Below are 144,179 nucleotides of genomic sequence, written 5' to 3' on the forward strand. Positions count from 1 at the left end.
AAGCATGGTTGCCCCTAGATCCCGCCCCCCAGACTCCACAAATGCAGCGTTGTCATTGTGTCAAATATGCCTTTTATTATTATTATTATTTTTTATTTATTTATTTATTATTTATTCCTGACTCCCGGCTCCAGCCGCCCAGGCTCTGGAGGCGGAGAGAGCGAGGAAGCGTGGAGCTGTCCTTGGTGCTGAAAGGCAGTAAGGCGCAATGATCGGCAGATGGCGCCGTGCAGTATTTTGAAAGGACATGAAAGGAGGAGAAGGTACAGTCCTGTGCAAATGCGTCCCAAACAGGTTTCCCCAGCGCAGCTATCAACAGCTCGTCTCCACAGAGCACTCAGCGTGTTTAACTCTCCGCTCATCGTCCCTTGTTCTGGCATGAAAGAAAAAAGCTGCACAGATGCGAGTCTGAGACACCCCCCCCCAACTGAACTCTAAGGGGCAGACACAACATGTGCCAATTTCAGAGCTCTGGTTTAATTCAGAGCGTGTACTCACCATGTTGACCTCTGAGACCATGTCTATATTGGCAATGTCTATCCTCATCCCGACATCAACAGGAGCACCTTCAATAGGAAACGGGGTTTTGTTATGCACATCATAGACATTTAAAAGCATCATCCCTGTGCCTGGCTGTGGAGTGGCATATATAAATGTGTGTGTGTTTGCATGTGTGAGTTGGGTACATCAGGAGGTGTGTGCACGCATGTGAGTATGTGTGTTTGTGTGTGTACTTGGTCATAAATTGGCCCACAACCATTTACAAAGACTAATTTGCATTTGAACTGACGTTTCCCTCTGATACAGGGAATGCAACACGGTTGTGCTACACGTTGAAAAAGACTGACAAATTACCTCCAAAGTCTGGCCTCAAGCGAATGTCGTATCCATGGAGCAATCTGTCCACTGTCTCTTTCACGTAAGACATGTTGCTAGGCTCATTAACGCTGAAGGGAAGAAGGACGGATTGTATTGAAAATCAACGCTAAAACTGCAGGCAGACAGAAAAACAAATGCACGTACACCTCCAAAAATAATTAGATCAACAATTCGCACAGGCACCAACACAACCGGGAGAGAGCACACCAGAGAATAACGCTCACCTTTGCGCACAGCAGACCATGGCTAACATCACGGGGAACGAGAGAATCCCAAAATACTCTCGACTGTGAACTGTCCACATTCCTAACTCTGTCTGCAGAATTGGCTTTTCTGCGAAGATCCAAGGAATGCAACTTAGTCCAAGGCAGAGCAATAATTCCCAACAGACCAACGCATGCGCGGAGCTCGCTTGATCTCCAAAGACACCTTTTGCCTTGAAAACAATTTGTGTAAAAGAGTCAGCAGATCCAAACCTCTCAAAGTTCCCGATCTCTTCAGCCAGGCTTCTCAGAGCAGATCAGGAAAGCACCTGCTGTGGCAGCAAGGTTTTCTCCCCCACACAAGCTGAGCCCAGCGTGGTGGGCTCAGACAGAACCAGGCGCTGCTTTGGCATCTAGTGTGGACAGTCCCCGATTGCACATTGCAACTGAAGGCTGTTGATCTGGACGGAGCTTAGAGCACAGGAAATGGTTCGGGACATAACCGGCCGTGGAAAGTGTTCTGGGACAGACCTGGTTACCGTTTCTCTGTTGTGGGGGGTAGGGTGGAATAAGAGAAGCAGCAAGCCAACGAGCTGTTCTCCGATTATGTTTGTGGCTGGAGCAAAAGCCTCTATTGTAACTGACATGGGCAACAGCAGCTCCACAAACGTGAGAGCCACTCGGCTCCGCACACCTACAGCCATCACATAAGTGGCAAGTACCCGCCCCCCTCTTCCCCCCTGTCTCGGCAGGCATCAGCAAAAACGTGTGCAACACCTGATCGCTATTACCTCTCTTCCTCGCAGCCCTCCGCATACAATGGAAGCCTACACCCTGCCTTGGTTTTGTTCCTTTGTTGTATTTTAGCACAATGGATAGCTTATGCGGCTCCCGAGTGGTGGCAGACACACCTGGGAAGGAATCCTATGTGTGCAACATGGAGAGACACAACACTGCAACAGGCATGCTGCTGTGGCACAGCTGGACACAATGCGTGCACGTATTGACTGCATAGATATCACACCACCAACTCTCACCTCTCTAAGCGGGTTTGACGTGAGAACGCTGAGGGGAAGGGAGGGGGGGGGTGGAAGAGGCACTTCAAAGCATCAGTCTGTTATTTTCCTTCCAGACATTTCCTGAATGTTGATGAAGAGGAATGTGACGGCTACAGTCCGCCCCCTTTCACCACAGCACAAAGGTGCTTGAGGGATCCGTGATCCCAGTCTGCGTACACCTAGATGTTTGTTTATTTCCCCATCCGAATGTGAAATGCAGAAATCATTGTAATAGGGCAACAAATAAGCCTCGGAGTTTCCCAAGGGGGTTTCACGCAGGTAAAACATAACGTGCACCCTCTGCTGATTCCGGTGTTTGATACCCAAGGCAGAAACTTCAAGGATCCTGAGCACCAGAGCACATGACTATGCATACTTAAGTCGGGACGGCTTGTTCCTCAAATAGACAGTGAGAGCGCTGAGGAGTTCTGGGCAGTTCAAGCGCTAGGCAAAACGTCCCTCCAAGGGGGCCTGTCACAGTGGATGGGGAGTCAAAGGACAAGGACGGCATTATACTAAACCACTGCAAACCCATACAAGAATGGGAGGAAGACACCTTTGCCAAAACCAGGTACTGCGGGGAGGTCCTCTAAAAATTTCAGCTAAACTAGGGGTGGTTTTTTTTGCTCCATCCTAAAAGATAAAACTATTTTTTCAAGTAATAACAGTCCCAGATCAAGCTCCCTTCACCTGAGCATTCCTAAACTTTGGAGCAGTTCAGATCACAATCCAAACCAAACAAATGCCCCCTATTCCTGTAATAGGTTGAACCAAAATCCTGGATCCAAACATTATGTACTAGGGGACAATTGGCACATGATTTCAATTTAGGGTTACAGACCCATCTCTGCCTAAAAGTAGTAGTAGTTTTTGTTTGATCTGCTGTGGCTCAGTTACTTCATAATTGATGTGGATGATGGATTGTCTGAGTCAGCCGATGGTTTTCATGGCCATCCAGGGGTGCTGGAACACTTTTTATAGTGGGGGTACTGATGATAGAAACCATGTATTTGGTGTTTGTTATTCAAGCCAGAGGGTGTGGTAGCACACTCCCTCCCCCCACCCCCACACACCTAGTTCCAGCAGCACTGTGGCCTTCATGACATCCACAGCACTATTGTATATGGTGGTTGGCTCAATCTATAAAACTGGGTATACTCATGATCTGATGTGGGCTGTGGTTGGAGCTGTCATGGATTGATCATTACAGCCTGCAGTTTGTGGGAGGGACACACTTTTCCTGTTTTGGTAAGGAACATGCTTTGTTGATCTTTCAGGCTAATGGCACCTGATAGGCTTCCAGAGGCTTCTGAAGAAGCATGCTGTCCTTTCAACAAATCCCTCTATTGAAGGGTTAGCAGACATCATAATGATCTTTTGTTCACAATAATCTAAAGGGTGGAGAAGTGCTAAGGGGAGAAGAATTTTATTTAAGGAGAATCCGTGCTCCAGCTAGATTTTCACATATTTCTTCACATTAATTGAAATTTTTTAACTTCTTCAATATCTGATTACTAAGTTGTTTTAGTGCTAAGTGGAACCTGTACTGTGGGAAACAGGTAACTCATCTCTCCCAGAGACTGCACTGAATCCATCCCTTGTACTTGGTACCACTGATCATGAAGTATTGTTGACTCACCTATAAACCCTACCATGAGTGAATGGACTTGACCTCTGGTGATTCCATTCCCTTCTTGCAGAGTGTTCCAAAGGGGGTGATTTTGGTGATGGATGTGCATCCTCATGTGGGGATCCACCTTGTCACTCCTCTTGTGTAGTGTGTATTATTGGCCTGTGACAATTTGAGGTATCTCTCTATGTACACATATGAATTCTGGCTGATTTAATGAAATTGCTGTATCATTGAATGCCTCAGTGTATGTGGAATACACCATCTTCCACCTGAGGAGCATTAAATTTTGATAGCTCCCATTGAAATGGGAGCACCTTAGGACAAGGGGATGGCCATATCCTAGGTGAAACCACTTTTTTTTTCAACTTCTCTATGGGAGGCTGGGATTTGGAAAGTAGAATAGCCCCAAACAAAAGAACAGAGCTATTAGGTGTTAATGCTGGGTCTTACAAACCACAGAGCCGGAGACATGGGGGTGGGTGGTAGTGGGGGACTCACAACAAAGAAAGTTTGGACAAGAGAGAGGAACAGAAATGCATGGTATTTTTTTTAGCAAAGGGGTCCTTTTTAACTGCTGGACCAGTCAAGAAGAAGAAGAAGAAAACTGGCTGCAGAGGAGAGGGAGGGAGAGAGAGCAAGTGTGAGAAAGAGAGAGACCATGATTTGGAGAAACCATTTGCTAGACTTTTTAGATGACTCTGACCTAAGCCCCAAAATGCTCAATAGTGGAGAGGAAACTGAAGCAGGGAAATGTGCAGAGATGCTATTTTTAGCTGGTCTAAGTCAGTATATTTCTTTTGCTAGCTAAAGTAAAGAGTGATTGGTTATGGAACCCTTTGCAAAGTCTGTGTGTTTATTTGCTTTCACTGTTCATGAAGAACTACAAACCCAGAGTGCCCACAGGGTTGGAGCTCTGCTAAAGGGTGTGCTTAAGCTACTGGAGAGTCAGGGGTTGGGGGATCAGCACTGTTCTGGGGCCCTAGGACAGATGGGCCATGGGGTCCCATTTCTGTGAAGGGATAGCACACTGCCTGTGCCTAGGAAGAAGAAGCCAAGGAAAGAGACAGAGCTGCAGCCTACTCAGGCCAAAAGAAGCCTAACACAGGGGTTCAGTGATTGAGGTCCAAACACAGCAGCCTGGTGAGCATCCAGCCGGAGGCAGCTTCACCAGGGATGTGCTTGGGCCACTGGAAGGATTAATAAGGAAACAATATGATTATATTTATGTCTCTCAGTTCAATGTCTATTTCTTCTGACCCTGCTAAAGTATCTGAATGACTTATTCAGTATACCGCAAAGTCTGGGACGTGAATGAAGGCTGACTATTTGAGGCTCACTCTTGACAAAATGGAAGTAATGCTGGTGGGTTGAGAAAAGCAACTGGAAGATATGGACATCTCTGCCCCTTTGATAGAAGGTATGTGCCATTTGTCTCAGAGTATTGTTAGATTCCCAGCTGCCATTATATGATCAAGTAATAAAGAGTGGCTTTTACCATCTTCTTTTGGCCAGAGCTTGTGAGACAGGGGCTTTGCTATATTGACTCTCACACTATTGCCACCAGAGCTGACTGAAAAATTAAAACTGAAATGTCACAAAAATGTTGAAGATTTTGAAGTTTCCATTTCAAAGGGTTCAAAAGAGACCCATGTTACCTTTCTGCTATACTTACAAAATCAACATTTTTCATCAACAATGTTATTGAAGTTCTTAGTGATTTACATTTACCAAAACATGCAGGTTTTAGGAAATAAAAAATGTCAGTAGTGGTGTTGGTAACTTTTTTAAATTTGAAAAAAAAATGATTAACTGTTCTGAAGACTTTTGGGTTTGTGACAAAAGATTTTTGTGATTTATTTTTTACTTTTGAGTAAAAGGTTGTTTTTGCTCAATCCTCTCCCCTTTTTCATTTGAAAAACCACAACCAGCTCTAATGGCAACCTTAAGACTAGACTGCTGCATTGCACATGAACCACACCCTGAGTCCATTTGGAAATTGAAGCTGGAGCAGAATGCAGCAGAGCACTTGCTAAATGAAGTTTCTCACTGTGAACATGGTATACCAGTATTTTGTGATCTACACTGATGCCTCCAGTTTGTGTGTGGAGTTTAAATTGATTTTATTTTAACCGATGAAGTCTGCATCTGTGCTGATAATTTGAAGGAATGCTAGTTTAAACCAGGTACAGAGGGGATTAGTACCATGTTAGATAACCCTACTTAGAGTTGGACTAGATGACATGGGGTAGATTTACCTAAATTGCAAGTGTAGACACGGTCTAGGTGGCTTTATCTTTTCTTGTCTGAGGGACCATCTCTCTCCCTGTGCCATATAATCACTGCTTCAATCAGAAGAGATACTTGAGCAGGAGCTCCCTTGATGTAAGAGAGGAGAGCTGCTGGCAGGATGTTCTCTGTGAGGAGCTGTGGAGAACTGGCAAGTATTTGTTAATATTTTTTATAAATATCATATGTGCCTCAGTCTGTCTGTGTGATATTATCCTGGAGTTAAATCAATGTGTGTGTGTGGGCGTGGGGAGCAAAGAGGAAATTAAACAGTGGTAAAGATAATGCTCCTAGAGGAAACAATGCAGCGAGCTCTCAGTTGGAGAATATGCTCTCTCCAGTTCCATCCAGGCTGGTCAGGTTTCCATTTCCCAGGCTGAACCTAGGATCAAAGGCTATATTAAAACCTTTAGCGTGCCAGCCTAGGGAGGAGGAAGGTTGGGTATGGGCTGTCAACACGCTGAGAGAGAGACTCAAAAGGAGCATCCCAGAAAGTGTGGGCAGGACAGTCTGCTTCTTCCTGCCAGCGGTGAAGTTAGCTGGGTTGAGGGATACTTCCAAAAGCTGGCAAGCACAGCTTAAGGTGTAAGACCCACTCATATAGGCAGTTTATTGTTTAATCCTTTGCTCTGTGTGCTTTGTACTTTTGGGGGATAAATAAATAATGCTTTGTTTTAAAGACTGGTTTTGGGACTATCACATTTTGTGTGTACTATAGAAAGCTTAGTGCTTTCACAGTATCTGATGTGTACCCCATGTCTAGAATGAATGAGATACTGGACAAGCTGGGGGGATGCACAGTTTACTTTACAAAAGGTTATTGGCAAGTACCTTTGGACTCTGATGATAGACCTAAATCTGCATTTATCACCTCTTGACTTTGTGGTTTTACTCTTTGTGCTCAAGTGGGCTCCAGTTACCTTTCAGAATCTGGTGGATGAGCTACTGAAAGTGACGGAGAGGCTGTCTTTGCATATATTGATGATATTTCTATTTTAGTCAGTCCTGGGAGGAGCTTGTGACTCAGGCTGGAAAAGTGCTCAAATGCATTCAAGATGTAGGATTGACTGTAAAGGAGGAGAAGCATAAAGGGGAATAGCTTAGGTGACTTATCTGGGCCAATGAAGTGGAAAGTGGCCAGATTATGCCAGAACTGGCAAAGATGGAGGCTATAAAAGATTGGGCTGTCCCCTGGACCCCAAAACAGGCCCAATCCTTTATCAGGATGGCTGGTATTACAGGAGCTTTGTACCACACTTTAGCTCTCTAGATTTACTCATCCCTGAACTGTAAAAAAAAGGTAAACCAGATAAAGCGGTCTGGGCAGAACAGTATCAAAAGGCCTTCTGAAGGAAGCCATGAGTGAAGACCTGGTTCTGGTAAACCCAGACTTTGACAATTCTTTTATGGTTTTCACAGATTCCTCAGACAGAGGGTTAAGTGCTGTGCTAATGCAGATTGATGCTAATATGGGAGAGAGTCACCATGTTGTGTATCTGAACAAGACATTTCTGGACCAGGAATAAAACCATGCCACTATTGAAAAGGAATGCCTTACTATAGTGTGGGGACTTAAAAAGTCAAAACCATATCTGTTCAGGAGAAATTTTACCGTGTACACTGACCAGGTGTCTCTCAGCTGGCTGCATCAATTGAAAGTATCTAAAGCAGGGGTCGGCAACGTTCGGCACGCGGCTTGCCAGGCTAAGCACCCTGGCGGGCCGGGCCAGTTTTATTTACCTGCTGACGCGGCAGGTTTGGCCGATGGCGGCCCCCACTGGCCGCGGTTCGCCATCCCGGGCCAATGGGGGCGGCGAGAAGCCGCGGCCAGCACATCGCTCGCCCGCGCCGCTTCCTGCCGCCCCCATTGGCCTGGGACGGCAAACTGCAGCCAGTGGGGGCCGCCATCGGCCGAACCTGCCGCGTCAGCAGGTAAATAAAACTGGCCCGGCCCACCAGGGTGCTTACCCTGGCGAGCCGCGTGCTGAACGTTGCCGACCCCTGATCTAAAGCCAAGCTGTTAAGATGCAGTTCACCCTGACTTCATGACATGAGGCTTTAGTTTTGAAATTCACTCCCTCTTGGTCTAAAATAGCCTAAATCTTTGACCTTATTGATATCTGTTGACAATGAAACATATGTATTGACAGAATCCCACATCATGCAGTTAGGTCAATGATTTTTCATCACCAGGAGATGGTACTGAGGTTCTGTGAACTGTAATTGAATCTATCCTTATGGCCATGCGTCATCATCATTTCCAGGGATGGAGCCATGTACCATTTCTAATATTAAGTATGTCAAATGACTTCTACAACTACAAGGCCTTGTAGCGTTCTGCTTCTAGAGTCAACTCCCTGTAGCAGCCAGAGGATTAATGCTGCTGCTGCTGCTGCTATGGAAAGCATTACTAGTGACAGAGGATATTGCGAATCTGACCTTGTAAATTCATTTACTTTGATAAAATGAAATGTAAATGAAGGAAATGAGCAAATAATTCTCAATAAATTGTTTACTCAGGGCTAGCTGCACCTCTGACCCTTGTCGTGTCTTTGAGCCCACACCTTCAGGTGTCAGACCTTGTGCCTTTATCTATCTTGGGGTAGAATTTCACAATTCCAGCACTACTAGAGCAGGCTGTGAGCTATAGTCTACTATGTCTCAACCAGTCTAACTCAGCAGGTCTCAGTTTGGACACCTGTGGTTCTTCCCTTCAGGAGGCTGTGACCAGTGGTGAACATAGTTACCAGACAAACTTCTAGAAACAAAAGTATTATTTGTTTAGCAGTAGGAACACAGCATTGTTAGATTATATATATGTATACCACATTAATAGGTATTATATACATGGTATTAGTATAATATACATTGTGTATATATAAGTATTGGGAAATTATGTTAACTGACTATATTATGCTGTCCCCATAATTCTGTTCACTCATGTCAACTATCCCACAACACTTTGCAAAGCTGAAGTCAGCTTAGGTATTTGAAAATAGTAGGGCTGTCAAGTGAGTAAAAAAATAATCATGATTAATTGTGCTGTTAATACAGTACCATTTATTTAAATATTTTTGGATGTTTTCTATATTTTCAAATATATTGATTTCAGTTACAACACAGAATACAAAGTGTATAGTGCTCACTGTATATTTATTTTTGCTTACAAATATTTGCACTGTAAAACAGAAACAAAATAAATAGTATTTTCAATTCCCCTAATACAAGTACTGTAGTGTAATCTCTTTGTTATGAAAGTTAAATTTACAAATGTAGAATTATGTACAAAAAATGTACAAAAAATAACTGCACTTGTAAGTTGCACTTTCATGATAAAGAGATTGCACAACAGTACTTGTATGAGGTGAATTGAAAAATTCTATGTCTTTTCAGAGGGGTAGCTGTGTTAGTCTGTATCGGCAAAAACAACGAGGAGTCCTTGTGGCACTTTAGAGACTAACAAATTTATTTGGGCATAAACTTTTGTGGGCTAAAACCCATTTCATCAGATGCATGGAGTAGAAAATACAGTAGGGAGGTATAAATACACAGCATATGAAAAGATGGGAGTTGCCTTACCAAGTGGGGAGTCAGTGCTAACGAGCCAATTCAATTAAGGTGGAAGTGGGCTATTCTCAACAGTTGACAAGAAGAGAGGAAAAATCACTTTTGTAGTGCTAATGAGTTCAATGTAATAAAGGTGGCCCATTTCAAATGGTTGACAAGAAGGTGTGAGTATCAGCAGGGGGAAATTAGTTTTTGTAGTGACCCAGCCACTCCCAGTCTTTATTCAGGCCTAATTTGATAGTGTCCAATTTGCAAAATAATTCCAGTTCTGCAGTTTCTCGTTGGAGTCTGTTTTTGAAGTTTTTTTTTTGGTTGAAGAATTGCCACTTTTAAGTCTGTTATTGAGTGTCCAGGGAGATTAAAGTGTTCTCCTACTGGTTTTTGACTGTTATCATTCTTGATGTCATAATTCTTTTCAAAACTAATGGAAAAACGGATCTGAGCATAGTTGAAGCAAATTAATTAAAAACATTGAAAGAATATTTGCTGGAAATGTATTGCGTTATTTACCAGCTGTAGGAATCTGAGCTTTGATGATAAATTTGTGTAATGCTCTGCTTCTTTGAGTAATTTGTCACCAGAGCTATCTGTCACTCAAAAATACTAATTATTTGTTTTTAGCATATTAACTAGGCATTAATATGCAAAACATATCAACATATTTTGAGTTACTATTGCTCAGGAAAAGTAACTGATCTTCCATTCAGGATTGCATTTTTAACCTTATATGGGTTTATGCTATTAATTACCCTGACCTACTCCAAGAAATTTTACACTGACTAATCAGGGCTCGTAGAACAATCTGTTATTTCACTGATGCCTTTCTAAATATTTCCCTGCTCAGTAACTCAGCAGAGGTAACATTTATCCTTCTCAAATTCAACCCCCTCATTTTTGCTCTATATAGTGCTGTGTGCAGTGACCTCAGAATGTGTAATTGATGTTTCTGAGGCTCCAACAGTGTTGTATGAACTTATTTAGCAGAAAAGCCAGATTTATTTATTTATATACTTTGTGGAAGTAGGCCACAGTGTTTGAAAAATACAGCTATATTGAAATGTATAGTACATCATATAAACTCTAATGCCAATTTCAGCGACCTTAGCTGTTTCACTAATGAAATTTGTTACTCTTGGAGAAATAGGAGAGCATCAGTATTACAGAGGTTAGAACAGGATCCTTGCATTGTCATGACTACCTCTAACATCCAGAGCACTGGTAGTTTATGAGAATGAATGACAATCTGGGAGAATATTAAAACAAATTACTCCTATCTGATTTCTGTAATAGCTATAATAACTATCTATCCCAGGGGTCGGCGACGTTCGGCACGTGGCTCGCCAGGGTAAGCACCCTGGTGAGCCGCGTGCTGAACATTGCCGACCCCTGATCTATCCTCTTGCTGTCTCTGTTCCAGGAAAATTCTATTTTAAATACACTTTTTGGACTTTTACATTGAACTCTTCTTTCTTTTGCTCAAGTTTCTTTTCCTTTATTACTTTCTGTAATATTTCATCTTGTGGTAATTAATTTTTTTAATCTGACAGTCCTTCTGCTGTTTTGAAAGAGTTTTGAAAATACACTAATCAAGTTGAGCGTATTTCAACACTATTCAAGTGACTTTTGGGAATGTATGTAATTTGTGCTGATTGAGTATAACACTTTTTGAAAAATCCTTCCTACCGAGGGCTAATAGAGTGTTTATACTCATTGCTGTGTCATAGAGTGACATTGCTCCTCTGAAGGGTTTAAAAAGGGATCTTGCTTGGAGTGGTTATAAGGTCTGCTGCACGGTAGGCTCTTGACAGACTCCTTATTTACGAGGCTGCTTTGGAGGACTGTGTCTTGCTTGATAATCATTTCAAATTTGTCAAAGAGCACTTTGAAATCACCCTAGGTTACAGGTGACAGAGAGATGGTCAACCTGCTTAGCCCACCAGAATGTATCTCCTCACAAACAACTTCAGTGATTATTCTTATTCCTCAGGGTCCAGTGTTATAATTCCCTGCATATGGAACTGTCTTCAGAGTAGCTATCAAATCAGGCTGTTAGAATGCTAAGTAAGAACTGAATCAAATATTTGCTAGAAAGGAATTTATTTAACATATAGTCCAGTATTTGGGAGGAGAGGGCTGTGCCCTTTCGGTAGCCACTGTGGTTGAAGAATGATGCAAAAAGTTGAGGATATGGATGCCCAGCAGTGGAATCAAATGCAGGGTCCTGTATCCTTCAAGACTCTTGTGGTGGACAAGTGGAAATTAGGTAGGAAGAATACATGACCACATAGCAAACTGTCCATTCCCTTCCACACTGACCTCTGTTGGCTGTACGAAAATGAAAGCTATAATAGTGACCATCAGGAAAGGCACGTGCTAAGTCTACTACCTTACATCTCATCTTCAGCCATTACCAAATCCTCAGTTAAACGAATGCAGTTCTGGAAAGGAATGACAATGACACCCTTCATCACAAGCCTTTCCCTACAATGCCCTCACCTAACTGAGTTGCCTTGTTCCTAAGAATAATACCCTGATACCCTCACTGAATGTACCACAGGCCATCAGTTAATTGAGTATTTCCCACAAACAGAAGACAACTTTCATTACTGGAAATATGGAGAGATGTAATGTGGAAACATCCTCTCCTGACTCTTAATCAGGACTATGGAACAACCAAAGGAGACTTCCTCCAGCGAATGCATCCCAGGTTCTACACTTATCCCAGTGCATCCTAAGACAGGACTTTGGCAGCTTAGTCAGTAGTGTGTGATTATTCAGTGAGTGCAGACATGTCTGATAAAGCTCCTTATTTGTTACTTCACTATCAAGGATCTCCATAGTAACCTGGGAATGATGGAACTGCTTGTCTGTGCAAATTTAGTAGCATCACCCTCTCCACACCACTAACCCCTACTGTTCAAAACCCCTGACCTAAGGATATGTCCAGTGCATGCTGGGACTTGGGGTCTCCAATGACACAAATATAGGGGGAGATTTTCAAAGACACAAAAGGTAGTTAGGTGCTCAACTCCCATTTATACTTTAGAAAATCTCTCCATTGGTTTCCTGTAAAGCTGTGTCCATTGGTTTACAGGCAGGTTTGTGTTTTGTGTAATTTGAGGCTTTGTCTCTATAAGTACATTCACCACTGCTCCATTGCACAGTATCTACTTGTCCATCCTATTTGTGGGCATGAATTGTTTGTATTTGCTAGGGCCTGGGTTCTCCAGCTGCACGTACTCAGTGCATCTTGATAATTAATTGTCCAACTGAGCACCTTGCATTTGGTATACACAGGAAAAACCATTCAGTAATTGGAAGTTTGGGATTTGTATGGTGCTTTGAACAGTTGTCCCACAGTAGAAGCAGGGTGGAACCATGCTGACTAAGCAAAAGTACTAGGAGGGATCTTGTTCCATCCCAGTGTGAATACTGAGGGCAGGATCTGATTCCACAGCGTAAACTTCCATCCTTTCTGGAGGCCTGGAAAGGCAAACCAATAACAGCAGGACTCAGTTTTGTCTATGCTGTTAACTAGTGAAATGCTCAACTGCTTTATGACAAATTTTGAGAACAATTTAAATGTTGTTTTCTTTACAGCAAATTGTTTTCTCCAGAGATCTAACATATAGTAACACTTTCCAAGCCATTACTGTAGTAGAATCTGCGTTCTTCCATTTCAACAATAACTATTCTTTTGCCAGTCATCAGTGTTACTGTTAGCAGCTATTTGTTAACTAGACCTATTTGTGGGCACAAGGGTCCCCTAAAATGTCTGAACTTGGTACAGGCTAAGTTTTATAGCAAGTATATTATTATCCAGGCAGTATTATCCACCCTTTGCCTCCCAGTGACCAGACATCTCTAATATATATATACTAAACTCCTAGAACTGATGTAGCATCCCCAGCATTTGTCTGAGCTAGTGATTTTTTTGGCCAAGATATTCAAAATAGCAGTAGACTCCTAACTCACATTTGGCACCTGAATAAGTAGTCTGATTTGCAAAAGTATTGAGCCCTGCAGTTCCCATTGGAGTCAATAAGTCTGATCCAAAGCCCCCTAAGGTTAATGGGAGTCTTTCCCCGTTAATTTAAATTAGCTTTGGATTAGGCTTAATGAAAACTGCTGAGTACTTAGTGCTTTTAAAAAACAGACCATTTATTTAGGTGCCTAAATTTGTTTTTAGGACCGTAACTTTAGGCTTCCAAGTTCTAAAATCATTGCCTTTTGTTTTCAAAATCTGTAAAAGGAAATCTAATTTCTGTTGCTGCTTTGATTTTGAATTGCATAGGTCTTTGCCTTGTACTAGAGATAGCTTTTATTACATTCCTATCAATCTTTTTCCATTGGACCAGCACCATTGTTAATTTTTAATTACCTTTTCAGCCTTCTGTTCCACTCTGGTCAACCTATATAGGGTCTATTAGCTTTCTGGATTTTTTTTTAAATATATGTATGGTTTTGTTTTTAAATGAGTGTCATAAATTAGTCTACCACAAAATTGAAGCACAGAATGATGTAAGAAAATTAATGAACTGTGAATTTTAAAAAATGATATGTCACTGAGGTACTGGGATAAGCCAAAATAGGGACACGTATTATTAAACAAGTTTGATGAGTCAGTGGCACCTGGAATTAGTATTTCCCAGATCAAAATGTTCCTCTCTCTGTCCAAGAGATATTAATTTTCAATTTTACATCAATATTTTATTTCTCTATCACCTTTTAGGTATCATGCAAGGTTCCCTTTTAAATATTAGGGACCATATTCACTACCTCAGGCCTCTCAGTGGAACCCAAAGTGCATGATCCCTGTTACAGGAAGTCCACCAGGAGCACCGATGCAGCACTACAAACTGCTTTCATCCCCTCTTCCGCTGGAAGGCATACCCTGGGCTGGCCACCATAGCCCATAAAATCAATGGAGCTAGGCAGGGAGGAGGCAGGGTCAGGACACCTCAGAGACTGGCTATTTCAGATGGCTCCCAAACAGATTCAACCCATGTCCACCTAGACAGCTTCTGCTATCAGGGCTTAAGATGGGGGAGATCTGCCCCTTAAGGATAGTGGAGTCAGCTCATCTCTGTCACATAGTGTGGCTCATTGAAGATTTTGGGTGGTCTTATGTACAGAGATGGAGGAGCTATTGAGAGAGGGGAAATAGTCCCAGGAATAAGAAGTGTTTGGGATGAATGATGTTACTGACTCTTTAAGGGCCGGTGAGGGACCACAAGCCTTGCAGAGTGGGCGGGGCAAGGTACCCCACCCTTCCAGCCATTTGGGATGAGCTCCAGGAAGGGGACCAGCATATATACCCCCTCCTCCCACCTAACAAGGCAGGTACCAGGAGGAGAAGACTGACCTGCTGAACCTTTTGAAGTGGAGAGCTAATTGGGGAAAAGGGTCCAGCTGAAGGAGAAGCTGATTAGACTTTACAGCTGGACTCAGCCCCATCTCAGAGGGGGAAAGTTGAGGGAACTACTGTTTGAAGGAGGGAGATCCTGACAGCCACAAGGCAAGAGTCAGAGAGACTGCCTGAAACACAACCCCAGCCCCTGAAGGAGGGCAGGGGGAGACTTCTGACTGAAGGATTGAGATACCGACTGCCTTAAGGTGAGATACAGGGGGACTGTTAGAAATACATCCCAGCTGCTGGCAGAGGGGCTGGAAATGGTTTTGAGGAAGCACCTCCATAACTGGCTAAGAAGAAGCCATGAGGAACCACAACTCCAAGATGGGGACAGTGCATTCAGCAGGCCTGGTAAAGACACTGACAAGCAGGGCAAAGGTAGGAGTGGCAAAAGGACCAAAGGAACAGTTTGTAGCTGCCTGAAACAAGGGCCCTGGGATGGATCCCAGAGGAGAGGGTGGGCCTGGGTTACCTTAACTCTTCCCTAGACCAAGAGGGGAAGTACAGGTGTCAGGAGTGAAAGAAGCTGATACCTATGAGTCCCAGATGGAGGCTGAGGGCCGGGTTTAGAAGCCACTAGACTTTGTGTGGTTTTTTTGTTAGCCCTGGAAAGGGAGTGGACTGAGAGGTTACCTGGCTGCAGGGCTAGGCTACAGAAGGGACAGACCGTTGTGGAACCAGCAAGAGTGAACCCCTGCAACCTGTGTCCTGACATAAGGGGGGCTCTGGTGGTGACTGCATGCTGTAATAGGGCTCATATGGAATCCTGAGTTTAGTTTTGGCCCAAGAGGAGTCTGATTTCACTTGCAACCTGTGAATAACCAGAAAAATATTGGACTTCACCGCATCACCTAGATATATTTTTTAAAATCAAGATTGCCAAGTATCTTGAATTTTCTTTCAGCCATGAACATATGAACTCCATGTAAGTTGAGGAAGCTTGTGTCACATAGAAGGACTGCTCCTGATTTTAAGCAGCTAACTGAGTAACTGAACTTCCCGAGCAGGGGTCGGCAACGTTCGGCACGCGGCTTGCCAGGGTAAGCAATGTGCCGGCCGCGGCTTCTCGCCATCCCCATTGGCCCGGGACGGCAAACCGTGGCCAGTGGGGGCTGCCATCGGCCGAACCTGCCGCATCAGCAGGTAAATAAAACTGGCCCGGCCCGCCAGGGTGCTTACCCTGGCGAGCCGCGTGCCAAACATTGCCGACCCCTGTTCTAGAGGACAGTGATCAGATGCAGGAGGGAGGAGGAAGAATTGTCCAATATATACATTTCCAAATTTCTATTTGGGTGCAAAAAATTCTCTTGCTAATTTTCTTAATGAAAATGAACTTTGCAGATAATTTTGGTAAAATTCAGTTTGCCCAGATCAGAATTGTATTAGGTGCTCTTGAGTTTCCACTGTCTGCTATATTATTGCCAATTACGGGGGAAAAGAGTAATATCATCATTCAGTCAAACCCCAGAGAAAACTAAATTTATCAAAATAAAAGATCAAGAGGTGACTTGATTATAATGTGTAAGTATCTTCACAAGAGAGAGGGTGCCAGGTACTCAAGGGCTCTCTAATTTAGCAGAGCAAGACACAACAAGAACCAAATGGAAGTTAGACAGACCAATTCAAATTAGAAATTAGGGTGCACACAGTTTTAACAGTGAGGGTGATTAACATTGGAACAAACTGTCAAGGGAAGCAGTAGATTTTTCCATCTCTTGCTGTCTTCAAATCAAGACTGGATGCCTTTCTGGAAATATGCTTTAGTCAAACACAAGATATTGGGCTCAGTACAGAGATGCTGCATGAAATTCTATGGCCTGTACTTGACAGGAAGTCAGACCTAGATAGTCTAATGATCCCTTCTGGCTTTAACAATCTATGTAAATCCCAGGAAACGCACAGCTAAGGGGAAAGTAAAAAAAGGCTTTAAAACAATTTCTGCATATTATGTTATATGTAGATACTAGTGAAGAGCATAGTGAGTGACGGAGGAACTGCAGGATTGGGAGTGAAAATCTTCAGCATAAGTCAAGCAATTAAAGCACTCTTGTTCTAAAGTTTTTGTGTCCATATTTGGAGGCGTATTGTATATGTACCAGATGCAACAAAAATTATAAAAACTAACAGCTTGATTCATAAAATTGTCCTAGGCCAATTATGTATTCATTTTTCATCTTCATTATGCATAACTTTCTGGGAAACCTTTTTTAGCAGAGGCTGTTTTCCAGTTTATTAAAGATCTTTTCCCCAGTGCACATTTTCAGTTCTAAATCAAGAGCTTGCATAACTCAAAATAAAAAGGATAATATTCTGCTCAAACAGCACCTGCTCTTTAAAAGAAGTGCGGAGTCCTCTAGACAGTGTTAAAATGCTCCCACTTCCTGCTAGCTGATGTGTGCAGTATGGAGAACTACAAATGTTAGTCCCTTACAATACAGGGGAAAGTTATTGTGGAGGTGATCATTACAGACGGTGAAGACAATGGTTTTGCATTTGGGAGAGTATAGCCTCAGTTAGGGCTGGTTGACATCTTTCTTTTTTTCTCTCTCAACAGAGAAAATGTGCATGACAAATCCTTGTCATTGTTGCCATTTTTCTGGTTTTCACAACACATTTTGTGTGCCTCTTATTCCCCCAAACTTGTGTCAAAAATGGTATTGAAGTGGTTATTGACATTTGATCCCCTAGTTTTTGGACAAAGAATTTCAGTAACTATTTTGATAGTGTAGTCAGTAATGTTTTTTTTTTCTTTTTTAAACGTAATGGGTTTATTTTGAATACTTTGGAATGAAAATAACACACACCTTTCCAAAAAATTTCAATCAGGTGTATCCAGAATAAAGAGGTGGGCAACAGATTAAGCCAGCACATGAGTCGGGGAGCCGCCTAAGATAGCACAAACCCCCATCATCGGCCACTCCCTGGCTAAGCCCTACCCCATCTCAGTATAGACAACTGAGACTGGGCTGCAGGGAGGCATCTATCTCTACTTGGAAGTCTGAGCTTCAAACCCTCTCTTGGCACTAGGCATCTACACCACTTTAGCAAGAAGCCAGGGGTAATATGAGTGCCCTCCCTCATAACTTTTAGCCCAGTGCTTGGGGCTCTCCTCTTGGATGTGGGAGGTCAAGTCCCTCCTCTGCCTGATGGGGAGAAGGGATTTAGAGAGTGGCCTTCCACCTCTTAGGTGAGTGTTCTAACCATTCGACTACAGGATGTTCTGGTGCAGGGCTCCTTCAGTCCCTCCGTCTCTGCTGTTGAAGCTGTTGCACTCTGGATGAATAATGAATCATTGGAGCAGGGGAACTAGCTCCTGGGTTTCCCATGTGAGTGCTCTAACCACTAGGCTAGAGCCATTCACATGCTTGCATGTTCTCTCTTTAAGAGTTATTTGCCCTCTTCATCTCTTCTCCCCCAAGCTGTTTTGTGTGAACTCATCTGAGAGGCCTGATGTGGTAGATGGTCTCTGAGCGTGCCTAACAGAGAAGGCCCTGCACCTGACTTAGGTGGCTGAACACTTATCTTCCCCTAACTTGCGAATTGCTCTGGGTCTTAGGCATTCAGATGCCTAGAGTAAAGGAGAAGTTCAGATGCCCAGAGGCAGAAATATAGGCACCTAGAGAACATTCACGGTAAAACCTTAGGTACTGAGAGCATGTCAACACAGCAAAGAAAAGCCCATGCCTGGCCCATGCCATCTGACTCAGGATTGTCGCTCCATATCATTGCTGCGTAGACTTCCCAGCTAGACCCTGAGCGCTGAGACCCTCCCACCCCACGGGGTCCTAGAACCTGGGCTCCAGCCCAAGGCCAAAAGTCTACACAGCAATGGAACAGCCCTGCAGCCTGAGTCCCTTGAGCCTGAGTTGTCTGGTGCAGGCTAGCCATGGGTTTTCCTTTGCTGTGTAAACAGACCCCAGGTGAGTTTAGGCATTTACAGGATTCAGTGGGAGTTTTTGTGCATTGCAGTGGTTCCAACAGTGGGACTTAGGCCTAAATGTACAAAAGGAATTAGGTGCCTAAATGACTTGTCTAGGGTCATACAGGAAGTCTGTAGTAGGGACTCATACAGGGACTCAAACTCAAGACTTCCATGCCCTAGCTAGTGCCCTAGTCACTGGACCATTTTTCCTCTTGCTGTACCGCTGCTGAAGAGCTAGATGCTGGTGGGAACTTAAGTAGTAGCAGGTTCTGTTGACATGACGGTAAAAATGATGGAAACAGCTGGAACCTTGTCTGCACTAGGGTTCTGGCTGAGGATGCCACCAGTGAGTTATTGGTAGCACAGTGGTGGTAGCATTGGTTGGAAACTTTAGGTAAAATTCCCTTGTGAAGCCAAGGCCATAGAGGTTTTGCCATGGGCAGCAGGGCTATGTGTATATTCTCTCAAATCTCAGTGAGTGGCATTTGTCTTGGAAAGGCAATGTGACTTTCTCAACATATCCCAGCACAATGTCCCAACATAGTTCAAGCTTTTTCTTGTAAGTGCTTGGCTCCAGCTTTCATAGATCAGATCTGGAATATCTGAGGCTTCTTCCCTGCCCCTTCTCTAAGTAGCTTGAACAGCTCTCCCATTACGCTGGGGTCCCAGAAATGCACTAGGCGTATCACTATCTTGCTCATTTTGCTCTACCCAAGCTGCTTGCCTCATGAACTCCTTTGTCGCCATTTGATTCTGTTTTTTGAGTGGGATTCCTATGCCTAGAACCATCTTCCCCAGCCCAGTCCTCTTTCACGCTCCTCCTATGCATCCTAGCTCTCCTCTCAGGAAAGAAAAAGTGTCATTCTTAACTGCTCATTCATGTTTCTTTTTGTGCCCTCCCTCCCTCCCTCTATTTGTATGCTGTGAAATTAAACTGTAAGCTTTGTGGTACAGGTGCTGTGTAAACCTGTAAAACACCCAGTATAGTGTTGAGTGTATACAAAGGAATAATAATAAATACATCTGAACACTGAAGTTGGGGTGCTGTTTGATCCTTAAAGTGAGATGAGAATATGAAATAGACTACATAATCCTTCTTTTCTGTCCTCCAATTTCCACTACCAGAATGATTTAGTGTTCCTTTAATAATTCCATGTAGAGAGAGAACTAGTCTTTCTAAACCACCCGTTAGATCTTCTGACATTTTGTATACACCACACATCCCACAGCTATTCACTTCAGTACAAAGTTTGCTTTGCCTCCAGACACGAGTCCAAGGCTGAATGCATAATGGCCCAAAACTCTCTCACTTCCTATACTCCACTTTTCCTAGACACACTGGAGGAATGTGGCTTTTGTTGCCTCCAGTAGGTGATACTTTATTTCATTCCAAGTGTGGAAGGATCATGAGTTCCTTCTGCCCTGTGGTGATATGTCAAAATAGACAGACAGAGGAGAAAATTATTATGTAATTAGTAAAATGTATATTGCTGTAGAGTCTGATGGGCCCCAACCAAAGATTCGGTGTTCTTTGCTGTACACTGTACAAATGATTAAACAGGACAGTCCTCTGGTTCAGAAAGCTAACAATGTAGGATGGATGATGAGGGGATTCGACAGTTATATAAACAGGCAAATGGGGTAACAAGTTTATGCACATTGGCATGATTTATTAGCCTCATGGTTGTCACAGGTGTCAACCAGTCTAAGCTAGTGTCCCTTAGTAATGCTTTTTAGGCATGATAGCAGAAGTTGGCTGTAAGGAGGGATTTAAAAGATGAAAACATATAGTAAATGTTCAAGTTGTTCTGCTGTTATTCCGATGAAATGGTACTACTTTTACCACAGTTCTACATAGCTGATATTTTCTACAGCATGGAAGATGTTTCAATCAGAATGGGAAAACAGTGTGATGGAGTGTACCATCCCCCACACTAGGCCAGACGGGTTAATTGTGCCTCTGGGCTCAATTAGCCTCACTCTGTTATATCTGCAGGAGGTGTCAAGCCTGGAGGAAGAAGTTAAAAGGGTTGAACCAGGGTCAGGTGGAGCTGGTTCTTACTTACTGAGATATCTGGCTGGAGCCAGGGAGCTAGGTTAGCCTGTGGCCAGACAGCCTCCCAGAAGGAAAGTGGGCTCGCAACAAGGAACACAAACTAGTTGTGAAGGAAAGATGGGGGAAGGGAATCTGCCCAGAATTCTCAGTCCTGCAGGGAGAAGAAACATTTTGACAGGATCAAGGACTCTCCTGTGAGGAAAAAACACTCCTGAAGCAGAACCAGCCAGACAGTGAAAGTGTTAAGAAGCTCTGCAGTCAGCCTAGAGAAGAGGTCTAGAAAGAGTGATGCAGATGCACAGTCAGCCTGGGAAGAGGCTGTGGGAAAGATCTGAGACAGGTTGTGGTAGGAAGTGATCCAGGGATGCAGCAAGGGGTCTGCATAGTCAGTCCATGGCTGCTTATTAAAGGATCTCCGGACCAGAACCCAAAGGTGAGGTGGGGCCTGGGTTCCCCTGCTGGCCAACTGAGGAAGGTGTGTCGGAAACTTCTAGAGACAAAGGGTATGAAATGTTGAAACCCCCAACACAAGGAGTTAGGACTAGTGAGTATGGAGCTGGACCAAATGGCCAACATGAAATTGTTGGACTATTGTTTGTGGAGCTATTGGGTTATTCTGGAAGGGGTAGGCTCAGATGTGATGCAGCATAGGGGCTGAGTCTCAAAAAGAAGCAGACCACTGCAGGGCGGGAGCCGTTGTCGGAAGTGAGTGCGAATGGAGGAAAGCCTGCTACACTGTGTTCAGGCACAAAGGGACGAACCAATTAACGAGTCAAACTCTTACATAGAGTTAATTGATATCGGGGGGCAAACTATAATGTGTTAAGGGGTTTATGGTCCTGATCCTGCAATCACTTATGCACATATGTAAATTTAACCTGTGTGCAGTCTCATTGGGTGGTATTTTTTTTTTTTTAATGGGGCAATTCATGTGAGCAAAACTATGCCTGAGTTTGTAGGATAAGACCTTTCATTTGTAAGATTTTTGGGTCCGGGGCTCTTTTGCATTTTGTATTTTGCATAGAGTGAGGCACGTTATTGTCACTAATATGGTTCTGGGGAAAAAAAAATGGGTACATTTTGTTCTCACTTTCCAAATGTGCTATAGCATCATATCCTGAACCAGTTCATTGACAAAAATCCTACTTCATCAACCATTTGTTTGAAGAAGTGTCACTTCTATGTAAAAGCAGCAAAGAGTCCTGTGGCACCTTATAGACTAACAGATGTATTGGAGCATGAGCTTTCGTGGGTGAATCCGATGAAGTGACAGGTTTCAGAGTAGCAGCCGTGTTAGTCTGTATCCGCAAAAAGAACAGGAGTACTTGTGGCACCTTAGAGACTAACAAATTTATTAGAGCATAAGCTTTCGTGACTACAGCCCACTTCTTCGGATGCATATCCGACGAAGTGGGTATTCACCCACAAAAGCTCATGCTCCAATATGTCTGTTAGTCTATAAGGTACCACAGGACTCTTTGCTGCTTTTACAGATCCAGACTAATATGGCTATCCCTCTGATTCTTCAATGTAGTGAATAAAGAAACTTATTTCCTTCTTAGAAGAAAACGTATGATAAAACACATGTAGTGTTTTCAGCTATTTGCAAAAAAACTAAAACGGAACCTAATAAAAACAGGAACACACTCACTTCCCACCCCATTTTGCTAAGGGGCTGCAGAGTCCCCCTTATCTGCCCTACAGTTTATAGGACTGAGTCACTATGAGGCATGCAGCCCCATCACTTTCTCTCTCTCTCACACACAGACGGCACAGAAGTTTAGCACCTCTCACAAGGGGACAACTGGGGTAAGAGTAGACAGATGACAAGTGAGGGGCTATTGGTATCTTTCTGTTCATCTACCCCAGAAACCAGACTGAGCTGCTATGGGGACAATGGCTTCATTGGCAACCCTTGTCCCAGTCACCAAGAGCAAAACCCCCCCAGCACCTCTCCAAGGGAGGGCTCTAGGAGAAGTGACTCACCAGGGAGCGAAGCTGCAGCCAAAGCAGCTGCAGTGGGACAGATGGTGAATAAAGGGCTGCAGCATGCCCCTTTGATTCCCCCTGGAGGAGAAGGAGCAGCTGGAACATTCACAAGACTGGGAGACCTCTGTTATCAGCAATACTAGTTTTCTGAAACTTTCCAGCAACATTCCAGATGACCAACAAGAGAGGTCCATATAATGGGATGAATGAGAAATAAAAGGAGAGGTAGGGGTTGCTTCATGGAGAGAATAGCCTTTAGGTAGGAGGAGTAAATGACTTCATAGTTCAGGCTGAAATCTTCCCTCCTGCTCCCAGAAAAGCTGTTTGCAGGATCACTAAGCTAAGGTGTAACCTTGTACTTGTAAGCATTATTCCCTTATACCTCTACCTTCTCTCTCAGTTGTGTCTTCCCTTTTCTTGCCAAACATCTACTTGGATTGTTCTGTCCTTAATCTAGGGACTGTCATTTGCTATGTGTTTTGTACATCACCTATCACAATGTGGCCTAGGTCCTGTTTTGTTCCCTGGGTACCACCCCAAAGAAACTAAAGCAATCTTAATACTGAGCAATCACATGGACAGAATACTGAAAAATGTACTTGTATAGTGCCTTCAGGTGAAGGTTTGCATGTGCCTTGCAAACATCAACAAGGTAAAACTCCGATCACCCTTTGGTGTAGGTAAGTGACATTTTTCTGTCTCTCAGATGAAGAACAGAACAGGTACGAGACTTGCATGATCGATTTGTACAAAAAAGGGCCCTAATAAAACAAATAGCCATAAAACCAAACAGTGGCATAAAATCAGTAACTGAAGCACTCAACATACAAGCTACATTATGGTTCTGATACATAGCCTATTGAAGCAAATGGAAGTCTTTCCATTCACTTTATTGGGCTTTACATATTAGGCCCCAGAAGACCCCTGTATCCAAGTCATACTTTAATTCAGATTTACAAACAGTTCATCTCTTTGGCTCGGTGTTGAACACCACAGCAGGAAAAAGAATAGGAAAGCCCTGAAGCAGTAGGTAGGAGTGGTGGGGGGAGAGGATTTTCCAAGAGATGCAGTGAGCTGTATCTTTGCTGGTAGTGTGCATGAGTGCAGGCCTGAATTATGCTGTTGAAAATCCTTCTGTTCAAAGCCTTCATGCAGGAGTTGTACATTTATTTTTGTGAAAAGGTTGATTTTAATTTATTTACCTTGTATCTACCACCTTCTCATTTTGTCTCATTAAAAAAAAAAACATCAAAACCCTCATGTCTGCCAACTGATCAGTGAAGTGACAATGAGTTTTCTGCTCACGTAGACAGTATATTGGCTAAGATTTTTAGACGCTGGAGTTTCAGCCCAAAATAGCTTATTTCTCAGTGTTAGGCCATCATAGTAAATGAGATTATGTCCAGTGAAGAAATATTTAGAAAGCCGATTATGGATTAAACATGCAGAATGTGGTACAAAGTAGACAAAATGCATAAACTGAGTCCCACAAAGGGACATGAGTATGGGTTAAATATTGACCTATTTTGTAGTAATACTTATTAATATACTGCTTTACTCTTTCAAAATACTGTGCAAATATAAGCTAATCCTCACACTATCCTTATGAAATAGATAAGTACATATCATCATCCCTTTTTTACAGAATGGGAAATTCAGGCTCACGGTGGTTAGAATCACTAGGGAGACAAGGTGGGTACAATATCTTTTGTTGGACCAACTTCTTTTGTTGAGCAAGACAAGCTTTCGAGCCACACAGAGCTCTTCTTCCGGTCTGGGAAAGATATTTTGAGCATCACAGTTAAATGCAAGGCAGAACAGATTTAGCATAAGTAACAAGAACATATTTTAAAGGACCATTCAAGGCAGACTGGTCCACTAACACCTCCGTAGTCATAGGACAAAAAAAGGAAGTTAGTGTGTTACAGATTTTTGTAATAAGCCATAAATCCAGTGTCTTTGTTCAGTTCATGATTTTTAGTGTCTAGCAAAGTTATGAGTTTAAGCTCCTAGGCTCATCTTCTGAAAGTGTTTGAAGTAGGAAGTGGGACTGAAACATAAAGCCCTTGTATCAGAAGCCTGGTATTAGGCCTGAACTAAAGTAGTGGTCAAAGCTTTGCTCCTATAAAGCAAAGTTAAGTTGTAAGCAAGAGGCAGGCCCTGCTCACAGAATCTGGCAAGAACAGGGCTGATATTGTAGAAACACAAATTCCTAAGTAGTGCTAGGTATAAGAATATATACACAAACACATTCCAGAAGAGTGGTACCAGAACACCCCAATACCAGCACCCCCAAAAGATAACAGGAACACGCTGACCCATCCTAGAGATAAGGTCAGGATGACAGCATGATGGGTAGAGACGTTTTGATTAAACCAACAAGTATAAGGCAGAAGGTGGCACCCAGATATGTCAGAGGGTGGAACTTAGCTATGTCAGAGTGCAAAACGTAACTTGTTTGTATCGGTGTATAAAGAGGTATCTCAGAGGAAATGTCTCTGTCTGGTCTAAGGAGGAACAAAAAGTCCCTCTGTTCACTGAGTTGGTCTGTTGTTATGGGGATATATGTATTAGTCGTCTGGTAGAGTCTGCAGGATAACAATACTATTCTTTGTTGACAATAAACCTGGCTGGGTGCTTTCGTACCTTCACGGATCTTGTGGTCATTGGGCGGTTCACTTGAGGTCTGCTGGGCCAGTTACCTGCGCAGAGCTGGGATGGCATACAGAGGGAATACAAGAAGCCAAACATCTAAAACACTATTGTGCAGGTTTCCTTTGAGGATGAGGACTGAAAGGTCAGATGTAGAATGATCACTATGTGAAAAGTGTTCACCCACAGGTCATCGGGTGTTTTTGTCTTTTATCATTTTCCTGTGCAAGTTAATTTGAGAGCATCATGATCGTCTAGTTTCACCCACTTAAGTTATTTGGGCATTTATTGCACTGGAGGAGGTATACCACTTTGTGATAGTCATATGAAGGAGACATGGATCTTGTGTGCGGGGTGTTGATCATTGTAGCAGTGGAGATATGTCTGCAGGTTTTGTATCAGTTGTTCTGGCAGGGTCTGGTGCTACTTTGAGTTGGTGTGTCCTGATCTGTGGGGAGCTTGCTTCTGATGAGGTTGCGGGGCTCTTTGAAGGCCAGAAGTGGGGGTTCTTGAAAGATTTATTTCAAGTATGAGTTGAGTATGGGTTGTAATTGTTGAATAATACCCCATATTCATTCCAGTGTGGGGTGACTGGTCACAAATAGGGGTGTATGGTTAGAGGAGTTTTTATTTCTGTATTTAAGCAGGTTCTCCTGGGGGATTTTGGTGGTCTCTTCCATGATACAATCTACTTCTGTGGTGGAGTGTCCTTATTTGGTGAAGGTGGTTTTAAGTGTGTTTAAGATGTATATCTCAGACTTTCTCCTTGGGGCATATTCTGTGATATCCCAGTGTCTGGCTGTAGATATCAGATTTCTTGGCGTGTTTGGTGTGGTTACTGGATCTATGAAGGTAGGTGTGGTGATCCATGGGTTGCTTGTATATATGGTTGTCTGTAGGGTTCCATTGTTGAAGCTGATTGTGGTGCCCAGCAAGTTGATGCTAGTGTGGGAGTGTTCTAAAAAGCACTTAATGGACGGATAGTGGTTGTTGAAGTTGTGGTAGAAATCTATGAGGGAGTTTAAGCTGTCTGTCCGGACGATGAAAATATCATTGATGCATTCAGGTATACCATTGGTTTTGTGGTGCATTTGTCCAGAGATTCTTCCTCAAGGTGGCCAATAAAGAGGTTGGCATACTGGGGAGCCATCTTAGTACCAATGGCTGTCCTGTGGTTTGGACAATGGGGTACTGAATGTAAAATTGTTATGGGTGAGAATGAAATGGATGAGTTTGGCAATGTTTGGGATGGATATCTGAGGGTTGTCCACTGTCTTGCAAATATCTGCGGCAGGCAGCTATGCTGTCATTATGATGCATCTTAGTGTATAGGGAATCGACATCCATTGAAGCAAGGATGGTGTTCTGAGGGAGGTTGTTAATGTTGTGAAGTTTATGGAGGAAGTCAGTTATGTCTTGCAGGAAGCTGGCCCTTTGTATGGTGAGTGGTTTGAGGATGGTTTCTATGAGTCTTGCTGTTAGGATCAACATTTTAAAATTGGTGAGTCCATACTCTCCACTCCATTATCCAAGTTATTAATGACTTGGATAAGGAAGTAGAGAGTATGCTTATAAAATTTGTGGATTACACCAAGATGGGAATGTTTGTAAATGCTTTGGAGGCCAGCATTAAAATTCAAAACTACCTTAACAAATTGGAGAACATAAGAATGGCCATATTGCATCAGACTAATGGTCCATCTGGCCTAGTATCCTGTCTTCAAACAGTGGCCAATGCCAGGTGCCTCAGAGGGAATGAACAGAACAGGCAGTCATTGAGTGATCCATCCCCTGTTGTCCACTCCCAGCTTCTAGCAACAGAGGCTACGGACACTCAGAGCATGGAGTGCATCCCTGACCATTCTAGCTAATAGTCATCGATGGACCTATCCTCCATGAACATATCTAGTCCTTTTCTGAACCCTCTTATAGTTTTGGCCTTCACAACATCTCCTGGCAATGAGTTTCACAGGTTGACTGTGCATTGTGTAAAGAAACACTTCATTTTGTTTGCTTTAAACCTGCTGCCTATTAATTGATTTGGGTGATTCCTGGTTCTTGTGTTTATGTAAAGGGGTCAGTAACATTTCCCTATTCACCTTCCCCACACCATTCTTGATTTTATAGACTTCTATCATATCACCTCTTAGTCATCTCTTTTCCAAGCTGAAAAGTCCCGGTCGTTTTAATTTCTCCTCATATATGGAAGCTATTCCATACCCCAATCATTTTTGTTGCCCTTCTCTGTACCTTTTCCAATTCTAATAGATCTTTCTTGAGACAAGGCATCCAGATCTGCATGCAATATTCAAGATGCATACCATGGATTTATATAGAGGCATTACTATATTATCTCCCTTTCCTAATGGTTCCTAACATTCTGTTAGCTTTTTTGACTGCTGCTGCATATTGAGAGGATGTTTTCAGAGAACTATCCATGATGACTCCAAGATCTTTCTTGAGTGGTATCAGCTAATTTAGACCCCATCATTTTGTATGTGTAGTTGGGATTGTTTTCCAATGTGCATTACTTTTCATTTATCAACACTGAATTTCATCAGCCATTTTGTTGCCCAGTCACCCAGTTTAGTGTGATTCCTTTGTAACTCTTCACAGTCTGCTTTGGCCTTAGCTATCTTGAGTAACTTTGTATCATCTGCAAACTTTTCCACTTCACTGTTTACCCCTTTTTCTGGATCATTTATGAATATGTTGAAAAACACTGGTCCTAGTACAGCTCTGGGGGTACCACTCTCCACTGTGAAAATTGACCATTTGTTCCTACCCCTTTGTTTCCTATCTTTTAACCAGTTACTGTTCCTTGAGAGGACCTTCCCTCTTATCCCACATTCTTACTTAGCTTAAGAACTTTGGTGAGGGACCTTGTCAAAGACTTTCAGAAAATCTAAATATACTATATCTACTGGATCACCATTGTCTGCATGCTTGTTGGCCCTCTCAATGAATTCTAATACATTGGTGAGACATGATTTCCCTTTACAAAAGCAGTGTTGACTCTTCCCCAACAAATCGTGTTCATCTATGTGTCTGATAATTCTGTTCTTTACTATAGTTTCAACCAATTTGCCTAGTACTGAAGTTAGACTTACTGACCTATAAATGCCAGGATTGCCTCTGGAGCCTTTTTTTAAAAATTGGTGTCACATTAGCTATCCTCCAGGCATCTGGCACAGAAACTGATGTAAATGATAGGTTAAATAGCACAGTTAGTAATTCTGCAATATCATATCTGAGCTCCTTCAGACTCTTGGGTGAATACTGTCTGGTTCTGGTGACTAATTATTATTGTTTAATTTATCCATTGGTTCCAAAACCTCCTCTAATGACACCTCAATCTGGGACAGTTCCTCAGATTAGTCACCTAAAAAGAATGGCTCAGGTTGGGGAAATCTCTCTCACATCCTCTGTAGTGAAGACTGATGCAAATATTCATTTTGTTTCTCTGCAATGGGCTTGAGTTATCCTTTAGCACTTCTACTGTCCAGTGGCCCCACTGATTGTTTAGCAGGCTTCCTGCTTCTGATTATTGAAATGTGTGTGTGGGGGGGGGGGGGGGAAAGAGGGTGGTTTTGGTTTTTTTTTGCTGTTAGTATTTGAATCTTTGGCTAGTTATTCTTCAAATTCTTTTTTGGACTGCCTAATTATACTTGAATTGTCTGGAAATCAACAAGATGAAATTCAGTGAAGACAAGTGAAGAGTACTTCAGTTGGGAAGGAAAAATAGGAGAATAACTGGCTAGGTGGTAGTAATGCTGAAAAGGATCTGGGGGTTATAATGGATCACAAATTGAATATAAGTCAACAATGTGATGCAGTTGTGAAATAGGCTAATATCATTCTTGGGTGTATTAACAGGAGTGTTGTATGTAAGATACAGGAGGTAATTGTCTTGTTCTACTTGGCACTGGTGAGGCCTCAACTAGAGTACTGTGCCCAATTCTGGGTGCCATACTTTATGAAAGATGTGCTCTATTGGAGAGAGTCCAGAAAAATGATGAAAAGTTTAGAAAACCTGACCTATAATGAAAGGTTAAAAAAGATGGGTATGTTTATCTTGAGAGAAGAAGACTAGGGGGAGGAAGAACCTGATAAGTCTTCAAATATGTTAAGGGCTGTTATAAAGAGGACTCTGATCAATTGTTCTCCGTGTCCACTGAAGGTTGGACAAGAAGTAATGGGTTTAATCTGCAAGGGAGATTTAAATTAGATATTGGGGGGGGGGGGAACATTCTAACTATAAGCATAGTTAAATTCTGGAATAGGCTTCCATGGTAGATTGTGGAATCCCCATCATTGGAGACTTTCTAAGAACAGGTTGGACAAACACCTGTCGGGGATGGTCTAGGTTTACTTGGCCTGCCTTAGTGCATGGAGATGGACTTGATGACTTCTCGAGGACCCTGCATTTCTATGATTCTATAGCCAGTGGAAGATGTCGTTATTCAGCACTCCTGAAATTGAGGCGCCTTGAGTTTGGCCTAAGTGATCAGCACAATACCACACAATTCAGTTTCAGAGCTGGGAATGGAACTCAACAGTTCCCAACCCCCATTCAGTCCTTAACTTTATCCACACTGCCTCTCAAATCTTGCCAACCACCAGATTCACTCATATAGATTTGCCCTAACAGAAGACTACAGTATTTTGTGTTTACATGGTGGAAGATCATACCTGTCTGAGTTATTTACTTTCCTTAAATAAAGACTATAATTGATTCCAGTTGTGAGACGATAATGAAAATTATTTCTGTTTGTAAGGTGTCACAGGCTTGGTAAATGTTATGGTTACAATCCTGGGGTTATCTTATTTTGTTTCATACTGGCTTTGCAAATTAATACATGGGAATTGCCATAGTGGATCAGACCAGTAGTCCACCAGGGCCAGTCTCCTGTCTGATAGTAGCCAAAACCAGATGTTTCAGATGTTGTAATATATCCCATAATGGAAAATTATGGAATAAACTGTCTATATGAGGAAGTTTCATCTGAACCTCCGTCAGTTAGAAGTCGACATGCTCCAATGTACAAGCAATAAGATATTACAATGCTTTAGGGAGACTTGTAATTCATTCCTCCTAGCCTAGGAACAGATTACCCCTGCCCACCAAAAAGCCAGTGATGATGGCCAGAAAATTGTGAGGATCTACTCATGGCATTTCCTGAGAAGCATCCCCTCAGAAGGGAAAGGTGTAGGGGCCATAGAGAGGTGGGGAGGGAGCAATGACCTTCCAACTCCATGTGTGCAGAGGATTCTCAGAGAAGGGCATCCTCAGATCCATGTAGGGACAAATGCCTTTCTATGCAAGATGCTCAGTGCACCATTTACCCTCGCCTGCCCAGATGCAGATTTGGGGGAGAGATTTATCAGAATTAGTGTTGCTTCAAGTAACCTTAATTTCTAACTTTTGCATGAAAATGGCAGCTGTACAATTTAGAACAGCTGATCTCACTGCTCCAATCTTTCTGCTCTCGGCTCCTCCCTGAAATCCCACAATGCTCCTTTAGCGGGGCTCTCAGGTGGAAATGTCACTTCTCTGTTCCTCAGCACGAGGGTAGGTTCTTCCCAGGATAAGTGGTAAGGGTGATCTGGGCCCTAATTATTAGAAATGGTTACCAATGTGGCTAATCTTGCAAGATTCTGAATGCCCTTAATTTCTGTTGATTTCAGAAGGAATTGATGGTGCTTAGTCTTTCCCAGAAGGTACTCAGAATCTTGCAGAATTGTTACAGATAGGTGTTGTGACACTCACCCCATATTTTTCATAGTGATATTGTTATGATATGATTGACATAATTATGATTTATGCAAGATAAGTCATGTGAGGTGTCATTGGAAAGGTTATGATTTGCTGAATATGATTTTCCTATTTTCATGCATGTATCATTTTTGCATCTGAAGTTATGAATATTGACTATGCAGCTGTATTTCTAATGAGATTACACCTGGGTAACACTCACTAGACAAGATGCTTTCACTCTAGATAGTGGGTGGGAAAGAACCTATTCAGGGCAAAGGGCCATTAGGAAAAAACAATAAGCCTTAAGAGACGCTTATCTCCCACCTGGTGATAAGCCTTCCTGAGAACACTCCAAACAGCCTGTGAGTAATGGCTGCTATGACTCTACAAGGACATGTGATCGGACCACATGATGCTGGAATCCATCTTGGGATGTCCCTATTTTTTCACAGACTGGTCTGAGAACCAAGCTTTGGAATAAGAATTCACGCCAAATGCAAAAGCTATATAAGGGAGGGAGAGACATCATCTGGTATTCTTCACTACCCACACAAGAAGACTCCTGGAAACACCCAAGGAACAAAGATTGAACTGGGGGAAGTCCTGGACCCAGGCTAAAGGGATTTCGAACCTGTGTATGAAACACCTGGGGATTCCAAGTGTAAGCTAGTGCAGCTTGCCCTTAAGAATCTGCAGCCTGCTTGTATCACCTCTTAGGGTGAGAATCTGCTAATTCATATCCAATCTATTTAGTATATCAAGCTTAGTTTGTGTTTTTTGTTCTGTTTGCTATCACTTATAATAATTTAAAATCTATCTTTTGTAGTTAATAAACTTGTTTTTGTTTTATCTGAACCAGTGAGTTGGAGTGAAGTGTATGGGAATCTTAACACAAAGAACAAAGGTTGTTGCATATTCCTCTCCACATTGAGGGAGGGGCGAACTTTATGGCTTACGCTCCACAGTCCCTGTGCAGCACAAGACAGTATAATTTTGGGTTTATACTCCAGAGGAGGTGTGTGCCTGGGGAGCTGGGAGTTGCCTTAGCTGTATTCTTCCTATGCAGGGTCTGGTCAGAGAGACTGCATGTAACTGCGGCTGGGTGTGTCTCTGCCTGTATGTATGCTGGTGAAAGTGAAGGCTGGAGGGCTTTGCAGCTTGTCACAGCAGTACAGTGTGAAAGGAAGCCCAGACTGGGGGGGTCAGAGAGGGCTCAGTGGTACCCCAGTTCCATGTGGCACCCTGGGGGGGTACCTGTCACAGTTGTATTACTTGATGAACTAACACCAAACGTTCATTTTGTGTGTTTGTTTTTTTTCCCCTCCATCTGTTCACCTTTTCAATATTTTCTCAGCCTGATATCTTTACAGTCAATGCCTCTATGGTATGTCTACATTGGAGCTGGAGGTGCATTTTCCAGCTTAGATAGATATACCTGCAGTGATCAAGCTTGCACACTGAGACTAGAGGTGCAGCTGCCGCAGCTGAGTGGGCTAGATGCCCCAAGTATGATCCTGTCCAACCTCTCTGCTCCCTACTCCCCCCCCCCCAGCATACTTTAAGACAAGATTGTTCCTCTGCCAATTTTTTTTTTGGCCACTATTGCTATTGTTCCATTTTTCTTTTGGCAATGACCTTACAAGTACCTTTCACTTCCTTGTAGAGATGTGTAATGCCACTCCAAACAGTAACCACCAGGCACTAATGAAGAGCAGACTGGCTTGTGTATTGTCTGAGAATGTAGTGTATTACTCCTGTGGCATGTTTAGTCTTTGCCACTGGGATTACATGAGTTCAGTTCTAAAAGCTAAACTACTCAGTTCTTTATTGTTCATTGGGCCACTACAAAAGTCTAACTTATAGCGTCTGTTTACACTGCAGACTCTTCAAATGTGTTTTTTTTTTTCTTTAGAAAAAAAATCTCGCGTCAAAGCATTCATGGCATTATTAAATGAGTCTATTGTCCTTTACAACAATGATGGTATAATTCAAAAGAAGATTTGGTTTTAGTATATTTGATCGACAATATCCATTTATATGCAGGTAGATTTCTGTGTCTTTTTAATTATTAAAATCACAACACATCTACCTACTTTACTCTTCAAGACCAGTAAAACATTTATAAATATTAAAATAAGGAATCTAAATTATTCAGCACAGCTGCTACACTTGCTGCTTTGCTAAACTTTACAGTTTTGAATCCCCAATAGCCAGGACATTTTAGATGTAATGGGTCTGATTAACAGTTCAGACTGAGCTCTGCTTGGGACTGGAGAGAGGAAATGGTGGCTTTAACATACTTTTGTGTCTCCCCACATTTCAACCAGCTTCAGACCACAAGGAATATGCCAGCAGCTGTGAATAACCAGACTGCAGTGGCAGTGAGGCTACTTCCCTTTCCTGTTGGCCGCAGCCCACTGTATCATGCGGATCAAAGTGGAGGGGGTGGCACAGAAGAATTTCTTTGTCAGGACCAGCTCCATTGGCTTTATGGACCTTTGATGCCATCAGGGCATTGTAACAGAATTACTGTGCTACCTGGGTGAGGGGGTGTTTCTTGTCATGGCACAGCCAGATATACAGCCCTTTAAGGATATGGCTTCTCCCAGATGGAGAAGGCCCTAGTCTCAGGGTGAAAGGGAAAGTATTCTGATACCAGCAGGAGGGGAGCTGCCTTTGTACGTTCTTCCAGTAATAAATAGATGTAGATCTAAATAGATGTATTCACTGAACATGTGCCTCCATCATCATTCCAGAGACAACTGTGCTAATCCACCACTAGCAAACAGAATTCACATTATAGCAGCATAAGTGGATCATAAACAGTATGGCCAATCCCAACTGTTCAAGAATCATGAGTAAGCCCTTACTAAAATAGTGAGTTTTAATAATAATATAATAATTTTTTTGATTTGCCTTCTGGTTTTTATGTCTGCAGGAGGCACTCAGGTCATAGTTTCGGGCACTTCTCTGCAACAACAAGGGATAGAAACTTTCTTTTTCTATGTTTTAATGAAAGCTGAGATTCTCATGTACTCATTTGCTTCCAGGAGCTGAGGCTTTAAGAAAAAAAAAATCAACTATTGTGAGACTTGCAATAAAACCACAAGAGTGGGCAGTACTCCATAATGCAACAATTGGGTCTAAGGTTTCCAGGGCAGGTTGAATTGTACTCCCAGGGCTATACTCATTATGCGCTGTGTATGCTCCAAGAGCATCTCAATCCCTACAGCTGGATGTCCTTTCTGTACTGCTGTTCTCTCATCGCCTCTAGGAGCCAGGGCCAGTGGCAGAGTAGAAAAGCAGGGGCTGGAAATTCTACCAGAATGCATAGGTGTGCAAGAAGAATAAGGCTAATTCTCAGCCCATCTGCACTCACTTTCAGATTCACTAAGGCAGCCTTAGCATGGGCTTGTCCCTGAAGAATTGTTGCTGTCTTGAAGCTGTCAGCCATCTACCCCTACCCTACCGCAGTGTGAAAAGCTGCAGAGGGATTGTTACTGTTGCTCTGGGCAACAGAAATGTATGATATGTTTCGCATTAGAACTGAGCAGCCCTCAAAGGGCAATATGGTATATTGATCAGTTGTTTCCCTGATTCCTCATCCCAACCGTGTCCCACCCAACTCAGGCTAAATGAAACTGAGATGCCTCTGTGTCAGGGTCTGCCTTATACTCAAAGTCTTTTCTGTTTATCCTCAAATGACCAGATTATCCTGCAAGAATTTCCAGGGAAGCCCAGGGGCAGGAGATTTGACTTCCAATCCCTCTCTGCCACTGAGGAGAAAAATGTGAGCTACCCTTGCATGGGTGTGCAGGGAACAGTAAAGATAGCTACCTCTTGTGAGGGCAGAGTACCAGAGCAATCCTTCTGCACAGGAACTGCGCTGTCCTTGCTCCTTCCATGGAGCAAATTGCCCAAATGGAGAGGGTAGGGGGTAGGTGAAAGGGCCTGGGAATAGGCTTAATGCCAGCAAAACTTCCCTGTAAAAATTAACTTAAAGGTTTAAGTTAATGTAACAAGAAAAGACTTGGATGAAGGAGAGACAACATTGGAAGCTGGGGGGGGGGGGGGGGAGACTAGGAATGGAGGTCCACAAGTCTTTATTGTTTGAGAACTTTTGGGGCAGGGGAGGGAGAGGGCAAAAATTGGCAATCCCTAGCAGTGACCTCTGTCATAAGTCTTGTTCCAGCTGCAGTTGTGGCTTTAGCAGAGCTTGTATACAAAGCTCACAGTTCTCCTCCTTAAACATCCACATTTTCACTGCTGGCAGGAACCACAGAACCCAATTAAAGTCAGCAACATTGGAGTGAAGTATCAGGGGGTAGCCGTGTTAGTCTGTATCTACCAAAAACAACAAGGAGTCTGGTGGCACCTTAAAGACTAACAGATTTATTTGGGCATAAGCTTTCGTGAGTAAAAACCTCACTTCTTCGGATAAAAGTGAGGTTTTTACTCATGAAAGCTCATGCCCAAATAAATCTGTTAGTCTTTAAGGTGCCACCAGACTCGTTGTTTTTTTAACATTGGAGTGGTTTTGCATTTGCACTAAAAGGGATTCCCCATCACTGTTACAGGATGCTGAAGAAGTGTGTGTTAAAATAAGTGATACTACAAAATGCTCTTGTTAATATCACACCTCAGAGTAAAGTGTAAGTGCTGTGAATTAGTAGGAATTATGAGTGAGGGCAAACCTAGGCCCATTGAATACTACATCTTTACACAGAGATTTTTGCTGTGCCTTAGGAGGAAGGATGAGCTTGTGGTTAAAGACCTGGAGAGGAACTCAGAAGATCTGAGTTAAATTCCTGTTGCTGATGCAAATATCCTGTATGACCCTGGTCAAATCACTCAAATTTTCTGTTTTCATCTGTAAAATGGGGATAATAAAACTTCCTTTCTCCCACTCTCTGATCTGTCTTGTCTATTTAGAGTGTGAGCTCTTCATGGCAGGAACTGTCTCTTACTATTTGTATGTACTGCCCCATGCACAATGAGGCCCTGATTTCAGTTTCTTATAATGTGTAATAATAATTAATATGTAATAGACATTGTAAATTAAATTAAGTAACATACAAAATATGATATAGAGAAAAAACCCTGAAGGGAAGCTTCTTGCATTTCACCCTTTGAAACTGGCAGAAAGCAGACTAAGAATATGCACAACCTAAAGAGGACCTGCCTAGATGGAGTCTTATGAAAGATAAACAGCAGCATGTGCTAAATAGATTTCAAGCACAGCTTTAATTGTTTTTCAAAGAAGTAAGAAAGGGCACCTTCCTTAGAGCAAATTCTGAAGTAAGTCAGGAAGATTTTGAGTGGAGAGCAGTTTTAAAGATAATCAGTTGCCATTTCAATGGTTGTAGAATCTGTAGCAAGTAATGAATAAAGCCCTTCTCTGGCAGGCTTGGCAGTACAATAGTATTTGAGTCAATTATAATATCTGCTCTATATACTCCAGCACAATGAAATTCAGAATCCTCATTAAGATTTATATGCACTCTAGTTTCCAAATACAAACAACTCTACAGTACACCGGATCAGAAGAACAAGTTGATGTTCATAGTAAACACTTTCAGTGTGACTGAGACAAAAGAAGGGGGGAGCGGGAGACACCTTGTAACCCAACAACCTCTGTTTGAGTAGTAACATTTCAGAAGGGATCTCTCTGTAACTGGTGCATAATCCCTTGGACTTAATATAATGGAAATTATTTGGGTCATCACAGCTGGTGTCATCATTATGGGGGGAAAAAACCCCCAACCAACCAACCACAAAACAACCAGCCCTTGAATGTGCAAGCTATTTGCTCTCTCTGTGTGGCATCTCCGGGTTTCTATCCAAGGGTAATTAGCTCTATTGCATCCATTTTGGGTGTGCACTGTTTTTAACACTGCAGCTACAATTCTCTTCCTCCCCCCTTATTTTATACCACGATCTACGTGGGAAAAAGTCTCCTTCTTTCAAACCTCCCACACCCAGGAAATACATGCGCCAGGCTTTCATTTCTTTGTGGCTGGTGGGTTTGTTTCTCCCCCACCCCTTCCTAAGAGAGAAAAGACAGTCAAGACAAATGAAGACTTCATCACCATGATCATCACCAGGACAGCTGGGGAGAGAGCCACCAGGGGAAGAGAGGGGGAAGTCTCACAGCAAGTCTGCGTCATTCTGGGAGACAGTGTTTCAAAGAAGTGAAAGTATTTGTCACCAGCAGGCAACAAGGTATAATAATGCCCCAAAAGGGAATGGGGATGTGTTTTCAGATTGGGGTGGAAGTGCTGGGAAAAGGGGGGTGTCCTCAAACAGACTATTCTTGGTAATTAATGGGCTTCTTGCTAAAGTGACATTTTCTCTCGCCAATTAGTGGCTGTGCCCCTCCCCTCTCCAGTATAAAATTAACACTTGGCAGGCGAGCGAGGCTTTAACCCTTTAACACCCCCCTCCCCGCAGAGCCGTGGTGTGAAGGGGCTAGAGAGGGAGGGAGGAGACCCCCACTGTTTCTGCCTCGTAGTTGCCACGTTTGATCCTCCCTCTCCTCTGGCGCTTGCAATGGAGCCGGGCAAATAAACAGACGAACCGCAGCGCCTGGCTCCATGTGATCGAGTCGAACCCCCTCTTGCGAGGGACTAACAGGGGGCGGGACGAAGGGGCGGAGGGAGGAGCAGGTGGGGAGCGGGAGCCTGTTGCCCCCTCGAGAGTTAGAGGCTTGGGCAGCCTCGCCCAGCCGCCTGGATGTGCAAAGCGCCCGGCGACACGGCAGCCACGAGATGTAGCTTGGCAGGGAAACCAGCGGCGCGAGCAAACAGGTCCCCCCACCCCCGCACTTGTTCCCTGTGCCTGTCCCTGCCCGGGTGCTCCGGGGCGGGCTGCCCCCTCCCCGCCAGCGGCTGGGGTCTCTCCTCTGGACAAGGCACTGAGTGAGTGACGGGGGACGCGGCCAGGCTTGAAGAATGGCATGCAAAGATGGTTTCTGCCAAGGAGCTAGTGATCGCGATGTCCTCGGGTCTCTCCATCACCCTCCTGCACTTCCTGTGCCTGGCGACCTGGTGAGTACCCTCGAGCCAGCGGATCCAGGCCACCTTGCATCGCCGCCACCTGCCCTTTGATTGATTCCCGGCGCGGCTGGCTTTGGACCTTGCTTCTGACCCGGGGCAGGGGGACGTGGTGGTGGTGAAGACAACCCACCCTGACCACTGGCTGATCCTACCCCCTCACCCCCGTTCGCATCTACAATGATAATGGCTTGTCTGTTCCCCTTGCAGCGTCACCGAGCCCCCGGGACAGATCAAAAAGGAGGAGAAATTATGGCCGGAGAATTTTACAAGCATCCTGAACAGTCTCCTGGATGGTTATGACAACAGGCTGCGTCCTGGATTTGGGGGTATGGTTACTGTGCACGGTCCCTCCTGTCTGTCAGTCTGCCTGTGTGTCTGTCTGTGGGGAGAACTAGGTAGGCTTTGTGCGTTTAAAAAACAAACAAAAGTAATGATCCTGATTGTTATTAACGAATGATAATGTGAAAATACCCCTCCTGCTCCTCCCGCCCAAAAATATTGTCCCTCAGAGCCTGAGGAAAAGCTAAATCAGTGGGAGCAAGGAGAGCAAAAAAGCTGGATCTACTTGGATCCTGCCAAATCCCTGTTGATTTTTGATTCCCAAATTGTACCATCAAAATAAAGAGCAAGTCGAGCACCTACTGCACCAAAAGAATCTGGGACTCTGGAGCAGAAGTGTCATAGATGCCCAAGTCCAGCATGTGGGTCCTGACAAATTTAAGCAGCAATAGCCCAAATTCCACTACATAGAACCAGTTTAGCTATACTGAGTGTGCCAAAAATTTTAGCATAACAACGTGCAAAGATTCAGATCTGTCAACTGAACACTGCTGGATCCTGCTAATTTTTAGCCCCCATCTCCCAAGTTCCACTGCTTAACACAGAATGGGTTTAGCTGCTCCTACTGCTCTAAAAATATTTTGAGCCCAACATATATTGGCACAATGGGGGTGCAAAAATAGATATCTGACACCTGAATATAGCTGGATTTTGGCAATTTTTGACCCCAAGATCCTATATGTACAATCTAAATAGAAACCAGCATAGCTACTCCTATTTCACTGACAAATCTGGACCCTGATGCATCTGCTCAAATAGTACTGGAAAAAAAATACAAATTGGGTATCGGACCCTGTCAATTTTTAACTGAAATGCCTCAATTTTTGCCTTTTCTTTAGAACAGCTGGCTCCATGGGTTGAATCTGGGGTTTTGTGGCACAATTGTGCCAGGATGTACTGGGAGCCAGGGTTTTTTTTTTTTTTTTTCTTGTGCTACATGAGAAGCTAGACAGTGTGTTCTCTCTTTTGATGGTACAATTTGGGAGCTAGGGACCAAAAACCATCAGGATCCAGGTAAATCCAGTTTTTACTTTTTCCTGGAATGAGGGTATTAAAATGTAAGCTTGGGAAAAAGAAAAGTGACACAGCATCTCTGGTGATGCAGCAGGCTGACAAAGACAGTCATGGGGCTACTACCCATCAGGTTTGAAAGAGGGCTTTATATAGGCTTGTTCTGTGAAATACTTTGCTCCTGTCCTGACATACCTTCTTCATTCACTTGATACATCTACACCAAGCTTAAACACTCCATACCAAATAATATTCACTCATGCATGCCTCTACCATACAAGAGAAACACACACAGCACCATAAATCAATGTTTGTTTATTTTAGATGTTTTTTACCTTATGGAGTGGGCTTTCTATAAGCTAGGCTTAGGACATTAGGTGTAAATAAAGTTAATCTTGTTAAAGCACTGGTGAGGATAATTTACACAGATGGTCTTTTGCAGTTTGACTCTCCTAAAGACAGATTACTCTTCTGCAGGTTTCTTTCAGAGGGATGTGCTAGGAACAAGACTTCGTCATTCTTTTTTGAACACACTGTTATTAAGCATGTAAAAATATGCTTTAAGTGAAGTATTTGAATGTCTAAAATGAGTGGAGAATGCTGAATCTGTAACCCAATATACAGTTTATGGAGATTATATATTTGCAGCCTATTGTCTAAATACAGAATAATTTAAAAACATGTTATTGGGTTTTTTAAAAATTCTAACAGGAAGCAAAAGCGAATTCTATCCTCCTTCTCACCTCCCAACTACAAATGTAAATAAATAGTTGAAGCTTTGCAGGTGAAAGAAAAACCCAGAGTTCAGATTGAAAAATGTATTTTTGGTGAATATTTTAAAATATGGGGACTCGACTGCTTGTTGTTTCTTCTAGTAGCTAACTTTAAAACTCAAAGGTGAGTGGTTTTAATGTTATAAATCTTATAAGTAATACATGAAAAATACACTTTAATTTTTTAAGAAGGTGTCTTTAGTTGCAAAAGTTACCTTCACCTGAACTGGCAAGAGTCGCTTTTAGCATAAAGTAATGCATATAAATGTTGAGGTTTGAGTCTTTGACAGAACTCAGAGTAATAGCAGATGATTAATCATTAAAATATTTACTTCCTCAATCATGTTTTTCCTTGTATTCTGGTCTTTGCTGATAAATATTTATGGTAAATGTGATTCATATTTTAAAAGTGGGTCATTCACCAATGAATGCATAGTAAACAAGTGTCACAGAGGACAGCAATATTCACAGGGAAAAAGTACAGTATGTTTCAGTAATGTCAAAGTTATGTCACATGCTGACAAACAGCATAATATTCAGTGCTGAAGCTTATTTACCATCCATAGCTCTTGCAGCTCCAAACAAGGCCCAAGAACTTATTTCCCTGGCATTATTATGACTTTAGTTTTATACACCCAAACTCAATGGAGTTATTTCTGATTTACACTAGTGTAAGTGAGATTAGAATCAGACTCAGGAAGCTAGCCATACTTTTTGAATTTTTCTGGCATGTGCCAGCTTTGCCACAATAACAATTTGTGAAAAATTCTACATGCACAGGCAAAATGGGAAAGATTTTTTGGGGGGATGATTTCCTAAAAATGGGATATCTCCAGCTCCTATAAAACTGAATGGAAAATACTTTAATAGGAATTGGATCAAGCCTAATATGGACCCAAACTCTCAAAATTAGCATTAATTAGCACAGTTGTTGGCAGTAACAGAAGAGAGGCTGAATGAGCATAGAGACAAACTACCATCTTACTTGTGGGACCACTTCTAAGTGTATGGGATTGAACCTCATGTAAAACTGGGGGGTGGGGAAGCTATTACCCATTCTGTATCAGTTCTGTGGATAAATGGAAGAATTGGGTCTCCCATGCAAGTCAGGTTGGTGCCATTCATTAACAATCAATTAACTTAATAAAACAAATACAAAACCAAAAACATATGCCTGGTTACTGTGCATTGTGAGTTTGGCAGTTTTCCTACACAAAAATAGACATTTTCATGAAAAAGGCCATGATATCTATGAAATGATTTCTAAATTTTAGAAGGGTGTTTTCAGAATAGCAGTGAATTTACAGATTTTGGGACAGGGGAATAACCTGATGAATAGCAACATAAAACAAAATCGATAGTTTGGCTTTAATTTTTCCAAAAATTAAAAGGGCAATTTTGTAGAAGAAAGCTGTGAAGTATAATCAGGAAGATTTCTAGTGTACAGCTGTTTTGAAGATAATCAGGTGGTGTTTCAGGAGTGGGAAAATATGTAGAGACTAATGAATAAAATATTGCTCTGTGAGGTTTGGAAGTATACTATAGTAGAATTCAAGTCAATTACATTATCTGAAATATATGTATTCCATTACACTGCACTCAGTATTCTCATTACAATTTACAATGCACCTACTTTCCAAATCAAAACAACATTACAATGCACTGGATCAGAAGAGCATGGAGTTTACAATAAATACCTGCAATGTAGTTACAAAAGAAAGTTATGATTTTGCATATATAGTCCTCATCTGTTGCAAAATTGCAAAAGCGTTACCAAAAATGGTAACCCTGCCACAATTTTCAGAAGCAAAAATCAGATGGAGCACCAGTTCTAGCCACAATGTGAATTCACGGCTTGTGTGTTTCCTTTATTTTATCATAATAGAAAAGGAAGAAAGAAATCTTCTATAAACAACTATAACACCTGAATTTTCTCTGAAAATTTAGCTTGCTCACATTTCACTGGAGATCTTGTACTAAATTAAGTAATATAATTGAAAGTGATTTTTAAAGGTATATTATTTACCTGAGTAAATATATAGTGCCTGAATCTGGTCTCATGCATACTGGTTTAATGCAACTCCATGGAGTTACTCCTGATTTACACCAGTGCAAATGCTATCCCAATTAGGGTTATACTTTCATATGTGTATATGAATAACACATGATTTTTGGTGTGTTTGTTTTCTTAATGGACTGTATGGTCCCTTAGAACTTGCATGGTTTCTCAGGTAAACATGGTAAGCCTGCTCCTTTTCCTACTGAAGTAAGAAGAATTCTGGCTGTTGCATTTAGTGGGAACAGGATCAGCACAAGTCTGTATTTTTGTACATTTGCTGAGTTTGAAAGCACGCACTATTGAGAAAATAAACTCAAATGGCTCTTTCTTTCGGGTAAGGCCCATGTATAGCACTCGATCTTTGGCATATCCCCTACGGTAAGTTAATGGGAGTTGTGTGCACAGATGTAGGCAAGTAGGAATTATGTCTCTAGGGAGCTGATTGTGTCTTGAAGGCACTCATCCCAGCACAAGTGGTAGTGCAGAGCTGGAAGTCCTGGTGTCAACCCGTGGAGTGGCAATAATTCCTGGAACATGGAGGAATCTAGCTCGTACCCCACCCTCTTTGAGGTTGCAGCATGTGCTTCCTTCCCACATTAGGCCAGATCCACTGGCTCTTTAGGAGGTGGACTGGGGCCATGATCTCTTTTGCCATTCACTTTGGGGAGGCTAGTGCTGATGGAGTTGTTCGTTTGGAGCAGTTAATGAGTTTAGGGCAGGGAAATGGACTGCTATTATACCCAATCTCAGTGAGGACATGCAAAGGGCAGAGAAGTTTCCTGGAAACCTTAAATCCCCACCTGCACTATGCACCCAGATAGGATTGGCACAGCTGAGCTCTGCACTCAGACACTCTTTTAACCATGGGGATCTGATTGAGACACACAAAATAATGAATGGCATGGAGAAGGAAAATGGGGCCCTCCTGTTTACCCAGTCTCATAATGCAGGAGCAAAGGTACAATCAATGAAGCTGAAAGGCAGCAAATTCAAAATGAATAAAAGGAACTCTTTTTATATGCAATATACAACTAGCCTGTGGAAGCCATTGCGACCAGATAGCATTGAGTCTGAGAGCTTAGTACGACTCAGAAAAATAGACCTTTATAAGGATAATGAGAATATGCTCAGTGACAGAAGATATAAATAAAACATGAAAATGGATATAATGGATATACCAGGGCATAAGCCAACCACTGACTGATTGGAGTTAGGAAGAAACTGTAGGCAAGTTATTCCTTAATTGTCCATTACAGGTAGTGGTGTGGTTGTTTGTTTTTTTTGTGAACCTTCCTCTGAAACATCTGGTACTAGAGAAAGCCAGAGACAGGATACTGGACTTGATGGACCACTGGTCTGATCAGGTGAGGGAAGTCATATATTCTTACAAAGTAAACTTTTGATCTGCTAGACTTTGTAGGAATTTCATGGTTCATATAAATGACAACCAAGTTTAGGCAGGCTAGACAGGCCCAGCTTGTGTTTAATCACATAATATGCAATCTTTAGCTGCTGTTGCAAATTGACTCTGACTAAACCTTAATGGGCTAGTTTTGCTTTCAGCTGTCACCAGACTACACTGGTAATTCAGTCTCAATCTATTGATTATTGACCCAGGGGATTATGCCAACACCTATGCCACAGACAGACATTGACTGCTACTATTTCAAAGTGAGGATTGCTTTAAGGGGAGTTACATCATTAAAAGTATTATACGTCCCTTTCTTAAAATTAGCGGTGAAGCTGTATAATTAACCTTTATGTGAAATTATCATGTAAAATAAGCATGGGATCCAGTTTGGACCTGATTAATATTTTTCCTTAAAAATCACTGATATTTCATGGACTAATGAAATACACTTAGATTTAAAAACAAATTTTGTTAAAAATTATAGATGTGATTAATTCCACCACCCCTTAATTTAACGTGTGGTTCTAGTCTGAAAAGTAATGATGCAAAAGTAGCCTCTTTTTATTCAACAGATCGACTCCTGTGTGTATCAGTGTTGTGTTTACATACATGATTAGCAAAACTATGTACGTATTGGTTTTTTTCCTCCCTGTTAGCCCTGACCTAGCCGACAGAGCTGATGCAGCTAAGAGGGAATAAAATGGATTCTACTCCTTTTTGTTCGTAATCTACAGAATTGTTTACTAATTTTAATGAGCTACACCTGTTTAAGATAGCGGAAGATAATGGGTTTACACAGATGTCACTGAGAACATAATCTGAATGCATTGGGGCTTTACAGGTGTCACTCGGCATCATTTGGTCTGCACGGTCTTTATTACTAGTGATAATGTCTGAAAATGAAACAACCAGCTTGAATGTCAGAATCTAGACTGAGTTTGACAAGCTGGCAGTTAGAGAACCCCCACCCCCAAAATCCCCTCTACCTTGTTTATATTTGTAAACTGTGCCTGCTTGATCTGGAAATAATCCCATAATGCCACTCTACACAGTCAATTTCACAGTTGTACTGCACTTGAATTATAGATATATACATTTTTACTCAGTTTGTAATTGATTAATAACTTTTGAGGATCAGGAGGATTTGCCTGTTTCCCCTACAGAGCCCACATTGGTGAAAGTGTGCATGGATTCTTTGTGGAGCTGAACAGCTCCACTCCAAGCATTACCCAGAAGGGTTGTTACAAAGGTCCTTCCACCCATCCTCAGGACACACACTAGTTGCTCAGCATCTGAGCATCACTTCCAGAGAGTTTGCACTCCCTACCAGTCCAGAGAGACCAATACATTATTTTGTTAATGGTTTAAGGCTACTTTTGAAAATCTGTAGAGCTCCTATTGTGAGCAAGAAATACTTGAGTGAAGAAGGGCTTGTGGGGTCAGACCTTTAATTTAGATATGACATCCAGTAAGCCAGAAAATAACCGCAAGATACACTGGAAAAACAGAAAGGTAATTTAGTGTGTTTCTAGAGGATAGAAAAATATTTACAATTATTAGCCTTTATTAAAAATTCATGCATAGCTTCAAGGCTACATCATATGGCCTAATGTACTTATTAAAAATCATCAGTGGGCTAGTAATGGGAACTGTGCCATGAAGCTGATTGGGTTTCCAGGCAATTGTCCAGTCTTCCTCAGCTGGTTAGATTGGATGAGTCAGGAGATTATTAGCAGGATATGGGACTGTTTACCTGTAGTTGGCTGATTTGAATCTGGCCCAGGCTGGTAGTGACTGATGTCATTACCATCTGTCTGCTGTTCGGTGACTTATGTAAAATTAGCTGGTGATATTTGTCCAGTTCTCAGTAGACAGGTGTCTACATCATGAAATTGGCACCAGTTACCATCCTTGTTGGCAGTTTCAGCAGAGAGACTAACTGTTGAACAGGCAAAGAGACTGAGCTATCTCCTTATTCCTGGAGAGGGTCAGGGTTCAGGCACATGGGCAGCTGAAGAGTCATTGGTATTTGAGAACAGATGATGCCTATGTGGTGTCTCTGTCTGTCTGTCTGTCTGTCTGAATAGGCTGTGGCGGGTGCATTGCCCAGTGCTATCTATCTTGGACCTTCCATGACCACTAAACATTCACTTTAAAAAAATGTCCTACTCAGTTACCATGACTTCACAATTTAAAACCAAAATTTTGGCCCCATTCAGGTTTCCTTCTGCTATTCTTGCCAATTGCTCTTTTGGTTTTATTTGAACTGCATTGGTTGATGGCTTCCCAATCCCAAACATATGTTAAATCCTCTATTGTCTAGCCAGAAGTTACCTAAAAAGAAAAAGTACCAAGTCCTCCACAAACTGCTTTTGCTGTACCTGTTGATTTTAGCCATACCTCTGGGGACAGTCCTAAAACAGTTAATGTACCCCAGTGCCCAAAGGACTGTTCTCATAATAATGGTATTAACAATGCTTAGCACCTAAATTGCACTTTACACATAGAAGTCTCTGCACAAAGCTTAACCCCTAATTAATTTCCTAATTCTTCTGTTAGAAATTTCTCTAATAGTGAAATTTGCCAAGGTCCATACAAGGCTTTCTGCACCATGTAAGCTCCACATTGTTCCTGCAGTTACCCTAGAGTTGTCCACTGAGGATAGGCCAAGGATGGCACAGGGGAGGAGATAATGGATCAACACTTACAGGGCTCCAGTAGCCTGGAACCTCTTCACAGGGGGCATTGGGAGGCCTGTGGTTACATTTCAGCCCATAGGCTGGAATAGTAGTCACGGGAGCCCTATGCTATTATCTTGTGGCCTGTCCATAGTTTTAGGGGCTGGAATCTGTCCCTTTCAGTAACCCATTAACTTCCCGGCACACACCCAATTAATTCTAGCTTTTTGCCTGGGTTGATTTTAATCCTGCATGAGCAGATCTAGAAGCATTTTATCTTGCAGGTTGTGATTCAGGCTTGAGAGTGCCCATAGCAGTGCATAGGGCTCCCCTACTACTTAGTGGATTTAAAAAAATACTCACTACAAGTGTATTGTAAATAGTTTCTTAGTGTTTCTGAGGATTTGTTGATGTGCAGAAACATTCACATGGTCCAGTGAAGAGCAATTTTTTACTGATCAAATCCAGTGTTAATAGGCTTCTGTACAATCCTCTGCTTAAGGTAATTTAATATATAAATGTCCACTCTATCAATAACAGCAGGTTAAGGTTTTATAACAAGTCATTATGATTAAATAGTTAATAATCTCAAGCTAAGTGGTACAGTGCTTTCATGCTGGAGTGTCGTTTAGTTTCAAGTCAAAGTGTGTTTGACTACATACCAGCTCCTAGTACACACTTCCAAACCACCAAACAGTTTAGCATGATTGGTAGCCTGTGGCCAGAGAACAGGAAAAGCAGAGTGTTGGCTGGTCAGGATGAGTGGTAGAACTCTAACTGAAAGTTTGAACATTGCTTGCATCTTTATGTCTTGTTTTGTAAGCTGCTGCCATTAATATTTCACTTTTTACTTTCGTAAGCATGACATTCTCCTAAAAACATTTAAAATTAAACGATTTTATTTACATTGACATGGTTTATTGGTTGTAATGCCTTAAAATGTAAGGAATTAATTTCAGTATCTCACTGACATTCGATGAGACAACACAATTGAAGTCATTGAGCAGTCCCTTAATTTTAGAGGTATGTGTGTGAGTGAGAGAGAGAGAGAGAGTGAGTTCTCCTCTGTGAGCTCCTATTTCCTTCTTTGTTCTTCCTAAGGCCTTGGCTACACATGCAAGTTACAGTGCTGTAACTCACTCCCCGTCCACACTGGCAGGGCACTTGCAGCGCTGTATCTCCCTGGGTACACCGCTGCAGGTACTCCACATCTCCAAGAGGAATAACAGCTGCAGCAGAATGGCTACGACTCACAGGTGTGAGTGTAAACGCTTGCAGCGCTGTACTAATCACCTTGTCAAGTGGCCAATCCTCTCCATTTGTTGTGACCGGCTGCAGGAATGCGAAAGTGCCGGTTTCAAAGCTCGTACTGCAGAGAAAACCAAACAATTTGCAGCTTGCTTTGAGTGCGGAAACGAATGAGTAGGGGGCTGGGAGTTTGGAACTTGCAAAATAGAGAGCTGACATGCTCCAAAAAGCACTCTCTCTCCCCCCACACTCCCTGTCACAATCCACCCCACCCCCTGTTTTGAAAAGCATGTTGCAGCCACATGAATGCTGGGATAACTGCCCATAATGCACCGCTCCCAACACAGCTGCAAATGTTACAAGTGTGGCCACACCACTGCACTGGCAGCTGTCAGTGTGGACAGACTCCAGCGCTTTTCCCTACTCAGCTGTACGAAGACAGGTTTACCTCACAGCGCTGTACAGCTGCAAGTGTAGCCAAGGCCTTAGATACATTCACACCATGTAAAGGAACCTTTATCTCAGCAGCTCATTAAACCTATTCTAAGAGTTGACTAGAAGTAGTTGCTAGAAAGTCGTATGCTTCTTTACCACAGCTTCAGATCACATTTACTTCTGCAGTAGAGCTAATCAAAAGTTTTTCAATGCATCATTTTCTCACTGGAAAATGCCATTTTGTCAAGATGGAAATTTCCCGTGGGAACATGTCCATTTTGACGAAACTTCGTTTTTTTTGGGGGGGGGGGAAGAAAGCACTTTAAGATTTAAATGTTTCATTTTGATATTTTTTTGGCACTGATTTTCTGTTTCAAAATCACTTTGTTCAGAATTAATATTTATAAAAAAAATCTCAAAATTGAAATGAAATATTTCAGTTGACCTGAAAATAACCTTTTTTTTTTTTTTTTTTTTTGGAAAATTAGGAACAGGGTTTTGTTTTGTTTTTTTGAGATGTTGGAAATTCTGCTTGCCACACAGCTCTATTCTGCAGTGCTTCTAGCCTCCACCTATCTGTGATATGAGGGTGTAACTAGTTACTCAACACTGGTCCCATGAGGTACTGTCATTAGACCTCTGTGTTGCCTAATTTGAGATTTTTAAATCCGTTTCCTGGCCTTAGTTTTGCATCTTCCGTTTCCAAAGAGTGATTTCCGTTAATACCCTCTGTAAACTTGTCATCCATGATGTTGCAGCAATTTAGTAGACCAAAATAATCAGTCTGTGTCTGCAAGAGGCCCCCATTCCAATGGATGTTTGTGCCTTTAGTGATTTTGATGCAGTTATAAAATTATAGCAATCTGTGAAATTAAAATGAGAAAATACACTTTGAAAAGAAAGAGAAAGTAAAAGAGTTTGAGGAATGTTAAAACTCAGTTTCTTAGAGCTAACGGATGAAGTAGATGATTAAGGTGGTTATGTAATCTAAAATATGGTACTAATATTCTGATGTCCTTGAGTAACAGAGATTAGTGCTAGCATTTTCTCCTAACTTTTCCTTAAGACATAATGTGCAGGCTGTTCAATGGAATAATTTTACAAACTTTTAATTTGCTTTTGGTTTGTAGTTGGCAATGTGTGTGCTTGGCTGAAGAGAGAAATAGTTCACTTGTTTGCAAGTTGTCTACTTTCTTCTTTCCTTTCATTTCTGCATTTTGATTTAATATGACATCTGTGCGCACAACAGTTTTACAAGAGGCAGACATTCTTTGCCTTTGAAACAAAGTCTTCAAGTTTTCACTTGCTTCTTATTGGATTGTAAGAACTATCAAAAAGCCTGAGTTAATATGGACTCAAATAATGTCTTTTCTTTAGAAACATGAATCTCAGGAGACTGGAAACTGTGGATCCTTTTGCCTCTAGGTTACCAGTTCAAATATGTCCCAAAGTTGTTGCTGTCTAATGGCTGTTTAATAGCATATATGACATGAGTTGATGGTCCAAGTTAAATTGCTATTGGACTAGTGCCCACATCACAAAATACCCATTATAGTTAGTACTATTTAGCACCCTTTTAGCCAGGGCCGGCGCTTCCATTTAGGCTACCTAGGCAGTCGCCTAGGGCACCAGGATTTGGGGGGGCAGCATTTTGCCACCCTTGGCAGCAATTCGGCGGCGGGGGGGTCCTTCTGGGCTCCGGGTCTTTGGCAGCAATTCTGCGGCGGGTCCTTCACTCGCTCCAGGACCTGCCACCGAAGTGCCCCAAAGACCGGGAGTGCAGAAGGACCCCCGCCTAGCGCACCAAAAACCCTGGTGCCGCTCCTGCTTTTAGCTGTCTTGGTAGGGACAGATTCAATTCACATGAAAGTCTACAGAAGGTTTTCGATTTACTTTAATGGGAGTTGGATCAGGCCCTTATTAGTTGTTGGATCCTTACTGGTCTTCTGGAGGTTGTTTCTCTATAGAATGGCAAAGAATAATGATAGGTTTCGGTGGAGAATCTTTGCAATGAACTGTCATTTCCCATGCTGTATCCAATCTATTGACAAGTATAGGACATAAGTATTCAGTACAACTTTCATGACCATCGTGGTAATATCAGTGGAAGTTGCAAGAATGGGTCAAAGGTAGCATACTGCTTACAATACTTATTTTCCCATTAATTTAGTAGACTTATGCATGTTACTAGTAAATAACTTGGGCTCGGTAATAAGGGTTTGTTGATTCAGGCCCCTAATTTTTTAAAATACTAATTTGCTTAAGTCTTTCCATTGTGGCACCTGTTTTCTTATCCACTGAGTCAAATTATATTTTCTGAGTGGGAATTTGCATTGTAAACATAGATGATTTACTTATGCAAGTGAAGGTAATTATCTGATAATTAACACTGTGCAACCGTCATAAATTACAGTAGGTTTGGTTCTGAGAACATGCTGTCTATGTATTTTCCTCTGATTAGTCCAAAGAATCTTCAGATTGACAACTGCATAGAATGTGACATATGTGCTGATATCATTTTTGAGACATGTTAACCTGCAAAATTCAATTTTTCTTGCTCACTTCCTTTTTATATGTTAGGTCCTGTTACTGAAGTCAAAACAGATATATATGTCACCAGTTTTGGACCTGTTTCCGATGTAGAAATGGTATGTACTTCTGGAATTAAAATACAATTTTCTGGTGCTGAGAAACCATTAACTGCAGTAAGGAGTGACTGCTTAATTCATATGACTTTGTACTGTACTGTCAATCATGCAAAGTAGGAAAGATTACCAGCAGCTTAATTTGTAGGCTATAATTAGATAGAGCAGGCCTGATTCTGATCTCACTCAGACTGTTTTTAGACTGGTAGAAAGAATTGACATCAATTACTTTACAACAGATTTATACTGGTGTCGGAGCCAACTCGGGCCCAATGGGGTATCTGAGAGCACTGTACGGAGAGCAGATGATTTCTCTGATGAGGTCACAGAAATGCCTTTCCCCTCTGGAGCTAGCCTTTCTCTGCCTCACCAGCTTATTAGTATTTAGTATTTATTACTAATGGATAAATAATGACATTATTCTCCAAATATTTGTTGACATTTTCACTTCAAATGAATTCGTCGTCCATCTTCATGCCCCTTTTGGCATCACTTTCACTAAACATTCAAGTGAAAGAGTTTTACCAGAAAAAGTGTTTGCAAAAAGTGAATGTCAAAGTGACATGCATGAGTAGTCACAGAAGACAAATGTTAAATGCGCAGACATTTGTGCCTGAAAGGCTTCCACACTCATTCAAGGCCTGATCCAGAATAAGTCCCATTGATTTCTATGGTGCAAGTCCCAGCCCTTAATAAGGGGGAAAGAAAAAATGTTGTGTGACTTATAGGGTTAAGCACCACAGCTCAAATTATGTAGATATATTGCTAAGCTTTGGAGTCAAGTTTAGACAAGATATACTTCAAGGGCCTTATGGCTTCTGAATAGCACCTTGCTCATTAAGTGGTTGCATGAGTAAGGATATTAGACCCTGGCCCCAAGTAAATCTGAGTAATGAATACATTTGAGATAATTAAGTATCACCACAGAATAAAGACTGTATTTGTCAACTAAATTATTAATTGTGAATTATTAGCTCAGCTTATTTAATTATACAGCACTATGGGTGTGCTTGGCACTTTACAGGCAACTAAAATTGGCAAATCTCTGCCCCAAGGCGCTAATGATTTAAGGCTCAATTCTGCAACTATTACTCATGTTGAGGACTTTTTACAGATTCAAGCAGCCTTATTGAGCTCAATGACATAACATTAGACATAATGCAGAATTGCATAGCCATAAACTGAATTAGGCATGATATAGCAAGGGATGAGAATGAACACAAGGTGGAAGGGAAAGGAGACAAAACAGGACAAAAGCAGTGAAAGATCATGGGATATGCATATTGTTACATACTCCTTCTGTACACGAAACAAGTTCCCCAAGCCAAGCCACCTCTATCGTACAATAAAATTAGGAGCCCAGTGCTACAAATCCTTGCTCATCTGACTAGTCATTAATCACATGAGTAGTTCCAGTGGTTGTGAGCAGGCCCAATGATTGATTACCTGTGTGAGGAAGGGTTTGCAGGATCAAGTCTCTAATGAGGAGGTTTTACATTTCATACACTTCTTGGAAAATTGCCAGAAAGAAATTAGATCACAATAATTTTAAGATGTTTTAGCACAAAACTGCAGCTGCATAACAGCTAGAGGGGATAGTGCCCTTCACTGTTAAACCAATATTATGCGAGTAAGACAGTGTGCAAGTGCTTTGATATTCCAAGATAAAAAGTATCAAGTAAACATTCCTTCCTTCATGCATTCATTAATGTGTGTGTGTTCTTGTTACATATTCATAGCCCTATTCATGCAAATATTTGTGCACATACTTTATTTTAAGCACGTAAGTCATCCCATGTTAGTTAATGGGATTACGCAGGTGCTTAAAGTTAAAACATAAATGTTTGCAGGAGCAGGGTTCATTATAGACACTTTTTGTAGATGTGACAAAAGAACTATTGATCCCTTTTCAGTAAGCCATCTGCTTTTGTCAGTTGAAATTAGATGTATATTTCCTTCTGTGATTTTGGTGAACTTGGGAGAAATAAGAAATCATATGTCCTTATATTTTTAATCTGTCCAGTTGTTAAAAAAAAACACCATGGAATTTTTTACAATCCATTGACACTTGTTAGCACATTAGTCATTTTGTTTCCAGTTATATGCTAGAGTACAAGCTTAATTGTCTGCTTCCTGCAATTTTATTAGATTATAGTAATTACTCCTGAATGATTAAATATGTATAGCAATTTATTTATATGACTAATGTGGGAAATTAAGGTATTAAGAAGTGCACAATTCACTTTAATTGGTAGAAATATATTTTGTAGTTGACTTAACACCATTTACTTCGCCACTCATTTGTTTGCTCCTAAGGGAATTTTATGGGAAACATACACATAAAAGTGTAACATTTGTTTTTTCTGCAATATACTACAGGAGTACACAATGGATGTCTTCTTTCGTCAGACATGGGTGGACAAAAGATTAAAATATGATGGTCCCATTGAAATTTTAAGACTTAATAACATGATGGTTTCAAAAGTGTGGACACCTGACACTTTTTTCAGAAATGGGAAAAAATCCGTCTCGCATAATATGACAGCCCCAAATAAACTTTTTAGAATAATGAGAAATGGCACCATCTTATACACAATGAGGTATTCCGTTTATTTGTTTGGCTTCTTTCAATTACCGTAGAGAAAAGTTATGCTGCCTAGACAAAATCCAAACCAAAGCATATTCAATTTGTTTCATTATAGGCTTACCATAAGTGCAGAATGTCCCATGAGATTAGTGGATTTTCCAATGGATGGTCATGCTTGTCCTCTCAAATTTGGGAGTTGTAAGTTACAATTATGAATTTCTTGTAGCTATAGTTTTAAAGAACAGATGTGGATTTTTAAAAAATTCTTTGTATCATAACTGAGGTTTCTGAATACTAGGCTTGAGCCACACACTTTATGCATAGAAAAATCCCATTGACTTCCATATGAGTTTTGTTTATATAGGGGCTGCAGAATCAGGCCCATAGTGCTATCAAGGCTGCAAATTGACAAAGGGGCACAGATTCAGATATTAAGTTAAACTCCACCTCTCTGACTACAAGGATGTTTCAGGGCCTGATCTAACGTTCACAGAAGTCCATGGAAAGATTCCCAGGGACTCCAGCAGGCTTTGGCTCAGACTCTTAGTATCTGATATAGAAAGGAAAGCTTTAGAAATCCAATACCAGATATCTGTAAGATCTCCTAACTCTTTTAATATTCTCGAATGGTAACATATTGGGCCAGATTCTGTATTGCCTCCATCTTGCATAGGGCACAAGAGGAGGAGGAGCCAGTCATGGCTCCCTGTTTCTCTGTTGTGCTCTCAGAGCAGTTTTGAGCGGCCTGGGGACCACTTAAGGATTGCTAGAGCACATTACAATCTATCTATTCCCCTGGTCCAACCCCTGGCATGTCCGTGTGCTGCAGTCAGATGTTGTGGACAGTGTGCCTGCAGAGAGCTGTTTGCAGCTCCCTGTTCCCTGGACCACCCAGTTCCAGTGGAAGTTAGAGCAGTAGGGCACGTACTCTAACTTCTGCCGCTGGGATACATTCAGTTTACACCAGTGGAAAATCAGGCATAGGGATTGGTGTGGCTGCACCATCTGCCCTGAAACTTCTCATCTTCCTAGATGGATGGCAGCTGGCATAAGAGGTGGCGGCTATGACAAAAGCCATGTTAGCAGAGATTCCCCCTATACTGGGAGAATTCTCCAGGGGGATCACTGGCCAGTTTAAATACATGCAGTGGAAATTGCACTTGGCAGATTGGAGCCCTGTGTTCAGTGAAATGGTAAAAAGGTCATACTCATTTCACATGTAAAAGGAGGGCTGGATTTGGCTTTAACATGAGTATTGGCTATGTAGAGATTCCATGCTAGGCATTATCACTTTATTTCATATTATTTGAATATTTCTTGGACTAGGAGTATATTTTGGCTGCTGGGAATTTTTTTTACAGGCCTTTGGATTTTGGCAAATATAATTTCTGAGCTTGGCATAAGTGTTATTTCCTTAAAATAAATGTGTCCCCAGCCTTTCAGATGTATCTACCTGGGGTATGTCTACCCTGAATTGAAAACCTGGGCTCAGAGTTAGGTTTGAGCCAAAATCCCTCTTCTGTCCACACACACAAGTCTCTCAGACTCAGGTCAGCAAGTACCTAGGACCCAACTGGCAGGGGGTGGGTCTAAATTTGAGTCCCTCTAATTATGTCTACACAGCCCACACAAGTTCATGGTGGTTCCATACATATTACATTGATTTTCAATGGGCTTTGTATCAGGACCTTAATATGGAGTGATAAGACATTTTCTATTTATTCATGCTAACAATATGTTGTTTTAGATGCATATCCAAAGAGTGAAATGATTTACACCTGGACAAAAGGACCTGAGCAATCTGTGGAAGTTCCTGAAGAGTCTTCCAGTTTAGTTCAGTATGACCTGCTTGGGCATACTGTGTCCACTGAAACTGTTAAATCTATTACAGGTAAGAATCTCGTCAATGTGAATCAATTTGAGATGTGGAATTAACAATGTAATTTTGTCCTAGCCTTTTCTATAAGGTATTCCATAGCGTATACTGGCATATTATGTATATGCATATGCAAACTTAAATCAGAGCTCAGGTTTTCATTCTTCATATTACCACTTGCAGATTCACTACAGTGGAGTTCAAAGTCCCCTCAGAAAGCAAGTATGAGATCACTAGTCAGAAAGACTAGATGAATGCATGTAGTGATTGCTTAAAATGTAATTTGTAGAGTCAGGAGCCATGTAACTAAGGCTGTTAGAGGCCTTGAAGTCCAGTTATAAAAGTACTTTCTCGGTGCTCTGTGTGTATTATATGGGGAAATACTTGCTTTTGTTTGGCAATGCAAACAATTCAGAATAGAAATACAACATGCAGAATATGTTGTTAAAGTAATAAATTAGAACTCTATTCAGATTAGCATAGTGGTAATCACAACTGAGCCTACACTGCTATTTGTGCTACTAAAATTTCTACTAAGGCAAGTGACAATAACAAGGTAGCCTGTGTAAGTGAAATCTCACTGGTTAGCTGCTTTATAAAATTTATTTTAAAAATATTATCTATTGTTGATTTGTTACAAAATTACATTACTAAATCCTTGATGTTTGGTACTGTAAAATGAAATGCTATGGCAGGATAAAGACAAAATTAAACAACAGATTGAGGAAATGTATTTGACAGATTTCTCTATTTTTTATTTCAAGATAAAATAATATTTTCTTAATATCTCTGGATATTATTAGCATGAGATGTTGTTGATTATCCATAAGATAAGAAGACAAACCAGATCGCTTCTCTGCCACACCCCACCGTCCTCCCTCCCGCCCCCAAAAACCAAACAAACAACACAACAATTTCTGGAGACCTCTTGCAGTCTAAGCTTGTTATGTTAGTTTGTCTTCAGAACACTAGCTCAGAGATGCATGGAGTGAAATCCTGTCCCTGCTGAAGTCAATGGGATTTTTGCCATTGACTTCAGGGGGCCAGAATTTCACCTGTGGTGAAGACTGGACTTCAAAGCCATTTATTCTGTATTAGACTGTTTGTGTTACTTTCCCTGTAATTAAATTCTAGATTTAAATGTAGGCTTTTTGAAGGGGCCAGCTGTGATATCATTAATTAATACTGTAGTTTCTAGCAGAAGGCTCTGAATTTTCATGACTCTGTGTTTGTGTGTGTGTCTATATGGGTGGTGACTGGTGGAGCCACTCTACCACTACAATGGAAATCCTTTGGTTTTGGTGTTGGTTTTTTTTGGAGGGGAATTTCCATTGACTGGAATGAGAAGATAAGGGGGTAGATTGTGCATAGTCCTATTCTGGGAAGAAAGTGGCACAGGAGCCTTCCCTGATCTCCTCTGCAGGATCTAGGACAGTCTTGGGATCTAATCTTTTAAACTTTTTTCTCTTGTGAGTAGTCATGACTCACTGAAATAACCTCATTGATTTAAAATGAGTAAGAGTTCATGCCCCCTGAGGAGGCCTGCTCCAAACTGGACTGTACCTGCTCTTCTTGGTCTGGCCTGGTCTAGTTTGTGGTCTCCATTCCCTATCGTAGATTCATAGATTCCAAAGCCAGAAGGGTCCATTGTGATCATCTAGTCTGAGCTCCTGTATAACGCAGGCCATAGAACTTCCCCAAAATAATTTCTATCAAACTGGGGGTTGGAAGCCTAGAAACATTGGCATTGCCATACTGGATCAAATCAGGTCCATCTAGTTCAGCATCCTGTTTTTGACAGTGGTCAGTACCAGATGCTTCAGAAATAGGTACACAAAATCCCAGAATGGACAACTTAGAATAACCTGCCCATGATGGAATATTTTTCCTAACTCCTGTCAGTCAGTGGTTGGTTTATGCCCTAGAGGATGAGAGTTTATAATCTATATCTATCTATTTATATATACAATTATCCTATCAAATATAACTGTGAATGTTTGAAGGCTCAGTTTACCCTTCCTTTCCCAGTCATTGTTTTATACACCTCTGTTATAGTGATAAAGGTACAAACAGTGTCATTCTAAAGCTAAAGTTAAAAGCTAAAGTTAAAATAATTCCTGCTGTACTGCTATTTACTTGACTTTCTGAGACTGGTTTTAACCATTATTGTAAATCTTTCTCTACAGTCATTTTGTTTTCCAAATCCCCATAGTTCTGAAGCACACCATGTTAGCAGAGAGTGGGTCTGATCCAAATGGAAAGATTCCCATTGACTTCAATGGCAGTTGGATAAGACTCACCATTTGTATTTCATTCTGAATATTTCTCACACTTTTAATAATGATGGCCACCTCATGTAGTGGTTGTCAGACTAAATTAACTGATACCAGTAAAGAATTTTAAAGGCATTATGTAAGTACAGAGTATTTATTTATTCATTCACTGTTTAATTATGACAGCAGTACTAGAATGGAAACACCTTCTGAAACAATTACAAGTTTCCATATAAACTAATATGTATCATAAGGTAGTACCTAGATATTATAGTATGGTGTCTATGTACAGTGAAATGGATATTACAGATGCCACAGCTGGATAGATGATAAATAGATGCCTTGTATGCCTTGAGAGTGTTTTCTTCTTGAGATGGCAAAAGACCTCTTAAATAGCACTTAAACCATAAAAGGCAATCCAACATTAGCTATTAATTTATAGTCTTTTATATTATGTCTCCAGAATGGCATTGTAAGGTCATATTACTTTCCATTTTGTTTGATATCATACTTCCTTTCCTTCTTCTTGTTTCCTAAGCAACACATCTTTCAGTGCTTGTGTTGCTAAGCTCTGAAGATAATATTTTCATATCTAATTCTGGTTGGCTGTCAGAAACATGGTTATTCTGCAAAATTGCATACAGGGTCAGAAGCATATTTGCCTTTTGCTTTATTTTATAGGTGAATATGTTGTTATGACAGTTTACTTCCACCTCAGACGGAAAATGGGTTATTTTATGATTCAGACATATATCCCATGCATTATGACTGTGATCCTCTCGCAAGTGTCATTTTGGATAAATAAGGAATCTGTTCCAGCTAGAACCGTATTTGGTAATTATAATCTCTTCTTCTTCTTTTTTTCCATTTAATTATGTTTCCTCCTCTAGTCATTTTTACTAGAATAATCCTCATTATGGGACAGAATATGCATACTTCCTCTAAAGCAGTGCTGCTAACATGAGAAAATAAATTAAGTTCAAAGGCAGATGGTCCTTCGTTTACTATCTGCCTAATTATAAATATTAGGAATATGTAACTTGGATCACTGGACCATGGAGGGAAACTTCGAATATTTAACTTGGAGGGGAATATGGTTGATTGTAGCAGGGTTAAATATATTGGGACCCATCCCTGTACCCATTCAAGCAAACGGGAAAACCCCCATATCCAAATCAGGCCCTCAGCCTGCAGAAGAGACAGTTTTACCCTCAGGTGTATGTTCCTGGCTCTTCTTAGAGTAACTCCAACTGAAGTGTCATTGAACTAATTTTTTTGGAATTGCGTATGTGTGAGCACAGATCTCGGGCACAAGTCTCACTAACATCAGTGGAGTTTTGTCTGAGTAAGGAATTTAGGTTTAGGTCCTGTACTTGCAGTTAAACTGTTTCTTTTCTCCTGCTGCCTCCATGAAAATGAACTGAAAAAGCAATTAGGCAAATGATCAGAAAATATTAAAGTGACACACATTAAAATACAATTTGAAAAGAGACGCTACAATAAACACTGAAAATGAAACCAACAAATGTGTGGAAGACAAAATGTACGAAACTAAGCTGGTTCCTAACAAAGGAATGGAAAAAACAAGCATGGTTAAAGCAATCTTGTAAAGTGACTCTCTAATGTATTGTATTTTGAAGCGAGATTAATCAGCTGGAGAGCATTCAGCCAAAAGATGTATTATATATAGATTTAAAAGAATAATAATACTACAAGTTAATACTTCTAAGTGACAGCTCAACCAACACTCAAGCAAAGATTGAAAGACTGTCCAGCATCACAAAAAGACCTGGATAATAATCAGTAATAAGAAAAAAAAACAAAAACAAATCTAATGAGAACCTTACATTAGACAGGGAAGGTATACAAGAGGTGGGTCAATTCACATACATCGGCAGTAACTTGCAAGGCAATGGGGATGTCCAGATGGAATGGTCTGGGGGCCTGGCTGGACGTTGCTGGTGACGTAGCATCCCCTCCCCCAATACAGAAACCAACAACTATGTTATTTTGATAGAAGTGTCACTTAGGTACTTATCTAGGGTGGATATGGTATTGTAAAGTGATAGCCAAGTATGCTAATGCAAGATTTTTGTACCCATGTCTATACAACCTTTTGCACAAGTGAAAAGGCCACAAAAATGTACTTAAGTTGTCAAAAAAAGTCTGAAAGAAAAAATTGCCAATAAAATGGGATTTCAACAATTTATTTTATGACAGAAACAAATCTTAGTCATATAAAAGGTTTCTCTGACATGTTATTGAGGCTCATTACTTAAAGAATGTTGGCCTCATGTTTTGTATTGATAAATACATAGGTTATTTATTGACATACAAGTTTTAAACATTCATTATAATAGAAGCCAGGTATACTGTTGAACACCATGGTGCTAACAAAACACTAATAGCCAATGGACACCCTCTCAGTGAAGGGCAATATGACATTATATATGTGTGTCTATCCTTTGTCAATATATTTGCCATATGCAACATGTCTGTCTGAGCCATCTGTAATCTCAGACTCGTCTGAATCGTAGAATATCAGGGTTGGAAGGGACCTCAGGAGGTCATCCAGTCCAACCCCCTGCTCAAAGCAGGACCAATCCCCAACTAAATCACCCCAGCCAGAGCTTTGTCAAGCCTGACCTTACAAACCTCTAAGGAAGGAGATTCCACCACCTCCCGAGGTAACCCGTTCCAGTGCTTCGCCACCCTCCCAGTGAAAAAGTTTTTCCTAATATCCGACCAAAACCTCCCCCACTGCAACTTGAGACCATTACTCCTTGTTCTGTCATCTGGTACCAGTGAGAACAGTCTAGATCCATCTTGTTTGGAACCCCCTTTTAGGTAGTTGAAAGCAGCTATCAAATCCCCCCTCATTCTTCTCTTCTGCAGACTAAACAATCCCAGTTCCCTCAGCCTCCCCTCATAAGTCATGTGTTCCAGCCCCCTAATAATTTTTTTTTGCCCTCCACTGGACTCTTTCCAGTTTTTCCACATCTTTCTTGTAGTGTGGGGCCCAAAACTAGACACAGTACTCCAGATGAGGCCTCACCAATGTCGAATAGAGGGGAATGATCCCATCCCTCGATCTGCTGGCAAAGCCCCTACTTATACAACCCAAAATGCTGTTAGCTTTCTTGGCAACAAGGGCACACTGTTGACTCATATCCAGCTTCTCATCCACTGTAGCCCGTAGGTCCTTTTCTGCAGAACTGCTACCTAGCCATTCGGTTCCTAGTCTGTAGCAGTTCATGGGATTCTTCCGTCCTAAGTGCAGGACTCTGCACTTGTCCTTGTTGAAGCTCAACAGATTTCTTTTGGTCCAATCCTCTAATTTGTCTAGGTCCCTTTGTATCCCATCCTTACCCTCCAGCGATCTACCACTCCTCCCAGTTTAGTGTCATCTGCAAGCTTGCTGAGAGTGCAGTCCACTCCATTCTCCAGATCATTAATGAAGATACTGAACAAAACGGCCCCAGGATCGACCCTTGGGGCACTCCGCTTGATACCGGCTGCCAACTAGACATGGAGCCATTGATCACTACCCATTGAGCCCGACAATCTAGCAAGCTTTCTATCTGGATCCACACTGGCAACTTTCTCACCACAAGTACACAAGTAAGCCTGTGTGCACTCCATGCTCTGTCTTGAGCAACTGTAGTTGAGCTTACACTTTGGTTTTTTTACATCCCATATAATGAATTCTAGGAGTGCTTCGGTGTCTGTGTCATTAGTGATGGTGAAATGTGTCCACCCTTGTCATGTTGCCAGTCATTTCCAATGGGGAAGGGATGTCAGGCTGAGCCTCCATGTCATGGTTCCAGATAAGGGTCTGGTAATTTGCATGCTTGGTATATTGCAGAAGACTACTGTAAATTGGGGGAGGGCCTTGTTCCGGGCCTGATTGCAACAGAAAAGCTTATATAGTACACTATTTACATCCACTGAGTTAGCTGTTGGGTCATAGAGAAGGATTACTAGAAGTTCTACTGATTTCAGCTGTGCAGGAAATATATCCACTGTAATGCCAAAATTAGTAAGGCTTCAAAAAATGTTTTTTTCTTGACAAGCTTCCATGGTTTTAGTCTGCCAACTTCTGCCAGACTGCTGGTTGAATTACACCCAGTCAGCATATGTACTGCTGGCAACATTCTGCATAGTTGTTGGCCAAATTGAGCTGCTATTGTGTGGGTTGGTATAAACCTGGATTTATCTTTCATACCAGTATGAAACCAAAGGTCTTGAGCTATTTACTTGTGAATAAAATGTACACCGAGAACTGCAACGTCAGTGTCTGGAGCTCACACCCCTACATAAGGGTATTCTTGTGAAACGTGCAACATGAGGTTGAGGCTGAGTATCTGCTTTTTCATGCAATGAGAATAGATATTTTTGATCTACAGCCCATCTGAAGTGACCATGCAAGCAATGAGGCCAACCTTGAATAACCATTTTCTGAGCTGGGATGAGTAAAGTTTCTGCCATATCACACCATGAATCTGACATAAATATTACCAGATGTGCTTTATTCTTGGGATTTCCAATGAATTGCTGCACTACTTTAGGATGGGTGTTTTGGAATCATGGCTTTTGACTTCATTACTTTGTGAGGATGGCTTTTGTGCACTCTCAAAAGCTTTACTTGAATCTTTGACTTCATATTATCTTTGATCAACATATACTCTTTCGCAGCTCTCATAACTCTGTAGAGGCTGGCGTACTATTCTGAAGTTCAATTCAGCAAGTTCTGCAAAGCTAGTTGCACCTCCTTGTGTGACCATTTGTATAACAGCTATATTCTCCAAGCTGTGGGCATGTTGGATACATTGACTCTGTTTCTTTTTCTAATTCAGGCAATTACTCATTCTTTGCCGTTTTTGTTCAGGGTACCATCAGAATGTGCTAGAGCATAGGGAATTGTGGCAAACACATGTGTGAAAACTTCCTTCAGATTAATCTCTATTGTTTGTGCAGCTACTACAGGATGGCTAACAACTCCCTGTCTGCAATCACTACTAACTTCAGATTTTATCTTTTCCTTATTGATGCAAATATCTTGATTGTTGAGCTTGTGCAGTGATTCAAAGAATCCAGTGATATTTGAATTTAATCTATCTTCTACAAACTGTTTCATTGCTTTGATTCCTGTATCATTCTCAGTAACAAGCTGTGTGGCAACCTCTGCGCAATGCAGTTGCAATGTTGGTGAGTCTGTTAAGTCAGCATTCAAATTAAATAGCTTTGTCATGGAGTTGGTGATGATGTGAACAACCTTATCTACATCTCCTTCATCACGCTGCATGCCCTCCTCATGTTTTCCTTCTGAAACATATGAGTCTGCCTTATCACACATTACTTTCATGGAAGCTGTGATAGCTGAGTGCTTATGAGCAGCGATGAGCCATCTAGCCAAGGCTCCTGGTTTCAAAATGAAACCCCATATACTCGCTTCTACTTTACTCTCACAGTTTACTCTTTGTTTGAGTGCCATGTCTGTCCATACTTTGCTGAATTTATTGCTAGACTGAGCCACAGCATGATTTCCATGCACACACTGCTCATGAACTTTGGGGGCATAATCTGGCAGAAGCTTCATATCATTGATGTTCTTAGATACCCAGATACCATAGTTGGTGTGGTCAAAGACGAAAAATAGTGGTAGCATCTCTACAGCTGTCAACAAGGTGCAGGTCCCAGTTGCTTTCACGTTCAGCTCTAATGAAACACATTAAGATGTTAACCATTTTGATGTAATCATCCCAGAATGCAAAGGTTGGAAAATTGATGTTCCAAAATTGCAGACTCTGTGCAATACATCCCGTGCATTCTTGAAGGCATCACTAAGCTGGGAAAGTGTTGCTGCCACATTTTGACATTCTTGGAGCTTGCTGTTGGTGACGTCTACATCACAGTCGCTCTCATTGTCTTGAACCCACTTACAAAATGTTATCCACTGCAATCTGGACAAAGCCTCCACTACAAGGTTGTGGGCCCTCACTCCACGGTGGTATGATTTACCGTTAAGTACGTTGCTTGCTGTGTTGCTACCATACACCCGCGATTCTGTGAGGTTGTCTTCAAGGCCACTGTCTTCATACTTCTTTCCAATTACAGCAAGAAATGTCTGCTATGTGGCATCTACCCTTAAGATTGTTTTCTAAAATTCCTTTGGGTGCCTCCACTGACTCTCTCTTTGGCCTTACAATATATAGTCCCATCAAATATTGAGACACTGTAATCTTGGCCAAGAGTCCTGGACATCTTGCTGACATTCTTCATTACAGTAAAAACTGTACTCGGTTCAGTAGGTGGTGCTGGCAGCATTGGGCAGTACCTAATAAATGTGACGGTTGGTGTGGCAGAAGAAATCATCACATTAAAAGCTGTCCATCCTGGTATTTGCTGAGCATTCACCTTTTCAAATTTGCCTCAGATAGTTTGGTTGGGCAGCATCTTAGAATTATCCATTGTAGATCAAAACTGGTGGCTTGTTGGAAAGTCTCAACATCAGTATACCAATTACTTTTTACTTCCCCCACAAGATTAGGTCATGACCCATGAGGATTGCACTCCAGTATGTCTTGGAACATTGCAGGAGTTTCAGGTGATTGTCTTTATGGTGCTGTTTTCTTTGTTTGAGCCTGAGCTGCCACTGTGCAAAAGCTGCCTTCCGGAATAGAAGGGGTCTGATAGACTACCATATCGAGCTAAAATTAAAACACCCTTTGCCCATGTTTTATAATTGTAAAACATGATGTTGAAATAAGCTAATTTTTTTAGACATTACATGGTGTAAGCAAATAAAGCAAATAATAAATTACACATATAGACAAAACAAGCAGAGAACATATTTAAATAAATTTTACCATAATGAAATCAATATAGGATAAAATTAGTATGTAATTATATAAATGTTGAGAGAGTCATTACTTTGACTGTTTCAAGAAATTTTTGAAGGCATTTTGACACGACTTCATAAAAAACATCCATAATTCTCAAAGTCACCACTGCATAATACCACATCTCCCCCGCCCTAAAAATCACACTTGAGAGTTAATCCCCACATTAAAATGCATTAAACTCTCTCTGTGTGTGTGTGTGTGTGTGTGTGTGTGTGTGTGTGTGTGCTATGAATTTCAAATACAGGTAGCATTTTCCATGTGGACCCCCCGACTAAAAATAATGTCATGAATTGGCAAGATAACAGCTGCAGTGACAATCTTTAACAAGATTTAGCCGTTGAAAATCTACAACTTAAAGACCAAACTATGAATCATCAACTGAAATATTATGATTTGAAAGCTAGAAATCCACCAGAGATATAGACAGATGTCCAAATGCTTCAGGAAAATACTAAGTATGAAACTGAATTAATTTTAAACAAATGCTGAGATTCCTCAGAGTTCTGCAACTCCTTATTTCCAAAGCTATCCAAAAAAGAAGATGAAAATATCTAGGACACGTGTGAAGAATAATCCAGAACATCTGCCATGGTAGGCGTGCAATTGGGCAGCTGGAGGAACATGTGACAGGGGTCAATTGAAAGAATCCCTCTGTCAACCATTACTCTGAGAGGGAAAATGTGTAGACTTAACAACACAGAGGACACGAAAAGAGCAGACCAGGACAGACAGGGATGGTGGAGCCTTGTTCATGGCCTAAGCAGCATCTTATTGATGATGTGGGATTTAGATTCACAAGTTTACAGCTGAAGGCCACATTTTATCACTTAAAATAAAGCAGCGCCTATTTGGTTAACACAGCAGTCTAAAAATTCTCTAAGTATACACTCTCCATTTTAGCTGCAAATAAAGGAACAAATGATGGCAGCCAGTCCAAAAAGCTAACAGAATGTTAGGAACCATTCAGAAAGGCATAGACAGAAAATATAATGCCATTATATAAATCCATGATATTCCCACACCTAGAATACTGCATGCAGTTCTGGTCACCTCATCTCAAAAAAAGATATCTTAGAATTGGAACAAATACAGAAAAGGGCAACAAAATGATTAGGGTTATGGAACAGCTTCCATATGAGGAGAGATTAAAAAAGACCAGGACTATTCATCTTAGAAAAGAGATGATTAAGGAAGGAGGATATGATAGAGGTCTATACAATCATGATAGTTGTGGAGAAAGTTAATACAAAAGTGCTGTTTACCCCTATACATAACACAAGAACCAGAGGTCACCCAGTGAAATTAACAGGCAGAGGTTTAAAACAAACATTAGGAAGTACTTCTTACACAATACACAGTGAACCTGTGGAACCTGTTGCCAGGGAATGTTGTGAAGGGCAAAAGTATAACTAGGTTAAAAAAAAAGAATTAAATGATTGCCCTCAGTGAGTTCTGAGCTTGCATTAATGCTAGTTACCATGGGAAGACAAAGCTCACAGTTTTTAGGGGCCAGTTCTATAGATCTATAGAGTTGAGTTCTGCAAGCCCGCCCACAGAAATTATGCTGCCTTGTATGGCTCACATCCTATACTAGCCAAGCCTATTGTAATTCTGATAAGTAACAGAAACATGCACAGTAGTAAGTCATCTTTGTGTTTTTATTGTATAAGTTTGGTGCCAAAATCTTACAATAAACTATGTACAAAAGATCTGATTTTTACATATCGGGTATGGGATTCTATAGACGAGGTGAGTTTTGGAGAGCTGCTGCTGGTGGATATGGGAGATCAGTTTCCCTTAGGAAAGGGGGAGAAATAATCTGCGTAGTTTTAGGGGTTTTATGTTTTTGCTTACTATGCTGATTCTTTTTTTAAAAAATGCTTCTATGTGCATCTGCTTGGAAATGCGCAGGTGTGTTTAGGGCTCATGTCTGTTAGCATTTTAATAGAACATTATTTGCTAGTCTGGAAAGTTAGCCTACGACACACACAAACATAAGGAGCAGTTAGGGGCTGGGATATTTTTGAAATATCTTAAAGGCTTATAAAATACAGAAAATTGCATCTGATACTTTGAAAACATTCTGGGGAAGAATTTCTGCTCCATCAACACCATTTTATTTTATTATGTTTTTCCCTTCTCAACATCGCTAGGCTCTCCCAATTGTAGATTGGCTGCTTAGTTCAGAACTTACCCATGGTGCCACTGACGGCCACGGGTAATTTAATAGTTACTAGCTTTTCAATCTCTCTCCCCAAATAGGAGAGGTTTGATTCTGGGAAATAATTGACAAATCACTCCAGCATCAAATGGTGCCTTCTTGAGGAGAACTCTGACCACTGCATGTTGAAGAAAGGTCAGCACCTTCCGCTGCTAACCAACACATTAATAATGCCATCAGTAAAGACATATCAGCCAAACTACTGGGTCTTGGAAAACAGAGTCATCTTCTTTAGAAACAACGATTTACATAGGAATTTCTTTACTAGCTAAATTATTTTAATTAGCCTGAGAAAATCCCATCACCCACATCGGTACGTCCACCATCACCTTTATGAGTAAGACTCCTGCAAGCTCACAATGAACTGGATTTATCTTGTTGGGTTTGACTTGGGGTTAACTTCCCTCCCTTTCCATGAACCTGCTATTTTTCATTTTACTCTCGTGCAAGGTTCCTATTCAACCTGTTATACAACTTGCATTGGTGGCCTCCTTGTGTTCTCCAGAGACCCTATACAGTTTTATCTGGATGAAGCATTTATGTATTAGATTCCCATACTGCTAGTGTCACAGATTTACTTTTCAAAAGAAATGGGGCCAACCAACATGAGCTCAGAAATTTCAATATCCATTAAAAACTTTATTTTCAAATAGAATTATTCATTTTACATGGTGAGAAATTCTTAATATATGAACCACACACTAAGCCAAAATCGGTACAGATATTTGTTTTCATAAGTGGAGTAAAGAGTAATCACTGAGTTTTCTTTTGGGTTATCCTTTTAAAACTTAAGCGGCATATTCATAGTACAATAAGTATCTTTTGTGTTGGAAGAAGTGGAATTTTTTTGAGGCATGAACAGTGCTTGCAGTACTTTGCATAACATAAGAAAGCAAGCTTACAATTTAGTTTTATACTATGTGTTTACTTCATTGTAATACCTGAAATGCAGTTTTTGAGTTCAGCTGAGACCTTCATGCATGCAGATTTTAATTAAGTGTTCTCTTTCAGATGACAATATCCGAGTTTCATCTCCATACTTCTAGCAGAAAGATAAGGTTATAGGTGCCTTGTTAAATAACAAAATTGCCAGCCCGACAATACTCCAGTTTTTTTGAGCACCAAAATAAATTGTTTTCTTTAATCTTAATGGTGCTATTTCTACCTGGATTATCAGTAAAATAGGGGAAAAACACAAGTTTGATGGAGACACTGAAGATAATTTGATATTTTTCTTCTTTAGCCTGAGTACAGTACTGTATATTACAATATAATGCTTTTAAAAGGAAATATCTACCAAATACTAACCCACAGCATGAAATTATATAACATACGCTTCCTGTATAAAAATATGCTGATAAGTGGAGGCACAAAGGTTTTATTGCTGTGTGTTTCAGATTACCTACACAATTCACACATGGGGCTTTTCACGTGGCTATGCATTCCCTCTAAGGAGCAGTAACACTTTATTGGTATTTATACAGTATAAACTGCATGTATATAGAATTCATGGTGGTGATTGGTAGTATGTTGTCACAAGCCAGGGTTTAATGCATTATTCATAAGTGGCAAGCCCTTGTATTAAGTATAAAATGCATAAATCTCCATTTGAGGTAATTGTCTTCCTCCTCCTGTCAGATAAATTCCTTTTCTGCATAATGAAGCACAATCATATTTTTATGTAAGGCAGACCTTTAGGGTCCACCTATTTTGCACCTAATTTCCTCTTAGAAGTTCCATGTTAAGGAAACTCATCAATGTGGATGATAACAGCTGCACACAAATCAAAACACCTCAGCCCATAAAGGACCTCATTTTGCAGTCCTTACTCAGGCAAGTCTCCTATTGGCTTCAACTGGCGTTTTGCCAGAATAAAAACTGGAAGATCAGGTCCAGTCACTGTTCCCATTCGCCCACAGACCTTTGCTTGAGAGCAAGACACAGGGCTCTCTTTTCATGAAGGACTGAGAGATCTTGCTCTTCACACATTTTACTAGCATGGGAGTATTAGTCTCAACTTGGGACCTGAATTGAGATCCTCTTATGGCATTAGAGTTACATTATCCTTGGACTGCAAAGTCAAGTGCAGTACAGCAGTGTTTTCTCACAAATTGTTGTTGCCTATTTTGCTTTAAAGCTAAAAGGATCACTAGTGCTATTTTTTTTAAAAAATGAATATTCCTTTCTCCTCATTATTCATTGGCAAGATGATTTAAGTGGCATATTCAGTTAAATGATGATTATCTTGAGATCTGCAATTTAATTGCATTTTTTTATGTTATTAGGTTTTGCAATCCCAAATGGAAAACTACTAGTTTTGAACTTTCTTTTTTTATTTGCATTCTGATCTATATGACTAGAGCAATTAATTTTGCTTTGTTTCTTTGCTTTGAAGGAATAACGACAGTTTTGACAATGACAACATTGAGCATCAGTGCAAGGCATTCATTGCCAAAAGTATCCTATGCCACTGCCATGGACTGGTTCATAGCTGTCTGCTTTGCCTTTGTGTTCTCTGCTCTTATTGAGTTTGCTGCTGTCAACTATTTTACTAACGTTCAAATGGAAAAGGCCAAAAGGAAGACAGTGAAATCTCTCCTTGAATTTCCAGTCATGCCAGTGAAGCGAGAACAGTGCACAGAAGAGGCACTCATGGTATTTTATTTATTTATCTGTTTGTTATACTGTTTTCAGGACTATATACACTTGTTTATGAGTCCAGTGCATGAAAAATAGCTGACAATGTATTTATAGGGTCATGTAAGAGAACATTGTAAGGGATAAATCCTGGTCCTATTGAGGGCTTTTTTCCATTGTCATAAATGGGACCAGGACTTGGTTCCATACTGTTCATTTTGATTAACGAGTTATACCTTCCAGATAGAGGGCCTAATCTTGATGAAATAGAGTGAAGACAAAAGTAGAATATTTAACAACACATGTAGCTTATATTTATCCATCTGGGAAGAGTGGGCCAGACTGCATCCTCCTCATGGGAGGGAGCTAAGCTAGAAGGTTCTCCTCGTGGGGTTTCCTCCCAAATCATTCCATTGTGTCGCTTTCACTCCACCTCCCTGTTGCCCAGGCTGTGTGTCCAGTCCACAAAATCTACAAATCCCAGGGCACCAGAGGAGACTGGGATCATTTACATGGAGGCTTGATGCCTTTCTACTGTCTGAGTGTTTTAACCTTCCCTTTACTCTCTTGTCTTCACTGGAGCCACGTTATCTGGGCCTCCCCTGGCTGAGGCTGGCACCAGCACTCTGAGAGTCCGAGACTATTACTTTTCCATGGAAATCTCTGCAAGACCAGTGGGGGTGACAATGCACCTTATCCTCAACCTAGATCCCAGCCTGCTCACTCCTTTCTACTGTCACCCCCTGCACAGTGTCCCAAGCCAGCAGGGTGCCCTCTGAAGACTCCCAGACAATAGGGGTAACCACAGAGGCAACTATATCCATATCCATGTAAGAGGCAGGCCTACCACTCTCTGCATGCAGATCTGGGATTCATATTTAATTAGGATTTCAAAGAAGGAAAGAAAACATGTATCATCCTCCAGAGTCAGGATCCAATGTAGTGGTGGTGATGGTCTGGCTGCAAGCAGTAATTTTAAAATCAGTTCGATTAAAAAAATAGCTTTCGGCAATAAGAAAGTTCCCCTCTACACTAAACATGGAATTCAGCCAAATGTAAGTTTGAGGCTTTGCTATTGCCATTTATAATTTTTTTAAATTCTTGCTTCCACTGCTGAGTGATTGGACTATGTCAGGAAAAATCAGTAGGTGTCCATCAATAATTAGATCTTTCTTCTTGCAGACTGTTTTTTAATAGTCTCTTCCCCCCCCCCCCCCCCGAATTTATTAATGAAGCAGTTAAAGTTTTGGTTTGAGCCTGCTGGGAAGGACTTCTCTGGGATTCTGTAACCCTTTTATATCTTCCTTTATTTATTTTAATTTATCAAAGAATTCTGATCCCCTTGCTCATGCTGAGTAGCACATTACTCCCCAGGGAGCAGTCCCATTTAAATCAGTGGAGTAAGGTACTACTCAGAATAAACAAGCGTGGCACAATCTATCCGACAATCAATGTTCCTTTATGTGCAGATCTCACAGCACTGAACCTTCATTTTCTATGCAATCAGTAAGTTGGTCAGGACTCTTATCATGTGGGATTTGTCAGATCCTGTTGTTTCACGCGTGGATTTGGTTTTCAAGGAGCTGATTATTATGTCTTTTTGCACGGGCACCCCCACTAACTACTGTCAAGCCTTTTCCATTGATTGCTTTTTAGCTATCGTAGTGTCCTAAATGAGATCTAGGTGGTTTGTGTGATTCTTATTTTGATATCCACACTGGCTAATTAAAAGTCTGACCCCCAACTCCCGTTGAAGTCAATGGAAGTTTGAGTTGTATCAGACCCTAAGAGTATGCCTATACTGCAAAAATGCCAATGGCAGCAAGTTTCAGAGCCCACATCAGTTTCAAAGCCTGAGCGGGAATGTCTACATGACTATTTCTAGCCTCATCATGTGAGCTTGCGGCAGTTGACCTGGGCTCTGAGACTTGCTCCAGCGGGTGTTTTTTTTTTTTTTTTGTCATGTAGATGTACCCTTTGAGTCCAGAGGCTAGATCCTCAGCTCCACTCGGCTTCAAGCCAACTTTGTGATCCCTGAGACCCTGAGTTAGTGGGGTCTGATTCTGAGCAGATGCAAACAGCTGGAGCAGGGGCCACGGTCCCAGGGGAAGAAAATGTAAAGGAAAAAGGAATTCAAGAAAGCTGCTCAAAAGGGCCTGGGGATTATAGCAGAACACTGATTGAATAAAAGCCATTTGCAAAAAAGGCTAATGTTCTGGGGTTTATTAACAGGAGTGTCATATTTGAGACATGGGAGGAAATTTTCTTTCTCTACTTGGTCCTGGTGAGGCCTCAACTGGATTAGTGTGTCCAGTTTTTGGCACCCCAATTTAAGAAAGATGTGGACAAACTGAAGAGAGCCCAGAGGAGAGCAACAAAAATGTTCAAAGGTTTAGAAAACCTGACCTATGAGGAAAGAGTAAAAAACTGAGTTTGTTTAGTCTTGAGAAGAGAAGATTGTGGGAGGACCTGGTAACACTCTTCAAATACTTTCAGGGCTTTTTATAAAGAGGACAGTGATCAACTGTTCTCTGTGTCCACTGTAGCAAGGAAGATTTAGATATTAGGAAAATATTTCTAATGATAATGATAGCTAATTACTGGAAATGGCTTCCAACAGAGGTTGTGGAATCCCTATCATTGGAAGTTTTTAAGAACAGGTTAGACAGACATCTGTCAGGGATCGTCTAGCTATATTTGGTCCTCCCTCGGTGTAGGTAGATGGACTAGATGACCTCTTGAGGTCCCTATCTGCCCTGCTTTTCTATGATTCTAGAATAGAGATTGATCTCTTCCCTCCACCTTCACTCTCTATTGCCTTCCTTTCCCTCCCTTCTTCTCTTTCCTCCCCTGCAGTCCACCCACTTCCATTTTCCTTCCCATCTCTTTGCTCTCTCACCACCCTCCTCCCATAGTTATTCCATAGTAGCACCCCTGTGGATACTCTGAACATGGAATAAGTATGTGCACATGTAGAATTATTGCAGAGTACCTCTTGAGTTTTTAATTCACACCCTAACTTGGTTCACAACAACTTTCCTATGTAGGCAAGCCGTGAGGTTTGAGTTCAGAAGAATTGCAGGCCGGTGCCCAGTGTTTAGTATTAATACACCATAAAATAACTTTTAAATGTAATTTATCTTTTACTATTATTTTGTCTCATCCTAATTAGGTGATTCACTTTGATTTCTTATGTCAATCCTGTTTGGTTTCTCATATGTTGATGTTTGTGTTAAAATAGTGGAATTAGCAATAAACTTGGGCAAAATTTGTGAAATTAATGAGACCTTTTTTTTAAACTTGTCTTACATAATTTAGTCCCCCTGAAATTTAGATTGTTGGTAGAATTTTGTCAGATTGGCCGTTGTCCACAGGGAAAAATGTGAACATTCAAAAAGACAGTTAGCCAGAACTTTGCACTTGTAAATTTTGAAAAAGCTGTCCAAAGTCTTAAAGTCCTAAACCCTCTCTCTGGAGCATAGCCAGAGTATCTGTATTGTGTGATAGGAATCTCCCACTCCCCTTCCTGACTCAGACTGAACTGCCCCTGCTATCACCTGCCCTGGGAGGTGTAGTAATGACTATGCTTGCTTTTCACCATTGAGATTCTCCAAATTTAGGGTAGCTTTAGATCCCCTCAAAACAACAACAAAAAGACAATAACTGATATTATGCAAAAAAACAAAAAATGCTATATATTAAAAGTAGAACTAAGTTCTGCCCTTCTCTGGGATGTTGTTCCTGAATGAGTATTCCTTATCTATATGAATTATCCCAATAATTTAAGTGGAGTATTTCACATAAACATGGGTTTGCAGCACTGGCCTCTGTATGAGGAAGGCAGGATATTGGACTATGAAGGTGGGTCCCTTGTGATGGAGGGGGTTTGTACAGCCCAATAAACATAAGAATTAAGCAAATTAATAATAGGATTTGATAACATTAAGATTATTTTATAATTAGAAATATTTTTTCAAGTATGTATGTCATCCATTAGATCTGTTTCCATGAGACCAACAATAATTTTGAAATGTGTTTTTCATGTAAAGTCAATGTATATATTACTCAGACCAATATACTGTGTTTTTTTAAAAGAGATATTTAGATTTTTAATCAAAAGCCCATTCTCCAAATGTCTGATAGATTTTCCTTAGAAAGCTGTTTCATTGGAAAGAAATGCATTCTGGTCTATTTGTAGGTGTCTATTTGCATTATGCAAATCTATACCAGAGGTAGCATAGCTTTGACTACAACATACTTTGACAAAGTTGTTGGCTGTATGATATGACTAGTTGTTCTTTTGTGTAATTACATTTACTTCACTATGTTTACATCATGAGTCAGACTGACCTAATATATTTTAAATTAAATTACATTTTGTCTAAAAAAAAAAAGTGTTTTTTCAGAGCATAGTTTGACAATCTGATGCATTTTAACTCAGACCAATATATTCCAATGCGCTCATTACTCAATAAGTCTAACACAACTTTCTGACATCAGTGGATTTATTTCCATACTTGGGCCTCAGTTCTGCAATTGACTCTGCTCTTGTGAAACAAATTACAGGATTGGTATCTTGGGATCCAATTTTGATGTCTTTACATAGGCAAACCTCATTCTGCCCTCCTATCAGCCATGGTCTTTCTGAGATGCTTGGAGACGTTCGATGGAACTCAATGGGTTTTGGATCAGGCCCTTGAGCCTCCACTGTGATGCACTGGTGTTGCTGCAAGGATTGCACCATAACTTAAATTAAAGAGCTTAGTGGTACCCAGGATACATCACATGGGATGTTTGACTGAAAGGGAGTGTTCTTGCATTATTCATACTGAGATGCAAATATTTATTCTCTTTTTGCTGTTTCTTCTTCTTGAGATTGGTTTTAATTCTGGTATTTGGCCATACTGTAAATATCCAAGTATTTATTTTATTAAGACACAAGCAGTTTCTGTTTTCCACTGTCAGTCAAGGTTATAATAATAACTTTTCTTATCAGGCCTGTAAAGATACTCATTTTACTGATACCTCTGTAGGCTAATTTAAATTTGATAACTTTATTGTATTACATTTACCAAGGCTGTATCAGCTCCCATAAGAAATGTAATTTGTATGTCACAAACAAAAACTGCCTTGGTTTGTGATTTTTTTTTTTAAATTATTTGTCTCCAGTTTGTTCCCATAAAAAATTGACAATATTTTGTTAGTGTTTATATCTATAGCAGTCAGTTTTTCCTAGTATTGTTCTGTAGCTGGCAGAAAGTGCTGGTAACATAGCAAAAGACTAATCAGTTCATATGAGCAGGAAAATCATGTCATATTAGTAGGTCAAATTCTATTCTCTGATGTGCAGCTCCTGTTGAAATCAATGAGGGTTGTGTGGATAATCTGGAAGGGTAGAATTTGGCCTGTGACTATTTTTATATTAGAAATTGCTTTGTTACTGCAATGATTTAACATACAGTAGTGGGTCAACGTGAAGTCAATATTTATTCAGAAACATGGTGACTGGGCCTTTTGAGGAAAAATTATTTTTCTTTCCCCTCTTAAGATTTCCATCTTAGGGGGTAGCAATTGCTTCTGAAGGTCAAGGATGGGAAATAAGGGCCATGCCTTATTGCTTTTAAGGGCTTTGTTCAAAGTGTATTCTCAGTTATGCGTTGCTTACTTTCTTTCATATGCAATTTCTGAACAAAGAGACATGCCTTCCCTACACAGTGTTCTTCTCCAAGTTCAGCTCCTTTCTGTTGCTCTTGTCAGCTCCTTGTCCTCTCTCAAGCCTTTAGTTCACTCAGTTCACTATCTCCACGCCCACTCAGCCCCTCTGGCTACCCTGCCTTCTGACTGGGACGCTTAGTGCTGCGGTGCTTGATGTTACCTCCTCCCCACCATGTCAGCTTCCTTTATTGTTGTCCAGTAGACAGGAAATCGGTCACCTATATCTGCCCAGATAACACTCCTCTGCCCTGGGCTTATGGGTAGTGGGATGTTTTGTGTGTGTCCAGTCTGTAAAGAGATAGGATATGGCAACCCAGGATGCAAGGAATCTGCACTTCTCCTAAGCCGCTTCTGCCTGCATTATTCCTGAGGAAAGTGCAGCAGAGCTTAGAGTTACCCTCCTCTGACCCAAACCAATAGGCGAGGATAGGTAGCACCTATCACAGCCTGCCCCCACTCAAGTGTAACCCTGGGGTGGTGGGGTGGGCAGAAGATTAGGACCTTGTTGCACCAGCAAGAGTGAATCTGGACCTGTATGTTTTGATCTTTGTTTAGGAAAAGCAGAAATATTGTTGTATGTCATTAAGGTTGCCAACTGTGATTGGCTGTATTCCTGGAGGTTTCATCACATGATATAATTTTTAATTAAAGATTAATCTTTAATCCCTAGAGACTCCAGGACAAGCCTGGAGGGTTGGCAACCCCAGTGCTGGAAGAAGCTGAATGATTTATGGTTTGTCAGAATCATGGTTCTATTTTTATGTTTTTGTGCTAGTTTCACTTCCATTTAAAGACATACTGACTTTTTGTGTTAAAGAAGAATTTCATCACATTTTGGGTCATTTCAAAAAGTTCCATTTTAAAAAGCAAATCTCTTCAGCACTATTAGTAAGATCTTTATCCTTCTCAGTGTATCTGTGGGATGTCTGGTTCAAAAAGTAGGTCAGTTTAAACAAACCCTTTCCTACCATTCTGAGCACTTAAAATTAAATCAAATATTTTTAAAGCTTAAAGTTACAAATAGATGTAATTCATACTGACACGGTTCCCCTTCGTTTATCCTTACTAACCCAGCTAAAGTATTGTTGGCTTATTGGGTGTCTGTTTAAAAATCTTATAATTTTTGGTCATTTATTATCCAAATCTAGCACATGCCAGATATTCTCTCATCATTGTTGTTTGAAGTTAAATTGTGACCACACTGAGCCAATAGGAGTTTTGCCATTGGCTTTAATGGGGTAGGATTTCACCCTGTGACTTCAGGCACAGTGCTGAGCAAGGAGAGATGCATACGGTGCACCCCACAATTCCTCCCCCTGCTTCCTCTTTGCTCTAATAGCGGCAGTACATGATTAGCTCCCCCGTCCCCACTTTAGCTATTCTAGCCAGTGAGTAGAGGGCTGGAGCCTGCCCCGAAGAGGAAGTAAAGTGGCAAGTGGCTTTGCTTGCTCCAACATGACCAGATCTAATGTTCAGATAGCCCATGGATAGGTACCTGCTCTCTTACCCCCTTGCATGGACGTGCAGTCACTCACATTCTGGCCCTAGCTGTTTAGTTACACAAGTGTTTAAATAACGCTAGAAAATGGAACAATGATTCAGTTTTAAAATGTAATAGTAGTGTTTCATTTCTGTCTCCATGGTCTTAGGCATTTAAAAACAAAAAGTAGTGGTGCTGAGCGGTTAAATCCAGCCAGGAACCAAATGAGAGATACTGGCCTTTAAAAATGTCAGGTGGTCATGCCAAAGGAGGAGCATGATCAAATAAAGCAAAGGAGGAAGCTTTCAGTGCTCTGTGAATAATTTCTTTGACATGTCAACAATTTTCTATCGCTTTAGTTTCATTAGCATCTCTGCTATCAGTAGTTCAGAGTAATAATGAGAGAGCAGTTCTGTGTGGGATGAAAGTAGATGTGGGTCTAGAGTGAGGGGCAGATCTCATACTAAACCTTATTTGAAAGGTCCGGTAGTGATGACTAGCTGCCTAACTCTGTAGTGATTCAATGTGCATGCTGAGCATTTGGATACCCGAGGATAAAGTCCAGCTTCTATTGAAATATCACTGTTAGCCTGCTAAGGCCCTGAGAAGCCCTACGCATGCCTTTAACTTTACATACTATGAGTAGTCCCATTGACTTCAGTAGAGTTAAGCATATGTGTAAGTCTTTACAGGATGGAGCCTACCTGCCAATATTGCAAGTAGTTTAAATGGGCTTCTTAGTATTTCAAATTAGCAATATCATTCTGAAAGGTATAAATCAAAGAGTTCTATTAACTTGGATGGTCCCTCTCCAGAAACCTTTGATACAGTTAGGACGTGGAACATTTTCATAGGCAGCCACAGAAAAGTGAAAGCTTTCTTCCTTTGGAAGGTGAGCAGAGTAGTTCTTGGGAGATGGAAATCAAGGTATTAGATTTAGGAGGTCAGATTCTGATCCCACAGGTGTAAATAAAAAAAAAATCCATTCAGTTACAGATCTGGGTCTGTCCATGGATAATCAGGTTGTAATGACAGCAATGTGACAAAATTGTTTGACTTTAAAGTTGTTCCCACAGGAGTTCTGTCACAGCAGCTTTCTTGTAAATAAACAGGATGTCCTTCTGGAGTGCTTCCCACCTGCAAAGCCTGCTAGGAAGTGTAGCAGTTTGCTAATTCTTGTAACTTTCTAATACTATAAAGAACTGCCAGAAATGCAAGCTAGGCACTGTGAGGCTCTTCTCTGTCATTACTCATTTTAAGCTCCAAAGGCCTGAGTCAAATTCCATTGAGTTAATTGGGTTTTGGATCAGGCACTTACTTTGGAAATTAAAGCAAAAATAGATAATGTTGTTCTTGTAGGCCTCTGTTCAGGAAAGCACTTAAGCACATGCTTAATAAATGAAAGCACATGCTTAAGTGGATTTAAGCACATGCTTAAGTGCATTCCTCAGTCAAGGAGGATTGAACAGATCCACTGAAAAGTAAATACTCTTCAGTTTCATCATTGAAATAAATAATGGTGGTTGTTGTTTTAATATTGGCTTCAAGAATCCAGTTAAGATTTGTATCAAACCAGTTTATCAGATCTTTTTGTCTTCTAGTCTTTAAATGACAGTAAATATTGAAAATAGCCAAATATTGTAATATCTTGGAACATTTTAAAAACACAAAAGGAGACTATTCCCCTGGCTGGACAGAGTAGGATTTTCAGATAGTTCTGAATAAATACTATGCTTTCTAAAGAACAAACAAGGAAAAGGCTACATTTTTTTAAAGTTGTCATTTCAATAGTCGTCATTTATATGAATGTGTATTCATCCACAAAAAGGATCAATTTGCCTATTTCCTGTAAAGATATTTATGATAAACCTGCGAGTTAAATTTGAATTGTTTTTTGTACTGTGGATTCAATATTTTTTCTTGGTTTGAAAATTGTTATGGGAAAAACTGAGCAGTGAGGTTTATGGTGAGCCCAAGCACCACCAAACTTTAGGGTGTGTTTTCTATGCTAATTGGGACATTTTAGCTGATTTCATTTATACTCTGAGGGGATGAGGGTGGGAGGAAATAAAGCTGTTAGAAGCTTGGAAAAATCCCTCAGGCAGATTAGTATGTTTTCAAAGGCATTTTCACCAAGCCACTGTAGCAAATTTAAGGAGAATTTAAGGTCACTGGAGAATTGAAAAGTGGAGAAACACTTTTTTAAAGTCCTTCTAATTTCTAATCAACTCTTTCCTCTCTTCCTTTGAATACACTTTAGGGAACAATTCTGCAATGGCGGATAAACAAATAGACCTAATGGATCTTTTCCATATTCAGTTCTATTTCCTGATTCTCAGACTCTGGCCTTATCTAAATTGCATGATTTTTTTTTTTTACATTTTTATTTTAAATCTTGAGCCTAAATATTGCACAGATGGAGGGGATGATATGACACAGCTGAATATCTGGCATTACAGATAGGATTATAAAGAGTAGCTTTCAATAACTATTATTTCTGTTCCCATAATAATTCATAATTTGGAAATCAATAGAATTTAGAAATAGCTTTTGTGCACTATGGTATTCTTCTCTCTTTGTAATGGAATTCATTGTCCTTTGTGCAGGTGTAGATTTTACTAGGACTAGGCAAAACAAAATCTATAATGCATTTCTTCTGTAAATATTGATCCCCCTGGCTCTGGAACATCAACCTAAGAGATTTCTATTCCAAGTTTATATGTTTTGCTGTGACATGGCAACATGGTGAATCAGGGCCAGAAAGGATTTTTGATTTTCTTATACTACATAATCAACATTAAATATCTGGGGGAGGGGCACAAGTGAACAATGCATACTAAAGATAGGAAGACCACTGTTGTTTACACTGATGAGAACATGTTATCTCCATGGCAAACCTCAAATCTCATGCAATTTGGCAAGTTGTCACATCCTCCTGAAGTAACTGGAAATCACCGCTTCTGTAGGAAACAGCAGACAGGATAAGAAAAGAGCTCTTGGATTAGAGTGCAATGGAAAATGTTTTCTAAACTGGGATAAACGCAGGTTTTCATGGCGTGGCTAAACAGTACTGTACTTATTGACAGAATCTTTGCCCAAATCTTCCAAATTTATATTGAAATCCAGACAGGTGACTACCCTTACCTTCACAATTTCCTCTTAGATAGGATTTTGAAAATTAGCCATATTTGCACTTTATTTACATGTGCTTTGCAGTGGTTGCATATGTAAATTAAGGAATTGTGGCACTAGTGGCTAAGAAGCGCCATCTGAAAACAAAATTACTCAATTTGTTCGTGGAAGAACCATTATTATGCTGGCAAAGTTGCATGTAGTTGAAGTCACACAAAATGCGTGCCTTTTGGCATGAGTAACTGAGTTCTAATTTTGAAAAATCCACACTTTGACTGTGTGACATCAAATTACTCCCTGTTCTTCTTGTACATTAAGTTAATCTGCATGTGGATTGTAAATTACTGAAATCTTAGTGATACTGCCATGGATGAAGACAGACTCTAACTCTGGGCCTGCCAAATTATGGAGAGTGCACATGCACATGAATTTAACATTTGCTTTTCTCCACATAACCGTAAAACCCTCTTTAGTCTATATTATGGCTATATCCTTCCCCTTTAAAACAGCAACACAATAAGCCTATTATTCTGAATTGTTGGTACAGTATCTCTGACCTAAACAGAGACCCTATTGCTATAGAATCTAGTGTCATAAAGGGACCATTACAGCTGTGGAAGAACATGCTTCCATAGCAATGAAAGCTTCTTTGCAGTGCACAGTTGCTGCAAAAGCAGTCCTGGGACCTTCCATGAGGTTGCTCTGAATATGTCTGGAGTAGGATGAGACGGACAAAGCACTGCTAAAGTGTTGTCTCAGCAGCTCCAGGAGCCACAGCAGCACTTGAGCAGTCTGGGTCCAGGACTGCTGAAGTGCTGTTGTGGCTTACTCCATTCAAAATAGTTCTGAAGCTGATTTGCAAATATGTGACCCTAAACGTATCACATTCCTGCTTATCAGCAGTTGATGATAGTCTTGAGACTAATGGCTAGAGACCTACAAAGAGGATTTATGCACTACTACTACTGATAGTTCTTTAGCTGAACTAATAGATTTACTTTTTTTGAATTCAGATCCCAATAGGGCATGTTCCTCATACAAACTGTGAAAGCAATTTTAAATGAAAGAGAATGATTTAAAACTGCTATGTAGAACACTAGTGTGCTGCAAGAGGACTCTCAAAACACTTCGCTGAGAGCTAGAAAGGGGCTTGGCAAAGAAATTTGCCTAATGCTGCACTAGCATATGACTTTCTTACAGCTTGCACAATTCTCAATATTTTGCATCACAGACATATTCAGTGGGGTTTGCATAATTTGATGCACTATAAATACTTTTATCATTGCTTCAGCATTCCCATACTAATACTGCATTTCCTGTGACTTATCTAAGACATCTATCCTGCAATATTTTAAATGTATGTACTTGCTTGTTTTATACTTGACCAGGTCTCATCACGAGGGATGTAAAATGGGTGTGTTGATTTGTTTTATTTGTTTTAAAACAACATGACTACATTTGTCATTTCAGTGTGTATATTAATATGTTGTTGATCCAGTTGTAAATCTCAGGTCAGCTACTATGCACTGTTTCAGTTCATGCTAAATTGGCAATCTGACTTCACTGAAGTGCAAAATTGGCTTGCTTGTCATAAACTGGTAAAACATGGGGAAAAAAACAATCTAGTACCTGATTTTTTGGGCTCAAGTCAAGGATTATGTATGCTCAGAGGAAGTTTCAAAATTTGCACTTTAGATGAACAGCTGTTATAGTGTGCAAACCTTGTTAAATATTGAAGAGTTTTTTGATTGACTCTCATTTGAAAATCATTCTAGTGTGATAGCAAACAACAATAACCAGCGGTTTTAGCCTTATTTTATGGACACAGGGAATGATCTGTGAGTTGATTTTGTGAGTGATTTATTACTCTATTTTGGTGGTGTGATGTATTTTCTCATATAAGGTGACCAACACAACCTTGCTGCAGGAACCTGCCATAAGATTTAATGATAAATCTATCCAATCTATGTTGAACTATGCTAACAGCATACTTCATTATGTTTTCTATGGTCAATTGCATGTGCTTCCACTTGGAAAGAGAAGGGCACAGCATTAATTACAATATTTATGCATGCCTGCAAGGAAGTTTGCCTAGTATCCTACCTTCATGCCAAGTCAAATAGATTGAATTTCTGCACTAAGATGTTTTTAAAGGGCTGTGTTTGAAAATTCTTGAGATTTAGAAGAGCCAGCACAAAGTCATTTGTCCATTGCAATCAGTCCCATTGGAAAAAAAAAAATCTATAAAACAACATTCAGAATGTTTTGACTATTTAATATTAAGGGATGAACTTTAAATTGTTTGACAACAATAAGGATTTCAAAAGCCAATTGTATGCTGCAGTTGGTATTACTGTTTGAAATATAAGAGTTTCCATCTTCACTAAAGAAATATCAGCTGGCCAAAATATTGGCTGACTGCCAAAATGGTTAACACTGATAAGGAAAATAAACCTATTTTGAATTAAATAGATTATTAGAGGATCTTATTTCAAGAACAGTCCACTTTAATTCATCTATTTAGTATTCAATAGATGCTAATATTAAGAGACACTCCTTTCATATTCACATTATTACTCTAGGAAAAAACAAATGAGAATAAAACTTTGAGAAGATGTGCTAGAAATAGCCAATCATTTTTATAACAATTTTCTCTTGCACCCAGCATCTCATTTGAGATGCTTCATCTTGTCATAACCAGAATATATTTTGCTCTGAGAAATGAAATCATAAATATATCATTCCATGGGTCTCTATTTTTTTCAGATCATATCCCAGCATAGTCTTCTTGATTATTTATTATTGGTGTAACTCCAGCAATCCGTGCCAGGTGCTTTACAAGCAGTTAAGAAGATTGCTGCTCTGAACAGTTTATAATATAAATGGCCTTATCCTGCTCATCTTGATATCAGTAGCAAAACTTCCATTGGCTTCATTGATGAAGGATAGGCCCCTCTGTAAATTAGCTGTAGTTTAACCTGAAAAATACAAGCTTATTTGTTATGTAAATCATTTAGAGCAGTGGTCTCCAAACTTTTTTGATCACGCACCCCTATCAGTAAAAAAATTTTGAGCACGCACCCCCTGCTGCGCCATTTTTGCCTAAGCAAAAAAAAAAAGAAAGTCGCTCTGACTTCCGCCCGAACTGCCGAAGCAAAAAACGCTCTTCCTGACGCGCACCCCCAAGGATCCTCTTGTGCACCCCCTGAGGTGCGCACACCCCACTTTGGAGACCGCTGATTTAGAGGACCAGGCAGACACAGTATCTGTGTGACCTGTGTTATCATTAGTGTGTGGCATGTTGTCCCTTTTATGGGCAATCTCCTGTTGCTGCCAGCTAATAGAGTTACTCATTTGAGTGGTAGAGGTTTGTGCAGGGAGTCATTATGAAGTCATTACACTCTCACATGCTCATCTGCCTTTAACAGGGAAAGTACAGAATTCACACTAGCATAGTGTTTGCCCTCACCCCCTTTAGGGGCTGCTTTATTAACAGCAGGAGGCTGTTATCCCCTAATGGAATTACTCTGTTAGAGCAAGTGGTAGCAATCTGCTTTGTGATGCTAAAGGCCATGGGTTTGAACCCTACTGATAACAGGGAGGGAGTTATTATATCTCTGCCATCAATTCAAACTATTTGTCCAACTTCCAGAAATTTTTTTTGCACTCTTGTGATATGGTGAGCCAAAAGGCTGTTACCACTCTTCTCTCACAGGATTTACAAGTCCTCCACATTTTTCTCACCTTCAGACTAGATTACAGCAATGTACTTTACTTTGGGGTGTCCTTGAAGTTCATTTTGAAGCGCCAGCTGATGCAGAATCCAGGTGCCTGCCTTCTAAGTGGGGGCCACTGCTGAGAATGCATAATGCCTATGCTCAAGTCTGCACTAAATTCCACGGTGTTAGTGATAATCTTTGAGATCCAGAGCAGACTGAAACTTGGCTGTCTGAAAATCCACATCTTGCACTGTAGCCTCTCATAGCCTAATGGGAGGTTGTTGCTACTGGTTTCTGGGATTGACCACACCAGAGCCAGCAGCAGAACTTCTTCCTCAATTGAAGAGACCCTGGAATCAGAGCAAAATACAAAAATGGAGATTATCAAAACTGTCTAAGGGTTTGCACATTCTAGTCCCATTAAAATTAATGTGAATTGGGCATGCGGATCCTTCGGGATTTGTAAAAGCTCACTGAAAATATTCTTATTGGATAAGATTCACAGCTGCAGAGCCAAGACTGCAGGTTCCTGGCAGCAGAAAGTCCTCTTAGAATGTGATGCAGCATAGCAACCCCTACCTAGGTGGAGGGTATCAGACTGGTGAGTACACCCAAAGAGTGGGTGGGTCTGCTCAGAGTGGGGATGGGGTGCCTGTTTCACTGGCAATAAGTGATGTGGCAGGCAGGTGGCATTGCAGGAATGAGATCTTTATTAAGCATGCTATCTGAGACCAGTGTTACATGCTCCAAATCTACTGTCCGAGGGGTAGCATCGGAGATGTAGCCTGCATTCCTGAGTGCCTGCTGCCACACCGCACTAGATTCTTCCTGAAACCTGACCTTATTCCTTTGTTCAGTTCGACTCATCCTTCTCACTGTGTCAGCCAGCCATGCAGCAGAGTCAGTCTCCTAGCAACACACTGGGTGCAGCGGATTCTGGCAGGGGCTGCCTGATTGATGGAGGGGCAGAGCTAAGCTATTACTTGACTCATCAGCATCCAGAGCTTGCTGGCTGATCAATGTGTTCCATGTCTGCTGATGTGCTTGGTCCTGTTTCCTGGGCATGCTCTTGTGCCTGTTTCAGTTCCCTTCAGCTTTCCTTGATACCCCCTGGCTCTGCTTCCCCCACCACTTCTCTGACTCTCTCTGACTCACTCATTGGCTCTGGCTTTTGGCTTCTGATCCCTGGTTCTCATTCTTGCCTTTGCTCTCCACTATGCCCATAATCCTGACTCTGGCCCGTCTCAGTTCCACCCTCTAACTCCAGGCCAGGCCACTATCCTGGCTCTGACCATTAGCCGTGACCATCCACATTTGGATCACGATCCTGACAGTTTGTGCAGCCCAAGAGACAAAGACCAGTGATCAGATTTGACCTCCATTACCCTGAGGGAATGAATGGACACCTTGCTGATGCTGGAGACTCAGATCATGGCTCTGCAGGTGCAGGTCTTGCTGACCAGGTTCCTAGGAAACCAAAGATTCTGCCGCTGGCCCAATTTCCCAATGACTATGGGAACTTTTGCAGCTTCCTGAATCAGTGTTAGCTCCTGTACATGCTACAACTCCTATCATTTCCCACTGACTAGGCTCTAGTGGAGCTCATTATCAGACTATTAACTTGTCTAGCCACCGCATTACAGTTATGATTGCCCCAATAACCTGCAGCCCAGAGCTGGCTGACAGTCCCTTCAGTCGTATTTACTACTTCTCAGAACCACAACTCCAAACGCTCCGGGAATACCTCAGTGAGAATTTAGAGGAGGAGTTTGTTCATCCTTCTACTAAGGGGGCCCCGATCTTTTTTTTGTGGCAAAAAAGATGGCTCCTAGTGTCCTGTGTTGATTACCAGGCTCTGAATAGAGTGACAGTTTGAAACAGATACCCTTTGCCACTTATTAATGAACTTTTTGAAAGACTTGGCTTTTCCAGAGTTTTTTCTAAACTGGACTTTCATGGAGGCTACAGTCTGACTTGTATCAGGGAATGCAACAAGTGGAAGACTTCGCAGTTGTGTGCTTGATACGGGCGTTTTGAGTAATTAGAGTAAGTAGAAAGAACATCTGCCTTGGATCAGCTAAAGAAAGTGTTCACTTCAGCTACCCATGGTCTTGTGCATCCAGACCTTGCCAGACCTTTTACCATGGAAGCAGATGCCTTGAACTTTGCTGTTGTGACTGTATTTTTGCAAAATGCAGATCCTTGTAACCAATTCCATCCTTGTGTATACTATTCATGTAAGCTAATTCCTGCTGAAAAAAAAAATGGTATCTGAGACAAGGAGCTGCTTGCAATTAAAACAGCATTCAAAGAATGGAGACATCTTTTGTAGGAGGCTCAGTTCCCAGTCCAGGTCTTCACCAATCACAAGAACTTAGAATATCTTTCTAAGTCCATAATTTTAATCAATGGCAGATCTGTTGGTCACATTTCTTTGCCATTTTATTGTTACCTACCACCCTCAATCCATTTGAGATTGAAGAGCATTCCAATGCTGGCTACCCGAATCCTTGAAAGTCCACCTGTTTTTTTCAGTTGTTCCTCCTGAAGCCCTACACAGAACATCCCTTCCCAGGCCACTCTGTTCCACCAGCTCCCTCCTGTGGAGGTTCAGAGTCCAGAAGAATGTGAAATCAGAGAAATCCTGGATTCTAAGAGAATCCAAGGTTGACGTTACCACTTGGTGGACTGGAAGAAAGGTTTTGGGAACCAGATGGGAATATTCATGCTCCAGACCTTGTACCCACTTTTCACCAGAAAAACCCAGGAAAACTAAGGCCTAAGCCCCTAAAAGGTACCCTCAGGGTGGAGGAGGAGGTACGATCAGGGAGCCAGCTGCTGCAGTGTCAGTCTCCTAGTAACACAGTGGGCACAGCTGATCCTGGAAGGGGCTGTGTGATTGATTGGTGGAGGGGCAGAGCTAAGCTACTACTTAACCCAGGAGCAGCTAGAGCTGCTGTCTGCTCCAGGTGTTCCATGCCTGCAGCTGCACTTGGTCTTGCTTCCTGTGCCTGCTCCTGCCCAGACGGCTCTTGTGCCTACTTCAGTTCCTGCCCTTCTCCATCCTCGACACCCCAGGCTCTGAGTTCTGGTGCTGCTTTCTGACAGCTCCAGCTCACGTATTGGCTCTGGCTTGGTCCCTGGCCCTGACTTCCAGCTCTGCTTCCTGACCTGTCTCCCACTCACTCATTTTTTGATTTTCAGCTTCTGATCCCTGGTTCCCAACGTTGATTCTGCTCTTGACCAAGTCCCCGGATGTCCCATGGTCCTGATTCTTGACTCCAGCTTGGCTTAGCTCTGCTCTGCTCTGCTCTCCAGGCCTGGCCACCTCCATGGCTCTGATGATTAGGCACGACCATCAATGTCCCAATCATAATCGTGATACCTGGTAATCATTCAGAGAATCTCCTGGGTAGACTTTGCTGGAGATCTCTGTACGGCGCCTCAGTGGGAGCTTAAAGCTGCCCTTCTGTGGTGGAGGTTGGCTGTACCACTCCCTGCTTTTACGCTGGGATGAATACTTAATTGGATAATCACTGTACCTTCTAGGTTGCCTCAAAGCCATTTAATTTTTGCTTTTCCCCCACTAGTTCTTATGCCTCCAAAATCCAAGACTTTAAATGTTACCCATTGCCAGTAGGTTTGTGTAATTTGGGTATTCAAATACTTTGCTGCTGTGGCAATAGGTGCTCAAAACAAAAATGAATAAAAATGTTTCCTTGTGCTGTTAGTATTGTCATTATGATATTGTCCCCTCTCTTTCACCAAGTGCATACACCACGCCTCCTAGACCTGCACAGTTTTGGGAAACATTTAATGTAGAAGTGGAATGCTATATTAAGTCTATATTGTGGTTGGCATTGTAGTGCCTGATCTAACTCCCATTCACCTCAGTGGAATTGGACTGGGCCTTTAAACAGTTCCATTGTTGCTTTTCTTGGTGCTGTTAGAAGGCTCTTGAAAGGATATCAAACTGAGAGGGGGTTGGCTGAAATCAGTGCCTTTCTGGATGCAATGTAATATGACTCGTCTTTGCTTATATTATAGTTCAAAGGCCAGAATCTAAACTCAATTTCACTGGTGGAAAATCCAGTGCAGTCCCCTTTATTGATAACGGATTTACACTAGTGTAACTGAGAACAGAATTTGGCCCCAAATCTCCAAATATGCTTTCTAATTTCCATGTATTGGGCATTTTATGGTGCCAGCAAGTGATGTCCAAAATTCACCAGAATCCCACAGGCTATTCTGGTTTATTGTACAATATTATATAGTGACAATATAAAATGAAGTGTAATCTGTATGGTGTCTTCAGAAATGTAAATTTTAGTGTGAACAACAGAGTGTCTGTGTGTGTGTGTGTGTGTGTGTGTGTGTGTGTGTGTGTGTGTGTGTACCTTTCCCCCCCTGCAATATTAAGAAAAAAGTTTAATACAGTCTAAATACATGGTTAGCCCATTTTCACTGGCTAAGACAATTTCAAAACAGGGCTTCATGGTGATTCAAGGATTAGATTGCTCCTGCCCTTATTTGCCTGTTTAGGGAAGTAGCCACCCCTTCCTCCCCTGACCCACTCCGCCCCAACACTCCTCCTGCTCATATTGCAATTCCAGGTGCAATGGGGAAAACTGGGACTACTCCCTGCCAGGATCAACTGGAAGGGGAGGGAATGGATAGGAGTAGAAAGTGGGAGGAACCCTGGATGCACCTCCTCTTATTCACAAGCAGCAGCTGATGGGGCACTAAGGTGGGGTGGGGGGTGGGACAAAATTAAGCTGGTCCATGAAAACAAATAAGGCAAGTGGGGGCCAGAGGATGAATTGTGACTCTGAATCATAATTCATTCTTTGTTCTTGGGGCTATGCAGCTATTTTACAATCTAGCCCATATTGATTGGAGACTTGCTATTCATAGGGCAAAATTCTCTCCATCCACATAAAACTCAAGTACCTGGATTCTCTGCAGGTAAAGTGCAGAAGGGGATGGGAGGGGGTTAAATCCAAAACTCCCAACCTGGGACCAGTGTGTAACTGTTTCTCTTGTCCCCACTCCATAACTCCTATCCCAACCTATCAGCTGGAATATTGGCTGCACCCCTCTGTGTGCACAATATGTGGGATTAATGGATTCATATAAATGCTGATCAAACCCACCCACATCATTGCCTTCCATGCTGATCTGTGCAGGGCTGCCATGGAGACACTATCTGTGTCACATGGAGGAGAATGCAGTCACCCTTATACAGCTGCTTCACCCCAGTTCTCTCTCCATACAGAAATTACATAGTAAAAAGAGCTTTGGGCTGGCCCTCTGCACTGCAGGTGCATGTCACCCAAGTAGAGCCAAAACGTATGTACTAATAGCTCTGTACATAAGAGATTAATACACCTATTTTAAGAACTCCAGTGCTATCTTTTCTGCAAAACAGCACTGTTGGTTTGGACAGTGCTCGTTAGTGAATCACATCTGTTTAAGCGTTGCAAGCCTTCAGCTGATGTGTGATTCTCACAGTCTGGTATACAGTCAGCTTACAGCGACGTCACAGCAAATGCACATTCCAACTCGTACTGAATGTATAGTTTTATTTTAGTTTTTAGTTAGATATCTTAAAATCTGTTTGGGGTTATAAGCAACCCTGTTGCAGAGGTATGCAAACTGCACATCCGTGCATGCGGCAATACAGTTTGAATAGTGACGTAGCCTTTCTATTTCAAATGGAATCATTAGTGTTTCTTTCAGGAAGTATCATTTCTCCTTCTTTTTACAGAGTAATTCAGCCCTTCACTTATTCAAGCTGCAGCACCATAAATAAATAAACAAACACGGCAATTAGCAGCCGGCAATGGAAAAGGGAGATATTTAAAACCTAAGAGAGATTCTGAAATAAATTATTGCAACTGAACTGGCATATGCTGTCAGTGGTCAGTTACTTTGACGTCCGTTTCTTGAGGATATACATGAAATTGCAGGGACTGTGTTTTACCTTTTAGATAAAAACGTAAATATAAACTTTTGAGGATAGCAGGTACAGTGTGTGCATGAAATATACTCTAAAACTAGAACATTTTGCAACCAGAAAATGTCATGGTTGCAACATTGATAGGTAAATAAAAGCATCACAACTGTATATCTGACATTTTGTCAAAGTGCTGTACTAAGGAACCACTAAGTCATGTGCTAAAAATATTTCCATCTGTTTGCTTTTTTGGTTACATTATTTGCATTATGAAAAATACAATTCTACAATATATCAGCTCATGGTCTTGGTGCTAAAGGGAGAGTTATATTTTTATGACCCTGCGATTTAGCCTTTTCTTTTGTTGATGTTTTGAAGGTTACTGTTGAGCTTTTGTTGTCAGGACTAAAGCAGAGTGCATAATTTGAAACATATATATTCAATGGATTTAGGTTTTTTTCTGTTCATGGAAGATCTTCAGGCAGAACACAGTTTCTTCAAATGTATTCCTTATTGGAGTTTATTTGAGGAATATCGTTTTAAAAACTTTACCCTATAAACTGATCACTGATACTACTAGTTTGAGCCGTATTGTTTGTGTGATTGGTCAGATCAGTCACATGGCACTGTGTTCCCTGTGTACATAAGCACTTCTGGTGCCAGAACTTGCATGTTTGAAGTTAAAAATTCACTTTCTGAGAAAACTTGCACATGCAATCTTTGAAATTCACTTTCTGCATACATGTTTGCCAGTAAAGCTCGAGTGCTCATGTGTTAGCAATCATCAGACACAAAAGGAATAAGGAGACTTTTTAAAAAGAATTAATTAATATTAGTGGATATTTCCCCCCTGATTGTTACATAGATTTGTAAGGCTGGAAGGAACATTGGGATCATCTAGTCTGACTTCCTGAATAACACAGATCATAGAATTTCCCTGTTACCCCTGTACAGAGCCCATTAACTTGTGTTTGGCTAAAGCATATGTTCCACGAAGGCCACCAGTCTTGATATGAAGACATTCAAAGATGGAGAATCCACCTCTTTCTTAGCTAATTTGTTCAAGTGGTTAATCACCTTCTCTGTTTAAAAAAATAAATTGTGCCTGATTTCTAATTTGAATTTGTCTAGCTTTTAACTTCCAGCCATTGACTCTTGTTATGTCTTTCTCTGCTAGAATAAACAGTCCTTAATATCTGGTATTTTCTATCTGTGATGGTTCTTCTACATGGTAACCTCTGACTTCTAATAGGAACTGTACTCCATTGTATTTATTTTTTATTTCAAGATTTCTTTTCTAGATTTGAAAATTTTCCTTTTCATTCAGAAAGTCCCTAGCATCTAGAAATAGCAATGCCTTTTTAGGGGTTGTATGTATTTGTCAGAGCTAGAAGTGTAGATTCAATTTTAGATGGAACAATATCTCCCCTAACTTAGATTGCTCTGAACTTGCTGTTCTATTTAGAGCCACCCCTAAATGTTCAAACTTATCCAGCAGTGATGGCAGATCTTTTCAGCACATTATGTTTTTCTTTCATTAATGATTATGGGTTATATTATGAAATCTTTTAAGTTCTTCTTTATTGTCCTTTCCCACATTTTGGAAGAATTTGTTGGGTCAGCACTTTTCATACAAATAAGACTAGTTTATTCATCAGTTCAACGACAGTGTGGGTCTGGAGAATCAGTTATTGCTGGCAAACATGCAAAATTGTTTCCCTCATTTCAGGAACATCATTGGGCTGTGTATCATTAATTCCTCCAAGCCACATAAAGCAGGTTTGCTACGGTAGGTAATCTGTTGACCAAGGGATAGATTCACAAAGGGACTTAGACTTTTAGGCATCCAGGAAAGCATGGGATTCACAAAGGCTGTGGTAGGCATCTGGGCTCCTTCTAGAATGAATGGGGAGAGAGAGGCACCTAAGAATGGAATTATCCTGCAGAACACCACAGTAAAGTTGCTGATGTGACATTTGCAACAGCTCAGTTTTTATGTGATTGCTATTTAAACGTATTAAATAGCTAAGATTGCCTTGTGCCTTGAGGATGGAACATTGAAATGGCAGTCTGTTTTCAAGGTACTGTGATCACTTTACCAAATATAACTCTCCTGAATTCCTGATATACTTGTTTGTTTTGGAAAGAGAGATACGTGTGTGTGTGTTTAGTCAGATGGATAGGAGTTATCAAGAGTGCTGCCATTGTTGGTGAGGTCTGCTGCAGCCTGTCCATTAGTGGTGATGATAAATAGCCACATGACTTTGGAATTCTAGCCTGTTTGCTCTTAGACCTATTTATTTCCACTTCTAAGTCACATTTTAATGTCTTATCTTTTATGTTAGTTGGATATTAGTTGAAGGAAAGGAATGTTAGTGTATTATCTATAGCGGGCTTTGGTGATTTTTTTTTAATCACAGTACAGAGATGAAATGACATGTAATCATTTGGTAGAGGCATATGTACTTGTGTTTCACTTGGTGCAATATTTCAATATTAGCTCTTTTCAGTATTTCAATATGTATATCGATTAAAACAAAAAACTGGAGTGAATATTTATTTTTCTGTTTTCAACAAAATAAAAATGTCTAATTGAGTATAAAGTAGTGAATAACTTTCTGCTGCCAAGATGAAATGCATGCTGTGAAAGGGTATATGGAATACATAAAGAGAAGTTTCCACCCACTTGGCCTTTTAATAGCAGTTATTCTAAATCTGCACAGTTTTTTGCTTCATAACACAATTTGAGCTTGCAAATATTGCATGTGGAGTGCAGTCATTGCCTTTGAAAAGTCAGCGTTTGCCAGCAATTACCACACAGTGGCATCTAGGAGAGTACAGTATGTCAGTATCTTTGGGCCACAATGTGTCAACTTGGAAAATAGGGGCCAGATTCCCTGGTGAACTCCAGCTGCTTTGAGTTGTACCAGTGATACAAAGCAAGTAAACCAAGTTTACCAAAAGCTGGATTTAAAGCTGTTTTACATCACCAAAGCTGTAAGAACATACCAGTGAATCTGAGCCCAGAGTTAAAAATATGAATGTCGCTGTCATAGGGGGCTTGGAGGGCAAGGGGGCCTAGTGGTTAGTGCACCAGACTTCTGGTCCCTTGCCCTTCTGTCAGGGCGGTAGTGATATCTGTTGCTGACCTTAGTCAGTAATCTTCAGCTTTCTACCAGCATCTGGGTTTCAGCCCTTAAAGGGATGTGATATGGGGACCTGGGCCAATCCAGGGCCCTGTGGAAAGTAACTCTGGCGAGGTTCTCCCTGCAGTAAGTCCAAGTTCACTTCCCTGGGCTACTTCCTACCAGGAGACCCTTCAGTTTGGGGCTTGGCCCCTATAGTGCAGTCCGTCTCTCAACAACAACAAGTCCAAGGGCCCTACAGGTTCTCAGAAGGGGTGGTGGTAGGAGAAGGCACTGTCTGGGGGGGCCTGCTGGGTGGTCCCCTCTCAGGTTCAACTTTCTGTCTAGCTTCCTGGAGAAGCATTCCTCTCTCCTGCAGCCTGTCCATCACCCTTTGCCTGGGCTTCTGAGCTCCCATTTAACCGGCTCTTCCAGATGGAGCATGCTCAGCAGGCCTATAGGGGCAGGGCTACTTGGTCCCAGTATTGTCTTTTTAACACCTTCGGGTCCTTTGGATACCCCATCACACACCCTCCCACTCAGCCACCAAGTTGTGATGTCACAGGGCTGATCCATGTCTCCTCTGGCTCATAGAAGAAATTGCCATTTTTGTTTTTCCTGCCTGTGCGGTGGGACATGTAGCAGCTGTATGGCTGCAGCGAGAGATACCACGGTACGATGCATGGATTGTGGTCTTTCATGGAGTTCAGGAGAGATGCATGGTCTGCTACTAGACAGAAGGGCTGCTTCCATAAGTAATATCACAGGACAGCAACAGCTGATTTTCTCAGTGACTGAGCCAGGGCCTCTTTCTCAGTGACTGAGCATGCCACCTCTCAGGGGAACATCTTTCTACAGAGAAAGAGGATGGGATGCTCTTCTACACTGAATTCTTGAGACAGCAGTGCCCTGAGCATTTGCACAATAAATGGTTTTGTGAACTTTGGGTGGAATAGCACTGGTTCCAGGATCAACTGGTCTTTTAATGCTTTGAATGCCTCATCAGTTTTTCATCCAACAGATTTATTGGGGTACTGAATCCTTTATCAGGTCCATCAAAGGGTCAGTAGTGGTAGCAAAGGTGGGGGTACTGTCAGAGATTCATCCCCGACAGTCCCAATAAACAGCGAACTTGCTTCTTGGTGGAGGGGATGGAGCAATCTGCTAAGGCTTGGACTTTGTCCACCAGAGATCGTAATTTTCCCCCTCTCATTATATACCCCAGGTAAGTGACTTCTTTGGTGGCAGCCAGGTGGCACTTGATTGGGTTGGCCATAAACATTGCCTCCATAAGAGCTTGTAGCTTGCAATAATGTGCCTTATATGGTCAGCCCACTCTTCACTATATATGAAAATAGTGTTAATGTAGGTGGCTGTTTATGCCCCATGTGGCTGCAGCACTTGAAAGGTGGCAGTGGCCCCAGGGATCCCAAAGGGCATGGTCTTAAATTAATACCACCAAATTGGATGGAGAAGGCAGTTGTCTCTTTAGACTCGGGCATCAAGGGTATCTGACAATACTCTTTCATTAGGTCAAGAGTGGATTATATACTCTGCTGCTTCCAGGCTACAAAGTCCATCTTGACAGACAACAAGCCCACATTGAGGGGTAGTGGGTGGACCCTTACTGCTCCAGTGTGGCCCCTTACTGCTCCAGTGTGGCCCCAGTGCATGGTCATTTATCAAGGACAGTCCTTCCTCTGGGTCCTCGACATCTTCTAGGCACTCCTCTTATGGCACCCTTCCTCGACCACCGTGGCCATCTCCTGTTTTCTGAGGTTTTTTGGAGATTTTCTGCCTCCATTAGGGATGTGACACCCTTTGGACAACTTCTTCCAAAAACCACCAGTCACACCCCAGGATGACCAAATAGGCCAGGTCTTTGGCCAGAATGACCAGATAGGCCAGGTCTTTGTACCATCTTGGTGCGGTTTTGCACAGTCAATTTCATCTCTCTCATTGTGTAGGGCTGTATATTTCTGTGGATGAACTGGAGGTAGATCATACCTCCGTGCTTCCCTCCTGGCCCCACCAACCATTCCCTGATCAGGGTTTGGCTGTAGCCAAACCCTGATCAGTCCTTGAATGGTCACTCTGTCCATTTGGACTAACATTTTCCTTGGGCCCCTTTTCTGAGCCTGGCTGTCCGAGGTCCAGGCCTGCTCATAATTACAATCCATGAATAGGTGGTCTTGCCAAAAATTGCTTTGTTGCCTACAGGCAAAGCAAAACCCTGCGGTTGAAGGCAATCCCATCACTGCTTCTCCCGGTGGAAATGGCCTCTGCGGGCCATTGGGTCCAAATCCCTCCTAACAGACTGAGGTTGGACTTCTGGGCTCTTTTGAGACCTTTGTATCCTTACCCCCTGTGGTTGGGCATCCCAGTTCCCAGGGAACCTTTGGCTGGATTCGGAGGTCAGTAATATGTATGCCCTGGGTTCATGATGGGCTGATTTTGGGCATTTTTGCTTTGGACCCGAGGGATTTGAGATAGTTCTCCGCCAGGGCAATGACCTCTGAGAATTTCAGGATGTTGCCTTATAATCCATGCACACACCCCTGTAGAGAGGATCTGTGTGTACTGTTCCATGCCTAGCTTCTATGCCACCTAAACCCCTGTGCAACCGTCTGGCAGCACCAGCAATGTTCTCTCAGACTCTGGGCAATGGCCCAGGGCTGAGCCCCAAGCAAGAATTCCTCCTGGCAGGAACCACTGGCGGTAGGTTTTGGGAGAGATGTTCAGGCACCCAGAATTACTGCCTTGAGTTGGGTGTTATCCTGGGTGGCCACCACATTGAAGATCCAGTATGCAGCCTGGACCAGGCCTGACAAGTGGAGGGTCAGTAGGTTGGACCAGCTTTCCACTGGCCACGTAGTCATGGCAGCGACTCTCTTGAATGTGACGAGGAATGCTTCTGGGCCATCTGTGTGCCCCATCTTTGTCAGTTTCACCAGGATGGATGGCATTAGGGTGGTACCTCCCCCTTCCCTGGTGAGACTTGCTACTGCCCCCAGTGGCTGTATGAGCATAATCATCTGTTTGATGAGCTGCTGCTGTGTCCCCATTTCTTTAATCAGCTGCTGTTGCTACTGCTGCTGGGTGGAGAGTGCTGGAGCCATTAGCTCTGCTGCTGCTGGGCTACCTGTTAATGGTTTTCCAGGGCCCATTTCAGCAACTTCTCAAAATTTATTTGTGCCTTCCATCTCCCCTTCTTTTCTGGCCAACTTTCAGATCTGGGACACTGTGCGCCCCACATTCTCTTCCATATGTGATGTGGGATCAGAGGCTGGGGTGACCTAGTGGTTAGAACACCAGACTTCTGCCCCAGGCCTCCCTGTCAGGGTGGTAGCAATATCTGTTCCTGACCTTAAGCCAGGAATCTTCAGCTTTCCTCCTACATCTGGGCCTTGGCCCTTACGGGGTGTGGTAGTGGGACCTGAGCCCTCTCTCTCCACCAGGTCCCAGCACAAGGCAGCAACAGCAGCAGGATCCTCCCTGTAGTAAGTCCAGGTTCACTTCCCTGGGCTCTTCCATTTGGGGCATGGCCCCTATAGGCCAAACAGTCAGTCTCTCAACCAAAAAAAAAAAAAAAGTCCAAAGGACAGGGCCCTGGGGATGGTGGATGGAGAAGGCACTGTCTGGGGGGCTTACCTGCTCTGTGGTCCACTCTCAGACTCACCTTCTGTCTAGCTTCCTGGAGAAGCATTCCTCTCTCCTGCAGTCTGTCCACCACCGTTCGTCTGCGCTTCTGAGCTCCCATTTAACCTGCTCCTCCAGTTTGCACATGCTCAGCAAGGCCAGAGGGGTGGAGCTACCTGGGCCAAGTATTATCCTTTAACTCCTTGAGGCTCAGTATGGGCTTTTTATTCCCAATCACAGCCCCAAAAGAGAAAAAAACAAGCCAAGGATCCTTAGATTAATGGTATCAAGTTTAAATTGATGTCACTTGATGCTGATAGTTTCGGATTTGGCCATGTCAATATTATAGCCATTAGGAGATTTCTTGTTCAGGTTTTTTTGTTTTTTTTTTTGCGCAGTTAAATTCATGAGCAGATGGTAGCTTGATCCTGAAGTTCAAAGATAACTTTGATGCGAATGAGTATTATCATAATAGGGCTTGTTTAAAAAGTTCCCATCACTTCTATTTGTGTCTATTTTAAAAATAACTAATATTATTTCTTGTAACTTTGCAGGCTACAGATGCCAATTCAAATGTGAGGAAAAGAACAAACGCCATGGCACAGTCAGAGGCCGATGGTGGGAACCGAACTGACACAGCAAACAGTTCCATCCAACCTTCTGTGGTAACTCAGGGGTCTTCTGACATTACACCCCAGTCTCTTTCAGCATCAAGTCCAAACCCGTTCAGTCGCCTGAATGTATCAGAAACATTGTCTTCTGCAAGAGCTACTCCTCCAGCTCCTCCCTCCACCCCAATTTTAACTGGATGCATAACACAGCATGCCACAGCTGGATCCCCATCCATTCATCATTTACTTGGATCTAGACTGGAGCAGATTCAGACCACAGCTAATACGATGGGAGCATCTGTAAAGCCGTCTGCTATCTCTCCGTCTCCTGCTCCCCCTGCTTCCAGCTCTGGCACTAGTAAGATAGACAAATATGCACGCATTCTATTTCCTGTCACATTTGGAGCATTTAACATGGTCTACTGGGTAGTGTATCTATCCAAGGATACCATGGAAAAATCAGAAAGTCTAATGTAGTTTTGCTGCTATGTAGTAGTTTCCTTAATTATTATAACACATTTGTTGCAGGGTTCCTTCTTTTAAAACTTTTTTTTTTTTTTTTAAAAGGAGACCATTAATTCTTACGTTACTAGGCTCTGTGCTAGGTTCCCACTGCAAAGAACAAGTTTATTGGGACAATTAACTAACTCATCGCTGAATAAAGGGTAAGAAATTGGCTTCTCTCTCCCAAATAGGTACACAGAACAGGGCCGGCTCCAGGCACCAGCTTGGCAAGCAGGTGCTTGGGGCAGCCACTCCGGAGAAGGGCAGCAGGTCCAGCTATTTGGCGGCAATTCGGCAGATGGTCCCTCACTCCCGCTCGGAGCAAAGGACCTCCCGCCTTAATTGTCGCTGCAAATCGCGACTTTTTTTTTTTTTTTTGGCTGCTTGGGATGGCCAAAACCCTGGAGCCGGCCCTGACGCAGAACTTGCCGTGGGGGGGGGGGGGGGGGGCAGGGAAGGGGAGGAACAGTGATGGGAAGCAAATAGAATGCGGACACACACATTTATGCAGTGTAATGTGCACTGACTTTTAGTAGTATGCTGTAATGATTATTACAAATCCCCGAGGCCCCCAGCACCACTGCCTAGACCCAGCAATGCATTTTCCACTATGACTTGCAGTGACTGTTTTGTGGATATTTTTAAATGCTGCCAGAAAGGGACTTTTCCTTGCTAGATTAAAGTTGATGAAAGAAATAATGAGTGGTGACAGAAGAAAATAGAGGGAGTCCTACTGGTGGGGGTTGGGGAAGGGGAGATGGAATGGAGGGGGTGAGGGGAGCGCTGTAGAAAAAAGTTAGGCAAAGGAGTTGGAGAACTCCATATATTTTTACTAAGCAGTATTTTGTGCCGCTGCATAGAAAATTCTCTCTGAATTAAAGGATGAGTGAATCTTGTGGAGTCTGAGATTTTATGAATCTCTTGAACTAGTTCTTTTGGGTTTGCAAAACCAACTTCATAGCCTGATCCTTCTTTCACTTACACCAGGTTTAACTTGAGTGTAGTTACTCCTAATTTACAATTGTGTAAGACAGAGAAGAAATAGGCCCATGGTGTTTAGGCTTTGATTAGAATTCTTCCTTCTCTGGTGCCTTTCCCCTGTTTTGTTTTCCACTCTGTCTACACTCCTCCTTTTTTCACCATTGTTTTTCACTGGATGTTTCCCTTTTGCACTGTTTCTCGTAGCCTCCCCTAACCAGACTGCAAACCCAATAGTGTTTGAGTTCAAGTTAAATGTTCAAGTGGCTTTAAAATGGCAAAATGAGTTTGCCAATCCTTTCTATAGTTACGGGTACAGTACAACTGTAAGGAAGGGAAATCAGTTCCTTTGGGAAGTAGTCATGTCACATAAATAAGAGGAATACTTTCCTAGATGGGTAAGGTGCTTTTCCTCTCGCCCCATCCTGTCTTAAAAATGCTTAATAGCAGTAAAGTGCTTTCCTGAATGGTTGGAGTTAAGATGTGCTTCCAGGTAAGTATTTGGATTTCTTGGATGAAGTGAACTGTTTAAATCTACCAGAGGTCTTGTTTATCAATTTCCTTTCTACTATACTGGGTAGATGATATGCTGATTAAAAAAGAATTGCCTGCACAAACTGCACCTGGGTAGCTAAATGAACTTCTCTGCAATTGACTACCAAAAATAATAGGCTGGATTCTCAGCTATGCTCTGGCATATCTGGGGATATGCTTGGGTGGCTTAGCCCTCAGCTGGAATAGAGTGACATAACTGACTCCTAAGCCACTCCTTCAGGAGCCCCTGGCATTGGGGATATGTTAGGGGCAGAAGAGGTATTGCCAGCTCTTTACTGCGCTCTGGCAATGACCAGCTGACAGATGGACCTTTGGGGGCCACAGCCAGCTTGAGTAGTTTAGAATGTTCAGGAGGCTGCCCTAAACTATTCTAGAATCAGAGTCAGTGTAAAAATGCCCCAGAATGAGGAAACCACAGCTGGAATGTTTGCAGCCCTTCTTCCCACCTCTATCTCATGGACTCAGGCTTTAGCTGAGAATCTGACTGTGTAGTTTAAAAGACTTTAGAGACCATGAGAGGTAAGAACGTAAGTGCTGCCAGACTGGATCAGACCATGGTCCATCTTACCCAATATCTCGTCTCCAACTGGGGCCCATTCCAGAGCTTCATGGGGGATTATGGAATGATTCAACCTTGTCTTCCACCCCCAGCTTTTGGTTGTCAGAGGTTTAGGGTCACCCCAAGCATGGAGTTTAACACCACATGTAGTATGGGTTTCAGTTCATCAGGTCATGTTACATTAGACTGCACAGAAATTGACTTATGTGAGTTTATTATGATGTAACATAAGAATTTTCTTTCATTTTTTGTTTCACTGGCTTTGCCAAGCAGCCAGATGCCATCATTTACATTTTGCTTCTTTACATCTACCAAAAGGCCTAATGCGATTTTTTTACAGTATAAGAAGTATAAGATTGCCACACTTCTTAGAATACCACAGCAGCTGCCATTGCACAAAATTACAAATGCAGCATGTGCACTAATTAGCTGTTTGAATCACTTCTGAATCCTTGGGTGTATCTCTGGGCATGATAGCCTTTGCTCCCTAATTTAGTCACAGTATCATAATCACACTATCGCCCCCGGGCACAAGCCATAATCGATTTATCTGGTTAAACTAAGAGATCACAAAAAATACACAAATACTAAAATATTTCTAGCATGAGGAACAATGTAATTTTGGTTTGTTTGGAAACTGCAGCATTTGCTTTGAAAGTTACTAAAAATTAGCTTCGCTTTCCAGTCTGATGAGGAGAGAAATTATCTTCATTTCTCATACATGGCTTTAAACAAGTCACTAGAAACAGCTGTCTTCCTTTTCCTCCCACCTCCCTATGTTGGATGTATAATCAGCACATTGTTCAGCAGGATCATATGTTGGATCAGGCTGGTTGACCAAGATGATATGAATATGTATCTTGGATTCCCTGCCAATTCCTACTCTGATTTGATAAAACCTGCAACACAATCATAGAAAATTAACAAACTTACAAACATTCAGTTCCAACATTCTGGCGAAGAGAATGTTTGGGAGGAGAATGTTTGAGTTTCTCAGAAAAGTGGGTTTTGAGGGCTTTTTTGGTTTGTTTGTGTTTTTTTTAATCTGTCAAGGTCAGGGCCGCCCAGAGGATTCAGGGGGCCTAGGGCAAAGCAATTTCAGGGGCCCCTTCTATTAAAAAAAGTTGCAATACTATATTCTCATGGGGGCCTGGGGCAAATTGCCCCATTTGCCCCTCCCCCCAGGTGGCCCTGGTCAGGGTACTACTTAAGCACGTGCCAACATCTGCATGGTTGCATTCAAAATGAGATATGACAATCTCATCATGAGGCTAGGAATAATTTATAATGCTGCACTACATTTTTGTGTTAGGGCATTTGAAGAAATTACCATAACTAGCTTTCCAAATTACATAAGGACAATGCAAAGGGAAAGTTGTTAATAGAATTTTTTTGTTACTTTTTAATCTCATAGTAGAGAACTCAGAAACAGCACAGAGGCTGCAATGTAATCAGTATTAGCATGTTGTGAACCGTCTGTAGCTCAGAGGCACACAAAAAACCCAGAAAGAAACACACCAAAAATATACTAGGAATCTTTGGGCATAGGTTCAAAACTGGCAGCTTAAATTGTATGCCCCAAAATTGCTTATATTTTCAGCAACAAGTTAAACAATGCCCTCTTCTGCTTTTTTTTAAAGTAATACTACAATGATTTAAAAACAATCAACCAATCTGATTTATAAAGTCCAGTTTATAAATAGTAAATAAGGGGGTGTTAGTTTTAAAAAAATCAGAATATTAGAAATCTAGGGCCGGTCTACACTACAAAGTTAGATCAGCTTAACTACATCGTTCAGGGCTGTGAAAGAATTCTTCTGTTGCCCTAGCTACCATCTCTTGGAGAGATTGCAGCTATGCCACTGTTGCCTTTCTAGTATTGATGTGCTCCTGGTGAAATCTTTACTAAGTGCTACCTGCTAAGAGACTGTCCACAGACATTCATAAGGTGGGTGAGGTAATATTTTTTTATTGGACCAACTTCTTGAAAGAGACAAGCTTTTGAGCTACACCTTGCTCTCTACTTCAGGTCTGTGAAAGGTATTCAGTATCACAGCTAAATACAAGGTGGAACAGATTGTTTAGCATAAGTAGTTAACACACATTGGAAGGGACCATTCAAAGTGAAATTTCCTGTTAACACCCTTTGCAGTCATAGGACAAAAAAGGGGGGTGAGTGGGTTACAGATTGTTGTAATAAGCCATAAATCCAGTGTCTTTATTAAGACCGTGATTATTAGTGTTTAACAAATTTATGAATGTAAGCACCCAGGCTTGTCTTTTGAAGGTGTTGTGCAGGTTTCCTTTGAGGATGAGGACTCAGAAGTCAGATATGGAATGATCATTTTGTGAAAAGTGTTTGCCCAAGGGCTACAACACTGCATAGACATTGAGGTTAATAGCAAAACTCCCATTGATTTCAGTGATGCAGGCCTAGACCCCTAAAAGTGGGCATCAGGCCAAAAAGCCAGTAGAATCTCAGTTCACCCACAATGCTCATCCACAATGATCACACTTCATCATGTAGTCATCTGTCGTCATTGTCAGAAATCCATCAGACCCTGTGGTGGCCATCATTATTACCAGGTTTCACTGCAATACTACATTGAGAATAACATAGCAGTAGAATATTAAACTAAGGTATACAATAGCTGAAGATGTAAGCCTAGCCCCCAGTCCTTCACTGTGATTCATGTAGGTGAACAGCAGCATTCTTGGATCACAAACAAGAATGGGGCCATTGTCTCTTACTCCTCCTCTTACATATACTCTTTGTATAGTAACATCCTTTGAGGATGTAAGCAAGCATGTGGACAAAGGTGATCTAGTTGATATAGTGTAGCTGGACTTTCAGAAAGTCTTTGCCAAGGCCCCACACCAAAGGCTCTTAAGCAGAGTAAGCAGTCCTAGGATAAGAGGGAAGGTTCTCTCATGGATCAGTAGCTGGCTAAACGATAGGAAACAAAGGGTAGGAATTTGTGGTTAATTTTCACAATGGAAAAGGTAAATAGTGGGGTCTCCAAGGATCTGTATTGGGACCAGTGCTGTTCAACATTCATAAATGATCTGGAAAAGGGGGTAAGCAGTGAGGGGCAACGTTTGCAGATTATCAAAATTTCTCAATATAGTTAAGTCCAAAGCTGACTAAGAAGAGTTACAAAGGGATCTAGGTGACTGGGCAACAAAATGGTAGATGAAATTCAATGCTGATAAAGGCAAAATAATGTACATTGGAAAAAGACTGGGATTGTTTAGTTTAGAAAAGTGACGACTAAGGAAGGGATAGGTTAGAGGTCTCTAAAATCATGACTGGTGTGGAGAAAGTGAATAAGAAAGTGTTGTTTACCCCTTCACATAACACAAGAACCAGGGGTCACTCAGTGAAATTACCAGGCAGCAGGTTTAAAACAAAGATAAGGAAGTGCTTCTTCACACAATGAAGAGTCAATCTATGGATGTTGTAAAGGCCAAAAGTATAACTGAGTTTAAAAAAGAATTAGATGAGTTGGTGGAAGATAGGTCTATCAATGGCTCTTAGCCAAGGTGGTCAAGGATGCAAACCCATGCTCTGGGTGTCTCTAAGCCTATAACTGCAAGAAGCTGGATTGGAGGGCAAGGGAATGGATCACTCCATAATTGTCCTGTTCTGTTTGTTCCCTCTGAAGCATCTGGCACTGGACACTGTCAGAAGACAGGATACTAGACTAGATGGACCATTGTTCTGACCCAGTGAGGACATTATGTTCTTAACTAACATGATTGTAAATGTTAATGTAGACAAGGAAGAATCTTAATTAATGGGGATTAAAAACCAATTAGCAATTGTAGTGCAGCCAAACCTAAATAAAGGCTAATGCCTTGGAACACCTTGTAATAATACAGAATAAGCAATGTCAATTATAATCAAGACTTTTATAGTATTTTGAAATTCTTAAATTATGTGGCAATAACTTATTCAGGTCATTTGGGAAGGGAAGGGTTAAGACTTACCTTCACTTTATAATCTTGTTACAAATAAGTTAACAATGCAAGAAGTGGGACAGCACCAACTCACTGAAGTAGAAAGAACTTAATGGAAAATGTGTATTAACAAGTGACAGTTAAACAGAACAAATGAACGTACATGTCAGAGGTTTCTAAAAAAATGCTAAAAACTATTCAAAGGTAAAGCAATTAAATGACAATAGCATGACTCCTCCCTCAAAAACACACCTTACTTATGCAGGGTCAGATGCTTCTTTTACTTACACTGGCTTTGCACTGGTGTAACTACACCGAAATCAGTGTAAGTCACTTCTGATTACATTGGTGTAAGAACTTGATCCAGAGCCAACATAGGTCAATGGGAATCTTTCCATTGATTCCAATGGGCTTTAGATAAGGCCTTAAGTAAGAGATGAATCAGGTACATAGCCTCCATCTTTTGGAAAATTCTGACAGACCTTAGGGGTTAGTATTTGCATTTGTAACTCTTTTTTCAGAATGAAAACAGAACTTTCTTAGCTGATGCTTTTTCAATTTATTTTTAAAAAAAACAATGCAGTTTCAAACTCTTCTATGTAATGCAGACTTTTTGAAAGCAAGCCTCTTCTTCACAGTCCATGTTCATACTTAGTTAAAGTGAAGTACTGAGCACCTTGATTAAAAGCTCCCTGCAGTGCTTAAATGCAGATAATAGGAAAATGTAATTCTTTTCAAAATAAGTGATGCCTGCAAAACAGGGTTGGTTTTCACTGTTGAATTAACAGATGTGATGGATATACCTTTTCAAATCCTTTTTGTTGTTGTTTTTGTTTTGCTTTGTAATGTATAATTTAATGTACTGAGAGATTTCTCTTGGATTTTCTAATCTTTTGTATATTATTTCATTAGAAAAGATTCCAAAGCAAATCAGTTAACTAAAAAGTCAACCTCACTGTAATTTGCTCAGATTTTTTAATTAAAATTCTATTCTAATTTCTTGTACAACAGAGAAAGCCATACAACTTCTTAAAAAAATAAAGGGCAGCTGGACTCCAGATTCTGTGAACTAAGCATTAGCAAAGTATCCAAATCTAGTCAAGAATTACTGAAAGATTTCTCCAAAGGGCAGCATAAGTCCAGTATTAAAAAATGTTAACATAATTACAGACTCAATGTAGTTAATCAGTATACTGTTGAACATTGAAAAAATGTTCAAATCTTATATTTACTGATTTGTAAAGGAGACAGTATGAAGATGTACTTAAAAGCAAGCAAACCTAAATTTGAAAGGGTTACTGCATGGATGAAAAGAACAATATAAAAGCTCAGTATAAATTATTATTGCCTTTGTATTTTTATTTTCAAAATGAAAGAGAAAGATACCTAGATAAGAGAAATAATATATTGTACTATTACAATTAACCTTTGACTAATACATAGCTTTAGTTTGATCTTTGGCTGCTGCTGCTAATCTACTTCAGCATGTTTGCTCTGCATTTTAATAAAGGATATATCCGTATTGTCTGTTGGAGTGAATACCACAACTCACTATGTTATTCTATAAAAAAAAAAACACAAAGATTATCAGAGAGTATTTATTTTTGTAAAATCAGTATTATTTACAAACAGGTTTTTGCCGTTTAAAAAAAGAGCTTGACTGGAGATTGATAGAAGAAGCATAAATCTACATGAAATACGCAGTTGGGGTTCTGAGCACAATACTTTCTAAACCGCTATGTTAAATTGAACACTGCCTGGCCTTGATGCTAATGATGATGGCTCATCTTCCTGTTATGTGAGGATGTAAGGGGGGAGCGCTCAAAAGTCAGGAATGTTTACTTTTTACCTGCATTTCAGCTAAAGCGCTTTCAAAGCATGAGATTGTTTGGCTGAATCTCATCACTACAAATTAATGTCAGAGTCTGCTTTGCCGTTGCAAGCTTGAAAAGCTTCTTTTATGTTAGAATTCATCTGATCATCAAAGGAACCATGTGTAATGTATGTTCAAGAGAAAAAGAATGATTTATGTGCTTCACTGTTAACTTAGTTGACAGACATTGTTTAAGATTTAAAATATTTCAGATAACCATGCAAGTAATCACAGTTGTTCTGGAATTTACATGAAAAATGCAGTTTTGTTACATAGTAATTACATACATGCCTTCCCAGATCATATGCCACTTATACTTTTCATGGAGCTGGGGCAAACTCTTGCCCTTTCAAATTTCAGCCATGCCTGGTGGGGATGGGGGTGGTATATGCGACAGAGTAGCGATAGTTTTGTAGTGGGTCCCTGAGTCACCCTGTCAGTAGCCTAGCTCAGGGATTATGGGAGGAAAATGCTCCTAACTGGACCTCACAGGTGCTACAAAAAGCATCATCATATAGCTCTTCCCTCCACTGTTCTTGTCACATGCCTCAGAACGCCACATGGGAGACCAAAGGCATAACAAGGTCTCAGGCTGGTAGGCCACATCCACTTAGTGCACAAATGTCTGCATTAGCCACTCCCTCAGTCTGACACGCAAGGGAACTAGGCTGCAATCCTGCTCAGCGGCTGTGTGGGTGTGCTTGGGGTGGGATGTACTCTCTGCTCCCTCCAACACATGCCGTGCGAATAAGGCAGGTTTTGTGCCCCAAAAAGTAAAGTATAATTGTATAAAAATGTATTGACTGGGACAGTGGCTATAGCAGACTGAAACCAGAAGGGAAGCTCTTAGCACACAAGCCAAGGACAAGAGGGAGAGGTGAGGGAGTGTCACTTACCTAAGCCAGGGTAAGAGAAGAGAGCTTGCTCTTTACTTTTAGTAGAGGATGGGGAGCTGTACTACCTCTGCCCCTTCTTTACTGTACTCCTGCTCTGAGGCAGTCTTATAAGACACAGAGAGCCTGGCATGTTGGTTTCCCACTGTTGCATCTCCATTGACTTCAGTGGATTCTTTACTGTCAATCTGAGAAAAATCAAGCCTAGATTTTGTATCTAGGAAAAGGATTTTAAAATAAAACTTGAGGGTTGGTAAGTTTGAAAACCTTTTAGTATAATCTACTGGCAAAGTTCACCTAGATAGCTTTTTCCGGTCAAAGTAGTGGCAAGACACCCAGAGGCTGTACTGGACTGGTGTTTCCTTTTGATTGGTGTGATGATTCTGTGCACTTAAAACAACTAAAGGACCAAAAATCATATGCCATGAGCCCAGGACTCATGAAAGTGCGTAAATCAACCAGGCTGTGTGTGAGTGAGGGGGAGAATGTGGTTAAGGAAACAGAATTCAGTTTCTGGCTCCCAAAGAGTTATTTTAAGAAATGTTATTTTGTGAGGCCTTTGGGCAGGAGACAGCCTACAAACAAATATTTTTTATGAAATATAAGAAAACAAATATGGAAAATATCTTGGCAAGTACCCTTTTTAACACATTTTTTCTGTTCATTGAATACACCCTTTCTAGCTCATAATAGGAGGTCAGGAAGGATTAGGAGGTAGGATAAAAGACAATTATTTAAACATTATTTTTCTACTTAATTTTGAAGCATTTCTCAGCCTAAAACGAAGAGTGGCTTTTTAACGTTTCCTGTCTCTCCAGACTCTGATAATTCCTTAAACAATGCAAGTTGGTGCCTTGATCGTTTAACGTACTCATTATATTAAAAGGGCTAAATCCAGAGGTTTTTGCTTCTGATTTAACTTTTAAAATTAAAGCTCAAAGATCCAAAAATTAACAAAAGCTTCAGCTACAGCAACAGCTGGGGCCAGATTTTCTGAAATGCACTCCCCAATAATTCTGGCCACGTCATTTAGGTGCCTACATGAGAGCTGTCAGGTGCTGAGCACTTCTGAAAATCTGGTTGTCACAGGATAGTATCAAACTGTGGCTTCCCCTCTGTTGGTGCACAGGGGTGGGGTAGAGGGTGCAGAAAAAGCTCCTTCCCCACCATAGGAGGTAGGCAGAATGCTCCCTCTAGCTCTGCTTGAGCACAAGGAGGGTTGGGTTAGCACAGCCAGCTGCTCTGAGCACCCAAAAGAAGGCTTGGCTGTGTGAATTGGGTGACCAGGCTCCTGTCTCCACCCTGCACATCTGCTGTCCAGAGGCCAGCACTGGAGGGAATGCAAAAATAAACTACATTTAAGAAAAAAGGTGGTAGTGTGCTGAATGCTGCTCCTCAGCATGCTCCATGAGGAACTACACATGAGTTCTCTGGAATCTGCACTGTGCAGGAAAAAAGCCTCCAGCTATCACCACACTTCACTCAAGTATTTGTGTTCAGTGTTCCACACAAGTAGTCAGCAGGTTTACTCACGTACAGTATTTGCTTTCGAGGAGTGTGGCCATCTTAGCCACTACACCTCTGTAGCCTAGAGCTTAGCCTGTGCTTTTAACATTTTAAAACTTTTTCTTCTTGATGCTTCCCATTTGCTTTGTTTTGTTGTTTATTTCTTAAATGAAACATCAAGGGGAAATGTTTTCAATTTAAAAACAAACCCATATGTGAATTGTAAAGTCCTAGTGCAAATCATAGATAAAGGGAAGGTAGAGAACCCCACCTAGGCAACTACTGAATGGGAAAACATCTAGGAAGACTGGTTAAAAACCTGTTTTAAAATAAAAAGTAAACAAGTTAATTGTCCTTCAGCTGGATGGTGTTTAGTTAGTTAGTTCTTAAACAATTTATAGTTTTTCAAAGTATTTTGTCCATGCCAGAGAAGCTAATTTTGTCTTAAAGAAATTTCCATCTTAGCTCTCCTCTGTGGATATTGGAAATAAGATCCAGTGAATGTCTCTGTTACTCTATTTTATATCTCATAGTGTAAGATAGCTGGTATCAATCAGAATAGGAAACATTTAACACTGTGATGTTATTCAGTGACAGTTTCTTATATAGTTGAAAATAAATATATTGAATACATCGTTTCATTTGGAGCCTGTAAAGAGAGAGATGAGGAGGAGAGAGAGGATATATATATATATATATATATATATATATATATATATATATATATAAGAGAGAGAGAGAGAGATTTCTCCTCTCTGCATACTGCATGTATAAATATATATAAATACATGCATCCAGGCTATGTAAAATAACAGAAGAGAAGAATATATCTGAGTTACAACCTGTCATTTACTATTAGTATATAACTTAGAAAATATTTTCCCTTTGCTTAAAAAATTCTCTCTCCCTCCCCCAATACAAGTCCAGGGAAGTGCTGGCGGGGGTAGATTCTCAACCAAATATGTGGAACTTTAGGGCCCGATTCACCAGTTCATTTAAGCATGTTACACTTTAGACGTGCTTAAATGCTTTGTTGAATTAGAGATAGAGTCAGGCATGACAGCCCCTTACAGTATGCTGACTCCACAGTAGGACAGCTGATCTTGGGGACCATTAAGCCTTTTGCTTAAGGGGGGCAGAGGGAATCCACTTCTGCTTTACAGCGAGGAACTGCTCAATAACTGTCAGGAAAAAAAATGGGAAACATTTTCCTGAAAACAAAACAAATGTAAAAAACATCCTACCGCTTTTGCAAAAATTATGACCATCTCTAATCCTGCCTCCCTCATCCTGCACTCAAGAGATCCTGGTAGTTAGTTCCCAGTGGCAAAAAGTCTAAGCAGAGGGGATATTGCAGTGGTACAAGACTCCTTCAGTATCCCCTCAGCTGGGGGAAATGCAACCACCTTGAGCATTTCCAAGAGTAGCAGCATTGACCAGAGAGGGAGAATGGCCAGGGCAGCTGGGGATGCACTGATTCTGTTGGCAGGAATCACAGTCAGAGATTAAAGTTGCCACCCTAATGGAAACTATGAGGGATGAGAGACAGCTATACTGCCAGCTGCACTTCAGTAGCTCAATGCACCTCTGGGAGCAGCAGACCAGGCTGACGAAAGGAGGTGCAACATTTCAGTGGAGCAAGAAGATGGGTTCCTAAAGTTAGGCATCTAATAGTCCAGTGAAATGAGTGTGCTCTTATGTGGATTAAGCACCTAGAGCTTCCCATAAAGTCAATCAGAGTTCAGGGCACCAAGCACTGGAGACACAAGTTAGTAGCAAGGCTGGACTGAGAACTCAGGAGTTCCTAGCTCCCAGCCTTGAGCTCAAACCACTAGATCATGTTACCTCTCCCAAGCTGTCAATTATCCCCACTGATGATGAACTATATGGAATACCTGTTAGAAACCGATACATTTTATTTGGCTCATTGACACCAATATTTTCTCTATGGAAATGTCAGGAACAAGACTCTTGTGCATATTTAGTAATGAAAGTAAAAACAAATGTGCCATTAAAGGGTGTGTCTGTATATGGTGTGGGCCATATTCACTGGTATTGCTTTGGGCTGCTCTGATGACATACAATGGCAAACACATTAACTTGCTGATTGAACCTGGTTTATAACTATGTTGCATCACTGGCGAAGTGCAAAGCAGCTGAAATGTATCAGTAACACTGGCCGTTACATATTCACACACATTTTATGTGTGTGGTGATGATAGCCGTATGATAAATGATGGAGCCATGTGATAAGTTGCACAGACATGTGACAGGTTGCATTTATCATGCACCCTTGAGCACTCATCTGTACTCTGCCCACTAATCCATCTCCTGCAGGTTAATTCTAACATTCCAACCTCTGAGCAGCTTCCAGCTTTTAAAAAAATCAATCGACCTGCCACAAAGATGTTTCTTTCCCCCAAATATAGAACTTCCTACCCTCAAATGACGCTGATCAGAGATGCAGGCTAGGCAATATTCATTTCCACACCAGTGACTGATTTAAAGTTTGACACATTATGGTTGTATGGAGCTAGAAACCAGTGGAAAAGGGAGATTCCCAGCCTTCCAACTGAACACAAAGCAGGTGCTTCTCAGTGACATTTTTAAGTACAGAAAAGCTATTTTAGATAATATTTGATGGTGTTTCATTAGTTTTAACTTTTTCATTGCCTGTGAAGCCCTGTTCATGGTAAGTAAGGCACTTGACTTTACAGGTAGAGGGATAAAAGAAGTATTCCCAACACAATTTTTTAAAATGCCCTAAAATACTTTTTTTCTAAATAAACCATGGCACACAAAAAGAGCACAATAATGTGGTGTGGTAGAAATGTGTCATTAGCACTCATGTGGGAATGACCTGAATAACTTCTCCCTCATGAATTTAAAACTAGTGAGTCAGGCAACCAGCCCAAACTCCTGTTGATAAAGCCTTTATACCAAGTCACATTATCATGTGCTCCATATTAGTACTGCAATATGGGAGGAGTGAGTCGGGGGAGCATCAAACCTAGATAGTCACCATGAAGTCTCATTATTATATTGGGTGGTTTTAAATGTTAAGTTATGCCTAGTTTTCTGGAGGTGGAAGCTGTTGGGTTCTTTTATAATATTCTTCATGCACATTTTTGTTGGAATGAAACAATGTGTCTGAAGGACTGGAAGAGTCAAAGAGTCAAATTTAGTTATTAGGCTAATTTGCATACGTTCCGTACTGGTCACCTGATTATACTAATACAATCTAAGGTGGTTCAATAACTGTAAACTTGTTTTGCTATTGTGCAGCTTAATTGTTACCTACCTGTATTATGGACATCTGTGTATTTGGAAAATAAATCCGTCTCACAAGAAAGATTGTGCAAACTTTTCCTATTATATACTGATGTATATTGCTGATGTCAAATAAAATACTCTTGTGAGAGTTCTTAAATGCTGGTCCTCTGTGGTCTGGAGCAGTGGAAGTGCTGCTATAATCTTTGATATGGATCCCCTTGCAGTTAGTGTGATTCATCCATCTGATGCTGCATGTGAACATATAGGGGAATGGTCTTCATCAGCAATGTGATGAATGTTAATCTATTGTATAATACATTAAACTGGCACACAGGCTACTGGCATAATATTATTATTGCCAAGATGCTGTTCAATACATTAATCAGCTAAAAGCTAAACAAATTAGCCTGCATCTCTGCCAGTAACAGAAACAAGTAATTCATGCACTAGCAGCACTCATGTTATTCTGAGATATTTCTTCCTGTAAATCCAACCTCAATTTCTCACTTCCTGTTCTAAGTACCTCAATTCCAACTGTGTATGGTGTTCTACCTTATTACCTGTACTAACCTATTGTGTTGGGATGCTGTGCTCTGCTAGGACCTGATCCAACCCCCATGAAACAAAAGATTTTCAGCGGAGTTAGAGCTGAGGTGGCTGCATTTCAATGGTGAATGCAATGATAACTAGAAAGATATATACATATGCAGAGATATTTACAGTCAAATCCTGTCAAAATGACCAAACGCCTATGCAGTGCAGGCATCACTCCATACTCAGTTATGCTACTAGGTGTGGTCAGTAACATAGAAATCTTCTTTTTGCAGGCTTGGATGAAAAACATCAGGCCATCTGAATATGATCCAAGATGTGTGTTACTGCTGCAGCCACACATGCTTAATAGCTTTAGGACCCGCTGTGTCTCTTTCTCTCTTTGGTCATAGTTTGCCCGGCTGCATTGAGTAGATGTATATGCTACAGCACTCTTGTGTTCTGTGGCAAGAAACTCTTGCTCACATCATGCACAACACTGCTTGCATCCTGTGCATACTGTAACCTCCTTATGCACTGGGTTTCAAATCCTGCACGTCTTACTCAAGCAAGCAACGCCATTGGCTTCAATGGAACAGCCTATAGGACTAGTCCAGCATCCACGTAAGTCAATGGAAAGAGCCCCATTGACTTCAGTAGACACTGGATCAGGCCCTTTGTGAGTAAGAGAAGTAAGAGTTGGCTCCTGTGTAGGTACAGGTGAGATTTAACACAGGTTGCAAAATCCTTTTGGGATTAAATGAGCTATGTGCTGTCAGAGTAGGATGCTTACAATGATTTATTATCACTTACCATGATTATTACTGCTTGTGATCGGGCGTCCACCCGACACTGGCATGTAAGGGGTTAAGAGAGGCCTAGGAAGGCTGTGTGGGGAAGCGGCCAATAGAGTGGAAGCTGTAAGGAGCAGCCAATCTGGGACTAGGAAGCCCATATAAGAAGAGCTGCAGAGCAAAACAGGGTCAGTGGTTGCCTGCTGAGTGTTTGAAGAGAAAAGACTGTGTTACTAATAGACACAACCCTCTAGCACCTTGGACAGAGCAGTGCGGGCAGGGACCTGAGGAGTAGAGAAGGAGCTTCGGATAGGCAGCTGGGACTGAATAGGGTGCTGTGGCTGTGGGGAAGTAGCCCAGGGAAATGCAGCAGTAGTTAAGGCAAAGGAACACAGTAGGTGACTGTGGTTCAGAGAGTCCCTGTGCTGGGACCTGGAGTAGTGGGTGAGCCTGGGTTCTGCCCCCCCCCCAATTTGCCACTAGGGAAGTGGTTGGACTATTGGGCTGCAAAACACATATATACACACACACACCCCTCAGAAGAGGGAAATACAGATAATGACACGGCCGGAGGGCCAAGCCACGAACAGAATGCTTCAGTTCCTGAGGCTGGGAGAGGGGCTGCAGACGAACAACAGACAGAGAGTGAGGACACGCAGAACATGGATGACGGTGTCGGCCTTGAGCTAATCTCCAGAGCAACCAGGAGGAGGTGCCAGCCTGGTGGTGAGTGATGCGCTCTGTTATACAGCTATGCTGGATAGAAGACAAAAATGCTTTTCATGGGCCTCTCTTTACACTGCTGAATATTAGCTAACTATGTTCCTTCCTTAGCTTGACACACACTGCAAGTTTCTTGTTGATTGACTGGGATTGTGTTACCTTGCTACATAACTTTCTAAACATAAAGAAGTATCAAAACTCCCTCTCCTGGGAGGTATTTTAATGTCCTGAAAATCATTCAAAATGGTCCTAAAATGGAAGGGTGAATTTATTTTGGGGGGAAAAGCTACCACAAAACTTTTTATTATCTGTGCCAAAAGAGGCTCTCACAATCCATACCCTATTGTTGTTGTTTTAACAGCATACCACCATTTGGTATTGTAAATGGCTGTTACCACTAAACTGGGACTCCCCTCCTTTCTTCAACTGGAATTGAAATCTGAGATGGCTGTGAAGAGACTAAAAGAGCTATAGAGTTTTTGCTGAAGTTTACCCTTCTCTTCCTTACCCCTCCGCCGCCATTTCCATTTTAGCTGGAGATGTCTCAAAGGGAAATAGAAAAGACTATAGCCTTGTGTGCACTGGTCTCTTTCAAGAAAGCTCCCACTCTTGAACCTCCTCTAGTGGTAACACTGGTGGCAGCTAGTGTAGACAGACTGCAAACATTTCCACTGCTGTTGCCTAGCCCTGTACAGCACCATTGGGGAGTAAGGATACACTGCCCATCAAGGGAAAATAGCACAACACACCCTGCTGAGAATACTTATGAGAAAGTGACAGCCTGCCTTTGCAATGCTTGGTTTAGTGTATGATACAGTACCCTGCACAACAATTTCAGGGAGGACTTTGTTCTTCCTAATCAATGAACCATGCTGCAACACTGATTTTATACAATGAAACCATTTCTGATTGTCACAAATAAGTTAGCACTTAAATTGCCAAATATCCTGCAGTCTGCAAGGTTCTGAGTTTAACTTTTCTTGATTGATTTTAATTTATATATTTTAAAAAAATACTGAATATATACAATTAGTCCTACACATATGGCCATCAATAATATAGCTGTAACAAACCACATTTCAGTGGGGAAAAAATACACATTATAATTTTGCCAATCACACACTCTAAGTTATAATAATAATAATAAAGATATCCCATCTCCTAGAACTGGAAGGGACCTTGAAAGATCATCGAGTCCAGCCCCCTGCCTTCACTAGCAGGACCAAGTACTGATTTTGCCCCAGATCCCCAAGTGGCCCCCTCAAGAATTGAACTCACAACCCTGGGTTTAGCAGGCCAATGCTCAAACCACTGAGCTATCCCTCCCCCCATAGCAACAGACCTTTCTTTTCCTTTGTGGACACTTCCTATTGCAGCTATCAGAAAGTTCAGACAAAGTTGTGGTTATGACTTTGCTGATCATTCCCAGGTTAATCCCATTCTTTAAACACAGCATTGAGTATTTATCATTCATGTCAGTTATTCACTGTGCACCCCACCCTGACTGTAAAGCACAGCCTAGTCTTGGGGGCAGTGCAGACCAGCACTGTCCCATGTGGAACATTCCAGTGCAGAAAGGCAGAACTCCTTAGCATACTGGAGCAGAACACCAGCCAACTTTCCTGGGACATGTGTAGGAGACGGGTGCAGCTGTGATTCCATACCACTCTCCCCCTGCCTTTAGGGTGCTGTGCTCTCCCAGAGGAGTTAGAAAGGGATTAGTCTGTGTGCCCTCAGAATACAAGGATTGTGCCTCTAACCAGTCTTTATTTGAGTGTAATCTGTTAGTACCCAAGAACAGCCATGCCATTTTTACTCCAATTTATTTAAAAAAGAAAAAAGTCACTTTTGTGCAGGGGTCAAACCTGACACAATTTTTTCCCACAAGTTAACTATTTTGGGAATGACCAAACCCAGCAGATAAGCATGGGAACTGGTATGCAATCCGTTACCTAATGTATGTGTGGACTTAGTATATATCATATTATGACTGCCTGGCAGTTATTAGAGTTCTGTTTACTCATGCCACATCCCACAGTACCCTGCAATAGTACAACTCATCTTTTGGCATAAACAGAGGAAACTTGTCAAAATCAAGATACATTCATTCTATGTCTTAGTACAAGCTAGGGAAGTACCTTCTTGGACCAGTGTCTGGAATACTAGTACAGATGCTCCTCGATTTACGCAAGTGTTCCATAACTTGGATTTTGCATAAATTAGAAATGTATCTCTGACCATTACGCAAAAAAAAAACCCCTCCTATTTCTAGCTTACAGAACTTTTTCCATAAGCTCGGATTTGTGTACATCGGGTTTACGTAACTTGGTGAGCGTCTGTATCCAAAACAAAGATAAGGAAGGTAAAGAACAACAAGTTAAGGAACTTAACTAATCAATGTGTAAAGAGTTTTTTGTAACTTGTCACTTTGCAAGCCCACCTTTTGTGTAAGGAGAAGGTAACAAAGCTGCAATAGATGGCTTCCCAAAAACTAGTATTTTAATCAACCCTTTTTCCTGTACTATACTGTGACAGGGTGTCACTGTGCCTTAGTGGGTCACAGCTGAGGATGCCAGATTAGGACAAACTGAGAAATAGGGCAGACTGACCCCAAACTGGTGGTTATTCTTTAATGAACTATACCAAGCGGTAACAAAAATAAACTTCTGTTTCTTCACCCTGGTTACGAAGTCAAAAATGCAGTCTCCCTAGGCATTCCAGCACTTATTTCACCACCCAGGCACTAGACTTTGGGTGGTTGTTGAAAACCAATTTAATCAAATAGAGGGTCCTTCTGATCTCAAAAGATCAGCCACATAGCCAGCTCAATATACGACTATAATCTTACCCAATAATTGTGCTCTTGCTAACCCTTTAGTGGAAAATCTAAAGGTTTATTTTTAAGAGAAAAGTAGAAAGTTAAAACAATTAAGGAAATTGTGTGTATATATACAATCATTGCAAAGTTTTTATCAGGTTTGGAGTAGTGATGGAATAAACTACTAGTTTGCAAGAATCTCGCTGGAAATTACCCAAATAGTTTGGGGGTCATCGGTCCTTCTTTAGAGCTTCCTTGTTAGAAACCCAGTCCAGAGAAGTGAAGCAGGAAGTAAAGATAAAATTGAGATGTTTCCAGGGTCTTTTATACCCTCTCCCATGGGGCTGGAATTTTACTGTCCCAACAAAGCCCCCAGCACAGTTTGTGGACAAGTACAGGCACAAGATGGAGTCCAGGGTTACGTGAGCAAGTCGCATGCCCTTAGAGGGGTGGCTGACTCACAGGAGCAAGCCATTGGCCACTTGGAGGCTAAGAGATCTACAGGAAGACTTGCTGGGTGAGAAGAGTTCCTTCTATGGCCCATTGTGAGTTAATTATCTTTAGTGGGCCATCAACACAAAGCTGTCTGACTTCAATTTAAATTGTACCTGGTGGGTGTTACCCCAGAAACGAACACATTTTGGCATACAGATCTAAAACCAATATCCATAACTTCAGATACAAAAATGACACACATATATAAACAGGACAATCATACTTGGAAAACCATAACTTTTCCATTGACACCTTACATGATATACTTTGTATAAGTTTTATTGCAATTATCCAGCAGTGGCAATATTAATATAAATGGTCATATCTCAACTCATACATCATCATCACACAGGTTCTTAGTGAGGAGCTGACTTGGTAACCTGTCACTCAAAACCCAACTAACATAGGATATTTGGGATCTAAGTGGAAGACCAATTAACAGGTAGAGCCAAAACTGAAGGCTAATTAGAGGGAGAAGCAACCCCAGCATCTGGGAACAGATAAATAGGAAGGAAGCCCTGGAAAAAGGGGTACAGAGCTGGTTGCTTGTACAGCTCCCTTTCCCCCTGAGATGTAAGAGGGGAGCTGACTGGGACTTGTATGTATGTAAATAGTACTACAGGACTGATAGAAGACTATGGTAAAGCCTGGTGGTGGTGAAGATGGCCTCACTGTGGTCTATGGCAAGACACTCTCAGGGGACCCACCCTGTGACATACACTATCATTGACATTCAGCAATAAACCTGACTGATATTGGTTATTTGGTCTCTTGAATATATTTCATAACAAACCAAAGTGTGGTCAAGCAATTGACTATACTATTTATCAACAAACATTAGCCATAGCAATCACTGCCACAGCTGCTATAATCTGAAGTCTTTGATATTGTGTAAAAGTGACCACAATTCAGCAGCCCAACTATCTTATGCTTTAATATGGTGCCTGCCACTGTGGTCTCTAAGGGAAGAGTCCAACACATTTTCAACTGCCATCAGCTCCCACTGTGGTCTGAGGAGAAAAGGAAGAATAAAGAGACACCAGGAGGTGTCCTGAAATTGACCTGGTTGGATGCAAACTTGAGGTCACTGATATTTGTAGTCATGTCTTAGAAAGAGATTGTGAGCTGGAGATGTATCAGTAAATATGGAAGGAGACCTGGCTCCTTAGAGACAGAATGTTAAACATGTTACATCAGCTTAAGCCTTGGCTTTAATTTAATTGCACCAACATAAAGCAGTTTAGCAGAATTTGTGAAAACTTTGTGTCTTTTTAACAATTAATGCTCACCGCTCTAATCCATCTGACTTTGGCAGCCTAAACATCTTTCATTAAAGTCCCGGCGGCACCTCAATTTATGCCTTTGGGTGTGCACAGGGCTGTCTCAGTTGCTGGCTGTCAGGACTATCTGATGCTTAAACCTTAGGGGGATCCTCAGATTGGGTGTTGCCCCACCTCTTGCTTGGGTGGCTCAGAAGCCATACAACAGCTGGGAAGGAGGAAAAGGCAGCCTACCTTATAATTGTTAGGCTAGTGGTTAGAGCACTCACCCAGGAAGCGGGAGACTCACGTTCAATCCCCCGCCTCTCATGAGAAGGGAAACCTCAGTTTAAATCCTACCTCTCAATATTCATCAAAGTCACATAGTCCTAGAAATTTGGCTAGGACACAATGGCTGCACACCACACCAATTTTCATGTTAATTGAATAAATATATATTTCATATACTAGGAAGGGTATATATTTTTTCATATGTCAGAAAGGATCTATTTCTCAATGAGTGGCTCCCAAATGGCTGTTTGCATGCAGTGTACTAGAGAGATAGAAGATTAGTTAAATTTTATATATATTCATTGCTTATTTCTGATGCTGTCTAGCTATATGAAAGCGACTATATAGATTTAACATTTTCAGTGAATGTATTAATACCCGGCACTTAGTATAATTTGTATTAGTCACAGATTAGTTTATGTTGTGACTCCAGTTGCTGTTTGGAAACACCTGGAGATTAGGAAGCCATAGCAGGAGTGAGTTCTACCACTAAAAGAAAAGCACATCTGTGACAGGATGGGCAAAACTCTATACTAGACTGGGGCAAGAACAGGTTAGTGGGCTGGCTTCAGTCAGCAATACCTGCCAGCCACATCAAGGTGGGAAGAATTAGAGTTCAGAGAAGGGCTGCCTTGACAAAAAGATCTTGGCCATCAGGCAGAGATGGACATGGACTGAGAAACATTGAACTAGGACTCCTTGGAAATGTCAAGTTTGGAGGGGAAAGGCTTAGACTGGATTTTTATCAGTCACATTTATTGGTTTGTTTATAAAGTAAAACCTCGGGGGAGGGAGGGTTAAGTGTACATATATAGGATAACTGAACTGTACTAGGACTTGTCTTTAAAACATGAAAGTTAATATGTAATAAGGTAGGGTGTGAATTTAAAGCAGATTAATTATTTCTGATTAACTGCATGTGTGGGTGAGTGCTTGTTACAGGATGCACTTCTTCTTTATGGGCCAGAAGGCTTTGGACCAGGCAGCCCTATTTAATTGTCCAGCTACACCAATGTGGGTTGCTGGACTTAAGAGAAAAAAAAACTAAGCAGTTGAGAGCTGTGATTTAAGGAGAACAGACTGCTCCTGTGTGAAGCAAGGAATCTGGCTTGGCCTAAGGATTATAGGAGTACTGTGGCCTGCCGGAACCCTTGAGAGGAGGATAGACCTGGTCTGTGTTGTCAGGTTGACTGGAGCCCAGGAGATGACAAGCAGTAAAATGGACTGTTGTCTCTAGGGCCTGCCTGAAAGGAAGGGGGCTGAAGGCTGAGCTCAGTGAGGCTGAAGATTCTTATGTTTTGATGCTGTTTTTGGATTTAAGGGACTTTGTTACCCTGGAAGGGGTGAGAATAAAAATGTGACCTGACTGGAGAGCCAAGACCGTGGGAGCCATGAGGAAGAATGAAGTAGAGAGACTGCAATGCCTGATTTTTGCCATGATGGGTTTCTCAGTGAGTTGTGTATAGTGCTCCTATTCTGGAATAATATTACTTTTTCCCATTTAGCTTAATCCATTCTGGAACAGTTAATCAGGAATAGCTATTCCAGCATAATTCCTTGTGTAAACAAGCCCTTAGATCTGGTATGAAGCCACCTGTTCACAATGGCTCACTTATGATTAACTCACTAAAGTATCATAGTGATGAGTGAGCCTCAAAATGTTGGAGGGTTTGTTAATTCTACTCTATCCAGATAAGCACCTAAACATATGTAAGGTTATTTAGACCCAGAAATTCTCTCCAGCACTCCCTGCTCTATTGTCTCCTCCTAACTTCCATCTAATCTGAGAGACATCTTTTCAATCAAAGCATCCCCTATTTCCCAGATACATATGCATGAAACCCTATCATTCTTGTTAGCAGGATTGACGCTTGTAAATCTTCTGTCTCCAGTAGAGCCCTCTGCCAACATCATAGCTACAGCGTGGTAGGTAGCATACATACACACAATATAAAACAGTCCCTACCTTGAATATTTGACAATCTAATTAGATTAAAAAGGGAGGGAGAAAGGAAGCATCATCCCCCATTTAACAGAAGACAAAATGAGGCACAAAGACTTGTCTGAGGTCCTTCAGGAAGTCTGTGGCAGTTAAGGACAGCCATTCTTCTTATATTGCAAAAAAGGATTTTCATAAATGTATTCAGATATAAACCTCAATTCAATTTCAGAAGTATGCAAAACCCTTTCAATTTCCTGTGAACATTCATAGAGGCATTTTGTGTGCTCTCAAGAAAGATCATGGAAAGCTAGTCTTGAAAACAATCATGTGAATCTATCCACATACAGGCTTCGACTGGAAATTGAGATAATCACCCTAGGTACATATTCAAGGGCCCACCCTGCTCCTTTTATTATGAATGAGTCATCCAGTCACAGATCAGGAAAAATACCTTGTGACATAAATGACCCACTAGAGTACAAATACTCAAAGCAAAAGTTGCAGTAAATAGTTTGTGAACACTCCTTTGGAGGAAGTGTGTTTGCATAAAACAAAGAAATGAACAAAAATCTGTCAATATTTGTGAATAATTCACACACAAAGCAAATTCATTGAGAAAATTATGTTCTATAATACTTTGCCCAACTCTATTTCCATTATCACAGAAGCATTTTTCCTGGTGTGCTAAATTGAGCAAATCAAATCAACCAAATAATTTTTTAATCTTGTGTTTAATTCACTGTCATGGATGTTCCCCATGAGTATTGGTTATGCCCTTACAAAATGGGTTGCCTTCGCATTTTCTTACTACCAGGGGTCTATTTGCGTTCAGTATTCAGTAGGCACACGTTACTGTAACATCTCTCTAAATTTAGATTGCTTCAAAAGCAGTTAATTCAGGTTAAAAATAACTTTGTGTGACTTAATCAGAAACACACTGTGTGCTTAAAAAGAGAATTGACTTATATGGAAACAAAATACAAGAGTAGCACTGCACAAAAGTCTTGAGGAAATAAGAGCTAGACAAAAAATATAGGGCTGCATCCACTGCTTCACTCAGGGCGGGGGCCCTCAAAGAGCTGGCTACAGCTTCCTGATTTACTGCCCAATCCCCACAGAACACAGCTTGTTCCAGCAGTCCCTCCTAATTGTGCACTGCACTAAGGGCTGCAGGGTAGGCAACAGAGGAGCCAGCTCTATACCCTCTGGGGGCCCTACATTTTGTCTGTTTCTCTTTTCTAGTCTCTCCTTTCTATCATCATCTCCCTGAAAAGCAGCACCACCTTTCCTCTTGTTCTCTCTTATTAACTCCACCTTCTGCTCTTTACCCCATGGCTCTCTGGTGCTACATTTTCTTTCTCCCCTCTTCAGTGGGGCTGGAATGCTGCTTCACCCCCTGGCTTGAATTTGTAATAACAGACACCAAATATATGGCTTCCATCATCAGCACCCCTACTAGAAACATTGTCCCAACATCTTGCCCCTTTTTCTGTTTTGTCCCCTTTGTTCCCCTTTTTCCTCATGGCTGTCCTCTCCCATGTTCCCAGCTGTATTTCATTGTCTCTTCAGTCTTCTCCATCTCACTTTCGCTATCAATCACCACAACACCCCATAATAGGTAGATAACTAATTATTAACTCAGCTGACGTTATCCCTCCACCACCACCCTCAGGACTGTGCAGGGGAGAGAATTTATGGGGGCATGAGGGCCCATAGGGTCCTGCCCCTCATCCAGCATGTAGGCATAGGGACAAAGACAGCTGGAAGGAGCCCCCCTGAAACTCAGCTGAGAGCAGCAGAGACCAATAGCTGTGGTATGGAGATGCAAGTTTTGATGTCATCAGATTCCAACATTTTAACAGCTTTTATTCTGGATTAGGCTTGACACCTGGCTGAGATTTGACTGCCCTGGCAGCTTTATGGATTTGCCAGTTGCCAGAAAAATAATTTAATCTGCTGGGTATTTTATTTTATTTTTTATTTATTTTTTTACGTGGGTCAAAATATGTGAATTATTAGCACAATATACTGGGATATCTAATGGTAAATGTTTGTGTCCAGCTAAAGATGCGGCTGTATTCCCACTCCTGCAGTTTACATGATAACAGATAAAAACTGCTGAAAATACAGCAGCTGGGTGCCCACCAACATGCAAGTACACTGCATGTGTTTGAGAGAGGGTTTGAGTCATGCAAGAGTGAGGAGATATGCAATATTACCAATCTTACCTCTGTTATTTCTCTAGATATAATAAGTGGCTTTGGGGGGAGGGGAGGAGGTTGCGGAGTTGTCTGAGGGTTGGTTGCCTTGCTGGGGGGAGGGGAAACAGCTGGTTTTTGTTTGTTTGGTTTTTTTTGCATTTCAAAGGAGGTAACCCTGGACACTCTTGTCTGCTGATTCCATTCTAGATAGGTTCTTCTATCACAGTCATCACTATAGTATCTGAACACCTTCCAGTAGTGCATTAAACAGCATGATTATACATCTGCCATATGGCTGGGGTCTCATCCTCTCCTGGTAGGGAATTGTGTGCAGTGTCTTGTTTTGGCAGGATTGTCTCAGTATGCCTGTTGCCTCTCCAGTATGTGTTTGCCCTGGAGAAGGAAAGGTCAAAGAAATCCACCTTGCACTTGGAGCAGAAGGTGGATGAGGTTTGTGATGGTCCTTACTTCCTGGGGGAATTCATTGCACAGTCTTGGAGCAACCCCTGAGAAAACTCCCACACAGCAATCAGTGGTGTGCCTGAACTGATAAATTGTTACTGAGTTGCTGTTCCAGGGCAGAATAATCCCTTGCCATTTAAGAGTCTCTGGTGTCCACCAACAACTTTTCATTAGATTATATAGTGTTTTTGTTAGCCATGTACATGATGTATATGTTTGGAAAGACCTTTTTTTATATAAGGTGGAGGGATGTGATGTCCGATCTCTTTAAATATTTGGGCACTTTGCACTTCTCTATCCCCAGTGTAAAGTCTCACTTTTGTTGGCTTCACTTCTGCTGCCAAAACAACAATAAAGCTACCACCGCAGGCAGCTGTGCTTTGAATCAGCTCCCCCGTGTCACTATCTTTGTTCGGTCCAAATATAACAAGGTCCATTGTGCATGAGGAATCAAGTTGTTGACCACGTCTTTATCATGAAGCTTTAGGCGATCTTCTAGATACCCTGAGGTAAGCCATGGAGCACCTTGACGCTAAGGACTGAGACCTTGAACGGATTGGCTGGATGTTCCCACTGTCTCCCAACCCTTCCTCATAGTCTCTTTATTTCAGCCTTTCTCCACATGCCCTCTGTACTCTCCTGCTTTCCCTTCTCCCATACCCCCTCATTTTAGTGTCTGCTCTACCTTCCTTGTCTCTCTTTATAGCTAAATCCCCTCTCAACAAAATCCTATCCACACAATTGTATTCAATGGGACTTCAGCATAGGCTGCATAATGCATAGGTGTAAGTACTTTTCCGGAACAGGGATGCTTTCCTTAATCAGGACCTAAATTCTATTTACATTGGCTTGTTAATTTATGAAGAGTTGTCAAAAAGATATATAAATAAATCTGAGAAAATTGTGATTTTTAGTTAATTTAGTTAAGCAACATTAATCAAATAGGTTATTAATTACAAATCGTTCAGTTAGCTGAATAAATCATTTTTTTTCTCCAGAAGTGTAGAATTTTAAATCATCACTAGACATTTACTTAGTCTTTTAAATGTAGGTCTGTAGAAATGCAAAGTAAATGTAAAAATGATATTCAACTTAACTATTTTTCAATAGTAACAAAATTGTCACCATAAGCAAATACAAAGACTAACATGATCTTGCAAAATACAACATCAATCCCGGTACTTCTCAAGTGTATCTGCTTTGAACACAGAGCCCCAGATTTCAGTAAGAGGGCTAGTTTCATCCATCAGTCACTGATTATCACCTTACAACTGGGAAATTCCCTCACTGATAAATGCTTCATCAGAGTCTGCTTTAGTCACCACGGATCCTAAGCCTCTGCCTCAGGTATTTCTGTGTGAGAAGTGAAGATTCTGCAACAAAAGAAAACAGCTTTTAAAGTGTTTAACCACTTTCCTTCCCCCAGCCCAATTATTTTCATTGGCTTATGTATGTCAGAGGGCTGATTGCATAGCATGCTAGGTCACTCCCAAATTCCACTGCTTTGTGTTCTGCTTTCTCCTTTAATGATCTTGTGGTGGTGGTCTTCACTGTGGATTTGATTATAAGATGAAAGGGGCTGGGTGAGAGTCTGTGAGCAAGGACCCTTTGGGTATGTTTACACTGCTATTAGACACCCAAGGCTGGCACATGCCAGCTGATTCGGGTTCCTGGGACTTCGGCTAAAGGACTGTTTAATTGCAGTGTAGATTTCTGAGCTTGGGTTGGAGTCTGGGCTCTAGGACCCTGCAAGGTGGGCGGGTCCCACAGCTCGGGCTGCAACCGAAGCCCTGAAGTCGACACTGAAATGAAACCATCCCGCAGCCTGAGCCCTGAGAGCCTGAGTCAGCTGGCGTGGACCAGCCACAGGTTTTTATCTGCAGTGTCTTCAGTCCCTGCTCTTCCTACATATAACAGAGAGGGTATGGCAGTGGCAAGGAGAAGAGCCATCTTGGCTGGCTCAGGTTAAATAATCCTATGTATTAATTTGTATGGTGGGTTGGGATTCTCGATTATGAATCGCCACCTTTCTTTGATGCCTGGCGTTGATTTGGGGATGGGGAGCAGAAGGAGAAAGACTTGATCCCTTTTCATAGGGCAGGATTTTCAAAAGTACTCACCATTGGCCTTTTTCAACTTCCACTGAAGTCAAAGGGAGTTTTACCATTTACTTCAGTGGAGCAGTTAGGCCAAAACTGGGTACTTTTGAAAATTCCACACACAATCCCCTAGAATATCTGTTGTAAAAATATCACTCTTACTAGCAACGAATGCCTCACCATTTCAGGCTTTCACAGCCATATCCCCAAGATAAAAATCACTATTGATTTCACGGGGCGTTCCACTAATAGAATAATGGCATGATATTAATCCTATATAATATTTACATCTTCCTTTAAAGGGATAGTTTAGGCCTCTTTCCTAAAGATAGATAGATCCAATGCAGCAGCATCTTAATCTTAAAAGCTTTGGATTTATTTTTAAAATAACTGCTTAACCAGCAGCTCACTAATTAGAGCCTCTTGTACCATCATACATTCTTTTCCCTTCTTGGTGTTTATACTCTTCAAATACTTGTAGACTGTGTTGGCACTCCCCTTTAGCCATCTTAGCCAGGCTACAAATAGGTAGGGTTCTGTCCTTTTAGTGGGAGATTTTCAAAGGCACAAATGTCATTTAGGTAGTTAATTCCTATTGAAAGTCAATGGGAATTAGGCACCTAGCTGCTCTTTGCATCTTTGAATATCTCATATTTACTATTTGTTGAAAATAAACAAGTTGTTTATAGCAAGTAATTTTTTTTTTTACCTAGGTAGGAAAGAGGATGTCAAAAATACAGGGTAGTGAAATATGGCAGAAAAGAAGCAGGATAGGTTATGAGTAACTTTATTTTGTTGCTCCTTTCTGAACTCCTTTCAGTTTCTGAGTATCTTTCCTGAATTGTATATAGCTGCATATTTTAACTCCTAAACAAGGCCAAAGCAAAGCAAAACCTTGTTTGATTAAAGTACGAGCTTCCAATCAAAAGGATGGGACAAAATTATTCATCTTTTCAAGTTTTGCTTAGAATTGAAATATTTTTTTATTACCATAGCACTTAGTAGGTCTACTCATGGACCAGGATGCTGTTATATTAGGCATTGTACACAGACAACAAAAAGAAGGTCCCTGCACAAAGGAGCTTACAATCCAAGTATAAGATGAGATCCAAGAGATGGATACAGAGAGGAAATACCAGGAAACAATGAGACCATATTGGACAACATGATAGGCTGCTGGTGTGCAGAGACCACTGCCCCTAACTGTTGGCAATTGTTTTGCATGTATCACAGTAAAGGGGGCATTTGAAGGTGGATAATGAGATGACTGTGATGGTTACAAAGAGCTCCTCCCAAAAGTGTGGGCAGCACAGGAAAAAAAGTTTAAATTTTCAGACACCTTTTATCAAGTGAGCAATGGAGGCTAATCTTGTGAGCTGATTGGAGGCAAGGAAATGGCTTAGTAGTGAGTGAGAGATGATAGGCAGTGTGGGGATTTACTGGGAAGAGCCTTGAAAGTGAAGACTAACAGCTTATGTTTGATCTGATTGAGCATGTCACTCCTGTCTTTGAATCTCTCTACTGGCTCCCCTTCCTCAGTGATGGATGGGAGGATGGTCTTTGCAGCTGCATTATGAATGGATACAAGCAGGGCATGATTGCATTTGTCATGGCCAGAAAAAGGGATGTTGCAGTATCAAGATAAGAGCTTGGATGAGAGTGCTCGCTGTTTGGATGGATAAAAGACCATCCCTTAGATGTTGTGCAGAAGGATTCAGCAAAATGTAGATGTAGCCTGGAGGTGAGGAACTAGAGGCTCAAGTAGAAGATGATGCCCACGTTAGTGGTCTGCGTGGTGGGCAGGGTGGTGGTGTAGACCACACAGAGGATAACTTCCTTTTCAGCAGAAACTCCTCATCTTGCGAGTGTTTTCCTTTATTGTTCAGATTGAAATGTCAGCATGAACAATTCAGAAATGCTGAAATGCACAACTTGCTAGTTTAGACTCCAGTGGGTCTACTGTGTCGGTTTCCTCTCAGACACTTCACTGCCTAAAATGGAATTGAACTGTAATCAGGCACCAGTGCAACAGCTTCACCGTTCTTCACAGATTAAAAAAATCTACTTAAAAAAAAATGAGGCTGAAGTAATGCTGGCTGAGTAGTTTCACCACAGTGCTCTTCAAAAATTATCCTACACAGCCTAGCAACTGGCAAGATACCACAAGATACAGCACTAGCTGGGAGGCTGGAACCCAGTAGGTGATAGAAACATATACGATTTGTTCTGGGATCCTACATCCAGAAGTGGCCAATATCAGATGCAGCAGAAAAGTATAAATAAAAATAATATACATAGCCAATTCTGCAATGGAAGAAAGTGGAAGGAATTTTCCCTTTAGGAGACTAGGGATCTGCCCTTGCATGAATGTACAAAAACGGCTAGTGCAAATGACCACAATTGCAGTAGCTGACCAAGGACACCTTCTGGCAAGAGGCAGTGGCTACTCCTAAATGGGCAAGGAAGAGGCAGGGATACAGTTCTGCTCCCCTAACTGGTACTGACCATCATGACTGATTTGGCAGAGGAGGGAAAGCATACTCCTCTGAGGACACTGCTTCTTCTTTTCCATATCATGTTTGCTGGGTATGTTTGTGCTCTTGAGGTTAAGGTGACCAGACAGCAAGTGTGAAAAATCAGGATGGGGTTAGGAGCCGCTATAAGAGAGAGACCCAAAAATCAGGACTGTCCCTATAAAATCGGGATATCTGGGCACTCTACTTGAGATCCTCTCTGATTTCTCTCTCCCTTTCATTAAATGTGTTGGCAGTTGACATTCATTAACTAGTATTTTATATTGGTATCCTAAATTCTAGAGCTGCTCAACTATTACACTGAACTTGGGTGAGTCCGTTTTTGTATGGGCAAGGTCAGCATTATTCATTGTTTTTGAGTGTTCAGATGGCCACCAGCTACTTATGAAAAGTTTCATACATTATGAAGGCTTAGCACCATTCAAAAATATATTCTGGAAGTGCATTATTTGCTTTTCATCTGTTCAAAACATTTTTTCTTATTCTCAGGGAACAGAAATAATATCCTGGGACTTCAGTTACTGACCAGGCACCATTAACAGGGAATAATTTTAGTGAACCTTCTGAATAATCTAGTCAGAAATTTTGTTTGCATAAACTGCTTGGTGAATACTTACAAATAATCAATGTTATCAAAAATCAGGCTCAGTTTGTGAATTAGCCAAGAATATGAAAAGGGCTAACATTTTCAGGACCTATTAATTGCAATCAGTAATTCAACCAGCAGTGTAAGAAAAATATTTTTCCTTTTGTAACACTCATACTTCTGACTAAAAGCACAATTAAAACATGTTAACAACTGTCACCTTAGGTTAGTCTCCAGATTTAATATTCTGGCTCTTGTTTTGTAGCTTACAGATGACAACATCTACCAACAGTATTTATTTCCGCTGTCTTCTGCACAGCAAAGCTGAGATTATTCTTGCAACAGTAATCAAGATCTTCAGGTTTTTTGGCTGCAAAGAGTCATTCAACTGTATTTGAAAAATAAAATTGAAATTCTCCAACAGATAATAAAGTACATTCCTGCTCCCTTTCAGTTCTGTCTGTTCATATGAGCTGAACTGCATTAATACAAGCTGAAGATAGTTTGTCTGCGACTAGTTGAAAATATAAATTCAATTGCCTGAAACCATGTGTTAGGTTTGTATAACTTCACTCCTATTATAGGACCTTGAGCTCTTAGTGCATTCCTCTGTCAGTCCTACTGCAATATAAAAGGAACTATGAAAAGATCCTGAGGGGGAATATTTTCTTTGACTTCAGGGATGTAACTGCTACAGTCATCAGTGTGTGTGTGTGTGTGTTTTTTTTTTTGTTTTTTTTTTAAATGGTGAAAGATTTTAGGATTCAGTGCTGCTCCCATTCTTAAGTATCATTTGGAGAGGGGAAAGCAGTGGTATCCGCTGCCTAGTTAGCATTGCTGTACATTTGTGATGCTTTTCTTAGCTGGAACACCATAGCCCTTAGGGATGTGATTTAGTCAGTAGGTACTTCGGCAGTGCCTTCAGCTTCTAGTGCTCTATGGAGCAGCATGTATGGATCCTGTCTGTTCAGCTGTTGCTGGGATACAGTGGAGGTTGATGGTGGAAAGAGCGTCCCTGTGTTGCCTTTCTCCCATTGCACATCTGCTAGACTTTTTAAGATTTGGCACTCACTAAATACACAGCATGCCAATAGAGTTAATACAATAGGCAGAGAAAACATATATATTCAAAAGGGGGAAATCCGTGTCAAGCAGCCACCTTTCATGAGCACTCACTAGGTACATATCTGAAAACATGAGCTCTTTACTATTTCATAGGAAAAAATGTCAATTTTGACCATAAAAAGCTTAATCAAAAATTAAAACTTGAGCAATCTGTTTCATTTTCAGTAAACATAGTTTTATTGGTTTAACACACCCTCTTATTTTTCAAAAACCAAAACCTTTTGGGGGTTCTATTTGTCTAGTCAAAACTGTGAATTTTAATGGGAAACCTCTACAAAGCAAACACAATGAATTTTCAGGAAAAAAAATAATTGGCATTTTTTTGACTACTCTGATAAAAACACAAAGACCAGTGCTCGCTGTTTGGGTTGGAAGGTGCATGCTGTATCTCAGTTAAGTTTGATGATCACTGGTGCTCAGGGAGGTATATGAAGAAGTCTCTCAAACCTATGTATGTGGAGATGTTAAGAAGTAGGGAGGATAATTATCAAAGCTTAAGAAAAGGAAGCAGCCTGAATCCAGTACAAAGTCTGATTCCATACTACTGAATGTGTGCATATATCTCCAGGATATTCATGACCTGGGGGGGCAACAAGAATCTTCCATATCCAGGGTGACAAAGCACAATGTAAGAGAGCATAATATAATGATTGCTTATGCGATTACAGTCACATGAAAAGCTTCAGACCAACAAATTTCTCCCCTCCAATAAAGATAAGTATGGCTATGACTGGCACTTACCTTGGGATACATTAAAATTATTGTTTATAAACCCAATCTGATTTGCACACTCCCAGTACTCTGTGCATAGTATATGGTCCGGCCAGGTGCTGCCCACTCTGCTCCATGCAACCACTTAAGTGTGTGTGATCTTAAAATGAAGCACATGCTTGGCTGGATAAGGGCTAAGAGTGCTCAGCAAACTGTAGGATAGGGCCTATATAAGCAACACAAACTACATGTCAGTTGCCAGAGTTCAGAAGTGTGTCTTGCATCTTTTTTTTTTTTTTTTTTTTACAGCAACAATGTTTGTCTCAGTGATTCATTTTCTAGTACCTGTGTGTGTGTGTTTTTACACATCTAACTATTGGGTGAGTTGAAGGGGAAGCATCCTTTCATAGATACTGTTATGCATCCCACTTGTACAGCATGTCAGCATGAACTATCTGCATCTTGTTTATGCTGAAAGAACTTGTTATGGGGGAATAAAGAGCTTGAAGCATTCTTCACACCAGTTACAAAACTGCATTATGTGAGAACTGAATACAAGAGAGGAAGAAAAAAACTGAGAGCATCAGGCAACAATAACAAAAGAGGATATTTAAATATTAGAACAGCTGAAGCTGCTTGACATGAATTTGGAATTAATATTCAGGTAAAGTATTTAAATGTTTAATGCTAGCTGAGTTCAGAGAAAAGACTTCATTGCAAGGAAATTAATATTACAGAAACAGAGTATCCTGGTAGGTTCAGTTTAAAGAAATTGTTAATATAAATTATGGTAAATTACTGTGGATAAATGGCAAAATTATTAGGACGAAGAAGAAGGGGGGAAAAAAGTAGAAATCATGAAGATGAAAATGATGAAGAAAATATAAAGCAAATAGCCTCAAACATTATAAAACCTCACTTATAGAGCTAACATTTCCCAGTCTGACTGACTAATAAACGTAAGTTACTATTATTACACCACACAGCTAAGGGTGTGTCAGTATCTTCATTAGAAAGCCTTTTATTTACAGCCATTTTTAAATTTGACAATTGAGTTTATTTTTCTCCAGGGTGAAATTTGGCAAACAGTCTCAGCCCAGCTGGAAATACATTTGACAAATTTTGAGGGGGGGATTGTTCTGTCCCCCCCCCCATTTCCCCCCCCTCCACACACACACTCCCACATTTAAATTATGCAGTATGCAAGGAAAAATGAAAACAGCAATTTACAGAAGTAATGGAAGAAATCACTTTAGGAAACTCCTTTCTTGCTCCTATAACAGGGTACTTTTTAAAATACTGGGGGCTTGGAGATGTGAAAGAAAAAATTGAAGGACAAACCCTCCTCTCAAAATGCTTCTGCTTCAGCACCGCCATGTTCAGAAATGACAAATAAAAATCCTTTGCACTTCTATAGCATCATTAATCTGAGAATCTCCACGCACTCTAGAACATTTAATTAATGGTCACAAGACCTTTGTGAGGCATGACGGTACTATTGAAGGAGTGACAGAGGCACAGTTAGGGTAAGTGAATTGTTCAAGGTCACACGGTGGTCAGCAGCAAATGCAGGAGCAGATTTTCAGATAGTGTAAGCCAATAAACTCTTAAATCTGCTGCTATCTTCAATACACTCTTCTTCCCCTCACTTTTCACCAGAAGGGGCTGAACAGCCTTACATGTGACTCAGAGATGCAGGCCGGCTCAGCTTTGTAAATAATTTCAAAATGTATCTTGGTGTTGGATGGGGTAGAAGGGCTTCTGGCTCCAGTTACCTGCTTATGGTATGGGTGGCAGGTGGTGGTGTAAGTGAGTTTCTTGAGTGATAGAGGCCTTGGCTTCTCAGCTCAAACAACACTCTGGGGAGAAAGTTTTGGCCCAGTGGTCCTATTACATCTCCATGGTTGATGCAGATATCAGTCTGGGATTAAGACCTTTAGACTTTCTTCCTTGAGAAGAATTTCCCCCCATGCGTTATGATGCCAGTGGATGCCTCCAGTATCATTCCTGAGCTCCCATTCCAGTGTGAACCGAGTCACACTTCCTAATAGGAAAAGGAAAGGTTTGGGAGCCTGCAGAAGGAAAAAAAAAGTAGGACAGGAGCACTCACTTGAAGGTCAAAGGGAACCTTCTTCCATAGACAATAAATTCTGGGTACTGGCTGTGCAGCATAGGTGTCTCAGGCTGTATCTACACTGCATCACAATTAGGGTTATTGATGTGCACTGCTATTCACACACCTAAGTGCTGCACTGCAACTGCCCCATGTGGTCTCTGTAGGCACGAGCTAAAAGGTTCCTAGTTAGTATTAATGTAGCCCTGTTTGGAAAGGACTATGTTAACATGAACTAGAAACCTTTCAGTCTCCAGTGCTCACAGTGTCCACATGTAGAGTTACAGGACAGCTCTTTGGTACGCACTGCAATTTACACCCTCTTAATCTGAAGTGTGGGGTAGTGTAGACAAGTCCTCAGGCTCCACATGCTACAGAGCAAAAGAGGCAGTTTTAGCTTGAATAGAAACCTGTTTACTTAAAGGCTGCTAAGAGCTGTTAGATAAGGAGATTGCTATTTTTATCACAGTACTTTGGTCCTTCATCGCAGTGCTACTGCAGGTGATCCATACCCTACATTCTTCAGCATTTCCATAGCTAATTAATGGGGATGAAAGTCATACTGTAGGTGCATCCTACACCACTACAGGGTACTACTGAAATGTGGGTGGAGTTTTTGAACCCAAGTTGTATGAAATCTGCTGCATTCTTCTTTCTTCTCCCTTGTGAATCCATTTTGGAAGAGATATTCAATTCAATTCATCCCAATCCAGAGACTGAGCTCCACAGTCACACTTAGGAAGATTGATTGTTCTGGCAGAGTCCAACCAAAATGGCCAATTTACTCAGACTGAAATTTGTGATGCATTGAAAATGCTTAAAATTATAAGCATCATTTTAAATGATCAGGGAGTTTCCTGGCTCCTGTTTTCAGGCTAAGAGGCCCTGTAAGAAAGTTTTGTGATCTAGGACTTTCTTCAGTCAATCTGCAAAGAGTCACCCTAGAACAAGCTGTAGTGAATTGAACCTCTCTGCCTTAGGGAACAGCTTGTGCACGCTCTCTCTCTCTCTGTTTTGGTTCTTGTATGTTTGGGTTCTGGATTCTCAGAAATAAAGAAGTGTTGTCTTGCAATCTTCCAGCAAGAATACTTTATTTTAATCTAACTTCTCTTTCTGGGCTGTGAACATGCCTGAACGTACAGTAGATGTTGTGGGTATCCACAATATGCAGCTGGAATTCTCAATCAGCATCTCTAAAAAGGGGCTGTGTAAAACTGGGTACTGACTAACAAGTACTCCTAGAGAAGTGGTGATGGATCCAAGGTTTTTGGAAATGAATGATCTCTTATGGGATTTACATAAGATTATCTAGTTCTGAGATGTTACAAGTCAGCACTGAGGTATATTGGCAAAATTCTGCCCCCCCCCTTCAGGAATGCACTTAAATATATGCTTAAAATTGAGTACTTGCTTAAATCCCATTGTCTTCAAGTGCTGTCCTTGAATTAAATACTATATCCAGACAATGACTTAGTCCTGCGCTTTTATGACTAGCATTTCAAATTCATATAGGAACACCTGCACCTATGTAGAGAAAGAGAGCCATATTGGGTGAAAAGCTCTTTTTGGTTGTATCTATTTGCTTTCCTTTTGTGAACTTTGGTTTTGGTTGGTTGTTTCTCCTAAGGACTTAAATATTTATTGTTAGGGCTCATGCTCTGGGGATTTTAATATATGGCCTGATTTGTGTGATTGTCACAGCTGCCATGCATATTTTCTTTTTTGTAATTCCATTGCAACTGTGTGTCTATATTTATACCTATCTAGAATAGCTTTAACCTTTCTGGTGCTGGGAATGTATTTTCCTTAAAAGTCAAAGTTTTGAAGAAAATAGAAGACTCAATCACTTTTTTTTAAAGTCAAAAAGGTTTATATTTCATTAAGGGCCATTTTTAATTATGATTTTTTAAAAATATCTACTGGTATCATTCTTGCAGTGATGCAGCACATTGTTCCCTCATTCAAGGAGTATGTGTAATTAATGAGGTGTGATGTGTGACAGCAATGGAATGTCAGCCCAGGAAACTCAAAAATCATCAACTTTTCTCCAAAAACTGTAATTTAAAAACACCCTGTTCTCTCCACTTCCCAATCCTGCTCTTCATCCGCCCATATATATATAAAAATCTGCATTCTGGGCAGAGGGGAAGATCTTGACACAGTTGATGTATGATGACAAAGAAATACAAGCTCCAAATAGATTTACTGAAGCTGTGCATTGTATTAAGAAACTAAGATGAATGGCATGAATATTTTGGAAACAACCCTCCCTCCCCCACCCAAAGCATAAGGAAATCTACAAAAAGTAATTATGACCCACTTAGATAACATCTCTTAGTAGCTAATGTTATGGCTTGTTTCAGCCTTAGCACTGGGTGCAAGGCACAGGAGGGCTAGGGGGCCAAGTATGACAGCATTCTGCGGGAAATGTTTAACCTAAATGCTTGGTGCTGTAGATTGTTTTGTTTTCCTGTAGCACTAGCTGCTTGTGTGCTGCTATTTAAAGTGACAGCTTCCAGGATCCACAGTGAGAGAATCCTTATCTTTTTACTTTAACGAACAGCTACAAGCCTTTCCATCCTCTTTGACTGCTAGCATAAACTCCCTGTTCATGAAACGCCCAGACATGATCCATGTTATGTGCATGTTAATGTATGCTGTGGTACATATGCTTAATTTGTTCCTGTGCTCTTCAGAATCTACACATGTCGACCCAGTAGGTGGCAAACTCTAGTTGGCCCAATTAAAATAGTTGTATACTTTAAGGACAAAAGGGACCATTAGCTCTGGTCTGATGGCTTCTATAACAGGCCATAGAACTTTGCACAGTATTGAATCCAATATTTTGTGTTTGACTAAAGTATACCTTCCAGAAACGCTTGATTTGAAGACTCCAAGCAATGGAGAACCCACTACTTTCCTTGGTAGCTTTTGTTCCAGTGGTTAATCACCTTCACTGTTAAAAATCTGGGTCTTATGTTTCTAATCTGAATTTGCCTGGTGTCTGCTTCCAGGAACGGATTTGTTCTTACTATGCCTTTTTCAACTAAAGAGCTTTTCAGTACCTTGTGTTGTCTCCCTGTGAAGGTACCTACAATGTAATTGTCATCTTTCAATCTTCTGTTTTGATTAGCTAAACAGACTGAGCTGCTTAAGTCTTTCCCTTTTGAGGATTTTTTTCCCAGTCCTTAAATAATTTTTTTTGTGGTTCTCTTCTGCAGCCTCTCCAGTTTTTCAACTTTTTTCAAAAATGGACATTCAAACTGTATACAGCATTCTAGTACCTGTCTCATCTCCACTATATGCAAAGGTATACTATCATTCTTACCTCTTTCACCCCACTTTTCATTTGTGCAATTCTTTCTCTTAATACTACATAGCCAGCATCAAACTAATGTCTATCAAAGTGAAGGGAATTATTTTCCAAGCAGTGGAACCATCACAAATGATTCCAGAAGCCTTCTTTCCCAGTTTTCATTAATGCATGATATGACCTTCTGGGGTGCAATCCAGACCAGTTACTTACTGTCACTCCTGCCCTGCAACCTGGGGTGCCTCACAATGCTTTGCTGCTGAAGCTCCCAATCTGGGCTCCTTACAGCCAAATAGTATTTGGTCACATGTGAAGAAACAGATTAGCTGGTAGTGTATAGATTAGTTGATACTCAAATAGGGCCTGATGAAAAGCCTGCTGAACTATGAGGAAGACTCCTAATGGACTTTGTATCAAGACCATAATAAACAAGGGGTAGAAATGAGGTAAGTAGTTGACACTGAATCCTTAAAGATTTCCAAGTTGCTTCTAATTGTGTTAAGTCAAAAGTAAAAATATAATGATGAAAAAATGAAAAATAATAAATAGGAAATAGAGGACAAAATGATACTGACATACTCGTGTACAAATGCTGATCCAGGAGACTAAACTTAAGAGTGAAAAATTGGACTAAGACACCTACCAGGAACAAGAACCGAAAATACCTTGATATCTGAGATAAAGTTATATTCTATTCTTAAGGCAATAAGAGGAGAGAAAGAAAAAGTGCCGTTTGTGCCAGAGTGAAGAGTGAGGGTGTTGGTTTTTTTGTTTTTTTTTCCTTCAAAACAAAACCAAACCACTGGAAATGAAGGAAGCAAGGCAGAGAGATCATTGAAAGGAAAAAGAAGGAGCCGGGGCAGTTTCATGATGGACTGCTCAAAACCTCACATGTATGTGTCCTTTTAACGATAAACAGAAAATGAGGGAGATTGTCAATGAAGAATGCAAAGAGTATATTAATATTGGCATAGAAAAGATCAGATCAACAATTAAGCAGAATGAGTTAAATCTAATTATAGATATTAAAATGATAAAGCCTTTAATAACTAGACAAGATGGTGAGATAGAAGCGAGGAGAAAGCAGGTTCACTAATTTTCAAGAAAGATGGTGAAACTAATGAGCTCCTGAACTTTTTTATATATTAAAAAAAATGCATTGAGGAAAGAGAAGACCATTAGGAAGTCTTGCTATATAAAAGCAGCGCTTGATTAAAAGCATGTCAGGGAATACTCAAAACCATGTAAAACAGAAGTGAACTGCCCCTTTACCTCCCCCCCCCCCACAAGAAAAGTGTGTGCGGGGATGGGGGGAAATAAATTTTTTTTGAAAAGTTAAAGAAAGCAACACTTCCCCTAGTAATTTGTAACTCACTTCAGTGTGTGAGTCTCACTTAACTGTGTCTCTAAGTGAGAGACAGTAACACAAAGTAAAAAGAAGAACAGGAGTACTTGTGGCACCTTAGAGACTAACAAATTTATTAGAGCATAAGCTTTCGTGGACTACAGCCCACTTCTTCGGATGCATATAGAATGGAACATATATTGAGGAGATATATATACACACATACAGAGAGCATAAACAGGTGGGAGTTGTCTTACCAACTCTGAGAGGCCAATTAATTAAGAGAAAAAAAACTAGACACAATCAACTCCGGTTTGAATAAGGACTGGGAATGGCTGAGCCATTACAAACGTTGACTCTATCTCCCCTTGTAAGTACTCTCACACTTCTTATCACACTGTCTGTACTCGGCTAGCTTGATTATCACTTCAAAAGTTTTTTTTCTCTTAATTAATTGGCCTCTCAGAGTTGGTAAGACAACTCCCACCTGTTTATGCTCTCTGTATGTGTGTATATATATCTCCTCAATATATGTTCCATTCTATATGCATCCGAAGAAGTGGGCTGTAGTCCACGAAAGCTTATGCTCTAATAAATTTGTTAGTCTCTAAGGTGCCACAAGTACTCCTGTTCTTCTTTTTGCAGATACAGACTAACACGGCTGTAACTCTGAAACCTAACACAAAGTAATACTTCACGTAAAATTGTCAAAAGCTCTGAAGTCCCTTTTTTAGAAGTGACTTCGGCTCCTAGGTTGGAAGGAGAGGGAAGACTTCCCCCTCCTCCCCCATTTTTTTTCTCCACATCTTAACTCTAGCGGAAAAGTATGCGTGTGTGCGTGTGTGGGGGGGGGAGGGGGGAGAGGGGGATGTAAAAAGACAAAGTGGTAATTTTCCTAACAGTGACACAAAATGATTACAAAATCCCTTCATTTTTTTTTAAACTTATTTTTTGGGTGGGGGAGGGAGAACCAGTTTTGATCTGTTGTAATCCCAAGTACTAATTAATTTCTGAGGTTACCAGTTTTGCTGCTTTTCAGAAAGCCAGGTTTTCTATTTTATTTAATGATTTATTCTGCATCCAAAGCTCCAGTTTTAAGACAATGAAATAAAGGACATACTAACTCAAAGTTCACTGACTTGCTATTATAACTCTAACTGCCCTGAGTCAGCATCTACATTATTTTCAACTTCTCACATTCAATATAGCATGATTCTCAGATTTCATGTTGTGTTATAAATTGTATAGATAAATCTCTTAAGTGCTTCTTTTACTTTTATTCCACATCTCCTTGGGGCTTAACAAAATCATTTTATTAGAAACCTACATTAAAATCAAACTCCATATTTTACTTTTTATGTATTTGTGGCTCAGTGAAAGGAAAGCTTGAACCTCTGATGTGAATCATCAAGAAATAAAAAGTGAATATAAAGCTCTGTAAACCAAAATTCTTTCAGGACAGAATTCTGAAAACTTACCTTTTAGTAGCAGAATGTGTCAATTTACACAAAGTACAATAATGAAAATGCTTTCCATAGTTCAGAAAGGGCCTGATCCAGAGTCCACTGAAGTCAATGGAAAGATTTCTTTGGGATTGATTTCGCTGGGATCTAAATCAGGCTCTTAATGTAGTTCAATTATTTTCTATAATGTTGAGGGCTCTGAATGTCTGATTTATGAGGTAGACAGGGTAGGTGAGCAATATCTTTCACTGGGCCAACTTTTTTTAGTGGAAGGTATGAGTTTTAGAACTATACAGAGCTATTTGTCAGGTCTGAGTAATTTTGCGTTTGAGGTGTTCTCTGTGTGTGTGTGTGTGTTCTCAGAGCATTTCCTTTCAGCTCCTACATTTCTAGGTGAATCTGAGCTCCTGCTGAAATGAAGAACATGTTTGTGTGATGGCGATCCTTGAAGCTTTAGGATTTTTCATGGCCTACTGTATACTTTAATAGTAGCACAAGACTCTTCTTCATATGGAGATGATACAGCAGAGTCTGTTAGAGCACCTGAATCCCTGCATCTGTAAGAACAATGAGGGAATGAAATTGAAATGAAATGCATCTTCATCCTAGTTCTACATGCCATTCACAGATGTGATGACAAACAGTCAGGAATGGCAGGTCTGGCATTTCAGACTCCCAATAAAACAGTCACTATTTTAACAGGTAGACCCACACTACCTTAACTCTATATATGCTTATTATTTAATGTAGAGTGCATGCCCAACTAAATGTCTGAGCTAGAGCTAGCACTGAAAATATGAAAAAAGACATGCTGCCGAATATCTCTAATCTACATAGACATTGATGGCTCATTAAATTAGACCAATACTAAAATGACAATCAAATTATAAGAGAGACTTGCTCAGTGAGATTGGTTCAATAAAGGATACTATGTCTGTTGGTGAACTGTCACCAGCTTTCAGGCTTCAGAGATGAATTTAGAAGTAGAATTGGGCTGCTGCTCAAAGAGATTTGTTATAATGCATAATTGCATAATGCGTGCAGAAACTGAATTGTAAATCCCAGGTATCTTAAATGTTGCAAAAGTAGAGGCTTTGTGATAATACAGTGGAATTATTCAGTGAATGATTTTCTTAGTGGTATTTATTAATTTTTAATAATTACAATAGCAAGAGCCTCCAATAGTCTGGTGTTGTACAGTTGGAAATAATTTCCAATAATTTGGGGCTAACCAATGGAAAAATGGGGTCTAGTGAAATAGAAAATGAGATAGAGGACCTTTCAAGTATAAAGTCACTTAGAGTTAAAATGTATTATGAAAAAAGTAAAAAGTCGGACAACATTAAGCAGAGTTGACTTAGTAAAATTTGTTTTGAATTGTAACAATGTCCAACCCATGTCAAACTTACGGGTAACTTTGTACTAATAATATGACATGTCTAAATACTAGGGCTACCGCGCGATTAAACAAATTAACCGCTCGATTAAGTGATGATAGAATGCCATTTATTTAAATATTTTTTGATGTTTTCTACGTTTTCAAATATATTGATTTTAATTACAACATAGTACACAAAGTGTACACTTCTCACTTTATATTTATTTTTATTACAAATATTTGTGCTATAAAAAACAAAAGAAATAGTATTTTTAAATTCACCTCATACAAGTACTGTAATACAATCTATTATGAAAGCTGAACTTACAAATGTCGAATTATGTACAAAAATTAACTGCATTCAAAAATTAAACAATGTGAAATTTTAGAACCTATAAATCCACTCAGTCCTACTTCTTGTTCAACCAATCACTAAGACAAACAAGTTTGTTTACATTTGCAGGAGGTAATGCTGCCCACTTCTTGTTTACAATGTCACCTGAAAGTGAGAACAGGTGTTCACATGGCACTGTTGTAGCTGGTGTTGCAAGATATTTACGTGCCAGATGGGTTAAGGATTCATATGTCCCTTCATGCTTCAACTACCATTCCAAAGGACATGTGTCTATGCCGATGACGGATTCTGCTTGATAACAATCCAAAGCAATGTGGACTGACGCATGTTCACTTTCATCATCTGAGTCAGATGCCACCAGCAGAAGGTTGATTTTTCTTTTTTGGTGGTTTGGGTTCTGTAGTTTCAACATTGCAGTGTCGCTCTTTTACAACTTCTGAAAACATACTCCACACCTCATCCCTCTCAGATTTTTGGAAGGCACTTCAGATTCTTAAACCTTGAGTTGAGTGTTGTAACTCTCTTTAGAAATCTCACATTGGTACCTTCTTTGACAAAATACAAATCTGCAGTGAAAGTATTCTTAAAATGAACAACATGTGCTGGGTCATCATCCGAGACTGCTATAACATGAAATCTATGGCAGAATGCGGGTAAAACAGAGCAGGAGACCTACAATTCTCCCCCAAGGAGTTCAGTCACAAATTTCATTAATGCATTATTTTTTTAATGAGTGTCATCAGCATGGAAGCATGTGGAATGGTGGCCGAAGCATGAAGGGCATACGAATGTTTAGCATATCTGGCATGTAAATACCTTGCAATGCTGGTTACAAAAGTGCCATGCGAACACTTGTTCTCACTTTCAGGTGACACTGTAAATAAGAAGCTGGCAGCATTATTACCTGTAAATGTAAACAAACTTGTTTGTCTTAGTGATTAGTTTAACAAGAAGTAGGAATGAGTGGACTTCTAGGCTCTAAAGTTGTACATTGTTTTTTATTTGAGTGCAGTTATGTAACAAATCTACATTTGTAAGTTGCACTTTCATGATAGAGATTGTATTATATGAGGTGAATTTCTTTTATCATTTTTACAGTGCAAATATTTGTAATAAAAATAATATAAAGTGAGCACTGTACACTTTGTATTCTGTGTTGTAATGGAAATCAATAGATTTGAAAATGTAGAAAAAAATTAAAAATATTTAATAAACTTCAACTGGTATTCTATTGTTTAACAGTGTGATTAAAACTGCAATTAATTTTTTGAGTTAATCGCATGAGTTAACTGCAAGAAATTGACAGCCCTAATAAATACGTAGTGGAGTAGCTCTTCTGGCAGCCATATGTGAGCAGCACTAATGGTAAGCACTGGACATCTATTATTACACGCTTTTCTAAAGCATCCTTCTCTCTATTAGCTGGTGCTGCTCCACCTAGATGCTGGAGGCAAATTTTAGTATGTGTCCAACTAGTTTTTTTTTTTTTTTTGCTGGTTTGTTATAACTTGTTTTGTTCAAAGCTTTACAGTAATTATTACCTGTATTTTGATAGGCAGCTGGAGGCTCCAGCCCTGTTGTTCAAGGCAAGGTACAAACATATTGCAAATTATCTCTGGCCTAAAGAGGTTCCAGCCTATTGGTTCATTTTTCGTCCACTACTATCTTTCCATTGTGTAGCTTGTGTCTTTTCCAGCTGTCTTTTAATTATCTGCTATTGTGAAATAATTGTTTCCGCTTTTTAATATGGGGCCTCTATTTGTTAGCACCCTGTTGCAGCAGAATGAGGAGCTACACCACCTGACTCCATTGTCCTTATGCTGCCACACTTAGTTCTGTGTTTGAGTTTGTCATCCATTCCTCTGGACGGGTCCTTAATAGTCTCTGTCCCCTTCCAGATAATGGGGAGTTGAAAGTTCACTGACTTTGGTGGGGGCTGGACAGCCCTAGGTCTCCTGGGTTTAGAGCCGCCTTTTTCAAAGTTTTTTGGCTGGAGTACGTAGGGGAATCGGAGGCAACCCACTTCACTGGGTTCCAGCTCAGGGTCCTTCATGTCTTACAATTTCAACATATTTCCTTAAAACTCTTTTTTGTAAATGCAAATACACTGCAGGTTGCTTGCTTTTTAAAGATAAGCATAATTATTTTATGGTTGCCAGGCAGGACTTCACAATGCACCCAATAGGCTGTTGTACAAATAGGCTTTTATTATATCTGGTTTGTGCCCACTTGGCCCAATTCTACAACAATTTTACCTTGTTTTCAGTCAAGGAGATTGTGGATGCATGTTTTGAATGTCAATTTGAGAACTACTTTAAGGACCAGTGATATCCTGATCAGGGAGCTAGTAATAACTCACCCTTTACAAGTCTAGAACAAAGTTGGTACCACAAAGGCCCTGATCCTACAAACACACACCTATGCTCAGATCAGTAGTCTCATTACCATCACTGGGTATGTTTACACAGCAAAGAAAAACCTGTGGCTGGCCTATGCCAGCTGACTCGGGCTTGGGCTGTGGGGCTGTTTTGTTGCTGTGTACACTCCTGGGCTCCGGCTGGAGCTCGAGCTCTGGGAGCCTCACAGGGTTTTTGAGCCTGGGCTCCAGCTGGAAGTCTAAACAGCAATGAAACAGCCCCACAGCATGACCCCCCTCACGTGCCCGAGTCAGCTAGAAAAGGCCAGCCAGGGGTATCTAGTTGCTTTGTTGACATACCCACTGAGACTACTCATGTCCTTAAAATTAAGCACATGGTTACTGTATGCAAGATCAGGATCAAAGTTTGTAATTATCTGGTAGTCAACTGACCTCTTAATACAAGTTTCATTATAAAGTATTATGTTAAGACATTTCAGTTTATTGTTTTCTGCTAGTTTAACATCACTCAGTAAGCAGAGCAACCCAGTTCTTCACATAATGTATCTTCTAAGGTATGAATGATTTCCAACTACAAATAATTTTTATCAAGATCTTATTTATTCTTACATTGTAAGAGTGAATGACTAAATGCAAGATACTTTCTAGGATTTATCCAAGTTATAGATGTTGGAAAATTAGACTTCTGTACATCCATGAAAGGAAATTCTTCACGAGACCTGTAGCAGTGTATCGTCATGTTCATATCAAGAATGATTTTTCTAGAAGCAAAGTGGTAGTTAAGAATACTGAATGTTTTTGTTGGAATAATTATAAATGTACACAATAGCATGATTTAAAATAATTTGACTTGTGAGAGCTGGATCTCTCTCCTATAGTTTCTTGTGCTTTGAAAGCTTAGATCATGGTCGTCTATTAAAGTGCCAGAGGTTCGCTTTGCAGAAACATCCACCCTCCCCATATTAATATTTTGCTCTGGCATTTACAGCATTTGGGAAGGGCATCTGTCTGCAACAGCTAGTCTAATTAAATTCAGAGATGAGGCAGGGAAGTGATGATGTACAGTACGGCCAATCTGCTCACAATACAAAACATGTCATGTATGGCCTTCATAATTTGGAGAGCCTCCATCAACAAATCTGCCCACTGGGTTAAAATAAATATTGAATTACATTAAATTCAAGTATTTTAGTTCTAATTCACATAGACTTTCAAAGTATCTGAAGAGAGATTAGAGGGCTATGATCAAAATCGTGACCTGCCAAAGTATCAGAAAGTGCTATGATTTCCTGAGTCAGATTTTTCTTAATGTTAAAAAATTAAATATTAAAAATAAATGTTTGAACCAATTATGAAAAACCCGTGTGTTCTCGTGAATGAGTCATAGCAATATTTTTCTTGGTGCCGCACTAATTAGCTGCAGAGCAATGAAGTGTTACAGATGCTAGAGAGAAGAAAGGGAGAGCTTTTACTTTATGATTATTCTCTGGAGATTAAAAATCTATCCTGTGAGGCCCTAATTCTGCAATTTGTTCCATAGAGGTAGGCCACTTGCCTGTCTCCTAAGGTCAGTGGCGCTCAGGGTGTGCACAGAACGAATTGCAGAGTTGGGGCTTACTCTGACCATCTCATGCTCAGATCATTTTGCAAGTTCTCAAAATAGCAAGCATGGTGAATATTGTACTGAAGGATATATGGCATGGTGGGCTTAACTGTCTGTCTGAATTAGTTAATACAAATATGCATTTGGTATAATAGAGATCAGCTTCACATTTATGGATTCACATTTATTTAGTAGGGGGCTGCACACTTCACACCTTGTATAGGCTGAGTTTATTGCACACACCAGGGGCTCCTTGCATCCTTCCATTTGCCTGACCCCACAAGCTCCTTGTGTTTCACCCTCACATCCCCTTCTATTTCAGGGACCCTCTGTCAGGGGCTCTGTGTGCTTCTCCTACCATACTAGCAGCTTTGTGTGCATCCCCGTGCTCTGAATTCTCCCCAGGGCAGGGTCTATATGCATCCTCTCCCATTCCAGGGTCCCCCAGTCTTCCATCCCACTGTGCCTGGACTTCTGTGTGCTCCATTCTACCCTCACCCCTGCCATTATTCTTTCTCTCTGGCAGACAACTCATTGAGGTATCACCATGTTAAATTTCAGTGAGAGGAAGTGCAGAAATGAGATGGAGTAGTTATGCTGGATGGAATTAATGG

General features: G+C 41.0%; 2 protein-coding genes across 4 annotated transcripts; one reads left to right on the plus strand and one right to left on the minus strand.

Moving 5' to 3' along the window:
• Positions 1–312: 312 nt before the first annotated feature.
• On the minus strand, positions 313–1,679 carry LOC117878357 (gamma-aminobutyric acid receptor subunit beta-1-like). The gene is made up of 3 exons (XM_034772529.1): positions 1,104–1,679; positions 856–947; positions 313–566 (listed from the first exon to the last, which is right to left on the minus strand). The coding sequence occupies exons 1-3, from the start codon at positions 1,181–1,183 to the stop codon at positions 313–315; spliced, it is 426 nt and encodes a 141-aa protein (XP_034628420.1). The 5' UTR covers positions 1,184–1,679.
• A 35,881-nt stretch (positions 1,680–37,560) lies between these two features.
• Positions 37,561–97,703, plus strand: GABRA4 (gamma-aminobutyric acid type A receptor subunit alpha4). 3 transcript variants are annotated; one of them, XM_034772724.1, is made up of 9 exons: positions 37,561–37,638; positions 38,679–38,866; positions 51,006–51,073; positions 53,450–53,670; positions 53,773–53,855; positions 55,405–55,548; positions 58,488–58,640; positions 69,328–69,587; positions 96,890–97,703. In XM_034772724.1, the coding sequence occupies exons 2-9, from the start codon at positions 38,800–38,802 to the stop codon at positions 97,421–97,423; spliced, it is 1,530 nt and encodes a 509-aa protein (XP_034628615.1). In that variant the 5' UTR covers positions 37,561–37,638; positions 38,679–38,799; the 3' UTR covers positions 97,424–97,703. The 3 variants fall into 3 exon arrangements, with proteins under 3 accessions (XP_034628615.1, XP_034628613.1, XP_034628614.1); XM_034772722.1 differs by lacking the exon at positions 37,561–37,638 and adding an exon at positions 38,168–38,462; XM_034772723.1 differs by lacking the exon at positions 37,561–37,638 and adding an exon at positions 38,168–38,462 and having other exon boundaries at positions 38,679–38,797.
• The last annotated feature ends 46,476 nt before the right edge of the window (positions 97,704–144,179 follow it).

Source organism: Trachemys scripta, chromosome 5, assembly GCF_013100865.1.
Source record: "Trachemys scripta elegans isolate TJP31775 chromosome 5, CAS_Tse_1.0, whole genome shotgun sequence".
In the NCBI taxonomy this organism is placed as follows: domain Eukaryota; kingdom Metazoa; phylum Chordata; order Testudines; family Emydidae; genus Trachemys; species Trachemys scripta.

Coding starts and splice junctions, on each gene's coding strand:
- GABRA4 (XM_034772722.1), top strand. CDS start 38,380: ATGGTTTCTGCCAAGGAGCTAGTGATCGCGATGTCCTCGGGTCTCTCC. Junction 55,549..58,487: donor AACTGTTAAATCTATTACAG/GTAAGAATCTCG, acceptor TTTATTTTATAG/GTGAATATGTTGTTATGACA. Junction 58,641..69,327: donor TCCAGCTAGAACCGTATTTG/GTAATTATAATC, acceptor TTTGCTTTGAAG/GAATAACGACAGTTTTGACA.
- LOC117878357 (XM_034772529.1), bottom strand. CDS start 1,183: ATGTGGACAGTTCACAGTCGAGAGTATTTTGGGATTCTCTCGTTCCCC. Junction 948..1,103: donor ATGGTCTGCTGTGCGCAAAG/GTGAGCGTTATT, acceptor TCTTCCCTTCAG/CGTTAATGAGCCTAGCAACA. Junction 567..855: donor CTTGAGGCCAGACTTTGGAG/GTAATTTGTCAG, acceptor TTCCTATTGAAG/GTGCTCCTGTTGATGTCGGG.